Source organism: Staurois parvus, unplaced genomic scaffold, assembly GCF_062004578.1.
Source record: "Staurois parvus isolate SC_StPar_1 unplaced genomic scaffold, SC_StPar_1.0 ptg000840l, whole genome shotgun sequence".
NCBI classification, from domain to species: Eukaryota; Metazoa; Chordata; class Amphibia; order Anura; family Ranidae; genus Staurois; species Staurois parvus.
Genome location: NW_028318636.1, coordinates 2,056,754 through 2,200,932, shown reverse-complemented (window position 1 = coordinate 2,200,932; position 144,179 = coordinate 2,056,754). Strand labels below are relative to the sequence as shown.

At 43.8% G+C, this 144,179-nt stretch overlaps 1 protein-coding gene across 3 annotated transcripts; it reads left to right on the top strand.

The window, feature by feature from the left end:
* The first annotated feature begins 49,260 nt into the window (after nt 1-49,260).
* LOC149443666 (acyl-CoA dehydrogenase family member 11-like) lies at nt 49,261-143,679 on the top strand. Of its 3 annotated transcripts, none has more exons than XM_089655463.1 (15): nt 49,261-49,382; nt 82,860-83,136; nt 98,269-98,501; nt 106,690-106,789; nt 108,183-108,300; nt 108,386-108,528; nt 109,039-109,188; nt 114,288-114,382; nt 114,457-114,556; nt 123,091-123,231; nt 123,308-123,400; nt 123,495-123,602; nt 126,194-126,365; nt 130,544-130,610; nt 139,084-143,679. In XM_089655463.1, exons 1-15 carry the CDS (start codon nt 49,366-49,368, stop codon nt 139,208-139,210), a joined length of 1,941 nt encoding a protein of 646 aa, XP_089511589.1. In that variant the 5' UTR covers nt 49,261-49,365; the 3' UTR covers nt 139,211-143,679. The 3 variants fall into 3 exon arrangements, with proteins under 3 accessions (XP_089511589.1, XP_089511591.1, XP_089511590.1); XM_089655465.1 differs by having other exon boundaries at nt 49,374-49,393; XM_089655464.1 differs by lacking the exon at nt 49,261-49,382 and adding an exon at nt 50,077-50,663.
* Nucleotides 143,680-144,179: the final 500 nt, after the last annotated feature.

Here is a 144,179-nt window from a genome sequence, read left to right as displayed (position 1 = left end):
CTTGGTACTACTTGTAGTAGGGCCCAGAAAACATAGTTTATATACTCCTACCTAAAACACACTCACCCTAACCTTTGAGTCAAACCTTGACCTAGCTAATTTATCTTTATTTTATTTTGAAATTTATTTTTACATGCACACAGACACATTTTTTGTCAACATACAGTACTTCTCTAGCAAGGAGAAAAAGATGGATTGATTTACTAAAGGCAAATAGACTGTGCACTGTAGACTTGTAATTGCAGTTGCACTCACTTTCCTCAGGGATTTCCATCCTTCCTATCATGTGCTAACAAAAATGACAATTTTTTTAAATTTGTCTTGCACCTGATTGGGTATTTTTTTACAAAGTGATGCTTCGGCACACATACTAAGCTCTGGGGTAAACGAGCACAACTGCACTTGCAAAGTGCACAGTCTATTTGACTTTAGTAATCAACTCCTATTTTCTCCATTCAAGAGAAGAAAGAACATGGGTGGATTGTATGGTTACTTGATCACTGGGATAGCCAATATCAGACTATCACAGTTATCATGTGATGGAGAGCCTCGGCTCCTGATTGTTAATGCTGAGCGGAAGTTGTTGGTGAAGCGCACCATACAGCTGACAATTTAAAACAATCCCACAACAATTACCAAACATTTATACAGAAATCAACACTATACACTATATTGTACAGAAGCAAATCAAATGTGACAAATTCAAAGCATTCTGACACGATTATCAAGGCAGGAAAGTGTATATTTGATTGACTGGCTTCACAAACAAAAAACAATATTTGGCAGAGACATTGTCATGGTAACACAGATAATATACATTAGTCATCGAGTTGACATGTACTGTTGGATTCTGACAGATATAATGAGAATCCATTTACAGCTGGTAAAGCTTGTCAGACATATTGATGCAATAACACAAAAGTCCTTTTTCATATGGCCAATGACACAAATGACCAGAACAGGTAGTAAAACAGGACAAATCAACCCCAGACAAATTATAACGGTATTAAGATATGTTAAAAATATTATAGTTAAATGTGCAGATAAGGGTAGAGCGGTGGTAACTTTTGAACTATGTTGATTACTAAGCTGGGATTTTATCCATGCCGGTAAACGATGCATGCTACCAGGAAGTGGGTAGAGATCCCATAGGAAAAAATGTGTGTATACACTATATTGCCAAAATTCTTGGGACATCCCTCCAAATCATTGGATTCAGGTGTTCCAATCACCTCCATGGTGATATAAAATCAAGCACCTAGGCATGCAGACTGCTTCAACAAACATTTGTGAAAGAATGGGTCGCTCTCAGGAGCTCAGTGAATTCAAGCGTGATACCGTGATAGGTTGCCACCTGTGCAATAAATCCATCCATGAAATTTCCTTGCTACTAAATATTCCATGGTCAACATAAAATGACAAAGCGGAGTCAGCACATGCTGAAGCAAACAGTGCGCAGAAGTTGCCAACTGTCTGCAGAGTCAATAGCTAAAAACCTCCAAACTTTGTGTGGCCTTCAGATTAGTACAACAACAGTGCACAGAGAGCTTCATGGAATAGGTCTCCATGGGCATCCAAGCCTTACATCACCAAGGGCAATGCAAAGTGTTGGATGCAATGGTGTAAAGCACACCGCCACTGGACTCTAGAGCACTGTCCACGTGTTCTTTGAAGTGACAAATCACGCTTCTCTGTCTGGCGGTTGCCAGGAGAACGGTACTTGCCTGACTGCATTGTACCAAGTGTAAAGTTTGGTGGAGGGGGGGATTATGGTGTGGAGTTGTTTCTCAGGGGTTGGGCATGGCCCCTTAATTCCAGTGAAGGGAACTCTTAAGGTGTCAGCATACCAAGACATTTTGGACAATTTCATGATACCAACTTTGTGAGAACAGTTTGGGGATAGTGCCTACCTGTTCCAACACCAGTGTACAAAGCAAGGTTCATAAAGACATAGATGAGTGAGTTTGGGGTGGAGGAACTTGAGTCCTGACCTCAACCAGATAGAACACCGTTGGGATGAAATAAAGAGGAGACTGAGAGCCAGGTCTTCTCCTTCCCCAACATCAGTGCCTAACCTCACAAATGCACTTCCGGAAGAATGGTCAAACATTCCCATAGACACTCCTAAACCTTGTGGACAGCCTTCCCAGAAGAGATGAAGCTGTTATAGCTGCAAAGGGTTTGCCAACTCAATGTTGAACCCTACAGACTAAAACTGGGATTCCATTAAAGTTCATGTGCGTGTAAAGGCAGGCGAACCAATACTTTTGGCAATATAATTTATATTGATATTGGATCTACCAATGGGTAGCTTAACTAGTTGCCGACCGCAGGTAGATGAATGACGGCTGCACTTCGGCCGGCCAGTTCTGGGTAGACCTCATATGATGTCCTCCCAGAACGTGCTCTCCTGTGCACCCCCGGGGGTGCGCACCCGGCGATCTCCGTGATGTAATGAATGAAATGAATATATAAGAATATATTTTCATGGTTTTAAAATAAAAACTGTGGTTGAACTACAAAGGAGGATGCAAGGTAAATAAAGTAATTTTATGTTCTTTAACTAGTTGCTGACCGCAGATAGCCGAATGACAGCTACACTGCGGCCGCCCAGTTCTGGGAGGCGTCATATGATGTCCTCCCAGAACGCGCTCCGCGCACCCGGCAATCTCCGTGATCGCTTTGTCCTATGGACACAGCTGATTACGTGATGTGGTAAAAGGCCAATCACAGCGGCCTTTTACCATGTGATCAGCCGTGTCCAATGACACGTTGATCACAGGGAAATGTAATTGCCGGCTCTCGGCTGCACTTTCCTCACGTTGTCAGAGCGTGAGGAAAGTACTGCAGAGAACCGGCAGTTGTCAGAGCAGGGATTGGCACCTATCATCAGGGCACTGATGATCAATGCCCTGATGATCGGTGCCCAGCAGTGCCACCCACCAGTGCCGCCCACCTGTGCCACCCACCAGTGCCCATCAGTGCCACCCACCTGTGCCATCCACCAGTGCCCAGCAGTGCCGCCCACCTGTGCCACACACCTGTGCCCAGCAGTGTCACCTACCTGTGCCCAGAAGTGCCAGCCACCTGTGCCCATCAGTGCAGCCCAGCAGTTGTGCCAGTCAGTGCCCAGCAGTTGTGCCAGTCAATGACTATCAATGCCGCCTATCAGTACCCATCATCAGTGCCGCCTATTCATGCCACCTCATTAGTGCTGCCCATCAGTGCCAGCTATCAGTGCCCATCAGTGCTGCCTCATCAACACACATCAGTGAAGGACAAAAATTACCTGTTTACAAAATTTTATAATAGAAACAAAGAAACTTTTTTTTTTCAAATTTTTTGCACTTTTTTTGTTTATAGTGCAAAAAGTAAAACACCCAGCAGTGATTAAATACCACCAAAAGAAAGCTCTATGTATGAGAAAAAAAATTATAAAAATTTAATATGGGTACAATCTTGCATGACCGCGCAATTGTCATTCAAAGTGCAAGAGCGCTGAAAGCTGAAAATTGGCCCGGTAAGGAAGGGGGTATAAGTGCCCGGTAGGCAAGTGGTTAAAGAGGAGGTCACCAAATATTTTATATGGGATTTACTAGGCACTGGGGATCTACGTATTACCAAGAAATTCTGAAGGACCCTCTGCACACTGGTCATCTGGTCTCTTGTTTGTTTCTACGTATTACCAAGGGACACAACAAAGGGATTAACCCCTAAAATACCAACCAACTGTAACTGGCATGAAGTCTAAAACACAACTGCTAAATGGCTGGATTCTTATTTACAACCTTGTAATCCTTAGAATATTCCTGTATTCTCAAGTGACGGGTGATTTTTTTTTTACAGATCCTCCATGTTACCAAAGATCTTGGCCAGATTCTTGGCCACAGTGACAATATCTTCCTAATGCAGTTTGATTGCCAATTCAGGAGGCCACAGACCTGTGGAATATTTTTGCTGTCAGGCTCAGTCCAAGATTCCCCAGCTGGATCTCTGCTGAAGGGCACTTGGCTGGTCCTTGAGCTTGAGGTATTATATTCAACTTAGTATACTGTAGTACAAGTATAACTCCTCATTTAAATGGGGTCAAAATATTTACCAAGTAATTATAGACCTGTTAGTTTAACTTCTATAGTTGGGAAGATACTGGAGAGTTTAATAAAAGACCACATAGATGAGTTCTTGCTGGAAAAAAAATATTTTAAGCAATAGGCAGCATGGATTCATGAAAGACAGAAGTTGTCAAACAAATCTGATTTTTTTTTGTGAGGGGGTGAGCAAAACCTTGGACAGAGGGATGGCGGTTGACGTGGTATACTTGGATTTTGCAAAAGCGTTTGACACAGTTCCCCACACACGGCAAATGTGTAAGGTAAAGTCTATGGGCTTAGAAAAATCCGTATGTTGGCGCTATATAAATCCTCTATAATAATAATAGTATGTAAATGATTAGAAAACTGGCTAAAAGATCGTATTCAAAGAGTAGTGGTTAATGATTCATACTCTGAATGGTCTAGGGTTGTCAGTGGTGTACCCCAAGGTTCAGTGTTGGGTCCCTTACTTTTTAATATATTTATGAACAATATAGGGTCTGGGATTAAAAATCTAATTTCAGTCTTTGCAGATTACACCAAGGTGTGCAGTGGAATAACGTCCTTACAGGATGTCTTTAATTTACAAGCCAACCTCAATGCACTGTGTAATGGGGCAACTATGTGGCAAATGAGGTTTAATGTTGATAAATGTAAGGTGATGCACTTGGGGGATAAGAATATGCATGCATCATACATAATAGGGGGGAGTACAACTGGGGGAATCAATGGTGGAGAAGGATCTGGTAGTTCTGGTAGATCACAAGCTTAATAATGGCATGCAATGCAAGCTGCGGTTTCTAAAGCAAGCAAAATCCTCTCTTGTTTTAAAACAGGTATAGACTCCAGAGAGAGAAATATCATATTACCCCTGTACAAATCATTAGTAACACCTCATCTGGAATATGCAGTTCAGTTTTGGGCACCAATTCACAAAAAGAACATTGGGGAAATGGAGAAAGTACAAAAGAAGGGCAACCAAACTGATATGAGGCATGGAGGAGCTCAAGCTAGGAGGAAAGATTAGAGGAACTGAATTTATTCTCTCTTGAGAAGAGGAGATTAAGGGGGGATATGACCAACATGTATAAATACATCAGTGGTTCATAATGTGAACTCAGTGTATAGCTATTCACCCTGAGGTCATCACAGAGGACAAGGGGGGACACTTTACATCTGGAGGCAAAGAAATGTAATCTCCAAACACGGAAAGGTTTCTTCACAGTGAGAGCTGTGAAAATGTGGAATAGACTCCCTCAAGAGTTGGTTCTGGCCAGCTCAGTGGATTGCTTCAAAAAAGGCCTGGATTCTTTCTTAAATACACAGACTATAACTGGATACTAACATTTATAGGTAAAGTTGATCCAGGGAATATCCGATTGCCTCTCCGGGGATCAGGAAGGAATTTTTTACCCAGCAGGAGCAAATTAGATCATGCTTTGCTGGGTTTTTTTGCCTTCCTCTGGATTAACTGGGTGTAGGATTATAACTTTGTTTTTTTTATATGGTTGAACTGGATGGACTTTTGTCTTTTTTCAGCCAGACTAACTATGTAACTATGCACAAAGGATGGTTTTACAGCTGCTGTTTTGGGCTTTTGGCGGTTTTTTCTACAGTCAGTAAACTCCCTAGCATGTTATCCTATGTGTCCATGCACATATAGGCTTTAATCAGCTTTTTTTGGCAGGGGGTGGTTTTTGGATGGAAAAAAAACCTCAGAACTTGTGGGTTGCTAGAGGAGTATTTTAGCTGCAAAAATGCTCTAATGCAGAAAAGCAGTAAAACGCAGCAAACCGGCATTTTTGAGCAAATATTTAATTTGTTTGTCCATAAAACGCAAATGTGGCTGAATGCTAATGCAAAAACACAAAAAAATGCTGAAAAACTTGAGTTTTTTTAACTTTAGAAGCTAACGTTACCAGCCATATTAAAACGCCCAGTATGCATGGAGCCTTACTGGTAGAAGTCTCTATTTGAAACAGCAAGTACAGAACTTCTTTATTTACCAAGCACATGATCGAAACACATTGTTCCACTTTAATAGTACCCATCCACAGTATGTGGTTGAAGATTCGCCAGAGTATCAGGATTAATGAGCATTTGTTCAGATGAACAGGATTGTAAAAATAAGACTGAAGATATGCTTTCTATGTTTAAAAAAGGTGGATATCCTGAGAGTATACTCAAGGGGGTCCTTCAAAGTGATCTTGAGAAACGACAGACTGAGTTCAGAGTTACTGTATCAGGGAAGAGAAAGTGCATGTGAGGGGGACTGCATCACAGTTCGCTCCTGTGATGGTGGAGGTGAACAGTAAAAGCTAGGAGTTTCCTAACAAGGCAGGATGGAATAATGAAATCTCTGGGAGTTTTTCAGTTAGACTTCAGGAGGTATGTAAATGACCTACACCCATAGTGTTCTGTCCTTGCTACTTGTTTCCTTTTGTGTAACTCAGCATGCAGCTAAACCCTCCTATTCTGCAATAAGACAGACTGAATGGAATCTTGAAGCTTTATTAACAAAAACAGGGTGTGTGGTGAAACTATTGGGAAAAAGGGATAAGAAGTACATACAATTAATGTATGAAACATATAAAAAACACAGTGAAATAACTGGCCTGCAGATGGCAATAAGTCCATGCTCACCAGCAATGCTGCCTGTAGGGGATGTAGTTCACCAACATGTGCTTCAGTGATGATGGCTGGTTTCTTCTCCCTCAGTTTTTATGATGGAGTCCAAGCACCCAGGCTACATCTGTTTCCTTTTATCAGAATAAAGATGAAAGGTGCTCTTATTAAAGCTAATCTAATCTGATACACTTTAACAATTTGCACCAAAATCGCATCTACACCACATGAACAAAATCGCACCGTACCGGCCTTTAACCGCCTCCCGCCCACCATATAAGGAAATGACGAGTGCAAGGTGATTCTCTCGTTCTGGAAGGATGTCATATGAGGTCCTCCCACTCTAACCGCGTGTGCATGCCCCTGGGGGCATGCAGCGTGGCGATCGGTGGTGCGCTGTGTCCCTGCCACATATCAGTGCCTACCAGTGCACATCAATGCCACATATCAGTGCCCATCTGAGCTGCTTTTCAGTGCCAGTCAGTGCCGCCTATGAGTCATGCCAATCAGTGCCACCTAACAGTGTCAGTCAATGTCGCCTAACAGTGGCAGTCAATGCCGCCTATCAGTGCCAGTAAGTGCTGCCTATCTGTGCCAGTCAGTGCTGCCTATCAGTGCTGCCTATCAATGCCATATATGAGTGCTACCTTTCAGTGCACATCAGTGATGTTTGGGAATGCCCACCAGTGATGCCTGTCAGTGCCCATCAGTGCCACCTACCAGTGCCTCATCAGTGCCCATCAGTACAGCCTATCAGTGCCCATCACTGCAGCCTCATTAGCACACATCAGAGAAAAATTGCTCATTTACAAAATTTTATAACAGAAACTAAGAAAAAAAACTTTTTTTTCAAAAATGTCAGTTGTTTTTGGTTTATCAAAAAGCAAGCTCTGTCTCAAAAAAATTCTAAATATTTAATATGGGTACAGTGTTGCATGACCGCGCAATTGTCATTCAAAGTGCGACAGCGCAGAAAGCTGAAAATTGGCCTGGGCAGGAAGGGGGTGAAAGTGACCGGTAGGCAAACGGTTAAAAATCGCACAGCATCTCTGGCCCTATGTATGTGATCTCAGGCTAAATTTATTTCAGACTCCATCTAGTGGTCATATTTAATATTGCAGAGAGAACAGGTATAATGAATTTCCCAGCTGTAAGCAGAACATGTAGTATTGGCATTATTCAGCTTTGATCAAAGCTTGTGCCCACCTGCCTGCATAGTTTTTGGTAAAGATAAACTATTTAAAATTCCACAGCTTCTCCTTCAATTTAGCCAGACTAAACCCATTGATTTAATGGTCTCCCAAAACAGTTACATTCAAGGCATGCTAAAAATTATAACTGTTACATTTACTTGTGTTCACTCTCTTGTCAAGTCATTAAATGTGTTGTGTCATAGCTGATCACACATGCAGGACCATGGCAACTGCAAATCAAACAGAGGCTAAGATGGCAGCTTTTTTGGCTGTAAAGAACAGGAGGATTAGTTTGCTTTAACATGTCTAATTCTGGTATAGAGTTCTGTGAGGGTTGGTGGTTCCACCTTTTTCCGTTTTCAGTTGCAATTTGTTTTTAACATCCCCTCTGTAATGTTGTTTAAGCTATTACCAAGATAGTTGCAATATTATTTTGGACATATTTATAGTCCGTTAAAACTGTTAGTATTTATATGTCTGTATCTTTGATGTTGGTCGCATCTTGTTGCCATAGTTACTCGATTAGTGTCACTCTTTGTTTTGTTCATTTCCTTTAGCCCACCTATTTGAGTTTGGTGCTGCCTGAAAACTCAATGGTGAAATTTGCATTAAGTCCCTATGGAGGTAGCATCTGACATGCACTTCTGGCTGTTTAGGGCTTCCTCTTCGGGTTATAGCACTGTATAAAAAGTGCAGCGCTAAAAGGTATATACTCCAATTAAATCAATATGTACTCCAGTCCAAATAAAGTAATAAAATATTAGTAGTAAAACATAAGTAAAATAATAAATTAATAAAATGGTGACAGTTCGTGATGAGTGATCAATACAGGAGTTGCTAGTGACTTCACGATCCAGTGGTTTGGTGACAAATAGTAAAAATACTCACTCACCAGATGCCTATCTTTTAATACGCATGTGATAAATAAACCAGAGGTCCCCTTCATGGAATGGGATGGGTGAGCTGGACCATCTTAGTGGACTCTCCTTCCTCTGGGTATTGAGCAGCCAAACCGTTGTCTCCCTCTAGGAAATGGACAGGGCACTGGGCAGCTTACAGCGGGATCCTTAGGGTTGGTATCATATGTCACAGACTCCTGATACTTGGGCTCTGGAACGGATGTTTGGCTCACCAAGGAGCCAGCAAGAAATAGCCCATAGTGTAGTAGTTTTAAAAAATTGGCGTTTATTAATCCATGTGGCAAACAATGTAGTTAAAATCAAGTAAAGCAATTACTGACCAATGTGCAATAGACGTCACAGCATGTAGGCCCCTTTGACGCATTACGTGCGATAGCACTTCATCAGAAAGGCATGGGTTATAACACTGACATGTGGGTTTCCAAGAAAGGGGTTCCTAGCAACCCAAAAATATATATAGAGCTATGTTGTAAGGGATTTCCGGCAAGACGAATCGCGATCAGAAATGCGCAAAGGAATTCCCGGAGAAGAATTACCGGTTGTGCGCATGCGTGCAGAAATGTGTGATCGTGCACACACACGGCGAAGATTGGCACCAGACGGCCTATTTAAAGAGTGTCTCTGCCCATGTTGAGTACTGACTGGTCTTCAGCTCCCCCGTGTCCTGCTTGTTCCTGTGTGATTCCTTTGTTGCTGACCCGGCTTGTTCCTCATCTGACTCTGATTGCTCTCCTGATTGATACTGGTTCCTGACTACGGCTCTGCTCCTGACCTTGGCTTTCATTCTGATTCTGTACCGTGCTGCCCGACTGTTGATGACCCTGGCTATTCCTATGACACTGCTCCTGTCTCTTACCCTCACTACCAGCCTTGCTCTGGTGCATGCCTGGCAATCTACAAGACCTGCTCTGCTTGTTACTACTGTGCCTGAATCAGAAGATCATCGGTCATATGTTTTGTGACTGCACCAACTCTCACTTCACTCAAGTACCCTGAATCTTTTTGGGTCTAAAAGATTGTAAGAAGTGCAATGGAGCTTGTGGATAGCAGGTAAAAATTACAGGTACACTACCGGTAAAAAAGAACATTTTGCATTTAATCTCATAGAAATATGGCCTATTTGCTGAGTGCTAATATTTTCACCCTGACATTCTCTGCAGGAGGTTTTCACTAAATCTTTATGGTCCTCAGTACTGAGTTTTCTGGTTCTGGATCTGAGTTTTCAAAAATACAGACCAAAACATACTAGGTTCCTGAGCATCCAATTCTAATTTCTTTTTAGAGAGAGAGTTTGCAAAACATAGAATGGAACGTCAAGAGGCCAAAGTTTAGCCCCAAAATAGATTCCATGGACTACAAAAAGTATCTTTTTGTTCAACTCCAAAAACTATAACAAAATATATCTTATCACTATTTTTTTAACTACTTGAAAACAGATTTCCTTTTCTCTTCTACACTGGAAAATTGATGTTGCAATTTGTGATGATCATTATGTGGTTTCCTGTCTACTTCTCCAGCAATGTAACTCAAACAAGGCAAAAGTGTTTCCATTAGTTCAAAAGATGATTCAGTACAAGTAATAAGCATGATACCATGTCTCAAGCCTTTATACATAAATAATGTGGACTCATAAAGGATAAAGTCCACTCATGAAGTACGACTCAAATTGAAAGTGACACTTTCATTTATTGTAAAAATCATTACTTCACACAGAAGGGGAAACAAGTACTGGTAAGAAAGTAAAAAATCAAACCAATATGATCTTCCTGTCGGGTGTTTTAAACCAATGCAAAACATTTTTTTAAATCCCCAATAACAAAGCACTATGTCAGGAAAAAACAACACAACCAAACATAAAATATACACAGAATATGTCATTATAAATTTAAATTTTGTATGAAGCTAATAAAACTATTAACAATCTTTGCAGGGCCTAGCATAATAAATTATTATATTGCAATACCCACAAGTATGTATATTAAATACATCACATATCCAGCAAAACAATCCACTTTTGTAATATACTATAGATAATTTAAATACATACAAACAAATGAGATACAACACATAGCACACATTACTCAAAAGGTCAACATCTGGGTACTCTGCCATTAAAATTCTTCTATAGAGAGTTAAGATGTAAATTAAAGAAGTATGGCCAAAGTTTTTTTGGCAATACTTCCCTTATGGACCACAGGGTTGCAGTGGGCTAAAGTCCACTGTTGGCTGACGTCACTCATCGGGTCCAGGCTGGGGAAAGATTACAACTTTACAGTTGGGGTCCTCCCAAATACCTGGACCAACAGCTGGCTCAGCCTCTCATCTACACTGCTGGGGGACTAAAGCAGCCGCTCCCTCCCCTCTCCAGCCCAGTGCTCCAGTGAGCGCTGGAAGGGCAGAGCAGAGAGCCAGTGACTGTCAGTCATCACTCCCTGCTGCTCCCTCCCCTCTTTAGCCCAGTGCCCCAGTGAACGCTGGAAGGGCAGAGCAGAGAGCCGGTGACTGTCAGTCATCGCTCCTTGCTCAGAGTGGAGGGGAGAACTGTGTGATCAGCAGTATTTGATTGCTAAGCTATCAGTGCAGAGGCAGTGGTGGACTGATGCAGCACCAGATCAAAGCTGCATTCACCTAGGTGAGTATAATTTTTTTATGTCTTTTAAAGATTCCTATATTGTCTTTGTGAGCTCAAAGAGACAATTCACTGCCTCTATGGAAAAAAAAGTCTAAACTCAAAGTTTAGTTCACGTTTTGCAGATAGTGTATAGCACACAGAATGGTGGCTAGCCCCATATATTCAACCACTTAGAGGATAATTATTGAAATGGATCACAATAGCATATCCATACTGTACAGTCAATTCTGTCCCATGTAGCCAGCTAATATGAAGCATGGAAATCTAAGCACAATGGGAGGCTGCTACACACACTAAGGTCTCATTAATCCATATATAATGTAGATGCAACATAAGCGATGCTCCAATACAAAAATCAGTTCAAAGATATAGTACACAGGATCATGGAAACATGCCAAAATCCTATGTGGGCAGAAAAATAGTTAAGATAAGCCATTCCAGATGGGCTTTCATTCAAGGGAACACTCACAGAGCTGATGTTTCAAAATTTGATTTCCATTGTATTCACCAAGACAGATTTTGTGCCAATGACGAAAACAAAAACAGAGCGCACTCTCTTCGTGCATTACCATGGTGAAACACAAGTTTATTAAGAAGCATAAAAAATGCATACTCACAAACCAAAGGGGATAAAACAGAGACAAATGGTCAGTGGTGATGGTCCCAAGTGGTGGGAGACCCATAATGAGGTAGGCTGATGCATTTCGGGAGATGTTCTCCCTTCTTCAGAGCTCTGAAGTAGGGAGTATGTCTCCCGAAACGCATCAGTCTACCTCATTAAGGGTCTTCATTGAATGGAATGGCTTATCTGGGATAATTATTTATTTTACTGCCTGCTTGCAATTTTGGCTCCTGTCTAATTATTCTGTACAGCCTTTAAACTGATCCTTATATTAGAGCACTGCTTTTTTTGCATGTACATTATTATATATGGATTAGTGAGACCCTAGTGTGTATAGCACCTATGCTGCACATGGCTAAGGGAGCCTCCGTTGGACTAAGGTTTCCATACTTCATATATGGATATATGGGAATGACTGTACAGAATGGAAACTGTTCACCTATATGTGGTCCCTGATATTTTGAAAGGACTGCATATAATATTTATTATACTTGATGCTACAGAAGGCTTTCATAGACTCTCAGACAAGCACCTTAGTGGAGGTGCATCTTTATTGGGTGAGATAAAGTAGCAAGTATAATAAAATTAACCAGCCTGAAGTGGACAGTGTGATTCCAATGGACGGCCCGTCCGCTCTGAGGGGAGCTGAGATCAAAGAATGCTCCTGTCGGCTTCAAATCACGTGGTGTCAGCGTACCAGCGTCCTGGGTGGTGTCACCATGGCAAACGAAGGCAGTGTCCGGCGTTGGCTTCAGCTGGGAGCATATGTGGGGTTACCAAGACTACATGTTTCGCGCAGTTGCAGATTTTGGGTTATATTAAGGCCAAATATATGAGCCTAGTCTCCATTCTCCAAACACTATCGGCATAATTTGAACTTAGCTTTGTGTTTGGACCTTTTCCATAGCGGCAGTGAATTGTCTCACATGGGCAATCTAGGAATCTATCATTTTACATCTTTTATTATCGAATTAAAAAAAAAATGGTTTTGTTAGATACGTTATGTATTCTACAACCAGGTATTAGATTATACTAAACAGCTCATCCACTCCCTCATCATATCATGACTCGACTACTGCAACTCCCTCCTCACTGGCCTGCCTCGCCGCTGGCTATCCCCGCTTCAGTCGATCCTGAATACGGCTGCCAGACTTATTCACCTTTCCAACCGCTCCATCTCCGCCACCCCCTCTCTGCCAATCCCTCCACTGGCTTCCGATTGTGCAACAGATCAAATTCAAAATCCTAACACTGACGTACAAAGCCGTCCACCATACTGCCCCGTACTACATCACTGACCTAATATCCAAGTACTGCCCAGCACGCACACTCCGCTCCTCACAAGACCTCCTTCTCTCTAGTTCCCTGGTCTCCTCCTCCCATGCCCACCTCCAGGACTTCTCCAGGGTGTCACCCATCCTCTGGAACTCCCTGCCCCAACCCATCAGATTATCACCTACTCTCCTCTCCTTTAGGCGCACCCTGAAAACCCAACTCTTCAGGGAAGCCTACCCCACCCCCTGCTAACCTGCCGACCTCCTCCATCCCCTACAACTCCACCCCCCACAGCTATCTCCTCCTGTACCACTATCCCCTCCCTCCTAGATTGTAAGCTCGAAAGAGCAGGGCCCTCGATCCCCTCATGTTTTGCATTGCATTGGTATTGTTCTGTCACATGTTCTGTCCCCCTTTGTAATGTACAGCGCTGAGCGAACCATTGACGCTTTATAAATACTGTATAATAATAATATTAATACTAATTTATTATGCAGGACACTGCTGAGATTGTTTTTTACAAAGGTCAGATATTTAATAAAGCATATTTAAAGGATATGTATATTTATATATTAGAATTTACATTTTATGTTTGTCTGTATTATGTCTCCTAGTAATACAAAGTGCATAGACTGTATGGAATGTTAGTAAAATATGAAGTATATTTGTAAAATAATTTAACTCTACCCTGGTTTCAACAAAGCATGCTAAACATGATATTTTGGCAGAGGGCTATAAGTTGATCAAAACTGAGGGAATAGATTTACTTCTGCTGACATCGGAAATGATCCTAAATCACAGCATACCATCTTCTATTAGCTGTTTACCTCACTTCAATCAAAGCATACAGTGTGTGTTGTGACCTTACAACAGAAAAGCTAGAAATAACAACGGTCAAAACCCCAACAAGAAAAAAGTTTATTTTATACCAGTGCTAAAAATAGAATAAAGATGATATATATATATATCTATCTATCTATCTATCTAAGTAACTGTCACTATCTGCAGCCTAAAGTATTTCACAACAGGATGCCATGTGCAAGCAGAGATAGCCCAGCTTTTGTCTAGTGTATTTCACTCCTTCATTCAGTAGGGAGGAACGTGTGTGGGCTGGGAAAAAAGACAGCGAACACTGGGAGATTCCCTCATGCTCTGTAGGCACCACCTTATTCTCATTACACACCATCACACCACTGTGATAACCATAGTCATTTACCTCCTTTTACAGAATTCAGAAGGGCAGTTTCGTATAACCAATTTCACTTAAAGGATTACTGTCAATAAGGAATTGAAAGCATTGTAAATTTCCTTCAGAAGAAAGCTGTGGTTTCATTTATTTTTTAGAAGCAAAAGTCCTAACACAATTCTCAGCCTATCGAAGCCTGTATTATATTATATTATATTATATTATCTTAGCTGAAATGCATCACGATTATGTACTGTATATATCGCTACAAGCGTAACACTTTGTTTTTCTAAGCTTTATATTTTTGGAGCTATTAAAAGCCAAGATATCTTTTTTTTACAGAAGGTGATAATTGCCAATATATCCTATTTAGTGATCATCTGGGCCTTTTTTTATGTTTAGTGGGTGGAACTTGGCTGATTTGCTAGCACTGGCTTTTACAGAGGGGTGCATACACTGATAAATATTAGAAACACTCTATTTTTTGTAGTTTTTTTTTTATAGTTTGTCTAGTTCACTTTTTTTAACCCTTTGTTTACATTGATCAGTTCTGATTAACTCCTCCCATTTCCCATCAAATTTTCTGCTGTTTCTCTTTACGTCTATTTTATTAGCCATTATTATTTAAACATTTCTCATTTTTATTTCTTTTGTGTGATCATTATTTATTGTCACATTTAATAAAGGGCAAAATTGTAAATAAATTGGCAAAGCTTTGTACATCGCTCTTGCTGTACCTACACAGGGGGGCGCTGCGTACAACCCCCCCCCCCCCACACACACACACACACACACACACACTCCCGCTTGGTGGACACAGCAGAATGCGGATCCTGGTAACTGGGACCCATGTGATGTGATCACATGATCACAATGTTTGCAAAGCTGTTATGAATCATTCTGATTCATAACAGCTTTGCTTCTCTTTCTGGTGAGCTGTGATTGGCCCACAGCTCTCACAAGGTGCATGGGCCAATCACAGCACCCTATGCCATGTGATTAGCTGTAGCCAATTACAGATGACTAGTATTTTTTGGCTGTACTTCTCCTGCGGATCACAGGAGTGTAGTTTGTTCTGCACTTCTGTAAGCCATTTTCAGCTGACAGGGGACTGAAGTCCGCTGTCGGCTGATGTCACTCAGCCAATTCAGGCTGGGGAAAGATCCTGACTTCAAAGTTGGGATCCACCCCAGAGTCTGGAGCGGCACCTGGCTCAGCCTGTCAGCAAAGTGCTGAGAGCCTGAGCCAGCCACTACCTCCCCCTCCACAGCCCAGCGTTCCAGTGAGTGCTGGGGGGCTGAGCAGACAGCGGTGACTGACAGTCCCGCTCTCTGCTCAGGGTGGAGAGGAGAACTCAGGCATAAGCGGTCATGTGATCCCTGAATTCGCACCCTTAGAGCCGGCCAGGGGAAGATGCAGCATCACCACTAGTGACATCAGATAGCGTCAGGGTCGGTTAGCTCCCCTCCTAGTCACGGTCAGAATAACCGCACACTATCGCACTCCCGCTATAGGTCGCTGATCACCACCATTATTAGTATAGTGTTTGTAGGGATCAACAGATTGATCACAAACAGAACTACACTACAGTTAGGTCCATTTATATTTGGAAACAGGCACAATTTTATTTTTTTTTCCAGGTATTTGCCAAAACATATTCAAGTTATAGTTATATAATGATATGGGCTGAAAGTACACACTCTCAGGTTTAATTTGAGGGTATGTACATCCAAATTGGAGGAAGGGTAGGTAAGAGTAACTGTGACGATCGTGCGTCAGACCTCTGACCTTCTCACCAAACTCGTGACCAAAGGACTAGCCAATCTGACACCGCGATGTCACGTGCATAACAATGCCACGCCCAGCTGCACCCTGCACAACGATTTTCCAGCTAATGGGACCACAATCTATGTACCGGCAGCCGGAATGCGATTGTTACTGGGTCAGGTTAATTACGCAATTAACCCTTCACACTGCCACCACCTCCTTTTTGTACAGAGAAAGAGGAAACTCAGCAATACACTAGGATGATTGGTTAATCGTCGGTATACCGCTATCTCCGCGGACAGCTTATACAGAGGGTTAAACACTCATAGTAGCGCTCTTCAGCGCAGGGATTTGTAAGTCACATTAAAGAGCTATAGAAACAGTTCAACACTTTCTGAAAGTAAGATTTATTACGAAAAGGTCAAAAGGGTGCAGTAGAAATATTTACAGAAAAAAGATGTAACCAATATATATACAGTTGTGTTCAAAATAATAGCAGTGTGTTGAAAAAAGTGAATAAAGCTCAAAATCCTTCTAATTGCTTTTATTTCCATACACACAAATGCATTGGGAACACTACACATTCTATTCCAAATCAAAACATGAAGAAAAATATATCAAATTTGTGTTGTTCTTCTAAAAAAATTGAAGAAAAGTGAACATTAGACTGTTCAAAAAAATAGCAGTGTTTGTATTCTTCTTTACAAACTCAAACATTCACTATATAAACTGAAAAATGTTTGAAGATTTTGCTTTCCTTTGAATCACTTCATTAATATTTAGTTGTATAAGCACTGTTTCTGAGAACTGCTGTACATCTGTGTTGCATGGAGTCAACCAACTTCTGGCACCTGTGAACAGGTATTCCAGCCCAGGATGATTGGACTACATTCCACAGTTCTTCTCTATTTCTTGGTTTTGCCTCAGAAACTGCATTTTTGATGACACCCCACAAGTTTTCTATCAAGTTTTTTGCTTTCTTCTGCTTTCTTCCACGTCTTTCAGGTTTTGCTTGCCATTTTAAAGCATTTGCGATCATTTTAGCTGAGCAGCCTATCATTTTCTGCACTTTTTTATATGTTTTCTCCTCTCCAATCAACTTTTTAATCAAGGTACGCTGTTCTTCTGAACAATGTCTGGAACAACCTATTTTCCTCAGATTTTCAGAGAGAAATGCACTGTAACCAGCATGTACAACATTTGCTGCCTTCCTTCCTTAAATAAGGGCAATAATTGCCACCTGTTTTTCAAAGAATGAATGACCTCACTAATAGAACTCCACACTGCTATTATTTTGAACATGCCCCTTTCAATTAGTGATTCAATTACACAGAATCAACAGCATGCATGTCATGACTGTTGGGTCTGTTGGATTTCTATTACTCAACTACACCTGCTAGTAAATTATTTGCCATGTAGAAATAACATTTCTACCAAAAACAGTGATTGATCAGGTTAGTGATGTCTGACTGCTATTATTTTGAACACAAATGTATATATAAATATACAGAGCACAACAGCACAGTGAACAGATAACAGAAAGAAGTTTAGGTAAATAAGTACTTGCCGAAAGATGCCTGCGGTTAAGCAGTTTCAAGACTGATGAGCTCAAAAGGGATTTCTGGTCTCGCACTCAGTTTCGTTGTTACAGCGAGATTCTCCTCTCTCTGTCTGCTAGATGTTAAAACGCAGAAGGTCCTCACTTCTCTGTCTACACACAAAACATAACAGCCTCTTTCCTACCCAAAATCAACGGGGTGTCTCTTACAACAGAACCCAACTGCCTTATTTGATAAAAGGATTATATAAAGGCAGGAACTAGCAAGGTACACTGAGCGCATTCCTGAGGGAGGGGGGAAATCGGAGGAGGGAGACTGATTTGGAATTTAAGAGAAATACCAAAATGCAGAATTTTGGAGCAAAATGGAGAACTGCGCCTCTCCCTGTGTGCATGATTATTACACCTCCCCCCTCAGGTGGTTGCATGGGAGGGAACTACAATTTCCCTCCTGACGCAACCAACACCTGCCGCGGGCCCACCACCATGCCCAGAGGTCCACCTTGGGGTGATAGGGTGCCATTGCACTGCGGGAGAACCAGGTTCCTTCTGTTGTGCCGACCAAGTGAGTGGTTACGGGTGAGCATCAGTCGGCTGTGACTATCCAGATATCGTGGCGACTGCCGGGGTGCCCACCTGTTCACAAAACACTTCGGCTCAGGGGTGTCATCTGCTAACATATTGAGATATAGCTTTTTGTCGAGGTAGAGAATGAGCTTTCCCTCTCCCATCTCCTTCCTCAGAACCAGGACTACATCTGACCCGCAGGTAGTGGTGCCTGTGTGTACCGGAACTGAACAGGCAAATTCTGGAACTCGCTGCCCAGATGGGTCCACAGGTACTTTCGTCCAAGATGAACAGTCCTCTTTACCTGCTAGTTCCGTCAGTTTCCTGTCTGCTAGGTCAGTCACGGGTCCAGCTGAGCCATGATAGTTGCACCCATGCGCCTTACCGTAGCCGGCTGCATCCAAGACTGATGAAACCTGCTTCTTGACCTGGGGAGTCGGCCAGGCCATAACTGCCTCAGTCTCCCCATTCCCAGACCTCTGTGGGTCTCTTCCTACTGGCGGTTCCTAAAACTGAACCACTGACATGCCCCTCTGACAGTTACCATTCTCGACTGTCAGACTAGGCATGGGCAGTTTGTCCCTGATTAGTGACAGGGGCCCGAGTTGCTCTTCCCAGACAGGGCCGAACACCGCAAGACCCCTAAAGTGGGTAACTGCACCCAGTCCCATTCCACATTGTAGGCCATTCCTGACCCCTGGGGAGATGGTTGGTGCATTCTCAACCCCAATTAGCTTTCCCGAGAATTCAGGCAAGCCACATGGGGTGGTGAAGGCTGACTTGTCCTGAGCTTCCTGGGTTAGAGATGGTGGCCCAGACCCTCTTCTCAGGTCCATGACAGCGGGCCCCTTCCGGATGCTTCATTACCTCATGGCTCCTGGGCATGGGGTAGGCCACAACCACAGGGCTGGCGCTCAGTTTTCCAAGGTCCTCAAAAAGTCTGGTCATCTGATCTTGTTTGGGGACCGAGACTACCGGGGATGCCCAGACTGTAGCTGACCCCTGGATTCCTGATGGCACCATTCCCTCTGTCTCTTTGGCCCATTCAGTCTGCACCTCCTGTGAGATGAGGTTGGCTGAAGACATGGGTGAAAGATACACCCTGCCATCCAACTCATGAACAGCACGGTGAGCTCTCCCCGGGTTTTCCTGAACTCTGACACCATCTCTCATAGGCCTTGCCAGCAGCTACTGTACCTGAATGGAAAGGAGATGTGACTGGAGCTGAAGGCCACAGCCCCCTCTCAGAGATCCGCTGATCAACTCCAATGAGGCCCCTCGCACTTCCAATCCAGGTGTGCTGTCACTGCCTGGTCACACACCAGGACAGGTCAGATCATATGACATGCTTTCAGTCTCCCTGTCAGGCCTTTGTTTACCATTCTCAGCAGGGAAGCTCACAGCTATCTGGCTGCTGAGGTCTATGTGTGAATTGCTTTCCAGTGCTGCCTTACACGTGGAATTGTACCATGCAAGGACAACGCCTGGACATTTATCAAGGTAGAATCCTCTGAGCCTTGGCAAGGAACAGGCCTATCCAGACCATCCCTTTGCTCAGCCCCCCCGAGATTGTACCTCGGCCTTCTTCACAGCACTGGGGGTGACCCCCAACAATGAAAATGCATCATTTTTATCATCATGACCATGATCATCATCATTATCATTGACAGTATCAACATTATCATCGACATTATCAATATCCACATCATCGTCATCATTATCATCATCATTGACAGTATCAACATTATCATCAACATTATCAATATCCGCAGCATCGTCATCATTATCAACAGTTACGTTTGTAATATCAATGACACATGAGTTCGTTACCTCCCCATGCAAGTGGATTTCTTCTCGTTCTCCAGCTAATGAAGAATCTTGCCACCCCACTCCATTCCCAGCCCCCTCCCTCTGTCCATCCACAGGTTGCACAGACATTACCCCAACATCTGTACACAGTACCTTGGCATGTCCAGAGAGTTCCAGGGGGGCCTTCTAGGTATTCTCAGCAGGGGCGTAATAGGACACAAGAGTACCCAAATCGGCACCCAACAAAACAGGTGTGGGAATTTCAACCCGAGACCCCCACCTCCCTCATCCCCCTTCCCGCACCCCAATCGATGAATACCTTTGAACAGGGTATGCGTGAACGGGTCCCCCCAACTCCTGTGAGGGTAAGGAACTTTCCTGGGATGAGGTTCCTTGGCCTAATCACCTCTGGCCGGATCAAGGTAACTTCTGCTCCGATGTCCCAGAAAACAGTTACAGATTGGTTGCCCACAGTGACTGGCTGCAAGTTGGCGGGGGTTACCCGTATCTTCCTGCGGACAAACAGCATGGAAGAAGAGTTGCTGGCCGGCTGGCCAGATAATGTCGTCTGCTTCTGCTCAGGACACTGCGTCCTGAGATGTCCGCCTTTCCCACAGGTAACACATCTGCAGTTGTCAGGCAGGAATGCCTTGGCTCCAAGTACTGCAGGTGTGGGCAGAGGGGAATCTTGACTCACCGGCGTAGGAGAGGTTGCTAGGGGCGATTTCCCTCCTTTCCAGCCATTTAGAGGAGCCTTGCGAGGGTCAGTCACCCGCTTGTGGACAAAGGTATCTGCCAAATCGGCTGCAGCTTTAGCAGAGGCTGGTTCTCTTTCTAGGAAAAACTGTCTGACGTCTGCCGGGCAGATATGCAGGAGCTGATCTCGTATCGTGAGATCTTCTAAAGACTCGTAGGAGTCCGCTTTCAGTCCTTTAGTCCACTGTCGGAAAGTGGTGCGTAAGGAATTCGCCACATCCGTGTAAGAGTCCCCAGGTCCCTTTTGCATGGACCTGAACCGCTTGTGGTACACTTCCGGGGTCATCTGGTACTTCCGGATGATGGCATCTTTTAAAACTTCATAATCGTCGTCCTGCCTCCCTGGTGTCAGGAACCGAGCCCATTGAGTTGGGGGCACATGGTACTGATGGCACGTTTTTTCAAATAACAGTAAATACGTGTCAATGTCACTATCTTTTGGCTATCACTGGAAACTTGGCGGCTGTGCCACGGCCAGAGTGGACAGGCTGTCCCAAAGTACTGGCGCCTCGAGAGATCTTCTCAACTGGTGGAAGCTGCGATGGGGGTCAGCTCATATGAGTCACTCTCCTTTGGGCCTCAGGGTGGTCACCGTATGGTCCAGGTCTGTGAGGTGGAGTATGAGAAGGTTGCTGGATATCGGGCATCGTTTTTATTTTGGATCTATATTGCTGGAAGGAGTACCTGAACAATAATCATTAAATCCCCCAGGACCATATGGCGCCAGTACTTTGGGACAGCCTGTCCAGTGTGAGCTGCAACTTCCACAGGATAAGAGTGGACCTCTGGTCTTTAATATTGCGCTTACCTAATGCGCATCTGGTGAGTGCGCATTTCTTATATTTCTACACGATCTTGATGAGTGCCTCACTGGGAGTAACAAAGTCACCATTCCATCTATTTGTCATTCACCGGACATTGTTTCTATGGACCTCATACTGTCTATTAAAGGGTGTGGCCAGACTCTGATTTAGCATAAACATTTGTTCATTAGCGCTGCACTTTTTATATCGTGCAACTTCAATACTTGGTTAAATGGAAAGGGTACGGCCCCGAGGATAATTCTTGGGAGCCAGAAGCTAACATCCATGCCAAAGAATTGATCGAAGCATTTAAACGCAGGCATCCAGAAAAGATGGCCCAGTTGGGCATCCGGAGGCTGCCCTTAGGGAGGGGGCACTGTCAGGGATCCTGTCGCCGTCCAGCGGTGCGACGACAACGGATCCCCTCAAGTAGCAGCAGAGCGAGTGCGCGGGAAGCTCGCACATGCGCAGTAAGCGCCCACGTCACGGCCGGCGTGCTATTTAAACCTGCTGCAATGGAGAATCATTGCCTTCTGGTCTAAATATGTTCCTGTGCTCAAGATTCCTGATTCTGATCTTGATACCTGCTCTTCTGTATATCGCCTAAGAAAGAACTCCGCTTGCACCGACCCCGGCTATTCCTGACCATTCTCCAGCTTGCGCCTCTTGTACTTATCTGCCCGCTTGTTACCGACCCGGCCTGCCTGACTCTGCTGTATGATTCTGTCTGCAACCGCATCTGACCTGCGTCTTGCATACCTACCGCTGCACTCACGATTCCGCATCCAGACTACCGCCACACCTGCCTGCTGCTGCACCTACGCTCCTGCACCCGCACCTGGCTGGTGTCTGGATCTCCTGAGTTCCCAGCTACCTACTGACAGCTGCAAGATCCGCACGGCACTCCTGGCTCTGCACCCTTGCTCCCACCTTCAGGGACTCCGAGCGGGAGTCGTAAGAGGACGCCTTCTCTCCATTTCAGGCTCCCCAATCAGGTACGTAACAGTCACCCCGTATCCTGCCTCCGCTAGCTGTCTTCTCTACCTCAGCTGGGTGTACAGGGGGCCGCAACCTGGTCCCAGCCTGCTCCAAGTCCATCCCCACCATCATGGGCTCTGGTGAACAAAGAGACTGGGGCTTAGACCCCGCACCCTGGGAAACCCTAGCTGTGGGTCTAGAGAGGTACCCGCCATAGCCATGACATCCACTAATGTACTGATGGACTGCACTGACAGAGGCACTGATGGCAGAACTGACAGATCCACTGATGGCAGCACTGACAGATCCACTGATGGAAGCACTGACAAATCCACTGATAGGTCCACTAATGGCTCCACTGACAGATCCACTGTGGGGCTGATCTGACAGATCCGCTGGTGGAACTGACAAGGACTCTTTATTAAGGGTAGTGTGGTGCACAGTAGTGAAAGGGTTTGAAAAATTCACTGTTCCTAGGTTCTCTTCCTCACATAAGATCAGTGTGTGAGGAGAAGATAGTACCAGTGAGTGATCACTGTGTGTTTACACTTGTGGTCGGCTGTGACAGGTCAAAGCTGAAAATTTTTACACTTCTGATCGGTTGCGACAGGTCACAGCTAATCATGTGGTAAAAAGCCAATTTCATTGCGGTGCAATTCACAGGACATCATATGACGCCCAGTCACAGGGAGAAGAGGACCACCTGGCCGTCAATCTGCTATAGACCAGGCGGCAACTTGTAAAAGCATGTCACGTTTGGTATCTATTTACCCAGCAAACCATCATCTTTTCCAGTGAGGAACAGAAGTATTTGAACACCCAGCGATTTTGCAAGTTCTCCCACTTAGAAATCATGGAGGGGTCTGAAATTCACATTGTAGATGCATTCCCACTCTGAGAGACAAAATGTAAAAAAAAATTCAGGAAATCACATTGTATGATTTTTAAAGAATTTATTTGTCTTGCACTGCTGAACATAAGTATTTGAACACCTAAGAAACAGCAAGAATTCTGGCTTTCAAAGACCTGTTACTGTGCCTTTAAAAAGTCCACCTCTACTCCACTCATTAATCTAACTTAGTAGCACCTATCTGAACTCTTTAAAGACACCTGTCCACCCCACAGTCAGTCAGACGCCAACAACTGCCATGGGCAAGACAAAAGAGCTGTCAAAAGACACCAGAGACAAAACTGTGGACCTCCACAAGGCTGGAAAGGGCTACGGAGCAATTGCCAAGCAGCTTGGTGAAAATAGATCAACTGTTGGAGCAATTGTTAGAAAATGGAAGAGGCTAAAGATGACTGTCAGTCTCCCTCGGACTGGGGCTCCATGCAAGATCTCACCTCGTGGGGTATCACTGATAAGAAAGGTGAGGAATCATCCAGAACTACAAGGGAGGAGCTGGTCAATGACATGAAGAGAGCTGGAACCACGGTTTCAAAGGTCACTGTCGGTAGAACACTACACCGTCATGGTTTCAAATCATGCATTGCACGGAAGGTTCCCCTGCTCAAGTCATCACATGTCCAGGCCCGTCTGAAGTTTGCCAATGACCATCTGGATGATCCAGAGGAGGCATGGGAGAAAGTCATGTGGTCAGATGAGACCAAAGTAGAACTTTTTGGTCTAAACTTCACTCGTCGTGTTTGGAGGAAAAAGAAGGATGAGTTGCATCCCAAGAACACGTTCCTTACTGTGAAGCATGAGGGTGGTAACATCATGCTTTGGGGGTGCTTTTCTGCGAACGGGACAAAACGACTGCACTGTATTAAGGAGAGGATGAATGGGGCCATTTATTGTGAGATTTTGAGCAACAACCTCCTTCCCTCAGTCAGAGCATTGAAGATGGGTGGTGGCTGGGTCTTCCAACATGACAACGACCCAAAGCACACAGCCAGGATAACCAAGGAGTGGCTCCGTAAGAAGCATATCAAGGTTGTGGAGTGGCCTAGCCAGTCTCCAGACCTAAGTCCAATAGAACATCTTTGGAGGGAGCTGAAACTCCGTGTTGCTCAGCAACAGCCCCGAAACCTGACAGATCTAGAGGAGATCTGTATGGAGGAGTGGGCCAAAATCCCTCTTGCAGTGTGTGCAAACCTGGTCAAGAACTACAGGAAACGTTTGACCTCTGTAATTGCAAACAAAGGCTTCTGTACCAAATATTAACACTGATTTTCTCAGGTGTTCAAATACTTATGTTCAGCAGTGCAAGACAAATAAATTCTTTAAAAATCATACAATGTGATTTCCTGAATATTTTTTTAAATTCTGTCTTTCGGAGTAGGAATGCACCTACAATGTGAATTTCAGACCCCTCCATGATTTCTAAGTGGGAGAACTTGCAAAATCGCAGGGTGTTCAAATACCTCTGTTCCTCACTGTATATGTTATCCAATAGGCAATACAGTGCCTTGAAAAAGCTTTCATACCCCTTGAAATTTTTCACATTTTGTCATGTTACAACCAAAAACGTAAATGTATTTTATTGGGATTTTATGTAATGGACCAACACAAAATGGTACATAATTGTGAAGTGGAAGGAAAGTGATAAATAGTTTTCAAAATTTTTTTTACAAATGAATATCTGAAAAGTGTGGCATGCATTTGTATTCAGCCCCCTTTACACTAATACCCCTAAGTAAAATCTAGTGGAACCAATTGCCTTCAGAAGTCACCTAATCACTAAATAATGTGTGTAATTTAATCTCAGTATAAATACAGCTGTTCTGTGAAGCCCTCAGAGGTTTGTTAGAGAACATTAGCGAACAAACTGCATCATGAAGGCCAAGGAACACACCAGCAAGGCAGGGATAACGTTGTGGAGAAGTTTAAAGCAGAATTAGATTATAAAAAAATATCCTAAGCTTTGAACATCTCACAGAGCACTGTTCAATCCATCATGCGAAAATGAAAAGATTATGGCACAACTGCAGACCTACCAAGACATGGCTGTCCACCTAAACTGACAGGCCGGGCAAGGAGCACATTAATCAGAGAAGCAGCCAATAGGCTCATTGTAACTCTGGAGGAGCTGCAGAGAACAACAGCTCAGGTTGGAGAATCTGTCCACAGGACAACTATTAGTCATGCACTCCACAAATCTGGCCTTAATGGAAGAGTGGAAAAAAGAAAGCCATTGTTAAAAGAAAGCCATAAGAAGTCCCGTTTGCATTTGAGTTCTTTTTTTTTGGGGGGGGGGGGGGGGGTTTGAACTGCCCTGGCATTTTAGCACCTCAAGAAATGTGATAGGCAGTCAGGAAGTAAAGGCTGAGTAAATGCCAATATATATACCATAGTTTGTAGACTAACCAATTAATATACATATGTTGGGATTTTTTTTTTCCAGACATGTAGCAGAATACATTTTGACCTAATTTTATGACCAATTTTGATTTTATTGGATATTTTTTATAACAGAAAGTAGAAGGTTTTTTTCAAAAGTTTAATTCTTTTTTTCGTTTATATCACAAGAGAAAAAAAAACAGTGGTGATAAAATACCACCAAAATAAAGCACTATTTGTGTGAAGAAAGATATAAATTTTGTTTGGATACAGCATTGCATTGACTACGCAATACCAGCTGAAATAGCACAGTGCCGAAAAGCAAAAAATGGCCTGGTCAGGAAGGGGGGAAAACCTTCTGGGGCTTAAATGGGTAAAAAAAAAATACACTTATTGCTTCATTATCTTAAATAGGATCTTTAAGAGTCAGCAACTACAAATACTGTAGCTGCTAATTTAAAAAACAAAACAAAAAAAACCCACACTTACTTGTCCCAGGATCCAGCAATGTTCTCACCCAACCCGGCTCTTTGCCCTGTCTTTGGGTCAAGGTGACGGCATCTTAGCTATAGGCAGCCGACAGTGACTCCTTGCAACTTCATAGCCGGATGCCCACTGTGCATGTGCGAGCTGCATTGCGGCCCGTGAATTGTCCCACAGTCTCCTGGGACCTCAGTCATGTCCCAAGAGGCTGCAATTGCGAATTGTCAAAATCAGGTACCCGCTCCTATCCCCTATATAACATTTCAAAAGCGGAACTTTCACATTTGGGTAAAGTTCCACTTTAAGTAATGAATATATAAGAATATATTTTCATGGTTTTAAAATAAAAATTGTGGTTGAACTTCAAAGGAGGATGCAAGGTAAATAAAGTAATTTTATCTTCTTTAACTAGTTGCTGACTGCAGATAGCCGAATGACAGCTACACTGCAGCCGCCCAGTTCTGGGAGGCGTCATATGATGTCCTCCCAGAACGCGCTCCGTGCACCCGGCAATCTCCGTGATCGCTTTGTCCTATGGACACAACTGATTACGTAATGTGGTAAAAGGCCAATCACAGCGGCCTTTTACCACGTGATCAGCTGTGTCCAATGACACGCTGATCACAGGAAAATGCAATTGCTGGTTCTCGGCTACTCTTTCCTCATGCTGTCAGAGCGTGAGGAAAGTACTGCCGAGAACTAGCAGTTGTCAGAGCAGGGATCGGCACCGATCATCAGGGCACTGCTGATCAGTGCCCAGCAGTGCCATCCACCAGCTCCGCCCACCTGTGCCCAGCAGTGCCGTCCACCTGTGCCCAGCAGTGGCACCTACTTGTGCCACCCACCTGTGCCCAGCAGTGCCACCCACCTGTGCCCAGCAGTGCCACCCACCTGTGTCCAGCAGTGCCACCCACCTGTGCCCAGCAGTGCCACCCACCAGTGCCCATCAGTGCAGCCCAGCAGTGCCGCCAGTCTGTACCGCCAGTCAGTGCCCAGCAGTTGGGCCAGTCAGTGCCCAGCAGTGCCATCAGTCAGTGCTGCCTATCAGTGCTGCCTATCAGTACCCATCATCAGTGCCACCTCATTAGTGCTGCCTATAAGTGCTACCTATCCGTGCCACCTCATTAATTCTGCTTATAAGTGCCACCTATCCGTGCCACCTCATTAATGCTGCCTATCAGTGCCGCCTATCAGTGCCCATCAGTGCTGCTTATCAGTGCTGCCTATCAGTGCAGCCTCATCAACGCACATCAGTGAAGGAGAAAAATTACCTGTTTGGAAAATTTTATAATAGAAACAAAGAAACTTTTTTTTTTCAAATTTTTTGCACTTTTTTTGTTTATAGCGCAAAAACTAAAACACCCAGCAGAAAGTAAATACCACCAAAAGAAATCTCTATTTGTGAGAAAAAAATGATAAAAATGTCATATGGGAACAATGTTGCATTACCCGCCCAATTGTCATTCAAATTGCAACAGCGCTGTAAGCTGAAAATTGGCCTGGTAAGGAAGGGGGTATAAGTGCCCGGTAGGCAAGTGGCTAAAGCAACCCTAGACATTCCTCAATCTGCATCATCTGCAGACACATATGCATATGTTATGTAAAGGGAACTCACTGACCCACTAAGAAAATCTGCATTTGTCTGTATGCATTGAGTCACTGCCAGCTGTGTTATCCCCTGTGGCAACTGCTAAAATGCCCTGCGCATGTGATAGGAATGAAGGTAGTCAGCTGTCACTCTTCCTTCGCACCACAAAGGATATGCCCCATTTTTATATTTCATGCCAGAACAGCCACATGAGAAGTAAATTTAAAAAAAGCTGAAAAGTAGCAGATATACAGTAGCTTCAGAATCAAGTTAACGTAAGGGTCCGATGGCTGGTCTGCAGTCAGAAACGGCTTCCAAGTAAAATTCAATATCTGCTTACAATGCTCAGTGCGTGTCTTAGAAGACCACTTTGACAACAGAAAGTGAGCATTCAACAGTTGCAACAGCTTCCATAAACATGTACTTTTGGCTGACATCACCCCAAGAATGGACTGGATCACTTTAAGAACAGCCAACAATTTAAGGAAAATGAGATGACTTACTCTGTTAGATATTCAAATCATTTCATTACTAATTTTCACTGAAAAGAAACAGCAAGAAAATGGAAAAGTTATCTCAATAAAATGTACAGACTTACAGTGATTAATGAGCACTGACTTAACCCTGACAGTTGCAGTGAAAGATAAAAGAGGTTATTTTATGCGGGTAGGGGAATTTGGAAAAGGATAGCAATAAATCAAGGAAGGTCATTTTTCATTAAATTACAATCAATACAATTCCAGATTTTAAGCATATTTAGGATAGGTCCACACCCACACACCACTGCATCTTGCATGTTGGATAGGGCGAGTCAGCAAGCAATCCTAGGATAACTTCCTATTGCATAATAATTGTATCATGGTGTCTAAATATAGCTATTTGAAACAATGCTTAAACCATTAATATAGGATGTCTAGAATAAAACATGAGTCATAAAAGTAGGAAATTCTGTAGACAAAAACAGATTGTGTGAAAGGAATTATCTATTAAAAAAGACAAATTGAAGTGTATAGGAAAAAAATTTATTTCCATTAAAAAAGTGTTCACTTTGAATACTCACTCATTTCCAAAGAAAACCAAATGTCTCCATTGTTAATAGATAAAGGAGAAGAAGAAAAAACCTATCGCAAGCAACTCCCCTTTACAGTGATTGTAAAGGCATGACATTTTTTACCTTAATGTATTTCCTGTATTAAGGTAAAAATGTCTCAGCATTTGTAATGCTCCCCCAAATACATGATCCAGTGCTGCACCCATCTGTAGCTGTTCTCTCTTCTCTCTCCCTGCATACACAGGATAGAGGTAATAGCAGGAGCCATCTTGCTGCTGTCAATCAAATTCTATGAGGAGGGAACAGGGAGCGGAGCCAAGACATACTGTGTGTCTATAGTGTTTCTCAACCTTTTTTCAGTCAAGGCACCCTTTAAAATTATGGACACTATCAAGGTACCCTCTAAATTATAGACAGTCCTGAGGCATCCTTTAAATTTATGGACAGTCTTGAGGCACCCCATTCTAAAATGTAAAAACTATAAAAAACTATAAAAACACCCAATGTTAGAGGTGATTTATTCTTCCCAAGCAAATACACTTTTGCATGCTGGTATTGACTAGTATTCCAAGGTTTCTCTTCTTCCTCAGTTTTTCTCCATCACTGAGCTATTGTGACCCCAGCACTGATGGAGAGGGGCAGGGGAGGGTCAAACAAGCATGCTGTGCAGGCAACTGACATCCTCCTTATAAACTGATGATGTAATTGGTTGTCAGGACGCCGTGGCTAACAGGTCATAATAGTGCACAATGAAAACCTGCGGATTTTTGTAACTAAATGGTAGGCTTGTTCTACCCACTGGCTTTATTTAGACATTTTGCCAAGGCATCCCTAAAGAAACCTCAAGGCATCCCAAGGTGCCTGGGCACCCTTGTTGAAGAAGGGTGCTATAGATGCACAAAGCCTAGCTCAGCAGCAAGCCCGCAGGTGTGCCCCCATAGAAAGCCGAGAAGAGAAGGAGCCAAGAGCCCAGGCAGGGGACCCCAGAAGAGGAGGTTCAGGGCCACTTTGTGCAAAGCATTGAACAGAGCAGGTAAGTATAATATGTTTGTTATTTGAATTTTAAAAAAAGACTTTACAATCACTTAAACTGATCTAAAGATTTTATTTTAAAAAATACAGTGCCTTGAAAAAGTATTCATATCCCTTGAAATGTTCCACATTTTGTCATGTTACAAACAAAAACGTAAATGGATTTTGTTGGGATTTTATGTGATAGATCAACACAAAGTGGCACATAATTGTGAAGTGGAAGGAAAATGATAAATGGTTTTCAAAATTTTTTACAAATAAATATCTGAAAAGTGCGGCGTGCATTTGTATTCAGCCCCCTTTACCTCGATACCCCTAACTAAAATCTAGTGGAACCAATTGCCTTCAGAAGCCACCTAATTAGTAAATAGAGTCTACCTGTGTGTAATTTAACCACTTGCCCTCCTGAGGATTTACCCTCCTTCCTGACCAGGCCATTTTATGCGTTACGATGCTGTGTTACTTTTAACTGACAATTGCGCGGACATGTAACACTGCACCCAAATGACATTTATGTCTTTTTTTCCCAAGAATTGAGCTTTCTTTTAGTGGTATTTGATCACCTGTGCGCTTTTTATTTTTTTTTTGCGCTATAAAAGAAAAAAGACCAACCATTTTGAGAAAAAAAAACAGTATTTTTGGCTTTTTGCTATTAAACATGTCCAGTATAAAAATTAAAAAAATCTAATTTCGTCATAAATTTAGGCCAAAATGTATTCTGCTACATGTCTTTGCTAAAAAAAAATCCCATTACGTGTAAATTAATTTGTTTATGTGAAAGTTATAGCGTTTACAAATGGCGGTATACATACTGGAATTTTTCATTTGTTTATTTTTACTAGTAATGGTGGCAATCAGCGACTTATAGCGGCACTGCGGCGGGCATTCTGACACTGGAGGAAACTGACTTGGTGCCACTGACATCCCCAGTGACACCAATACAATGATCAGTGCTAAAAAAAAGCACTGACACTGTACTAAAGGCACTGGGCAGGAAGGGGTTAACATGAGGGGCGTTAAAGGGTTAACTGTGTGCTGTTTCACAGTAAGCTCTGTGTGTGTGCTTTACTGTAATCATGTAGAATGTACGCAAACATTTCTCTAAAAATCTGGAGGATTTAATTTTTCGCTTACAGCTTTCAAAGTTTGTAAAAGACCCCAAAACCATATATTTTCTGAAAGCACATGACCAGTAGAATAAAAAGATTGTGTTACTGATTTTTAGGCACTACATTAGTTGCGCAAATGTTTAGCAAATCGCTATTTTCACTAAAAAACCACTAAAATCCTTATTTGCACTCTAAACCACAAAATAACTTATAAAATTCCTACTAAGCCCTCACTCAGTGGGCTATGCTAAAGAGTAGGTCCATGGAGGGCCATATTTATCTGCACGGAGATGCATAGGTGTTCTGTGCATCCCTGTGCAGGAAGTCCTATTCATGTCAACTGGGACGCAGCAGCTGCAAGGACAGATTTGACATCCATGCGAGTGTAGGTCCATGGCAACAAACACAGACAGTGTGAGTTCAGGGACATACACCCACATGGATGTCAAGTTGGGAGCAGTGGCTGCCTTTATGTAGCCACTGCATTCCAATTGACATCAACTGCCTGCATGGGGATGCACAGAAAGCCTGTGCATCCCTGTGCAGCTAAACATGATCTCACTGTAGTATGCCCAACGTGAACGAGGTCTTTGGCCTTGTTTAGACTTGCGGCTGGGGGTGGCAAAAATGTGTGGTTGAGCTGCGTTTTTCCTGCCTGGCATACGACCCTCCCCCCTTGAGTTGCAATAAGCAGTGGACAGGGTGATGATGCCGTCATGCTTCAGACAGAAGCAAGGGAGATTTAGTCGCGTGTGGCACCCCCACAGCCTCAAAAAGACCATTTGGTTTCCCTGTGGATACGTTTTGGAAAATGAAAGGGCTGCCATGCTTGCGCAAAAGCGGGTCACCTGGCCCGCACTAGTGTGAACCCAGCTTTACTGGGGTTTTTTTTACAGTTTAATTTTTTTATAAATTAAATACAATTTTAAAAAATATTTTTAAATATTTAAAAAAAAACATTTTTTTTGGGTGGGGGGGGGGGGTTGGGCTTTGGAGAGACATCAGTGATCTAAACAGACCTCTAATGTCTCTTTTTTGAGACAGAGAAAGGGGCTGAAGACAGTCCCTTTCTCTATAGCCTCCTTTCATTCATAAATTGAGACATAGTCTTTACTATGTTTCATTCACAAGCTGACAGATAGTAAACACAATTTACTGTCAGTGATTAATGAATACAAAAGCAATCTGTACTGCTCGCTATCTGTATTCATTTAGGAAAGGAAGGGGGCTGGTAAACACTTTTACCAGCCTTCCAGCTCTCAGGAAATGAAGGCCCCTCCCCTCCAAGCTGACAGCGATCTGTCAGCGGCTGCAGCTTGCGGGAGAAGAAGGAAGGAGAGCCGGCTAGAAGCAGGGAGGGGGACCAAGACACAGGAGAGGTGGGGAGCACTAAAGGGGGGGGGTTAGAACAACAGGTGGGGCATCTGGTCTCTCACATGGATTGCTCTGTGGCTGCTCTGCAGCGCTTAAAGTCGGCAGGAGAGGTAGAGGCAGGAAATCGACAGCTGCAGGGCAGCCACAGAGGAATCTGTAAGCCGTGCGGACCTGGCAGTGAAAGGGTTAAACATCTTCTAACTGTTCCAAGAACCTGTGTTTGTATTGTGTGGAAAAGCAGTCCCCACCATAGTTACGCAGTGGTTTGCCAGTGTGAATAACACACAAGGCATGGAGCAGCTTACTTCTGCCCTATGGGATAAACCTAGCGAACATAGGGCTAGATGGTTCTAGCGGGATCAATTTCAACTGTCTGGTAAGAACTTACAATACTGAATAGCTCTCTTTCATATTTAACACCTCTATGTCAAAAGATGTGCCTTCAGCCACCCTCTCTTTTACCTTTCCCTCCTTACATATTTTTCCTCCCTTCATTTCTTTTTTTGCCTTTACTCCTATTCTTCTACTTTTTTTCTTCTGCCTGCACCTTTAAAACTACTGAAAATCTGGAGAGTACCAGACTCCTTTACTTGACTGACAGGATATCTCTTCCAAGGGATGCAGTATTGACTATTTCTTTTTAAGAAATGTTGTTCTGATCTTCAAAATTATACAGGTAGAGACAGGAAGCTGTGAGGGCAAGGACACCATGTTGTTCAGATTCCGCCATGATAGTTTGTAGCACAAGTTGGTGAATAGGAGCAGTGGTTCCTTTCTCCTCATCCCTGCAGGACACCTCTGGTGCAATACACAATTGTTAACCGATGCCAGAGCCTTCTTATCAGACCAGGACAGATACAGGACCTGTCATGCCTATTAGCCCAATCCCCCATTCCAGTATGAAAACGCTAATAAAACTGTCACCCTCGGGGGCTTAAGCAATCCAGAGACCTAACAGACCTTAGTACAGAATAAATGTTTCTGATAGACGGCTTATCAACCAAGATTCTAAAACTTCAGCATGTTTTAAAACTTCTGAAATGATGACAGTATAGCCAGAATGAAGTCATATTCACCTTTAACAGTTATTGGGTAGCAATTTGGACCCAAACATCCCTATACAAGGAGGTACCAGAGTGGATTAGGCCTCCAAACCCTCCTACGAGAAATGGATATCCGAGACCTGCCATATTTATTTCCATTTTGAGGCTAATTTCATGCTGGACAATAAACTGCATGCTAGTATTCAGAAATATGAACACTTATGAGAAACTGTATTTGGGACTTGGTCATAAATGTGGTAACCTCCCAGCACCCACCCCTTAAACTGGATTATTGGTCAGATGGTCTCTGTCAACACACCCTTGATATCAGGTAAAAAAAGAGGTTGCAAGCAGATTTGATAGCTCTCGTATTAACATCAACCAAGCAACATCTAACCAGACTTAAGAGAGCCACTGCACCGTTTTTGCTTGAACAATTGAATTCTGCTGAAACCAAGGACTTTGCAAGTATTCTTCCATTTTCAACTTCTTTTTAATTCTCTGTTGCATTTGTCAAACTGTGGTCATCCAACTTATCCGCAGTACGGAAGCTTATTCAAAACAGTACATCCCAAATAAAATTAAGGTAAGGGGGTGAGCAGGTGAGTGGGAAAGGTTAGCCGGAGGGGAGGGTGGGCACTGGGGGGCAGGCTTCCTGGGGAGCCTGTGTTTGAAGCAGCATAACTGCTTAAGGTAAGAAGAACTTTTGTAGTATTTTATTATGGGTCAGAAAGTGCTTCAAACCCCGAAGGAAAGTAATTATCTATCTATATGTCAGGAATCAGCAGCAGAGATGGCAAGATCTTCTTAGCTACACTAGGAAACTGAGACCATATAGTAAAGTAAATTTATGAAAAGTAAAACAAAAGATATCAAAACACCAGCAAAAAGAAACATAAAGATATACTGTAAGTAAACCACAACCATATAACCAAAATATATGTGTAAAACACTAATTTTCCCAACTATTTTATAAGCACACTTCACCTCTACCCTTAGAGGTGTATAATTATAAATACAAATATGCTCAGTGATCAACAATAAAGTACTTTTCCTTATATAATCCCAAAAATCCAAGATCTGTAAATAAAGTCCAATTTTAAATTAAAGTCCAATAAAGAAAATACGTGTAGTCCAAAAGTTACTTCCAGTGTAAAAAACGAAAAAAACATACAAACGAACGAAAACTCTCCACTGCTTGTAAACCTTTGATTACCTCAAAAAAAAAAAGAAAATTCACATAGTGCATTATCCTTTATAAAAATCTCATTAGCCTGTAAGATTAATTCAATCTTATTCACCCAAGTGAAAACAAGTGTATATATCAAAAACGCATACACATGTGATATACTGTGCAAAACCATGCATGTGAAATACTCTGCGGTGCTACAAACTCATAACACAGTGCACACTTCTATTGGGGTAAGGAATATATACCCTTACCAATGTTCAAAGCAATATATGTTTTATGATCTTAATCCACAGAAAATTTCTCTGGTGGTATAAATCTTTGTATGAATATCCTCTGGATTAGCTTTATATGGATCCTTCCCCCTAGTAGCTTGGGAGTGCTTCCACCATATACGTCAGCCCGATATCCATATACAAGGAAGAAATCATAGCGTAATACTGCCACATACTTAAATCAAAAGCTTTTAATAATCCTGCTTACATTAAAACATCTTTAATCGCACATAGCATAAAAAGACCTGTCTGCCATCCGGAATCCAGGAGAGTCCCAATCGTAACTCACAGCCGAGATTTTGCCCTCTCCAAGATGGCCGCCACTCTACTTCCGGAATTCTCGTATGCGTCTGACGTCACCTCCCTTTGACGCGTTTCGTCATTGGACGTAATCATAAAGGGTACGTACGCCAGACTAGGAAGTTCAATTTATACTCCTCCCTCACCAGGTGATGTCGCCACAATCTCCATCTTTCTAAGGGGCGATACCCTCACCTTCCGGGATATGAAGCAGTGTACAAATGCCGGAAAAGTCATATTTAGTATAGTATTGGCGCCACAATCTCCATCATAAGGAGGGGCAATGCCAATACTATCTAGCAAATTCACAATTAATACATAGTAACAGCACAATTTAATATATATCTATATCTATCATCCTAAGTCCCCAATTCTATTCATCAATTCTCATTAACAATCAAAAAAATAAAATAAAACCATCAGTTCCTACTCATAAAACATCATAATATATTCAACTAGAATAATCTTCTTGTCCCCTATATAGCTTTTGCTCACCTCAAATCTAATTTTTTCCAACACCTCCGGATCATACCCCTTTTCGATAAATCTATCCTTAATAATTTTAGTTTGCTCTATATATTCCTTAAGTCTTGTGCAGTTTCTTAAAATTCTGCGAAACTGTCCTTTGGGGATTCCATTGATCCAGGATGGATGGTGACAGCTATTATTGGGTATGTATCCATTCCTATCAGTTGTTTTAAAATATGTTTTAGTAAAAATCACATCATCCTCTATAAAAATATTTAAATCTAAAAAATTCACTGAAATATTATTCATATTAAAAGTAAAACCTAAGTCATATTCATTTCCTTCTAAAACTGTTAAAAAGGCTTTCAAAGACTCTAAGGAACCATCCCAAATCACCAAAATATCGTCGATGTATCTTTTCCACAAGATCAATCCTTCCCATTTCTTATTAAAAATGACTCTCTCCTCCCATTTGCTTAAAAAAATATTTGCAAGACTGGGCGCAAACTTTGCGCCCATTGCTACCCCTTTCTTTTGAATATAATATTGTTCCCCATACCAAAACGGAATAAGTTCTGAAATAAATTTATTTATTGTATCTAATTCATTTACCATAATATGATGTTCCAATATTAATAGGGTTATAAACAGTGAAGTATTGGAGAATATAACTAGTTGAATATATTATGATGTTTTATGAGTAGGAACTGATGGTTTTATTTTATTTTTTTGATTGTTAATGAGAATTGATGAATAGAATTGGGGACTTAGGATGATAGATATAGATATATATTAAATTGTGCTGTTACTATGTATTAATTGTGAATTTGCTAGATAGTATTGGCATTGCCCCTCCTTATGATGGAGATTGTGGCGCCAATACTATACTAAATATGACTTTTCCGGCATTTGTACACTGCTTCATATCCCGGAAGGTGAGGGTATCGCCCCTTAGAAAGATGGAGATTGTGGCGACATCACCTGGTGAGGGAGGAGTATAAATTGAACTTCCTAGTCTGGCGTACGTACCCTTTATGATTACGTCCAATGACGAAACGCGTCAAAGGGAGGTGACGTCAGACGCATACGAGAATTCCGGAAGTAGAGTGGCGGCCATCTTGGAGAGGGCAAAATCTCGGCTGTGAGTTACGATTGGGACTCTCCTGGATTCCGGATGGCAGACAGGTCTTTTTATGCTATGTGCGATTAAAGATGTTTTAATGTAAGCAGGATTATTAAAAGCTTTTGATTTAAGTATGTGGCAGTATTACGCTGTGATTTCTTCCTTGTATATGGATATCGGGCTGACGTATATGGTGGAAGCACTCCCAAGCTACTAGGGGGAAGGATCCATATAAAGCTAATCCAGAGGATATTCATACAAAGATTTATACCACCAGAGAAATTTTCTGTGGATTAAGATCATAAAACATATATTGCTTTGAACATTGGTAAGGGTATATATTCCTTACCCCAATAGAAGTGTGCACTGTGTTATGAGTTTGTAGCACCGCAGAGTGTTTCACATGCATGGTTTTGCACAGTATATCACATGTGTATGCGTTTTTGATATATACACTTGTTTCCACTTGGGTGAATAAGATTGAATTAATCTTACAGGCTAATGAGATTTTTATAAAGGATAATGCACTATGTGAATTTTCTTTTTTTTTTTTGAGGTAATCAAAGGTTTACAAGCAGTGGAGAGTTTTCGTTCGTTTGTATGTTTTTTTCGTTTTTTACACTGGAAGTAACTTTTGGACTACACGTATTTTCTTTATTGGACTTTAATTTAAAATTGGACTTTATTTACAGATCTTGGATTTTTGGGATTATATAAGGAAAAGTACTTTATTGTTGATCACTGAGCATATTCATATAACCAAAATGCCTAACTAAATACAGTAATACCTCGGTTTACGAATTTAATTCGTTCTAGAGGACTTTTCACATAGCGAAAAATTCATAAGCCGAAACGCAGTTTCCCATAGGAATGCATTGAAAACCAATTAATCCGTTCCGGAGATCAAAAAAAAAGTAAACACTACTAAAATACCGCATAAGTTATTTTATCAAGTCATGCGGTATTTTAGTAGCGACAACCATGTGTTAATGTTTCAGCTGTCAGTGGGCTTCCCCCTGACAGCTGAATGTAATAGAATTGCCAGCAATTAAAAAAATACTTTAAAAATAATGGCTTGGGGTCCCCCCTTCCATCCATACCAAGCTCTTTGGGTCTGGTATGGATTTTGAGGGGAACTCCCACATGCCCTCAACATGGGGGGGTGCTTTGGGGCAGGGGAGGCCCCCCCCAAAGCACCTTGTCCCCATGTTGATGGGGACAAAGGCCTCTTCCCCACAACCCTAGCCGGTGGTTGTGGGGGTCTGCTGGCAGGGTGCTTAATGGAATCTGGAAGCCCAGTTTAACAAGGGGGCCCCCAGATCCCCCCCCCCCATGTTGAGGACTTGTGGCCTGGCATGGTTCAGGAGGCACTCCCTTGCCGCCCCCCCTCTTTCCTGACCTGCCGGCTGCATGCTCGGATAAGGGTCTAGTATGGATTTTGGGGGGAACCCCCCCCACACCATTTTCTTTTTAATTTTGGCGTGGGAGTTCCCCTTAAAATCCATACCAGACCAGAAGGGCTTGGTATGGTGGGACACCACGCTGTTTGTTTATTTATTACGGTGCAGGTTTTTAAATGCAATTACCGCTTTTTTTTTTTTCCACTATAGCTCAGAAATTCAGCTGTCGCTTTCCCCCCAGCTAAAAGAAAGTTTTCTTTTAGTTTATTTCCCTGAGTTAAGAGAAACAATGTTTCCTCTTAGTTTCTTAAAAGAAACAAAGTTTCCATTAACTCCGGGGAAAGTGACAGCTAACACTGTGAGCTATAATGAAGAAAAAAAAAAAGCTGGTAATTGCATTTAAAAATCAGCACTAACATACACGTGTAAAAAAAATAGTAAACCGAGGCATTATTTTTAATGGATTTTCATTCGTAAACCAAAAATTACGTTAACCGAGGCGTTGGTAAACCAAGGTATTACTGTAACAGGATAAACAGAGAAAAATGGCAATGCAGGGAACAGATGGGAAGGGGAAACCAGGACTGCATACAGGTACAAGGGGCGCAGAGATAGGGCAGCAGGGTGCATGGTACAGGATGCAGAACAAGAGAAAGATCAGGAACAGGATAAATGACAAGCAGCATCTGACTAGCAAAGCAAAGGAAAACACAGACGTGAAGTGTACTAGCAGAGGCAAGAGTAAATACCTTCCCAGCCGCCAGCAATAGGTGGAGACTGATTACTAGAAACTGCTGGGAAACATCTGCTGGTGAACACCAGAACTACAACCTCCCACTCTGGGAAGCACAATGCCACCAGTAGGTTATCCACATCCTGACACAATGGTTGCCAGACTCTGATATACTGTACACTATATTTCCAAAAGTATTGGAAAACCCCTCCAAATCACTGGATTCAGGTGTTCCAATCACCTCCATGGCCACAAGTGTATAAAAGCAAGCCGCTAGGCATGCAGACTGCTTCTACAAACATTTGTGACAGAACGGGTTGCTCTCAGGAGCACAGTGAATGCAAGCGTGGTACCGTGATAGGTTGCCACCTGTGCAATAAGTCCATCCGTGAAATTTCTAAATAGTCCACGGTCCATTGTTACCAGTATTATAACAAAGTGGAAGCAACTGGGAACAACAGCAGCTCAGCCACGAAGTGGTAAGCCATGCACAGTGTGGGACAAGCGCATGCACAGTGCGCAGAAGTCACCAACTGTCTGCAGAGTCAATAGCTAAAGACCTCCAAACTTTATGTGGCCTTCAGATTAGCACAACATCTGTCAGGGATCCTGCAGCGGTAGCCTCTAGCACTCCACAGACCGGAATCCCCCAATTCGCAGAATCTAACCTCCGACCTGCTTGTTCACCAGAGCCCCTGAGGGTGGGGATGGACTTGGAGCAGGCCGAGACCAGGTCGTGGCCCCTGGGTTCACCCAGCTGTGGTAGAGGCACCGCTGAAGGTGTATAGCGGGTAAGAGTCTGATGTGAGGAGGTAACTGAAGCAGCGTCGGGCAGGCCGGGTCGGTAACAGTGGTGGCGGTGTAGTACAGAATCAGCTAGCAGAGGGATAAACAGGTCACAAGCCGGGTTCGTCAACAGGAGGTCAGAACGTATGGGGTTAAGCAGGAGAATCGTCAGACAAAGCCAGGGATCAGAGCAGGAGATGGACAGCAAATCAGGATCAGGCAGGGTTGGCAACAAACAAACAATCTACTCACAGGAACTCAGGAACACAGATAAGACCATACGGCACTTGAGCATTGCAAGAGCCGGGTTTAAATAGCCCGCCCCGACTCCTGACAGACGCTCCTGGGTCCTAGTGCTTGCCCAGCGCTGTCATTTGTGACAGGCGCACCTGGGTCCTAGTGCCCGCCTGCCTGTACGTTTTGTCAGGATTCTACGCATGTGCAGATTCAATCGCTGCGGCGATCTTCCCATTCCCTGACATGCCCCCCCCCCTTATGGGCAGCCTCCGGATGCCCACCCGATTCCTCCTTTGAGGCTGGTTACGTAGGAATTCCCGCATTAATCTGGGGGCATGGACGTTTTGGGCAGGTTCCCACGAGTTTTCCTCCGGCCCATAGCCTTTCCACTTAATTAAATATTGTACCTGACCACCCCTCCTCCTAGCTGGGTTCGTCAACAGGAGGTCAGAACGTATGGGGTTAAGCAGGAGAATTGTCAGACAAAGCCAGGGATCAGAGCAGGAGACGGACAGCAAATCAGGATCAGGCAGGGTCGGCAACAAACAATCTACTCACAGGAACTCAGGAGACAGATAAGACCATACGGCACTTGAGCATTGCAAGAGCCGATTTAAATAGCCCGCCCGACTCCTGACAGGCGCTCCTGGGTCCTAGTGCTTGCCCAGCGCCGTCATTTGTGACAGGCGCGCCTGAGTCCTAGTGCCTGCCTGCCTGCCTGTACGTTTTGTCAGGATTCTACGCATGTGCAGATTCGATCACTGCGGCAATCTTCCCATTCCCTGACAACATTATTGCGTAGAGAGCTTCATGGAATGGGTTTCCATGGCCGAGCAGCTGCATCCAAGCATTACATAACCAAATGCAATGCAAAGTGTTGAATGCAGTGATGTAAAGCACACCGCCACTGGACTCTAGAGCAGTGGAGACGTGTTCTCTGGAGTGACAAATCACGTTTCTCTGTCTGGCAATCCGATGGATGGGTCTGGGTTTGGCAGTTGCCAGGAGAATGGTACTTGCCTGACTGCATTGTGCCAAGTGTAAAGTGTGGAGAAGAAGGTATTATGATGTGGAGTTGTTTTTTTAGGGGTTGGGGTTGGGTTGCGCCTTAGTTCCAGTGAAGGGAATTCTTAAGGCATCAGTATACCAAGACATTTTGGACAATTTCATGCTCCCAACTTTGTGAGAACAGTTTGGGGATGGCCCCTTCCTGTTCCAACATGACTGCACAGTGCAAAAAGCAATAGAACACCTTTTGGATAAATTAGAGCGGAGACAGGCCTTTTCGTCCAACATTAGTGCCTGACCTCACAAATGCGCTTCTGGAAGAATGGTCAAACATTCCCATAGACACACTCCTAAACCTTGTGGACAGCCTTCCCAGAAGAGTTGAAGCTGTTATAGCTGCAGAGGATGGGCCAACTAAATATTGAATCCTACGGACTAAGACTGGGATGCTATTAAAGTTCATGTACGTGTAAAGGCACCTCTGTCTCAATACTTTTGGCAATATAGTGTATTTGGGGATACAATCTTACAAGGTTGCATCAATTTTATAATGAATCACGGCTCTTGTGACCATGTTTTTAACTTCTGTGAGATTAAAAGTAGGGGTTTTCCATGCCGCAGCAACCGTCTGTTTCACCACTGTAGTAATTTGTAATAAGTTTAAATTGAGTGGTAGAGATGTTTGAGGGTTGCATATTGAGTATGTCAATGGTAGGATTTAAAGTGTTACTTGTGACGAGTGCGGCGTCAGACCCCCAGTGCTTTTCACCGACTTGTGACCGAAGGACTAGCCAATCTAAAACCGCGATAAAACCGTGCTGTCACTTGCGTAACAATGCCACGCTCAGATGCACAAAGATTTCCAGCTCACTGGACCACAATCTATGTGCCGCAGCCTGAGAGCAATTGTTACTGGGTCAGGTTAATTACGCAATTAACCCTTCACACTGCCACCACCACCTTTTTGTACAGAGAAGGAGGAAACTCACAAATCTTAGCAGTAACACTATGATGTTTGAATAAGCGTCTGTATACACACTGTCACCCCAGGCAGATGTATGCAGAAGTTTAAAACACACAGTAGCGCTCTTCAGAGACAGGGATTCTTAGTTTGCATTAAAGAGCTTTAGAAACAGTTCAACGCTTTTCAGAAAATAGGATTTATTACTAAAAAGGTCAAAATGGTGCAATAAAAATATTTACAGAAAAAGATGTAGCCAATATATATATATATATATATATATATATATATATATATATAAATACAGAGAGCAATAACACAACAGAGAGATAACAGACAGAAATTTAGAGAGGTAGAATACTTGCCAAAATCCTTGGTTTAAGCAGATTCAAGTGTCCTGAACATAAGGGTACCGTTTCTCCCAAAGTTGGTTCCTGATATTAAAAAGGGAGAATCTCTTCATCTTACCTCTCTCAGGCCTGACAGCCTGTTTTCTAGTCCCCCAGCAGGGGGTGTCTACTGAAGCCAAGGGCCAATCGCCTCATTTGGGGAGGGGGTTTAGGCGGAGACCCCGGCTGTGACCCAAATCCACACAATGGACAATAACCTTCCATAGGTACATGTAGCATCCTATCCACTGGTAGAATAATGTGCAGAATCATATTCTGAATGTCCAGACACCAGATATATCTGCCTGTGATGGTTAAAGAGATATCGCTTCCTGCTCTCGGGTAGATGTAATCTAGGGATGTAAGGTATCAGGTGACTCGCATTAAACTGACCTATCTGAATATATGCTTTGTTCTACTGTACCTATTTCCTGTTGGGAGTTATGAAATTGTATGAAAAAGTGGTTTCAAATGGGATGTATGTTTTACTGCTATTTCGGAATGCTTTTCAAGTCCAGTGACTGACGGGTTTATAGCTTTACGATCCGGCCAGAGCAAGAGTCTCTCAGAGACCCTGGGACCAGCTAATTGGGTTTACAACCATGAGGTGTATCCAGCTGTGCCCTGTGCACTCCTGAACTCAGCACACACACAGACCACATGCCATTCAACAAAAAGGGAGGGGGAGTGATTTGGAGTGAGAATGACACAAGATGGTGGATCTTGAGCAAAATGGATGTCCGCGTCCATATCTGTACATACGATTGCTACATTACTAAACCCATAACAGTAAAATTAGTCTGTATATGCAGAAGAGCATGCTTATTATACTCACTGTAGAACCTAAAGGGTTAATTCTCCACATTGTGTAAAAAGGATGTTTGATCCTGTCTTCTCTGAACCTCCCCTTCTTCCATTGTCCCCTAATTATCTCCTGACAGAACAGAGGTTTGGAGTCACTTTGTACGTACTCAGTTTGGTGTGTATTGCTAGAGGATTTTTTTTTTCTTGGGAGAGTGCATGTGATCAGCACTGTCCAGACAGAGATCAGGGGTCCTGCTTCCTCCTAGAGGAGAATGAAAACTCCTCCTACAAGCCTAAAGCGATACTAAAGGTTCATTTTTTTTTTTTGTAAAATAACAAACATGTCTATACTTACCTGCTCTGTATAGTGGTTTTGCACAGTGCAGCCTGGATCCTCTTATTCTCAGGTCCCCCACAGGCTCTACTGGCTCCTTTGTCGGGTACTCCCATAGCAAGCACACAAAATCATGTCCTATTGACTTCAATGCAAAATCGAGTCCCACTGACTTTGATGCAAAAACACTCCCTATTGAATTCAATGCAAAAACGCCCCCTACTGACTTCAATGTAAAATCGTGTCCCATTGACTTCAATCCAAAAACTCCTCACATTGACTTCAATGCAAAAACTCCCCCTATTGACATTAATGCAAAATCGCGTCCCTTTGACTTCAATGCAAAAACGCCTCCCATTGACTTCAATGCAAAATCGTGTCCATTTGATTTCAATGCAAAAATGCCTCCCATTGATGTCAATGCAAAAATGCCTCCCATTGACTTCAATGCAAATACTCCTGTTAATAGCAATCCTATGTGAACACTTATCTCTGCATGCTACTCTATCACTTGCGAGTCTGGAACGCACTGCTACAAACTCACACAGAACCCTTTTTGTAATGGCACTCAAAACACAATGTGTGTGGATCGCATCTGTGTGAACCACTTCAATAGGAACACATAATATCTAGCCTGTCATGCGAATCTGTGAGTTTGAAAACGCATTCAGAACGTATATATCTGAACCAGGGTGGCTCCATTCATACCTGTGCATTTTCAGATCATGGCAGAATCACTGTGATCACAGAACTCAGGTTCAGGTGCCATTATTTTCAATGGCACCTAAAACGAAGTGCAGTTTTGCCATGATTGTCACGCGGCAAATCGCAACACATGAAGCTTGTTGCCCAAAAAATTGCCTTGCCCCAGGCGCTGACAATCCTTGCTATGCTAACAAAACACCTGGCTCCTAACGTTTTTAGCTGGCTCCTAGATTCAAAGCAAATTTGTCAAACCTTAGTAACACATGTCAATTTACGTTTATTTTGATTGATTATGAACATGTGTATCAACAATGATTGTAAGGTGCAAAGTATCTAGTCGCTGTGTCAAATCCTGATGCAAACCTATTAAAAAAAATACCAATAATAAACAGAAAGGACATTGATTGCCTTCGGTGAGATGTGTTCTTTTGCTGCTGTGTCCTCAGTTAACAGAAATCTTCCTCCTATGATGTCACTGCCACACTGCAATCTTCTGGTGTGGCAGGGGTTAAAGTATATGTGAGCCCTCACCTTGTAAAACAACCCAGTTTAAAATAGAAATGAAATACAAAATTGTATGTACATATAAAAAACATTATAAATACTTTTTTCACAAAAACGTCTTCCAGGACAGCCCCTTGAGACGTAGAGCTCCTCCCTCCAGGACAGAAAACACGTAAGCCCAGAAACTTAAAAGGCAGACCTCCAGGCCTCCCTCTTCAGTATTTTTTTCCTCCGGAAAGATCGGTTACATGTTCTAGGAACCTGTATAGGAGTCCTAGGCTCAAGAATGGTGCTGGTGGCTCCTGTTTAGGTAAGTACCACCTCCTTGCCCGGCACGATCCCTCCATTTCAGTAAAGGAGTGGGGCTGCGCTCCTGTTTGCCTTCCAGTCCTCAGAGGAGGAGGACTGCTAAAAGGTGTCCAGCACCACTGCCAGTAAGACTGGCTGAGTCAGCATCCTGACCGCCGGGTGGGTGGCCGTGATTTCTGGGAGGCGGAGCAGCTGCGCTCCAAGCTGGTTTAATCGGAAGATTCAGTGACGTCATTGGCGGGCGCAGAGAGACTCGTAGATCCGTTCTCCATGGCAGCGCAGGCAACAGTGCTCGGGCAGCTTGTGCAGTGTGAAGAGACCCAGCAGAGGCTGTTGCTACCACACCACAAGGAACATATTGGAGAGTGCTGCCCCCCCCCAGCAGGCAAACCCTGGTTCATCAGGCACCGGCTCCTCTCAGGTACGCTTGGGGACTCTTGCTGATTTCTGGGGGTGGTCTTTTCTCCCAGTCTCAAGAGATCAGGATCTCTTCCAGGATCAAGAGATCCCTTTGGTGGTAGTGAATGCAGTACAATATAGCCAAGAGTGTGGTATGGACCACACCTTATCTGGTTATCATTACTACCGATGCCAGCAGCTTTGGATGGGGAGCCCATCTAGGCAACAGAGCAACCCAGGGGTTGTGGTCCTTGGGGGAAGCTCGAATCAGAGAGAGCTTCTAGCAGTCCAGCGAGTGCTGGATGCCTTTCAAGCAGACCTAATAGACCGTCACCTGCAGATCCGTTCAGACAATATGGCTATGGTGACATACATCAACAAACAGGGGGGTACAAGAAGCCCTCCTCTCCAAGCATTCGCGGACAGCATACGGTCTTGGACCGAGCAAAACTTGTGTGCGATATCTGCCATCCATTTGAAACAATGGTCTCTCAACCAGGAAGTGTTTGCGACCATAACTATGAAATGGGGCATGCCGGAGGCAGATCTCTTTGCTTCCCAAGGAAACTCAGCCGGTTCTTCTCCCTAAATCCGTGGGATCGGACCTTGGGTGTAGATGCCTTCGCAAACGTGTGGGAATTCAGTCTGTTTAATGCATTTCCTCCAGTAAGGCTGATCCCAGCAGTCCTGCAGAAATTTTTGTCAGAAAGGACAAACCTCATTCTGGTGGCTCCGTTCTCTCTGCTGTGAAGCCTGGCCTCAGTCTCCCCATTTCCTCTTCCAGAGAGGGAGGATCTGGTCTCTCAGGGTCCGATGCTGCACCCTCAGGTAAAGACTTTGAAGTTGGTGGCGTGGCTACTGGAAAACAACTCCTGAAAGCTCAGGGGATTTCTGACAGACTTTGGTGAACTGCTGCAAACCAGTATCCAGAGCTATTTATACTAAAATCTGGAAAAGATTCAACTCCTGGTTGTCGGATAAGGGTAGGAGCCCTCCGGATATCCCAGCAGTCTTAGATTTCTTCCAGGATGGGGTAGATCAGGGCCATTCGGTTAGAACTTTAAAGGTGTTTTCGTTCAGGTCCCCCTCCAGCAGGATTCCTTTTTTTTCAGGGCCCTTTCCAAGTCCAGGCCGGCGGTGGTCAGGTACTGTCCAGTTTGGGATCTGTCTTTGGTCCTAAAAGCTTTGGTCCTTTGAACCTCTGGAGAAGTCTTCAATAAAGTTTTTAACTCTAAAAACTGTATTTTGGTAGCAATCACATCGGCCTGTAGGGTTAGTGAATTGCAGGCACTTTCTATTAGGGAATCCTTTTTGTCAGTTTTTGAGGATAGAATTCTGCTCCAAACGGATCCTGGGTTTCTTCCCAAAGTTTCTTCCTTTCATAGGTCTCAAGATATAATTTTGCCGACTTTCTGTTCCGCTCCCGCAAGCAAGAAGGAGGAATGATTAAGTTTGTTAGATGTTAGAAGGAGCCTTTTGGCCAGAGTTAAGAAAATCAGATTCTCTTTTGTTCTTTTCGCGGAACTGATGAAGGGTTTCCATGCTTCCAAATCCACCATAGCTAGATAGATTAGGATGGCTATAGTGGAATCGTATAATGCATTAGAGATTCTGCCCCCGTTTGTTAATGCACACTCAACCAGATCCTTGTCAGCATCCAGGGCAGAAAGAGCTGGTGCCTCACCAGAACAAATCTGTAAGGCTGCCACTTGGTCCAGCTTTTCTACCTTCGTGAGACATTATCACCTGGATCTGCTTTCTAGAGAGGATCAGGAGTTTGGGTGCAAAGTCCTCCAGGCAGTAGCCCTGCCCTAGTGGGTAAGTTCTTGATTATCGCCTCAAGGGGCTGTCCTGGAAGACGTTTTTGAGAAAACCAGAGTTAGACTTACCGGTAACTCCTGTACTATAAGTCTTCCCGTACAGCTGGGATTTCCCACCCTAAGTATTGTACAGTAATATATGTTTATGCATAAATGGTTATGTCTTTTAGTTCCTTCCTGTGGTTCTTGGGGAAAACTAAAGAGGGAGGCCTGGAGGTCTGCTTTTAAGGTTCTGGGCTTACGTGTTTCCTGTCCTAGAGGGAGGAGCTCTACGTCTCAAGAGTCTGTCCTGGAAGACTTATAGAAAAGGAGTTACCCATAAGTCTGTTTTTTTTCCTTTTGTAAGTGATCACATACCCTCTGTTCTCAGCTGCATAAGGGCTGGGGGAGGAGAAACAGCTGGACACTGATCTTCTCTCTAAAAGGTTAAGTGGGTGGAGTCTGTTCATTGGAGAGAAGTCTGAATTCCCAGCAGAGCCAGGAAACAGGCCACGGAGTGTTCTCCTGCTTAAGCCCTGTACACAGCATGAGAATATTGGACGAACGATCATTCCTTTTTTTTTTTTTTTTTTTGCATGCTAGTCTCATCAAAAGTGGTTACTAAAGTTACAAAACTTGAAAATGCAGAAGTGATGGAACGTATTCTATTTGTACTGTATTTTCAGATGAAAACTTTATTGATTAAACTAAAATCATATGATCTGGTATTGTACAAGAAAAATTTTCGTGCTTGTCCCTTCAAATAATATCAACGAAAGCTGTGTACTAACGATCAGATTATTGTACGATCGCTTTGAAAGCGGTATTTTACGTACAGTAAAATCAGTCTGTATATGCAGTAAAGCATGCTTATTATACTCACCATGGAACCTAAGGGGTTAATCCTCTGCTTTGTTTAAAAATGCTGTTTGATCCTCCCCTTCTTCTAGTGTCTCCCTCTTATGTCCTGATAAGACTTATGGTGGAGACACTCTGCACATGCTCAGTTTGGTGTGTCTTGCTAGTTTTTTGTTTCTTGGGAGAGTGAATGTGATCAGTACAGGGCCAATCAACACTGTCCAGACAGAGGTCAGGGGTTCTGCATCCTCCTAGAGCAGAAAGAAAACTCCTCCTACAAGCTTTAACCAGTACTCTGCTGGACACTGATAGAAGTTAAAAGACTGTTCTAACTGCTGAGGAGAAAAGGTATTTAGCTGTTTCTATTTACTAAAATAATTGCATTTCTATATTCTGTGGGAGACCAGATATAGTGAATGCAGGAGCCTGGATTTAGTAACACTTTAATCCGGTCCTGACAGAGATATCTGCATAGTCACCTTATCAAAGTGACTGGCACAAATACAGCTGTTTTTATACAGCTGGAAAAAATGTATTTAAATTGAATTGCTTTATGTCATCGTTTATACGGGTATTTTTTTCAACATGTCCTCTTTTTCTGTATGTGTCAGATGTGAAGAACACATAGGAGGTATATATGTCCATTGAAAGATAATACACACTGATGTCACGTTACAGAGCTTCCCACACAGCACGGACTCCTCATTTCATCATTGCACCAGACATAACATTACTGTCCTGTTTTACCTCCATCATTTCCAAAGTATGTCATCACACATTATCCCCTCATTTGACGACTCACTCGCCTTCCCGCCTAACCACACATGTCGAGTGATCCATCTTCCACCAATCAGAGCGCACCAGGCTCACAAGCCTCTCCCACTACATATGTCACGTTATGGGAAAAAACATCTCCCACGCAGCCGGAAGCCTGACCGCCTGCAGCGAATCAGAGCACGTCAGAGAGCCGAGCCCGGCTCCACCTTCGACTGCTCACGTGACCTATTTTCTGTATTACGAGTTCGACTGGAGGTCTACAATGTCACCTATAAGAGGGTAACCCGAAGGTGTGGGGGTGGCGGGCTGGGCTGCTCTAGGGTTTGTGCCTAGCGTATGATGTTTGAAGTACAACGGCACCAGGAATGATTTCTTTGGCCCGTTGTGGGTGGTGTGTTATGTACAAGTGTAGGGCGAGCTTGCGGACTGCGCAGCAAGTCCTTACAGGTCAAAGGCTGGGGAGGACAAAAATGCACAACATTGTGTTGGCTGTTAATACAGTCCGTTAATTAAACTCCAGTCAGTGTTTATGAGTCCACTTATATTAATGTGTTTTCCTGCCTATTAATAATAATAAACACCCAAACAAAAAAATAATAATTATAACAATAACATTGTTTTAGGGGGTTAAGGTTATGGGTTAATTATTAATTTAATATAACAAGTATTTGATTATTTTAATGTATTTTTTTACATTTATTCAGTTATTAATATCACCCTAATAAATATAAAAAAAAGAAAAAATACTATAAATAAGAAGTAATAAAATACTAACCCTAACCTTATCGCTAATCCCTTATCCTAACAAAAAACAAAATAATAATGAATAATAATACAACAAAAAGCTGATAGAAAAACCTAGCAACAAATGATGCAATAGATTATATTTTTTTCTATTGGCTAATAAAAAAATACCAAAGCTCAAAAATTGCTCTGAAATATGCGTGAAAAATCACGCTAAAAATGCTGAAAAACGCTATGCTCGGATGTGAATGGAGCCTAATTCTTCCTGGCATAGATTTAACAAGGTGTTGGAAGCATTCCTCAGATATTTTGGTCCACGTTGACATGATAGCATCACATAGTTGCAGCAGATTTGTTGGCTGCACATCCATGATCTCCCATTCCACCACATCCCAAAGGTGCTCTATTGGATTGAGATCTGGTGGCTGTGGAGGCCATTAGAGTACAGTGAACTCATTTTCATGATCAAGAAACCAGTTTGAGATGATTTGAGCTTTGTGACATGGTGCATTGTCCTGCTGGAAGTAGCCATCAGAAGATGGGTATGCTGTAGCCATAAAGGGATGGACATGGTCAGCAACAATACTCAGGCCATGGCGTTTAAACGATCCTCAATTGGTACTAAGTATGCCAAGAAAATATCCCCCACACCATTATACCACCACCACCAGCCTGAACCATTGATACAAGGCAGGATGGAGCCATGCTTTCATGTTGTTTACACCAAATTCTGACCCTACCATCTGAATGTCGCAGCTGAAATCAAGACTCATCAGACCAGGCAATATTTTCCTAATCTTCTGTCATCCAATTTTGGTGAGTCTGTAGAACTTGTAGCTTCCGTTTCCTGTTCTTAGCTGACAAGAGTGGCACCTGGTGTGGTCTTCTGCTGCTGTAGTCCATCCGCTTCAAGGTTTGACTTGTGCGTTCAGAGATGGTATTCTGCATATCTTGGTTGTAATGAGTGGTTATTCGAGTTACTGTTGCCTTTCTATCATCTCGAACCAGTCTTCCCATTCTACTCAGACCTCTGATATCAGCAAGGCATTTTTGTCCACACAACTGTCACTCACTAGATATTTTCTCTTTTTTTGGACCATTCTCTGTAAACCCTAGAGATGGTTGTTCATGAAAATTCCAGCAGATAAGCCATTTTAATACTTAGACCAGCCCGTCTGGCACCAACAACCATGTCACGTTCAAAATCACTTTCTTCCACATTCTGATGCTGGGTTTGAACTTCAGCAAGTTGTCTTCACCATGTCTAGATGCCTAAATGCATTGAGCTGCTGCCATGTGATTGGCTGATTAGCAGTTTGTGTTACAAGCAAATGAACAGGTGTACCTAATAAAGTGGCCAGTGAGTGTACATTTCAGTTGAAAGTCCCAAATAGTTTTAGGCCTCATGCATGCTGGATGTTGTTGCTATCTTTCCTAGAGGCCCTTACTTCTACTGTGATGTTGTTTGGGCAGAAAGAACGCTTGACACTTCTAAACGCGTGTAACACACTTGGACTTTAATTTTATTGGCCAGAATAATAATTTATTCTGGCCATTGAAATGAATTAAAGCTCAAATGCTAAACGTGTTTAGCGTTTACACGCATCAAGCTTTTTTCTGCCAAAATGCTGCTGTTCCTGGACGCACTGCCAGTGTTTTTTTTTTTTTCTGCCTGTAAATGCCTCTGTGTGCACATAGGCTAACATGCAGGGGCATTTAGAGGCCAGATGCCTCTAACAGCAGTGTCCAAAACGTCCAGAGTGCACACAGCCTTATATTGCCACAACATGTAGTTAACACTTATTTAGCAGACCCTTTAAACCATAGATATACAACTGTGCATTAGCCTAGGTATACAATGTTGTGGGTCCTGCATGCATGTGGGCATAGCAGCCCATTCATTTGTTTGGTTGCTGTACTTGTGGGGAATACAAGAACTCGGTTTCACGTACCCAAGAACACACCGTGTTTTCCAGTGTGTGGGGGTGTGACGTGCATCCCCAGACCTGCTACAGCGTGAACCTAGGCTTAAAGTATATGTAAAGCCAAGCCTGTTGACACACAATGAAGTGAAAGGAAATCCCTGGAAAGTGAGGGAAACCCTCTATTGTCAGCAGAGGGAGTTTTGGCCATAAGTGCATGCCTAGAATAATTACCACCTAACCAAGAGCCTCCCCACACCCCCCTCGCTGGATGCCACCCCAAATTTTGCTGCCTGACAAACCCCCCCTTCTTTGGTTGCCAGGATGCTGGAACAGCAACCAATGACACTGTAGCCCAGCTGCCAGCAACATAGCAACCTATGATGCTGAGCATCATTGGTTGCTAGGACACAGGTCACTGGGCCATACAGCATCATTTGTTATTATGATACAGGCGGGTAACAACCAATGATGCTGTGCCTTCCAGCATCCTAGCAGCCAGCTTAGTAACACTAGGCTCAATTCTTGAAGAGTTATTTTCCTATTTAAAATCTGAGATAAAATACCTCAAAGCATTTTTTGCAATTCACAAAAACATGCTACTAAAAGCAAGAGCTATTTAATCAAAATATGCAGTATTTATCTCATTATACCATTCAGTATCTTATCTCATGAGGTGATATCCAGTGTAATGGATACAGTGGAGGAGGATTAGAACCCCTGTCAGTTTTAGCTAATAAAGAGGTAAAATGATTTAAACTGCATAAATATGCCAACTCACTAAGTCAGAAAAAAGGTGACTGGAATACCAGTTAAAGGGAAGCTGCTTCCACAGGGCACAGGTGGTGTACCAAAAACAACTAAGTTAAATTTAAATAGATACAAAATATCTTTATAAATGTCAAATGCTGAATGAAAATGGTATAAAAAATAATAAACATATATAAATACCCTTCTTCCACCAATAAAAAAGACAATGTTGTCATTGGGAAGATGTCCCTTCACTTCCTGTTACATAGCAAAAAGAGGAAGGAGAGGAAATCCCTACAAATTAAGGGAATCCGTTGGGAGAAATCAAAACCAGTGTCCCCACTGGAGGATTTCCTTTCTATTATTTTTCTGGGGACAACCCAACATTTGGGATTTTCTTTTACTTTAAATTTCAGTGATAACAGTAAACTGGACAAATAGGGTGAATCTCCCTAACGAGAACAGAGAGCAATAAAAACCTGACATGGGTTCCCTCTCCACTCTATCCAACACTATAAAAAAAACTTTTGTCTTTAGTTATACTTTAAGTAAATCAAACCCAATCATTCTGTGTTTTTCCATATTTCGATCTCTATGCACTGCTGTTGAGAAACTGATTCAAAAAGGCAGAGACTACTCCAAATTGGCTATTATATTTTTAAATTCCTTAAATACCACATGCCTGGACCACTATTTATTTAAGTCATGCCTTTATTTATTTTCATTAGTGAATTGATTTTAATGCCATTTTGTGAGGTATTTACCAAACGTTTTTGCTTTTTCAGATACAGGGGTTAGACAAAAAATGGAAACACTACATGATTTGCAGGTGTGAAAGTAGTGACATATTTTCCGTTGAAAGCGAAAGTGATGTAAAATTCTTTTGCTTCTGTTGTGTGATGAGACACCTAGCTAACAAGTGAGAAGCCTCACCTTCATCATTTAATGCATGTGCTGCTAGTGATACAGAGTCATGTCCGCTTACTGAGCTTCAAAGAGGGCAGATTGCTGGTACCCAATTAGCTGGTGCCTCTGTGACTGAAGTTGCCAATCTATCTGCCGTATCGCGAAGTACAGCATCAAAGGTTATGACGGCATATACAGTTTCCGGGAGAACTTTGATAAGCATAAGCGCGGTCAACTGGCTGAAAGAGACAAAAGGATATTGTGCAGAATTGTGACACGGAACAAGAAAACAACTGCTGCAAAAATGATTGCAGAGCTCAATCTCAGTCCCATGAAGACTGAGAATAAACTCTGCAGTCACTTTTGCACCAGTTTTCTTATTCTGGGTCACAATCCTGCACAATGTCCTTTTTGTTTCTTTTGGTCAGTTGACAATGTTGACTGCGGTTATGCATATCAGACAATGTCTTTTTTCTGGAAACTGTATGTCGGCTTAACCTTGATGCCAGCGAAGTGGGTACCAACAGTTTGTTCTGTTTGAAGCTCAGTGAACTCTGACCTGACTGCATAATACTAGCAGTGCATGCAGTGAATGACGAGGTGTCACTAGGTGTGTCATCACACAGCAGAAGCAAAAGAATAAATACAATAAAGAATGTAGCGCTACTCCTTCAGGTACATACACACATATATATAATAAATTAATAAGTGATGTGTGATCTCAAAATTACACCAAATTAAATAGAATAAAATAAATGTGATAGTGATGTCAATTAAAATTCATTGGTGCCCATTATTCATTAAATCTACAAAGTAAAATCAAATAACTCAAAACATGTGAAAAAACATTTATTTATATATATATATATATATATATATATATATAATTCTGTGAATATAAAATCACACGTGCCTCTCGTGTAGTGAAGAAACCACAATATAGCAATACGTAAAACAGTGCTCTCAAAGTCCAATAAATGCTGATAGTGACCAAAGAAAACACGTGCTTCCAATGACTACTGATGGTGACCATAAATTAACAGGAACTCGTGTAGATCTTTGGATGCATGTGAATATGACAATCCGACCACCATCTGGATAAGCCTCTCACCTCATCACTTCGACCCTTGCGGATCAAAGCGCTTATGTGGATCCCCCTCACGGATCCTCCAAGATAGCTATTACTCCAAATGTTGCTCCTTGTCGCACCCAAATCTCTCAGAAATTAATATTCCACTAATGGCTCCTCTCCAGGTAAGTTGCAGCATCAATCTCTCAAATGAGACATAAAATAGATCCTCCCATAGTGCAGTATATTTTATTTATGAAGTAGGGACAGATAACAAACTTTCTCACTCATGTGGCAGCCAATTCAAAACCTCATGCTTTCGGATGAGGGCATGTATGTATGGGTGTACAGCTGGGTGTACAGGTGTACCAAGATGGCCGCCACTCCGGAAATACGTCACCACGTCAAGCCGACGCGTTGCGTCACAATGTCATGTGACTTCCTCAGGGCTCACACCTGTACACCCAGCTGTACACCCATACATACATGCCCTCATCCGAAAGCATGAGGTTTTGAATTGGCTGCCACGTGAGTGAGAGAGCTTTTTGTTATCTGTCCCTACTTCATAAATAAAATATACTGCACTATGGGAGGATCTATTTTATGTCTCATTGAGAGATTGATGCTGCAACTTACCTGGAGAGGAGCCATTGGTGGAATATTAATTTCTGAGAGATTTGGGTGCGACAAGGAGCAACATTTGGAGTAATAGCTATCTTGGAGGATCCGTGAGGGGGATCCACATAAGCGTTTTGATCCGCAAGGGTCGAAGTGATGAGGTGAGAGGCTTATCCAGATGGTGGTCGGATTGTCATATTCACATGCACCCAAAGATCTACACGAGTTCCTGTTAATTTATGGTCACCAACAGTAGTCATTGGAAGCACGTGTTTTCTTTGGTCACTATCAGCATTTATTGGACTTTGAGAGCACTGTTTTATGTATTGCTATATTGTGTTTTTTTTCACTACACGAGAGGCACGTGTGATTTTATATTCACAGAATTTATATATATATATATATATATATATATATATATAAATGTTTTTTCACATGTTTTGAGTTACTTGATTTTACTTTGTAGATTTAATGAATAATGGGCACCAATGAATTTTAATTGACATCACTATCACATTTATTTTATTCTATTTAATTTGGTGTAATTTTGAGGTCACACATCACTTATTAATTTATTATATCTACAGTTGTGACCAAAATTATTCAACCCCCACTGAAATTGAGTGTTTTGGCCAGTTTGACATTGCTTTTGATCATTCAGTCATCTTGCTTACATTTACATTAAAGAGGCACTTGTAGGTCAGACAAATATAACATAACAGTTATAATGAAATAACCACAAATGTCTTTTCTGTGCTCACAGCATTATCAGTTTTATTCAACCCCCAAGTGACATTCAATCTTAGTACTTAGTACAGCATCCTTTTACAGTTATAACAGCTTTTAAACGTGAAGCATAGCTTGACACAAGTGTCTTGCAGCGATCTACGGGTATCTTCGCCCATTCTTCATGGGCAAAGGCCTCCAGTTCAGTCACATTCTTAGGCTTGCGCACTGCAACTGCTTTCTTTAAGTCCCACCAGAGGTTCTCAATCGGATTTAAGTCTGGTGACTGCGATGGCCACTCCAAAATGTTCCAGCCTTTCCTCTGCAACCATGCTCTAGTGGACTTGGAGGTATGCTTGGGATCATTGTCCTGTTGAAAGGTCCAACGTCTCCCAAGCCTCAGGTGTGTGACGGACTGCATCACGTTTCCATCCAATATCTCCTGGTACTGAAGAGAATTCATGGTACCTTGCACACGCTGAAGCTTCCCTGTACCTGCAGAAGCAAAACAGCCCCAAAGCATGATTGACCCTCCACCATGCTTCACAGTAGGCAAGGTGTTCTTTTCATCATAGGCCTTGTTCTTCCTCCTCCAAACATAGCGTTGATCCATGGGCCCAAACAGTTCTAATTTTGTTTCATCAGTCCACAGAACACTATCCCACAACTTTTGTGGTTTGTCCACATGGCTTTTGGCATACTGCAGTCGACTCTTCTTATTCTTTGGAGACAGCAAGGGGGTACGCCTGGGAGTTCTGGCACGGAGGCCTTCATTACGCAGTGTGCGTCTTATTGTCTGGGCTGAAACTTCTGTACCCACATCTGACAAATCTTTTCTCAGTTCCTCAGCAGTCACACGGGGACTTCTCTCCACTCTACGCTTCAGGTAGCGCACAGCAGTCGAAGTCAGCATCTTCTTTCTGCCACGACCAGGTAGCGTTTCAACAGTGCCCTTTGCCTTGAATTTGCGAATGATGCTTCCTAAGGTGTCTCTTGGTATGTTTAACATCTTTGCAATCTTCTTATAGCCATTGCCCTTCCTGTGAAGAGAAATCACCTCTTCTCTTGTCTTCCTGGACCATTCTCTTGCCTTCACCATGTTTGTAACCACACCAGTAAATGTCTAGAAGGAGCTGAGTATCACAGTCATTTTAAAGCTGCCTAATTGGTGCTTATTATGCTTGATTGCTGCTCGGTGACATCCACAGGTGTTTTCAATACCTGATGGAAAGCACCTGTATGAACCTCTGTTCTTCAGAGTGGTAGTCTTTAAGGGGTTGAATAATTGTGGCAATGAAGAAACCACATAAGAACCATTTACTACTGTATTACATAAACAATTGATGTCATTTTAGTTGCATTTGGGTAGTTACAACGTCCTTGTAGGATTTGATTCTGAATACAATTCCAAATGTACACTATAGTCCCTAAACCCCTTTACAGCATTGGGGGTTGAATAATTTTGGTCACAACTGTATATGTGTGTATGTACCTGAAGGAGTAGCGCTACATTCTTTATTGTATTTATTTATCACAATCACTGGTATATGATTTAATGTTAGCAGCTTCTCCTGGTGTTTTTTGTACAGTTAAAACACTTGGGAGCACAGGAGGTTCACACCACTAAGGAAGCAAAGGAATGTTACAACACTTCAGCTTTCAACACAAAACATGTTGTTCTTTCACACCTGCAAATCATGTAGTGTTTCCATTTCTTTGTCTAATCCAAGGCTTGATAAAAATGCTTTGAATCTAGGAGCCAGTTTTTTTAAATTGGCTGCCTGGCTCCTGAACTACATGTCCGAGGCATCAGGCAATAGGAATTGCTCACACCTGGTGCCAAACAAAAAAATATTTTTTTAGATTCTGTTTAAAATTTAGAAAATAAGTATTTTTTTTTTCTCCTTCACTGATGTGCACTAATAGGAGGCACTGTCTGGCACCCACTGAAGATGTTCTGTTACCCAAGACAAACCTGTGTTTCTCTCTTAGTGGGGGGTGGATAAAATGAACTGAAGCTATAGCCAGCTGCCCCACACAGCAGTTCACTCACCGTCTAAATCTGGTGCCCGCAACTGCAGTCCCAGCACCCAGCTGTCAAACTGGGAAGGAGATGTCGGAGGTGGGCAGGCAGGCAGTGAGATCAAGCAAGGGGAAGCCCTCAGTCAGAATGGTAGGCACACCGCGCTCATCACAGTCCCGCCCAGCAGAGGAAGGCGCCAATTCCCACAAACGAGCTCTGTATCCCACTCCAGCAGGCCGCAAATCCGCAGGACTCAAATCCGATGGCCTCAATTACCGGAAAGCCTGGTCACTGCACCCGCGGAGGGGCGCCACATGGGTTAGACCAAATCCAGATCACTTCTACAGTGTAACCCAGGCACCTGGATGCAATTTCCAGTGGCCATGGTGACCTGGCGCCTGGGATTTGTCGAACCCTGGTCTGATCCTTGTGAATACCTCATAAGGCGATGGTGAAGTGACATTTTCAGCATCATGTGATAATTGTAAAAAATGTGTCACTTGATTCAGTTATCTCATGAGATATCCTTTAGTGAATTGAGTTCACTGTCCTGTGTAGGTTTGATTCACTTAGTAGATATAGGCTGTTCATTTTGAAAGGGAATTTTCCCTTAGCTTAGAAAATGGGGTGAAATTTCCCTTTCACAAAGCAATAATTCTGAGTATAGAAACGATTTACAGTTACAGGAAAACATTACAAGACATAGAGTACTACAAATATGTATACCTACACTCATGCAAACACTATCATTCCAAGAAAATGAACATTGACAATTGTTTGTATTCACTAGGTCTACATTAAAAAGCCAAACAGGTTCTGTTATAGCTTGTCCATGATTTCTATAGCAAACAGGACTCCAGGCATTTCAAGTGATTGCAGGAAAAGGGTGGTCTTGGTGGTATTGGGATGCTTTTATGTCCACAAACTCTAGATGGTAGGCTAATACTATAGTTCAGATATGTAAAAAGGTCAGGATGTTGGTGACTCTTTTTAACCCTATGCTAACACACTTGGATAGGACAAATGTTGGATAAGACCTTCTTCAAAACAATTGGAATACCTAAAAAATGTGTACTTTCTTGGTCAACAGTTTGTACTACCCACATATACCTATATACTGTGTGTGTGTGTGTATATAATATATATATATATATATATATATATATATATATATATATATATACACACACAAACACACACACACTCTGTATTGCCAAAAGTATTGGGACACCCCTCCAAATCATTAGATTCAGATGTTCCAATCACCTCCATGACCACAGGTGTGTAAAATCAAGCACCTAGGCATGCAGACTGCTTCTACAAACATTTGTGAAAGAATGGGTCACTCTCATATGCTCAGTGAATTCAAGCGTGGTACCGTGATAGGTTGCCACCTGTGCAATAAGTCCATCCGTGAAATTTCCTTGCCACTAAATATTCCATGGTCAACTGTTAGTGGAAATATAACAAAGTGGAAGCAACTGGCTATAACAGCAACTCGGCCACAAAGAGGTAGGCCACGTAAAATGACAGAGCGGGGTCAGCACATGCTGACGTGCACAGAAGTCACCAACTGTCTGCAGAGTCAATAGCTAAAGACCTCCAAACTTCTTGTGGTCTTCAGATTAGCACAACAACAGTGCGTAGAGAGCTTCATGGAATGGGTTTCCATGGCCGAGCAGCTGCATCCAAGCCTTACATCAGCAAGTGCAATGCAAAGCGGCGGATGCAGTGGTGTAAAGCACGCCGCCACTGGACTCTAGAGCAGTGGAGACAGGTTCTCTAGAGTGATGAATCACGCTTTTCTGGCAATCCTAAAGACATGGCTGGGTTTGGAGGTTGCTATGAAAACGGTACTTGCATGACTGTATTGTGCCAAGTGTACAGTTTGGTGGAGGGGGGATTATGGTGTGAGGTTGTTTTTTCAGGGGTTGGGCTTGGTCCCTTAGTTCCAGTGAAGGGAACCCTTAAGGTGTCCACATACCAAGACATTTTGGACAATTTCGTGCTCCCAACTTTGTGAGAACAGTTTGGGGATGGCCTCTTCCTGTCCCAACATGACTGCACACCGGTGCACAAAGCAAGGTCCAAAAACACATGGATAAGTGAGTTTGGGGTGGAGGAACTTGACTGGCCTGCACAGAGTCCTGACCTCAACCCGATAGAACACCTTTGGGATGAATTAGAGTAGTCAGTGGCTGATCTCATGAATGCACTTTTGGAAGAATGGTTAAACATTCCCATAGACCCACTTCTAAACCTTGTGGACAGCCTTCCCAGAAGAGTTGAAGCTGTTCTAGTTGCAAAGGGTGGGCCTACTCAATATTGAACCCTACGGACTAAGACTGGTATGCCATTAAAGTTCCTGTGTGTGTAAAGGCAGGCGTCCCAATTCTTTTGGCAATATAGTGTGTATATATAATATATACAGTGGAAAAAATAATTATTTAATCCCATGAAGATTTTGTCAGTAAGCCCACTTACAAAGAAATGAAGGATGTATAATGTTTATCATAGGTGTATTTTATTGATAGAGACAGAATATCAACCAAAAATGTAGGAAAAACACATGATACAAATGTTATAAATTGAGTTGCAGTTTAGTGAGTAAAATAAGTATTTGCTCCTCATGGAAAACATGACTCAGTACTTGTAGCTGGTTACCAGGTTTTCATACATCTCAGGAGTGATTTTGGATTATGGCCTGTACCTTTTGGCAGAAAAACAGCCCCAAAGCATAATGTTTCCTCCTCCATGCTTGACTGTAGGGATAGTGTTCTTAGGGTTATAGTCAGCATTTTTCTTCCCTCAAACACGGCCAGTCATTTGGATGCCAAAGAGCTCAATTTTGGTTTCATATGACCACAGCACTTTCTCCCAATCCTTCTCTGAATCATTTAGATGTTCGTTGGCAAACTTCAGATGGTCCTGTACATGTGCCTTCTTGGGGAGTGGGACCTTGCAGGAGCTGCAGGATTTTAATCTATGGCAGCGTATTGTGTTACCAATGGTTTGTTTGGTGACTGTGCTCCCATCTGCCTTGAGATCATTCACAAGCTCCTCCTGTGTAATTCTGGGCTAAACTTTTCTCATGATCATCCTTACCCCATGAGACGAAATCTTGCATGGAGCTCCAGACTGAGAGTGATTGATGGTTATTTTGTATTTCTTTAAATTGTGAATAATCGCTCCAGCAGTTGTCTCCTGCTTCTTGATGATGGTCTTGTAGCCTATTCCAGCCTTGTGCAGGTCTTTAATCTGACAATGTGTCAGATTTGCCTTTTTGTTTCTCCACTGTTTTGTGTCATACCATTTGCAAGTGCAACAATTTTTTGGGTGAAGTGGTGCATTATCTGACAGAAATACAGGGGTGCCAATATTTTTGGCCGTGAATGTGTTTAAATGTTGCACAACATTGTGACCTGGAGTAAGGAAACAACTGCTGCAAAAGTTACTGCAGAGCTCAGTCTCAGTCTCATAAAGACTGAGTCCAGTGGAGACTGAGATTGAGCTCTGCAGTCACTTTTGCACCAGTTGCTTTCTAATTCTGGGTCACAATCCTGTGCAATGTCCTTTTGTCTCTTTCGGTCAGTTGACCATGTCGACTGCGCTTATGCTTATCAGACAACGTTTTCCTGGAAACTGTGTATGCCATCATAACCATTAATACTGTACCTCATGACATGGCAAATAAATTGGCAACTTCTGTCTCACAGGCACTAGCTAAGCCGGCACCAACTATTTGCCCTCTTTCAAGCTTGGTAAGCTCTAACACGACTCTGTATTACCAGTAGCTCATGCAGTGAATGATGAAAGTGAGGCTTCCCACCTGTTAGCTAGGTGTCTCATCACACAGCAGTAGAAACATGTTACATCACTTTCGCTTTCAACGTGAAACATGTTGTCACTTTTACACCTGCAAATTATGTAGTGTTTCCATTTTTTGTCCAACCCCTGTATTTCCAGTGTGTCAGTATGATACTGATTCTGTATCTGCAGACATATTTCTGATGTGTCAGTATGATAATGATTCTGTCTTTGCAGACATATTTCTGGTGTCAATGAACCCTTAAAGTACACATTTATATAAAAAAAAACAAACCAATATAATTCAGACACCCCCACCTCTCTATTTTCTGCTCATAGACTTGAGTGGGGTGTGCCACTAGTGTCTCTAGGTGTGGAACCATTGCCCTAATCAAGCCTACATGGACTCACTTTGCTGGCACGCTCAGAATCAGAGAAGATTTTGGGCCTGAGGAGAGTAAAAAAAAAAAAAACGTTCTGTAGAAACAAATGTAAAAGATAAACCTTTGGCAAATCATATTATATCTTTATATTGTGTAATATATATGACCGCATTAACAGGGTAATCACAGCAATTAAATGCTGTTGCTACCGTCACATGGATGCACTGTCTCTGTCCAGGGTTGGCCTGAGGCTCTTTTTGCAAGTAATCGTTCAAATTTGAATGGCTACATGCAAACAGTGGCAGTGGCAGCCAATGATTTGTATTGAGTACAAATCTGAAAGCAGCTGCTGACAGCTGCTGCTCTTTGCGGTTATGTAATTGTAGTCATAGAAATATGAATAAATTAATATAGATAATGCGCCAGCATGTGTACTTTGTTACTGATGTTCTGTGGGAATTCCTGGAAAAACATGACCTAGCTACAGTTGGGTGAGTTCTCAAAATTCCATTTTTTTCATGTACAGTGTAGTGTAGATTTTAACAGCATTCTGTATAAAAACCCACTACCCAGAGATTATTGCTCAGGTTATTTCCTGTGAAATGTTTTAACGTGAAGATCCACCTTTGTTTCTTCCATTTCATTCTCCAGGTGTAGTTTGTGAACTACCAAGCAGAGAGATTGGTGTTTCTCTTATTTCTCTAATTCTGTCCTTTTACTGCTTCTGTTTACTTTGTTTCATGCACTCTGATGTTTATTGGGGAAGGTAGTGCAGTCCTGCACACAGAAGTCCCTGGTACACTAGTATTTATTATGCAGACGACTAGTCTGTATTATCTATGATCGAGCTGGATTGACTCTCTCCGATGCATGCTATGCAGTGCTATCTAAGCCAATACCCTAGATCAGGGCTTGAAATTTCTACTCGCCTGCTTGCCAATGGCGAGTGTAAATTATGGTGGGGGTGAGTGTGTCCCCCAGGGCCGTCTTGCTGAGCAGGCTCGGAGCTCAGGCTAGATCTGTCATTGGCACTGGGAGCTGTCAGACTACTCAATAGCTGAGCGCAATGAAAGCAAAGCAAGGAGTGTGTGCTGTGCTCTCTGCCTCCCCCTAGAGTGCAGTACTCGGATCTGTGAGTGAACAATGAAGTACTGCAACTTTTTTATGGGTGTGTGTGTACATGTACATGTGTATGCATGTATGTATGTGTCTGTGTGTATGTACATGTGTCTGCGTATTTCTGTGTATGTACATGTATCTGTGTATATGCATGTCTGTACATGTGCCTGTGTGTGTATACGTGTCTGTATGTATGTGTGTGTACATGTCTCTGTGCGTGTGTGTACATGTCTCTGTGCGTGTACAGGTGTTTCTGTTTGTGTGTGTGTTTGTTGGTGGCGAGTAACTCTAAGGCCTGGCTAGTAGCTCTGGACTTGAAATTTTAAGCCCTGTTCTAGATACTGTTTTCTTTTACCCTGCATTTCTCTGTTTACCCTGTTTTTTTTCCCTACACTAAAGCCTCTTTCATACGAGCATTCCGTATGTCCATTTTTCATCTGTTCGTTTATGGATGAAAAAAAGACCCCATGTATTTCTATGGACTTGCGGGTGTAAACATCTGTTAATGTCCACATCCATTAACATCCTTTTTTTTTTTTTTTTTTTTGAACGGAAGAAAACCCTATTTTTCATCCGCAAAACCCGGAACGAACAAAAAACGGATATCAACGGATGTAAACGGATGAAAAACGGATGTTAAAGGATGAAAAAACAGATATAAACTCATGTTTTTCTTAGAAAAAACGTGACTGAACTGAAGAAAAAAAATGGAACGCCCTTGTGAAAGGACCCTAAGGTAAAAAATGTCCCAGTAGTTGTATAGCCCCCTAACCTACCCAAGTCCTATCTCGAATCAGCACTGTTCCTATCTGCAGTGGCGCTGATATCTCTCTCTTTCTCTCTCTCTCAATTCAAATTCAAAAGAGCTTTATTGGCAGGACCAAATAACATTTTAGCATTGCCAAAGCAGTTTGTATGGGAAAAGGTGGAGGGGGGGGGGAAGAGGTAATATAAAGGAGAAGGGTCCATGTAAAGGATTTTTAAGTCCCTAGTTTTTCATGTCCCTCTCAGTCTGTGGCATGCTCTCACATATTGTGCAGCTATTTTCACCATTGGTTCCTCTTCTCCCAGTAGAATTTGGAGTTTCCTCCTCTCTTATATCTATAGACATGAAGTCCGGGATGAGAGTGGAGAGTCTCTGGAAGTGAGTGTCCCTCACTGATGAGTACTTTGGGCACTGTAGCAGTCCACCCTCCCTGGGCTTATACTGTAGGTCTGTCTGTGCTGTCCTGATTCGATTTCCAGGCCGTGGGCACTTAGTCTGTATCAGCTCAGGGTCTGTCTGTTTTTTGGGTCTTGTAGCACCTCCAGGTATGGGGCCAGTTTGTAGTCTCTCTGCAGTGATTGGTAAACAGTTGGTTTCTTTGAGTTTGCTATTTCATTTCTCCATTTCTCAACATACTTTTCTTGGGAATCATTCATTATGTCTTTTATTTGAGATTTTGTAAGGCCAGATTGTTGGGCATTTGGGATACACAAAGTGCTGATTAGTTGTTGCAGACCACATGGCTTTGACTGGTCCTTATTGGTCAGTAGGGCCTTATGTTGGTATGCGTTAGGACCAGGGGCGGACTGACCATTCGGCTCTCGGGCACTGCCCGAGGGCCCAGGGTCAGTAGGGGGCCCCATGAGATGCCCCTGGTTCCTTTCATAGGCTTTTTCATAGGCTTTTTTGGCTGTGGCTTGAGTGTGGGGGCGAGGACATAGGGGCCCCATGATCCATTATTGCCCCGGGGCCCCATGAGGTGTCAGTCTGCCCCTGGTAAGGACTGTTGTTTTGTAGATGGCCCCAGTATGATAGCGTCCTCTTCTGTACTGCGAGAAGCAAAGAAAATCTGCCCAGCTCAGACCAGCAAGCACTGTTGGAGGTTCTCTCTCTCTCTCTCTCTCCCTCTCTCTCTCCCTCCCTCTCTCTCTCTCTCCCCCCCCCTCTCTCTCCCCCCCCCCCTCTCTCTCTCTCTCTCTCTCTCTCTCTCTCTCTCTCTCCCTCTCCCTCTCCCTCTCTCCCTCTCTCTCTCTCTCTCTCTCTCTCCCTCTCCCTCTCCCTCTCCCCCTCCCTCCCTCCCTCCTCACAGGCTCAGAGACAGCTGCAGGATCCATTAGTTCTTGTTGCTGTAAATCAGATCCTGTGAGGATGGAACGAGGGGCGGGCCGAGCTACGCTGTGTGTGTCATTGGAAGCACACAGTCCAGCCTGGAAATGAGCCCACAGCTGTGCCATCATAGGAAGTGGCTTCCTATAGTGATATGCAGAGAAGAGGAGGATCCAAGAGCTCTGGCGGGGGGACTCCAGAAGAGGAGGTCCCAGGCTGCTGTGTGTAATACTATTGCACAGAGCAGGTAAGTATACCATGTTTATTATTTTAATTTAAAAAATACCATTTACAACAGTGTTAATTTAGTCAGCTAGTAATTTTCATCTTCGTTTTAGTCAATAACATTTTTTTAGTGACTAAAACTAAAAAAAACTAAGTTATGGTGACTATAACTATAACAAAAATCTATTTTCGTCAACTGACTAAAACTAGACTAAAATGTTAGGGAGGAAAGAATTGGGAAGAGATCCAATCAGAATTAATCTCCGTCTTTATTCCTCGTTCAAACCTTAATAACATAAGTAATAACAGGTTAATAGATATTTACTCCAGGAATATATAATAAGATTGGAAATTCTAGGGAAATGCTTACATAATGCATCACACTTTAACTAACCCCATTCAATTTTACTTGACTAAATCTGCTATAGATTTAGTCAACAAAAATCATATATTTAGTCAACTAAAAATAGACTTAAACTAAGATGATTTAACTAAAATGTAACTGAAATTAAATGGCATTTTCATCAAAAGGCTATGACTAAAACTAAATCTAAATTAGTTGTCAAAATTAACCCTGCTTTACAACCGCTTTAACAGAGCTGTTTTATAAGGTGTCTGCTGGGGTGAGCAGAAAGTAAGTTCAATAAAATATAACTATATGTAACTATAGGGGATAAGTGATCATGAAGACGACACTGTATAGCCTGGTAATGTCAAGGCTCCTTGTTTTTGCGATTTACTTATTTAAAGCGCTAGTAAACTGCAGAAAAATAAATCTAAAAAACTTCTTGCAAGTTAAGAGCATAATGTGCTATTATGGGGTCCCATAATATAAACCGCACTGTTAATTGGCAAGATAAGTTGCAAGAAGGAAAATCTCTCTGTCTATGGCCAGCTTAAGCCAGCACATTTTTGAAAGTGACTGTATTCCAGGAGTTCAGCTATAAAGTATACCTTTTATGAGAGAAATATGGAGCTGCCAGGCTATAATATTATTATCATTATAACAGATTTGTTCAGAGCCAACAGTCTGCACAGCATTTACAAAATGGAGAGACAGTAGAGTTACAAGACAAGAGGGTTAGGGGAACCCTGCTCTTGAGAGCATACAATCTGCGGGCGCGTTCACACCGTGGTGAAGAGACGTAAGTTTTTCTGTACGCATTCTGCAGGGGCACAAAAAATAAATTGTTCTTTATGTGCCCTGTTCACACCAAAACACTAGTATCGTGCAGATTTTTTTCTGCGCAGGAATCTGCAACGCGTATGAAACTCATTGAAGCGTGCATGTAAACTGATGTCTCTGCAAGTGAAATCTGCATGTCAGTTGCCATCAGGTTTTCTGTATGTATGGTGTGAACGGGGTCTAAAGTGATAGAAGAAGCAGTAACTTTAGTTTGAGAAAGTAAAATTCATGTGGTAGCCAGGTACAGGATAGGCTTGCCCAAAGAGATGCAAAAGAGTAGGAGATAATCAGAAAGGTTGTGGTAGGGAGAAATGTTCCAGAGGATGAGAGGCTCTGGAAAAGTCCCGAAGGTGAGTACGGAAGAGATAAGGGAGCTAGGAGCACCAGGTTTCTGTGAGGAACGAAGAGTTTGGTTTTGTTAATATTTTGAGAGGAGGTTGGTGATGCAGCTGAGTTATAACTGGTTTTGTAAGTTGTTCGTATTATTCTGAACTTGTATTTGTTAGTTGACCAAAAGTCAGTGCAAGGATTGACAGCTGTGGTAGCAGACACGTTGTTGGTAAAGTGAATGAGTCTGACACTAATATTCGTGACAGACTGAGGAGAGGATAGCCTTTGTAGAAGTAGGTCAGTGGAAAAAGGAACAGCGGGACTCGAGAGGGGGTGGAGCCTGAACATGGCGGCGTCGGAGAGCACGATGTAGGTGCTCTCCGAAAAAACTTCTGACCCAAAAACCCCCCTATGGCTTAGCGTTGTCTGCCACCTACCCCTAGACCTACCGGTGAGAGATGGGGTCTCGGCCTTGAAGGTGGGGTGATGTCCGGGAGGTGAGAGCGGATCCAGCTGTTGCTCCCTCTGAGACGCTGAGCGAGGATAGCAGCGAGGAACCTGGAGAGAGCGGCGGGTTGCCGGGGAGACGAGGTGAACCACGTGGACGCCGCAAGGGAGCACTGGGAGGAAGAGAGGTTGGCCGGCGTCTGGAGGAGAGAGAGAGACGCGGCAGGTTTCCCAATCTGCTCCCCGGTCAGTTTCTAGGATCCTAAGTCAGTGGGCGAGCAGGTGCCCTGCCAGACCCCTAAGGACTCAAGTATCCCAAGACACCCTGAGGAATCCCCCCTAAGAAAAAGAAAAGTGCCTGGAGAGCCTAACAAAAGAAGCCTAAACCATCTCACAGAGGAAGCAAGAAAGAGGAGGGTGAGTGAGAGCAGCTCTTGATCATTGTATATTGCTTGGCAGGGCAAGAAGGAACAGTGTGTGAAGTGGAGAAGGGGGATTCCCAGGGGATTCTCAGGGAGATTGGAGACGTGGAAGAGAAAGTGGAATAAGATAAATGACCATAGAAATTAAAGTAAAAGATAAAGTGGACACTAAAATAGTAGGTTAGATCCATCCTCCCTGTGTCTATTTGAGTTTTTCCTGGTGGCTGATAAGGGGTCAATCTTTCAGAAGATATGAAGAACAAAAATGTTAAAGGAAGTGGGGCCAAGGGAGCTCAGGCCGGCTCTATTAAAAAGTATACGTCTCAGGGACCCCAGAAAGACCCCTGGGGATAAATGAAAAGAGCGAATTGGAAATCAGTTTGGAAAAAAGTCCTAGACTATCCCTAGGAATGGACAATGGCAGTCAACATATGTTAGAAAATAGGGAGGGGAGTGTCAGGGCAGGAGCTGAGGAACGGACAGGCAGGCCTAATAACAATGTAACGCACTGGCTGGCGACAACCACCACCCACAGACCGAAGTCCCCCAGGGCGCGGAGTCTAAGTCCCAGGCTGCCCTTCACCAGGGCCCCTGATGGTGGGGATGGACTTGACGCAGCCAGGAACCAGGTCGCGGCCCCCGAGACACCTCAGTTGCGGTAATGGCCGCCGCCAATGGCGTGTAGCTGGTGGAAAAGACAAGAGAGTAGTCGGGCAGGCCGGGTCAACAACAACGGGACAAAACTGCACAGGACAACAGACGAGAATCACGGGTCACAGGCCGAATTCAGCAACGGAGGGTCAGATCAAAGGAGAACACAAAGAATGGTCAGGTCACAAGCCGAGTCAGAACAGAGTAATAGCAACACAAAGACACAAGTGCAAAGGGCATGTGCGGACCACAGGCTTATATGTAATCAGCCACACCCCTCTGGGGGATGGACCTCAGAGACGAGAAGGCATAAAAGATTCCCATCATGCTCTGCAGAAATCCAACATGGATGCCAGCACATGGAGAAACATAACCTCTGGGAAAAGGTAGGACCTTGACAGGGAGAGAACTTGAAAGGGAATTGCAAGTGCCGAATAAGAAAGAGATGGCAGAAATGTTTAAAAATTTAGAAAAGTCAATAAAGCAAGAAATAGCAATGATACGGAATGATTTTGGGCAATTGTTATGCAGAGTGGAAGAAATGGAGGAAAAACTTAAAAATCATGCCCAAGATATCTTCGAACGTAAGAAACGGACACTGGCAATTAGGAAATATCAAAAGAAATTGCTTTACAAAATAGAGGTCCAAGAAAATAGGGATAGAAGGAGTAATCTCAGGATACGAGGAATCCCAGAGAGTTCACAGGGAGAGGATTCGAAAGGGTTAATGAACAAAATCTTAAACTCCATAATGGACAGGCCTACTTCAGAAATGTTTAAATTGGACGGTGTATTTAGAATAGGAAAAGCCCAACAAGGAAAAGATAGAGAAAGATCGAGAGATATAATTATCCAATTTCACAGGTTGAGTGATAAAGAAGAGATTTGGAAGAAAATTAAGGGAAGAACAAATATCAAGTATGAAGAAATAAATATTCAAATTTTTGCGGATTTAGCACCAGAGACATTATGGAGAAAGAGATCTTTAAAACCCCTGGTGGACTTGATGAGAAAACAGAATGTGCAGTATAGATGGGGAGCCCATGCAAGCCTAATTGGATGGAAAAATGGACTCGTGGCTATTCTGAGATTTCCTGGGGACTTGAGAGACTTTTGTGATAGACTTGACTTACAAAGAATAAGGTTACCAGAGTGGGAAGAAGAAGAAAGAGATATAGGGGAGATACGGGGAAAGAGGATTGGCAGTTAGTAGGAGGGGGAAGGTAGGGAGTGGAATGGTTGAGAAGAGAGGGTTTTTTTTTTTTCTCTTTTTCTTTTTCTTTTTCTCTTCTTTCCTCTCTTCCTTTTCTCTCCATGATTTCTCTGTTCAAATGCTGTTTTCATTCTCAAGTGTCAGCGAGAAGTTATTGAACTAGATAGATAAAGGGACAGGGGGGTGTTGGGAAAAAGAGAGCCGTATATAGATGGAGTTCAACCCCAAGATTTTAAATCAAAGGTGGGTTTTGGCCCACAAATGATTAGTAGGCAAATCTTAAGCCTAAAAAGAGGGAGGATGAAAAGGGGTGGGTGGAGTGGGAGGGTTGGGGAGAGAGAGGAGGGAGGGGGGTATTAGGGGTAACACTCTGCGAGCTAAGAGGAGTTATGAGAGAAGCAGTAGAGGAAAGGAGGTGGAGGAGAAGGGAAATATGGAAGAAGTACAGTTTGTAACGTATAATGTAAAGGGGTTGTATTGTCCTGGGAAGAGATTTAGATTGTTTAGAGAGCTGCAACACAGAACATCTTCAGTGGTTTTTTTTACAGGAGACACATCTAGAGATTGAGTCAAATGTAAGGCTGAATACTAGACACTACCCAGTATGGTACTATGCAGATTCACCTATTAAAAGAGCAAAGGGGGTAGCTATAGGGTTCGCAAAGAATATAAGGTTTGAGTTGGAGAATAGAATGATGGATCCTGAGGGAAGATTTCTGTTTCTGAGGGGTAAAATGCAAGAAATTGAGTGTACAATAGTTAACATATACTGCCCAAATAAGAAGCCAGAGATATATTTGAAGGGAGTATTGAAAAAACTGATGGGTTTTAAAAAAGGCCGTCTGATAGTGGCTGGAGATTTTAACGTTTGTATGGATCTGCGGAGGGATACAACCTCTTCTGTGCAGAGGGAAGAGAGTAGGTCTCTGAGATCATTAAAGAAGTTGATACATGAATGCCAACTGGTAGATATATGGAGAATTAAGCACATGAGAGACTATATCTTCTTCTCACATGCACATGAGACATACTCTAGATTGGATTATATACTGATAGAACACCGATTTATAGAGTCTGTAGCAGAAGCAAAAATTTAAGTAAGGCCTTTATCAGATCATGCCCCTGTTGCAATGAAATCAAGATGGGGAAGAGAGGTGAAGAGAGGCTTAGTTTGGAAGATGAATGAGGCACTTCTTCTGGATCATAAGATTGATCAGAAGATCGAGATGGAAATCAAACGATTTTTTGAGGAGAATGATACGGGAGACGTGTCGGTGGCTACAGTCTGGGAGGCTCATAAGGCTTACATAAGAGGATTACTTATTGCAATGGGGGCAAAAAAGAAAGGGGGGAAAAAATTAGCGGACTAAGGAAATATTTGATCTTGAACAGGAGATAATGAAGAAGATAATAAAAAAGAAGAGCTAGAGACCTTGATGGAAGAGGAAAAAAGAGTTTTTTTAATAAAGTAATAAGTGAAAGGTACAGATGGGGAGATAGGCCGGGAAAGTACTTAATGAGAGCTTTAAGGAAAAAGAAAAATAGGAATTACATAGAAAAAAATAAGAAACCCCAAGGGCGAAGTGGTTCACTCAACTGAAGACATTGCTAAAGTATTTAAGGAATATTATAGTAAGCTGTATAATATCACCCCCCAAGATACTATATATTAAGTTGAAATAGCAAATGGTGGAAAAAGAAGAACATACCTAAAAAACGCAGGCCTACCAAAACTGAGTGAAGTACAATCGAACTCCCTAGAATCAGAAATTACACTAGAAGATATAAAAACAGCATTAAAAAGTACTATGGCGGGGAAAAGCCTGGGGCCAGATGGGTATACTGTGAGATACTATAAAAAATATAAAGAACTGTTAAAACCCAAATTGAAGATCTACATGAACGCCCTGGGGGAAGAGATGGAATTGAGGCGAGAATCTCTACAGGCTAATGTAGTTCTAATTCATAAGATAAGGATGCCTCCCAGTGCTCAAGTTATAGACCAATCTCATTGTTGAACGTAGACACTAAATTGTACGCAAAGGTATTGGCAAATAGGTTAAAAGATTTAATGCCTGATTGGATACACGAGGATCAGGTGGGGTTTGTCCCAGGAAGAGAGGGCAGAGATAACGGGTTGAGATCATTGTTGCTCATTCAGGAAAGTAGAAAAGGGAAAACTCCGGTGGTGTTGTTGTCAATTGACGCCAAAAAGGCATTCGATAGAGTGAATTGGAGATTTATGATGGACACCTTTGAAGCGCTAGGGCTGGGAGTTAGAATGAGAGTGGATTGCAAAGTTATATAGACAGCCCTCAGCAGCTATTATGGTTAATGGAGAAAGGTCGGAGTTTTTCGAGATGTCAAATGGAACAAGACAGGGATGTCCACTGTCCCCATTGTAATATGTTTTATCTTTGGAGCCGTTGCTATCTATAATAAGGAAGAATATAGATATAAAGGAAATACGGATAGGAGATAGAGAACATAAGGTGGCGGCCTATGCGGATGACCTGATGTTCTATGTGGGAAATCCTAGGATAACTCTCCCAAATTTAATGAGGTTAATGAAGGAATATGGTGAGGTATCAAACTTAAAAATGAACCTGACAAAAACTGAGATCTTAAATATAAATCTTACAAACAGTGAAAGAAAAAATACAAGAAGAATTTCCCTTCGTATGGAGGGAAAAAGAATTTAAAGTATCTAGGGATAAAACGTTCTGCTTCATATAAGAATTTGTATAAACTAAATTATATTTCACTACTAAATGAGATTAAAGAGGAATTAAAGAGATTAGGGGGAGGAAACCAGTCTTGGATAGGACGCATAAATCTGATAAAAATGGTAATCGTGCCCAAAGTCTTATATAAATTCCAAATGGTTCCAATCAAACTTCCAGAGGTATATTTTAAAGAACTTAAAAAAATAAGATATAAATGGAGGAATAAAAAACCTAGAATATGTTATGAAACGTTGAGTAGAAATAGACAGGTGGTTTGTGAGTACCAGACTTTAAGAGATATTATAAATCTGTAATGTTGGCAAGAATTTTTGATTGGACGTACAATCCTGGGAAAAGTTGGGCCAAAATTGAAAATATACTGAGTGGAACAAATCTGGGTAGGATCATATGGGTGCCCGCACAATATAGGGGATTAGATGTTAACACAAGCAAGTACACGTTAAATGTTTTAAGAGTTTGGGAAATATTGCACAGACAGAAGGGGTGGGTTTTTAATTCACTGTTAATACCACTAAGGAATACAGAGTTTTTTGCCCCACGTAGGGAGGGTATCGCAGGTTAATGGATTATAAAGGAGGATGCGCAATTGAGAGATATAATGGTGAGGAAGGAATTGGGATCATATAAAGAGTTGGAAAAGAAGAAAGGATGGATTTCAATAGGATGGATGAGTGGCAATATCACCAATTGAAGCACTTTGTTGGGAGACTCCCGAAGCCTTTAAAAACTAGAAAGGATTGGAATCCATTTGAAAAATTGTTGGAATCACGGGGAGATGGAAAACACGGAATCGCTAAAATATATAAGATATTCACTGATTTAGACACCAGCACAAAACCAATGTATATAGACAAATGGGAAAGAGATTTGGGGATGGAAATAGATGAGGGGAAGCAGAAGAAAATATATAGATTAATTCACGAAAATATTAGCATGCAAGAGGTGGAAATAAATTATAAGTGTTTGATAAGATGGCATATTACACCACAAATTGAACATAAAATGAATGGGGAGATTTCACCACTGTGTTGGAGGGGTTGTGGGGAGATAGACAAGTTGTATCATATATGGTGGGAGTGCTTAAAAATACAAACATTTTGGAAGAAAATAGTTCACTTAGTAGGAAGGATTACCGAAATCAATATTAGGTTAGACCCAGAGGTTTGTCTTTTCCACGATAAGAGTTGTCAGTAAAATTATATAAGGAATCGGGTATATGGTATTTTTTGAGTGCAGCGAAGAGTTTGATACCCAGGTTCTGGCGAAAACAGGAAGTGCCAACGGAAGAGGATTGGGTAGTTAGAGTTAATCAGATTTGTGAGATGGAGAAACTTTATTATATGCACGTAGACAAGATGGGGACATTTTATGCAAAATGGAGAAAATGGGAAGATCATAAAGGGAGGGTGAAATATATGAAGATGTAATATCCTATTAAACATACTTTGATTGCTCTCCATAGTGAGGAGGTTGGAAAACGCAGAGTGGTCGGGAGGGGGAAGGGGGGAGGCAGGAGGGTGGGAGATGAATGTGGATGGTAAGGGGGGGGGGGGAAGATATTTTAGGGGGTTAATCATTGTAGTAGAACGATATTGTTTTGTTTCCTTTTTTTTTTTTAATTGGAGAAAATGATGGTAAAACGTATTTTGTTGAAAATCAATATTTATTAACTAGTTGCCGACCGCAGATAGCTGAATGACGGCTACACTGCGGCCGGCCAGTTCTGAGTGGACGTCATATGACGTCCTCCCAGAACGCGCTCTGGGGCGCGCACCCGGCGATCTCCGTGATAGCTGTGTCCTACGGACACAGCTGATCACGTGATGTGGTAAAAGGCCAATCACAGCGGCCTTTTACCACGTGATCAGCGGTGTCCAATGACACGCTGATCAGAGGGAAATGCAAGTGCCGGTTCTGGGCTGCACTTTCCTCACGCTGTCAGATCGTGAGGAAAGTACTGCCGAGAACCGCCAGTTGTCAGAGCGGGGATCGGCACCGATCATCAGGGCACTGATGATCAGTGCCCTGATGATCGGTGCCCAGCAGTGCCACCCGCAAGTTCCGCCCACCTGTGCCCAGCAGTGCGCCCACTAGCTCCACCCACCTGTGCCCAGCAGTGCACCCACCTGTGCCCAGCAGTGCACCCACCTGTGCCACTCTGCAGTGTCACACACCTGTGCCCAGAAGTGCCACCTACCTGTGCCCAGCAGTGCAACCCACCTGTGCCCACCAGTGCCACCCACCTGTGCCCACCCACCAGTGCTGCCCACCAGTGCCACCAACAAGTGCAGCCCAGCAGTGCTGCCAGTCAGTGCCACCAGTCAGTGCCCAGGGGTTGTGCCAGTCAGTGCCGCCAGTCAGTGCCCAGCAGTGATGCCAGTCAGTGCCGTCTATCAGTACCCATCATCAGTGCCGCCTATCAGTGCCGCCTATCCGTGACACCTCATTAGTGCTGTCTATCAGTGCCGCCTATCCGTGCCACCTCATTAGTACTGCCTATCAGTGCCCTTTAGTGCTGCCTATCAGTTCCCATCAGTGCCGCCTATCAGTGCCCATCAGTGCTGCCTCATCAACGCACATCAGTGAAGGAGAAAAAATACCTGTTTGAAAAATTTTATAATAGAAACAAAGAAACTTTTTTTTTTTTTTTTCAAATTTTTTGCAATTTTTTTATTTATAGCGCAAAAAGTAAAGCGCCCAGTGGCGATTAAATACCACCAAAAGAAAGCTCTATTTGTGAGAAAAAAATGATCAAAATTTCATATGGGTACAATGTTGCATGACCGCGCAATTGTCAATCAAAGCGCGGCAGCGCTGAAAGCTGAAAATTGGCCTGGTAAATAAGGGGGTATAAGTGCCTGGTAGGCAAGTGGTTAAAAAAGGAAGTAGGTCAGTGAGCAGGGTTTTGCTGTACTCAAGGCGAGAGATAACCAGAAGAGTATGCTGACAACCAAAGGCTTTAATATATTATTAATCATTAACCTTTGGCTGACCACATAAAATATATGTGTGGCAGCAGGACAGGACACACCACACATATGCATCATGTTTTCTGTGCTGAAAGCACACTCACTATGCTTTCCCAGCACAGTGACTAAGCTGTCACAGAGACAGTGTATTCAGATAACATGCTAGTAGTAATCAGTGTCAAACAACAAAACAGAAAAATTCCCAACTCTAACTTGCCAGCCAGCCTGCAAACAAACCATGTTAGTAATAGTAATCAGTGGCAGCTCCCGTTTATTTTGGCATCATGGACCCAAAATTGTGGGGATGTGCAATTTTGGGTCTGTGATAACAAATGCTGACGGGTAATTCCCTGTCTTTGCTTCCTCTGGTGGCTTGTAACAGGACATAGTTCCTCTGTAAGGATGATGATGGACACGTTCGCCTGAGCATCACTTCCTCAACCTGTTCAATAGAGACACCAATGCCTTGTAGCTGAAGGTAGGGCCGGGACAAGGGGTGAGCTGGAGGGGAAACTGCACTAGGCCCAGCGGAGCAAGGGGGCAGAGGATGACCACAGGGCAGTAAACCCATTCTACGACATGCATCAACAGTGGGGAAGGGGTGCAGTTCTGTATTCTTGGCCTGCACGCTAGAAGAACTTGTCCTATTACTGGCTGAAGGTAGCAAAGTAAATTATTTCCTTAAGAACAGTGACAACTTTAACACTTTTTTTCTCTAGTGTGTGTAGTGCAGCACACTCGTGAGAATAGCTGGAGAGTGCTACTTTGAATATTGCTTCACTTATGTTTCAAATAGTCTCTACTCAGGGCATGGCGTAATATATTAACTTTCATAGCTACAAAAAAGGAATTTTGCACAATCAGCATTGTTAATCTGACCAAATATGCGTTTACAACATAAATATGTGGATCTTTCTATCATAAAGGCTGAGCACATACATGTCTCCTCAGCTCATCTCTATTATATTTTGAATAAAAAAGCGCAAAAGAGGAAATAACTCTTCATGTTCACACAGATTGAAATTAATAAAAGTCTAGCGGAAAATAGTGCATCTTGCCACTGTTTCCAGTCATATACTATGATCTTTGGATTAAAATGACACAGATGTGACACCTGGTTTGGTGTATAATTTAGTTAATGTGTAAAGTTTAAAGTGATTTTAAAGACTTATTTTTTTTTTTAATAACAAACATGTCTATACTTACCTGCTGTGTACAGTGGTTTTGCACAGATCAACCCAGATCCTCCTCTTCTCGGGTCCTCCTGCTGGTGCTCCTGACCCCTACCTCCTGTTGGGTGCCCCCACAGCAAGCAGCTTTTGTATGGGGACACCCGCTGCTCTGTGTGTCCATTCACAACCAGAGCCAGCGCTTGGCCCTGCCCCCCCCTTCTCATTGGCTCACTGGCTGTGATTGAGAGCAGTGGGAGCCAATGGCTTCCGCTTCTGTCTCAGCCGAGACTCCAGTGCCCATTGCTGGATCGAGAGGGGGTTTAGGTCAGTATTGGGGGGGGAGAGGGGGCTGGGGGAGATGATGCACAGAGAAGGTTTTTTACCTTCATGCATGGAATGCATGAAGGTAAATAACCTTGAACCTTTACAGCCACTTTAGAAAAAGACAATTTATTCTTGAATATCTATATGCAGTCTTAAATTTAAATAATCAGCTATATGGTTGGGGAACAAAATATCTAATCCATTCTGAGAATAACAGACAGAAGATATATATATATATATATATATATATATATATATATATATATATATATATAATATTTGAGGCTGAATATGGTACATACAGTTGAAAGAAAAAGTATGTGAACCCCTTGGGATTATGTGGAGGTTTGCATGAATTGGGCATAAAATGTGCTCTGAACGTCATCTAAGTCACAACAATAGAAGAACACAGTCTGCTGAACATAATACTACACAAACATTAGATGTTGCCATGATTTAATTGCACATAACATGTAAACATTCACAGTGCAGGGAGGAAAAAGTATGTGAACCTTTGGACTTAATAACTGGTTGACCCTCCTTTGGCAGCAATAACCTCAACCAAACGTTTCCTGTAGTTGCAGATCAGACCTGCACAACGATCTGGAGTAATTTTGGACCACTCCTCTTCACAAAACTGTGTCAGTGTAGCAATATTCTTGGGATGTCTTGTGTGAATCGCTCTCTTAAGGTCATGCCACAGCATGTCAATCGGGTTGAGGTCAGGACTCTGACTGGGCCACTCCAGAAGGCATATTCTGTGCTGTTGCAGCCATTGTTTTGTTGAATTACTTGTATGCTTTGGGTCATTGTCCTGTTGCATCACCCATCCTCTGCGGAGCTTCAGTTGGCGGACAGATGGTCGTACATTTTCCTGCAAAATGTCTTGATAAACTCTGGAATTCATTTTCCCATCAATGACAACAATCTGTGCAGGCCCTGAGGCAGCAAAGCAGCCCCAAACTATGATGCTCCCTCCGCCATGTTTTACAGTGGGGATGAGGTTTTGATGTTGGTGTGCTGTGCCTTTTTTTCTCCACACATAGTGTTGTGTGTTCTTCCCAAACAACTCAATCTTGGTTTCATCTGTCCACAGTATATTTTGCCAGTAGTGCTGTGGAACATCCAGGTGCTCTTTTGCAAACTTCAAACGTACTGCAATATTCTTTTTGGACAGCAATGGCTTCCTCCGTGGTGTCCTCCTATGTACTCCATTCTTGTTTATTGTTTTCCTTATTGTAGATGTGTCAACAAAAATGTTAGCATGTGCCAGAGATTTCTGTAGGTCTTTAGCTGACACTCTGGGATTCTTTTTTACCTCATGCAGCATTCTGCGCTGTGCTCTTGCAGTCATTTTTACAGGATGACCACGCCTAGGGAGAGTAGCAACAGTGCTAAACTTTCTCCATTTGTAGACAGTCTGTCTTACCGTGGACACATGAACATCAAGGCTTTTGGAGATACTTTTGTAACCCTTTCCAGCTTCGTGCAAGTCAACAATTCTTGATCGTAGTCTTCTGAGAGCTCTTTTCTGTGAAACATGGTTCACATCAGACAGTGCTTCTTGAAACCAGTAAACCCAAAACAGGTGTGTGTTTTTTAAGGGCAGGACAGCTGTCAGCAACACATCCAATATCATCACACTGATTGGAGTCAAGGTTGGCTCACTCCTGGCTCCAATTAGCTCTGGGAGAAGTCATTAAGCTTGGGCCTCACATACTTTTTCCTCCCTGCACTGTGAATGTTTACATGTTATGGGCAATTAAACCATGGCAACATCTAATGTTTGTGTAGTATTATGTTCAGCAGACTGTGTTCTATTGTTGTGACTTAGATGACGTTCAGAGCACATTTTATGCCCAATTCATGCAAAACTCCACGTAATCCCAAGGGGTTCACATACTTTTTCTAGCAACTGTATCATCAGACTCAGAGATCAACAGTTTTATTTAAAGGAAAACATTTTTTAAAGACCTAAAATATTGTTTTTCAGATTTTCATATAGGATTGTAATATAATAATATGCTTGAGAGACTTCCTTCTCATAGGCAGGTAGCTTGATACAAATTACCTGTGCCTGCTGGCCATGCAAGAATTCATTTTTCCTTCAAAAATGTTTGTTTTAAGAATGTGTGTTCGATTTTCTAATCGTTAGTGGGGTCAAATTGATGCTTGAAAGAGCAGAATAAAAAGCTTTTCTCGATCTAACAGTGTATGTGATTTTCATTCAGAAATTACATTCATTTTAAAATTGAATGTTAAAAGTAGGTGAACTTTTTGAATGTCATTTGTCCATTCATTGAATGTACAAAGACTTTTTGTCCGAAAATCGATACGTGTATGGCCAGCATAAGACCTTTGGATAACTACTATAAGGAGTTAATTTATATTGTGAAATAGATATTATGTATTATATATGACATATCAATTATGTTCGATTGTGTCGATTAGTTGTTTCAGCCCTACTTTGGGTACTTTTTATTGTAACAGATAACATATCACTGGAATGGTACTGGCTAGATTGGTCATTGTCATTAATACATTGCATTACTGGTTCAAGAATGAGGGCTGTGCTACAGGTCACAGTACATGCCTATTAGGGTATATGTATTGGGGACATCAAAGATCTTTCCATGGTACAATAGTTTTGATACCATATATAATGTTGTTGTCTTTGGTCAGATATTTATAGTGTGTGTGTGTTTGTGTTCTGTATATAGTTCAGGCCTTAAAGTGGTTCTAAAGCCTTAGGGTTTTTCACCTTAATGCATTCTATGCATTAAGGTGAAAAACCTTCTGTGCTGCAGCTCCCCCCCAGCCCCCTCTTTTTCTTACCTGAGCCTCATTGGGCTCCCGCTGCTGTCAATTAAATGCTGTGACAAGGGAGCGGGGGACAGGGCCTGCTCTGTGTCAATAAACGCACACAGGGCAGCTTGGGAGCTCGCTCGCATGGGTGCCCCCATGGAAAGCGGCTTTCGATGGGGCATCCGCCGCAGAGGAGGAGCCTGGACCAGGGCTCAAGGCTACAGCTAAAACAAACCCCTACAGAATGGATGGTGAACTATAAACTATATGGGCCACTGAATAAGCATTTGAAGGTATCTATCTGCCTGCCTACCTATTGACCCAGAGGGGTTTTTCCAGTGAAGACATGGGATATCAGAGGGTCCTTTGCAGCCCAGGTTATCAGACCATCAGGAGTATTTATACAGGAAGGATCCACGGGTGATCCGCAAGGCTCTGTGGCCCTTAGGGGTCGCTTAATGGAGGTAAGAGGCCATTGCAGCCATTTTTGGGAGCACCAACCGGTGTGTTGTGCATTCACAGTGTGCTGTTTGCATGACCAAGAAGATTGAAGCACCGTTGTTGTGTTTACACTTGCTGGACTGTGTTACACCATTTCTGTTTATATGGTCAATGTTATTTTGAGCACTTAATGTGTTTTTATCCCTCCACAGGGATACACTTGCTACAGCTTTGAGTCCCACTTGTGGGTACTAGGGGTCACTTGGTTTGTATCCCGTATTGGGATTGGGCTCACTGCATTCATAGGTCACTTATTGGGTCATCTAGACTTTGTGTGTTGTTTGTGCACTCATTGTCACTTTTATTTTGGTTTATTTCTAGCGCTACACCACTTTGCATTTAATAATATTGATTGAATTACTGCCAATGACTTATGCAATTTAGAACAAGTGAATATGAGTTAGAGGCAGGTAGTTATGTATCAAAAAGAAAATACGAACTCACTATCAGCTTATTAGTATACTGTAGCTGTCTCCAGCCAAAGTATGCACAACCTTACTTATGACCCAGATCTCTTAATCAAGTATAAAAGATAAAAAACAAAGGGGGTTTTATGGGTACAATCGAACATAACCAAGGTGAAGGGTTTTCCTTTCAATTTAGTCTAAATGTCTGATGCGCCATTGGCAAAATTAAAGGTGGGAATACACAATTAGAAAATCGACCAAATGGTCATCCGACGACCGAGAGGCGTTCGTTCATTGGTCCAAATCGTGGCCCACATTACCCAATCTACAAAAAACATTCACCAGGTAATACGTAGTGTTGACATCCTCTGTACAAATGGAAGTGATGCAGTGTTCATGTGACCTTGTAGCCACGCCCTTCCGGCCAGAACGAGCGATATACACAACAATTACCAGCAATGAGTATAATATAGTGTATTACATTATCTATGTACATAAATAGTGATGCATAATTCTGGTTTCATTATCTCATTAGGCCAATCTACTTCTAACATTTGGATTTTACATTCGTGTTTTCGAAGATTCCCTGGACATAAACATCTGGGTCATCTTCTGTTTCCGCTCATGCGTGATAGTGCTTGATAAATTTTTTTTGTACGACTGTCATACCACTGCATAGAAAATTTTTCACTGTTGTTAAACCAGATTTTTTCGTTCACAATATCGTTATCTGTTAAAACATCCTACTCTTCAACGAAGAGAAAATTGTTCAAACAGTGGTTCCGCAAAATTGTTTTGAACGATCTTCTTATTGTGTGTACGGGGCATAACACTTGATATAAATGCGGAAAAAAAGGCTCACAAAAGATGAGAATGGAAAAACGGACAAAGAAAAAGGAAAAAGAAGAAAATGAGTCAGAGATCAATGTTGTCAGTTTCCTGAAACATAGCTCAAGATCACTTAGATTTGTATTGTACCCAAGGGTGCCATGTTTGTTCAAATTTATGTTGGGTGTCATACTGGATGCTATTTAATTTGGCCTTAAAGGGTAAGATCACCTTAAAAAAAAAATAAATGCACATATTTTTTAAAAACATGCATTTATTGTTTTTTCTTTTACTAGGAGCCTGTAAAGCGTTGTGCTCCCGATCAGCAGATTGCAGGTGCAATGCAGGGCTCTAGCTGACTTTTAGTGTAAGCTGTCTGCTCATACCTGGTACCACACTGACAGGAAGCATCAATTAACTACCTAGAGTGCTTAACAGCTCCCTGGCAGTTCATTGAGAACTACAAGCTGACAGCGACAAAGACTGTTGGTACTTGTAGCTCTTCATTCACAGAACTGTGAATGAATGACACGGTCATGTGGCTGTTACAGGGAGGTGCTGCAGGAGCGGGAACATGTTCCATCTTAAAAACAGATGGAACATGTTCCCAAAGGTGAATTTATCTTTTAATCATAATCCAGTTAAGCTTATGTTTAATAAGATCAAGGTAAACTGTAGGTTTTCTGCAGCATTGATGAATAGCAATGGTAGCTGCAAGAAATATATGCTAAACAAGCCTGCCTGTCCCCTTGATGCACTCTGAGAAGTTGGCTCACAATAGTACATCAACTGGAGACCTTTTAATGTTCATTAGGGTCAGCATATTGAGCAATGAAAATACCCTGGGCATCATATTTTTATTGCTGTCTGTATCTTACAGAACCTTTCAAGTAGCTGAAGGTGTCTGCTGGGGCTGCTGATGACATCACATCTTAGATGGCTGTGAGCAGCAGAAGTCTCAAGGCTTTTGGATGCCTACACAAGGGAGGTTTTTATTGGTAAAGAGCACATGCAATAGAACATGGGTGTCAAACTGGTGGCCCTCTAGCTGTTGAGAAACTACAAGTCCCATCATGCCTCTGCCTTTGGAGTCATGCTTGTAACTGTCAATCTTGCAATGCCTCATAGGACTTGTAGTTTGGCAACAGCTGGAGGGCCACCAGTTTGACACCCGTGCAATAGAGGGAGATTTTTTTTGGTCTGGTGACAGGGCCTCTTTCATATGTATATTATAATAAATAAAGCATTGGTATTTGTTAACAGTGTTGTCATGTAGATGATGTAGTTTTTTTTTCACAAAATTATTTAGTTTTCATGGCAGTCCATTAACCTCTTATTTTATAGCTCTCCTGTTATTCTTTTCATTGCAGGGTGAAATTAATCAACTTTCTGGTGCCATGTTGGTCTGCCAGAAGTTTAGGATCCCGTGTACTGTACCAACCTGCATACTTCATGAGTAGTAAGAGTGCAGTGTCTCCAGCCATTAGCAATGAAGACAGCAAATCTCACCCTGTTCTGGAAGAGCTACGGATGCCGTTCTCTCGTTCTATGATAGGAAGCTTTTTCCAGGAGCAGCCCAAGCTGGGTAACCAGTTCCTTGAGGATGCCCTTCTCCAGAGTTACTTGAGGAAACATCTTCCTCCACTGGTGAGCAATAGACATGTATATGCAAACAATATATTAGCTGTAAGAAGTTTTGTTTACAGTGAAAAAGGTTTTATTGTTATTAAATCCTGTATAATAATATTGTATTAATAAGAACTTTGCAGTGTCTGCTGACCCACATGTAGTAACACAGAGGTGTCTGATTCAACTGCATTTCCCACCTTTAATTAGGACTGGTATTTTAGATTATATGTGCAGGTAAGGTATTGCTTAAATATTGTTATATCTAAATAGCTGGATTGCATTCCCTAAGCAAATGTTAACAATAGGTTAATGGAACCCTTTTTGTTACTGTATAATGTAAGTGTAATGTATATTTCTTTTTCAGCCATTTAGGGACACAGGAATTATTTTACCTTCAGGTTCTACTGCCACCTACAGAAGGATTGGGCACTGCCAAACAAAACAAAACTGCCTCTAAAAAGAACCCCCCACCACCACCACCACTAGCAGCCAGCATGCCTCAGAAAAAAAAACTGATAAAGTATGGTGTCCTAGGACAGGGGTGGGCAACTGTAGCCCTCCAGCTGTTGGTGAACTACAAGTCCCATCATGCCTCTGCCTTTGGGAGTCATGCTTGTAACTGTCAGTTTTGCAATGCCTCATGGGACTTGTAGTTCTACAACAGCTGGAAGGCCACAGTTGCCCACCCCTGTCCTAGGAGAATGCTTGTCTTTTGTTCAGTTTTGCAAATCTACCTACCTAACTAATGCTAGAATATTTTTTTCTGAAACACTTTTTTCTTAAAGCAAGGCTCCACAAGGCCCTACATCGCAGCTAAAGTTGGTATCTTCCACTATTACTTTGAAAGACCAGTTCAGCTCTTATTGATGCAGTGTGCACCACTGCAGTTGGAGGATCAGCCTGCAGTCTCCAGTCTTGGTTCTTTCAGAGCCCCTGAAACTACAAGGACCTTTCCACTACACCCACCTTTTTGAAGTCTTCCACTATTGGGATTGGAAATGGCCCAACAGGCCTTTGATAGCCCCAAATGTATACTAGACTTGTTCTAATTTTGAAAGCATTTTGTCAAACAGTGGCCCACCTTAAAAAGGAGACTATTATGGTAGTAGGAGACATTCCTGCATTCAAGGACCCCACTTATAAGTGGCTGGAAAACCTTTTTTGAACATTTCTTTGATAAACCATAGCTTTGTAGTCTAGGGTCCATAAAAGACTTCTCTTATAGTTACAGTGAATCCTTCACTGATTGTGTGAAGCATTTAGTGTGATGTGGTGTTCTGCTGGAAGCACCTTTTTGTTTCTCTCTCAAATATAGCTACATAGTTAGGTGGAAGAAAAAGTCCACCTAATTCAACCAATATAAAAAAATAAACAGAAAAAATAAATAGAAAATCTCCATATACAGAGCCCTATACCCAAAGGTGATCCAGAAGAAGGCATAAAATACCCTACACAGCACGGTCCGATTTGTTCCAGTGGAGGGGGAAAAAAAAAAGCCTTCCTGGTCCCCCAAATGCAGTTGGATATTCCCTTGATCAGTAACCTCTGGTGTTTGTTTGTTTATTTATATATATATATATATATATCTACTGAGCTGGCCAGAACTATTTCCCATGAGAGTCTATTCACATTTTCATAGCTTTTACTGTGAAGAAGCCTTTCCATATGTGGAGGTTAAATCCCCTTTCCTGCAGGCATAAAGAGTGCCCCCTTGTCCTTTGTAAATGAATCATTTTGCATTGAGTTCACTATATGGACTACTCGTATATTTATACATGGTGATCATATTCCCTCTTAAACCATTTTCTACCAAGGTATATTTATAGATACTCTAGTATTCAATGGGTTAAAGCAAGCCTATGGCTGGTGCTGCAAGTTGATTTTAGAGTCTGTGATGGGCATTCATGGTAAAAGTGATCCAGACAGCTCTGGATCTGCCTGATCCTTTTACAGTGCTCTGAAGGTGTGCCTCCTTGTGATAGCACTAAAGTTAAATGACAAAAAAAAAGTAAAAAGAACAAAAATTACAAACTCCCCTGTCACCCCTGTATACAGAGGTGTATACAAGGGTATACCCCTGTAGCTCCAGCTGACCTAGGGAAAATACCCTCCATTACCAGGATGTGGTTCAGGCTTTGAGGGTTTATCAATCAGCCTTGGCTTCCTATGTACCTCAATAGACAAAAAGAAAAAACAAAAAAAGGAGTTTTGTACTCACTCTAAAATCCTTTTCTTGAAACTGAGCCTTGTTGGTAATGGGAATGGTCATCCTAGCTTACAGGTGTGTTTTTTTAAAGGTTCCAATCCTGCTGTAGGCAGCAGTATAACCTGAAGGTAAAAGATCCTCCATGTCTCTCATTGGACTCCTAGAAAATTATTTTGAGTATAAACACACTACATTATGATGATGTTTGTACTCTACTCAAAATATTTTTCTTGCAAACAAAGCCTACCTTCCACTTGATGTTTTTGTTTTTTATCCAGGCCAAGTTGTAGTACATCAGGTCATTCTAATGCAGCGGTTCTCAACCTGGGGGTCGCGACCCCTTTGGGGGTCGAACGACCATTTCCCAGGGGTCGCCTAAGACCATCGGAAAACACATATTTCCGATGGTCTTAGGAACCGAGACACCGCTGCAGTCTCCGGCGATGTGTGGGCGGGATGATACGCTGCTGTCACCTGGCCACACCTCCGGGATCGCTCAGCAGCGCCGCCTCCTCGCCGCTGATTGGCCACCGGAACTGTAGCTCAGGAGAGGCACACAGGCGGCCAATCACCGGCGAGGAGGTGGAGCTTGGAGAGGAGGAGCCGAGCGGCAGCGCGCGTACATCAAAGAAGACCGAGGGAGCTGCCGGAGCGAGTGAAGAGGAGAGCGGCCAGAGAAGGAAGACAGCTGACAGGTAAGTGAGAGAGCGAGCCCAGGCTGGAGCAGGGGTCAGCAAAGTAAGTATCATTGGTGTCAGTGGGAGGAATAGTGCCCCATCATTTGTGTGACTAATACCAACGATGGGGCACTATTCCTCCCCCCACTGACACCAACGATGGGGCACTATTCTTCCCCCCACTGACACAAACGATGGGGCACTATTCCTCCCCCCACTGACGCCAACGATGGGGCACTATTCCTCCCCCCACTGACGCCAACGATGGGGCACTATTCCTCCCCCCACTGACGCCAACGATGGGGCACTATTCCTCCCCCCACTGACGCCAACGATGGGGCACTATTCCTCCCCCCACTGACGCCAACGATGGGGCACTATTCCTCCCCCCACTGACGCCAACGATGGGGCACTATTCCTCCCCCCACTGACGCCAACGATGGGGCACTATTCCTCCCCCCACTGACGCCAACGATGGGGCACTATTCCTCCCCCCACTGACGCCAACGATGGGGCACTATTCCTCCCCCCACTGACGCCAACGATGGGGCACTATTCCTCCCCCCACTGACGCCAACGATGGGGCACTATTCCTCCCCCCACTGACGCCAACGATGGGGCACTATTCCTCCCCCCACTGACGCCAACGATGGGGCACTATTCCTCCCCCCACTGACGCCAACGATGGGGCACTATTCCTCCCCCCACTGACGCCAACGATGGGGCACTATTCCTCCCCCCACTGACGCCAACGATGGGGCACTATTCCCTCCCCCCACTGACGCCAACGATGGGGCACTATTCCTCCCCCCACTGACGCCAACGATGGGGCACTATTCCTCCCCCCACTGACGCCAACGATGGGGCACTATTCCTCCCCCACTGACGCCAACGATGGGGCCTATTCCTCCCCCCACTGACGCCAACGATGGGGCACTATTCCTCCCCCACTGACGCCAACGATGGGGCACTATTTCCTCCCCCCACTGACGCCAACGATGGGGCACTATTCCTCCCCCACTGACGCCAACGATGGGGCACTATTCCTCCCCCACTGACGCCAACGATGGGGCACTATTCCTCCCCCCACTGACGCCAACGATGGGGCGGTATTCCTCCCCCCACTGACGCCAACGATGGGGCGGTATTCCTCCCCCCACTGACGCCAACGATGGGGCGGTATTCCTCCCCCCACTGACGCCAACATGGGGCGGTATTCCTCCCCCCCCACTGACGCCAACGATGGGGCGGTATTCCTCCCCCCCCACTGACGCCAACGATGGGGCGGTATTCCTCCCCCCCCACTGACGCCAACGATGGGGCGGTATTCCTCCCCCCCCACTGACGCCAACGATGGGGCGGTATTCCTCCCCCCCCACTGACGCCAACGATGGGGCGGTATTCCTCCCCCCCCACTGACGCCAACGATGGGGCGGTATTCCTCCCCCCCCACTGACGCCAACGATGGGGCGGTATTCCTCCCCCCCCACTGACGCCAACGATGGGGCGGTATTCCTCCCCCCCCACTGACGCCAACGATGGGGCGGTATTCCTCCCCCCCCACTGACGCCAACGATGGGGCGGTATTCCTCCCCCCCCACTGACGCCAACGATGGGGCGGTATTCCTCCCCCCCCACTGACGCCAACGATGGGGCGGTATTCCTCCCCCCCCACTGACGCCAACGATGGGGCGGTATTCCTCCCCCCCCACTGACGCCAACGATGGGGCGGTATTCCTCCCCCCCCACTGACGCCAACGATGGGGCGGTATTCCTCCCCCCCCACTGACGCCAACGATGGGGCGGTATTCCTCCCCCCCCACTGACGCCAACGATGGGGCGGTATTCCTCCCCCCCCACTGACGCCAACGATGGGGCGGTATTCCTCCCCCCCCACTGACGCCAACGATGGGGCGGTATTCCTCCCCCCCCACTGACCGCCAACGATGGGGCGGTATTCCTCCCCCCCCACTGACGCCAACGATGGGGCGGTATTCCTCCCCCCCACTGACGCCAACGATGGGGCGGTATTCCTCCCCCCCCACTGACGCCAACGATGGGGCGGTATTCCTCCCCCCCCACTGACGCCAACGATGGGGCGGTATTCCTCCCCCCCCACTGCGCCAACGATGGGGCGGTATTCCTCCCCCCCCACTGACGCCAACGATGGGGCGGTATTCCTCCCCCCCCACTGACGCCAACGATGGGGCGGTATTCCTCCCCCCCCACTGACGCCAACGATGGGGCGGTATTCCTCCCCCCCCACTGACGCCAACGATGGGGCGGTATTCCTCCCCCCCCACTGACGCCAACGATGGGGCGGTATTCCTCCCCCCCCACTGACGCCAACGATGGGGCGGTATTCCTCCCCCCCACTGACGCCAACGATGGGGCGGTATTTCCTCCCCCCCACTGACGCCAACGATGGGGCGGTATTCCTCCCCCCCCACTGACGCCAACGATGGGGCGGTATTCCTCCCCCCCCACTGACGCCAACGATGGGGCGGTATTCCTCCCCCCCCACTGACGCCAACGATGGGGCGGTATTCCTCCCCCCCCACTGACGCCAACGATGGGGCGGTATTCCTCCCCCCCCACTGACGCCAACGATGGGGCGGTATTCCTCCCCCCCCACTGACGCCAACGATGGGGCGGTATTCCTCCCCCCCACTGACGCCAACGATGGGGCGGTATTCCTCCCCCCCCACTGACGCCAACGATGGGGCGGTATTCCTCCCCCCCACTGACGCCAACGATGGGGCGGTATTCCTCCCCCCCCACTGACGCCAACGATGGGGCGGTATTCCTCCCCCCCCACTGACGCCAACGATGGGGCGGTATTCCTCCCCCCCCACTGACGCCAACGATGGGGCGGTATTCCTCCCCCCCCACTGACGCCAACGATGGGGCGGTATTCCTCCCCCCCACTGACGCCAACGATGGGGCGGTATTCCTCCCCCCCACTGACGCCAACGATGGGGCGGTATTCCTCCCCCCCCACTGACGCCAACGATGGGGCGGTATTCCTCCCCCCCCACTGACGCCAACGATGGGGCGGTATTCCTCCCCCCCACTGACGCCAACGATGGGGCGGTATTCCTCCCCCCCCACTGACGCCAACGATGGGGCGGTATTCCTCCCCCCCCACTGACGCCAACGATGGGGCGGTATTCCTCCCCCCCCACTGACGCCAACGATGGGGCGGTATTCCTCCCCCCCCACTGACGCCAACGATGGGGCGGTATTCCTCCCCCCCACTGACGCCAACGATGGGGCGGTATTCCTCCCCCCCCACTGACGCCAACGATGGGGCGGTATTCCTCCCCCCCCACTGACGCCAACGATGGGGCGGTATTCCTCCCCCCCCACTGACGCCAACGATGGGGCGGTATTCCTCCCCCCCCACTGACGCCAACGATGGGGCGGTATTCCTCCCCCCCCACTGACGCCAACGATGGGGCGGTATTCCTCCCCCCCCACTGACGCCAACGATGGGGCGGTATTCCTCCCCCCCCACTGACGCCAACGATGGGGCGGTATTCCTCCCCCCCCACTGACGCCAACGATGGGGCGGTATTCCTCCCCCCCCACTGACGCCAACGATGGGGCGGTATTCCTCCCCCCCCACTGACGCCAACGATGGGGCGGTATTCCTCCCCCCCCACTGACGCCAACGATGGGGCGGTATTCCTCCCCCCCCACTGACGCCAACGATGGGGCGGTATTCCTCCCCCCCCACTGACGCCAACGATGGGGCGGTATTCCTCCCCCCCCACTGACGCCAACGATGGGGCGGTATTCCTCCCCCCCCACTGACGCCAACGATGGGGCGGTATTCCTCCCCCCCCACTGACGCCAACGATGGGGCGGTATTCCTCCCCCCCACTGACGCCAACGATGGGGCGGTATTCCTCCCCCCCCACTGACGCCAACGATGGGGCGGTATTCCTCCCCCCCCACTGACGCCAACGATGGGGCGGTATTCCTCCCCCCCCACTGACGCCAACGATGGGGCGGTATTCCCTCCCCCCCCACTGACGCCAACGATGGGGCGGTATTCCTCCCCCCCCACTGACGCCAACGATGGGGCGGTATTCCTCCCCCCCACTGACGCCAACGATGGGGCGGTATTCCTCCCCCCCCACTGACGCCAACGATGGGGCGGTATTCCTCCCCCCCCACTGACGCCAACGATGGGGCGGTATTCCTCCCCCCCCACTGACGCCAACGATGGGGCGGTATTCCTCCCCCCCACTGACGCCAACGATGGGGCGGTATTCCTCCCCCCCCACTGACGCCAACGATGGGGCGGTATTCCTCCCCCCCCACTGACGCCAACGATGGGGCGGTATTCCTCCCCCCCCCACTGACGCCAACGATGGGGCGGTATTCCTCCCCCCCCACTGACGCCAACGATGGGGCGGTATTCCTCCCCCCCACTGACGCCAACGATGGGGCGGTATTCCTCCCCCCCCACTGACGCCAACGATGGGGCGGTATTCCTCCCCCCCCACTGACGCCAACGATGGGGCGGTATTCCTCCCCCCCCACTGACGCCAACGATGGGGCGGTATTCCTCCCCCCCCCACTGACGCCAACGATGGGGCGGTATTCCTCCCCCCCCACTGACGCCAACGATGGGGCGGTATTCCTCCCCCCCACTGACGCCAACGATGGGGCGGTATTCCCCCCCCCCACTGACGCCAACGATGGGGCGGTATTCCTCCCCCCCACTGACGCCAACGATGGGGCGGTATTCCTCCCCCCCCACTGACGCCAACGATGGGGCGGTATTCCTCCCCCCCCACTGACGCCAACGATGGGGCGGTATTCCTCCCCCCCACTGACGCCAACGATGGGGCGGTATTCCTCCCCCCCCACTGACGCCAACGATGGGGCGGTATTCCTCCCCCCCACTGACGCCAACGATGGGGCGGTATTCCTCCCCCCCCACTGACGCCAACGATGGGGCGGTATTCCTCCCCCCCCCACTGACGCCAACGATGGGGCGGTATTCCTCCCCCCCCACTGACGCCAACGATGGGGCGGTATTCCTCCCCCCCCACTGACGCCAACGATGGGGCGGTATTCCTCCCCCCCCACTGACGCCAACGATGGGGCGGTATTCCTCCCCCCCCACTGACGCCAACGATGGGGCGGTATTCCTCCCCCCCCACTGACGCCAACGATGGGGCGGTATTCCTCCCCCCCCACTGACGCCAACGATGGGGCGGTATTCCTCCCCCCCACTGACGCCAACGATGGGGCGGTATTCCTCCCCCCCCACTGACGCCAACGATGGGGCGGTATTCCTCCCCCCCCACTGACGCCAACGATGGGGCGGTATTCCTCCCCCCCCACTGACGCCAACGATGGGGCGGTATTCCTCCCCCCCCACTGACGCCAACGATGGGGCGGTATTCCTCCCCCCCCACTGACGCCAACGATGGGGCGGTATTCCTCCCCCCCACTGACGCCAACGATGGGGCGGTATTCCTCCCCCCCCACTGACGCCAACGATGGGGCGGTATTCCTCCCCCCCCACTGACGCCAACGATGGGGCGGTATTCCTCCCCCCCCACTGACGCCAACGATGGGGCGGTATTCCTCCCCCCCCACTGACGCCAACGATGGGGCGGTATTCCTCCCCCCCCACTGACGCCAACGATGGGGCGGTATTCCTCCCCCCCCCACTGACGCCAACGATGGGGCGGTATTCCTCCCCCCCCACTGACGCCAACGATGGGGCGGTATTCCTCCCCCCCCACTGACGCCAACGATGGGGCGGTATTCCTCCCCCCCCACTGACGCCAACGATGGGGCGGTATTCCTCCCCCCCCACTGACGCCAACGATGGGGCGGTATTCCTCCCCCCCCCACTGACGCCAACGATGGGGCGGTATTCCTCCCCCCCCCACTGACGCCAACGATGGGGCGGTATTCCTCCCCCCCCACTGACGCCAACGATGGGGCGGTATTCCTCCCCCCCCCACTGACGCCAACGATGGGGCGGTATTCCTCCCCCCCCCACTGACGCCAACGATGGGGCGGTATTCCTCCCCCCCCCACTGACGCCAACGATGGGGCGGTATTCCTCCCCCCCCCACTGACGCCAACGATGGGGCGGTATTCCTCCCCCCCCCCACTGACGCCAACGATGGGGCGGTATTCCTCCCCCCCCCCACTGACGCCAACGATGGGGCGGTATTCCTCCCCCCCCCCACTGACGCCAACGATGGGGCGGTATTCCTCCCCCCCCCCACTGACGCCAACGATGGGGCGGTATTCCTCCCCCCCCCACTGACGCCAACGATGGGGCGGTATTCCTCCCCCCCCCCACTGACGCCAACGATGGGGCGGTATTCCTCCCCCCCCCCACTGACGCCAACGATGGGGCGGTATTCCTCCCCCCCCCCACTGACGCCAACGATGGGGCGGTATTCCTCCCCCCCCCACTGACGCCAACGATGGGGCGGTATTCCTCCCCCCCCCCACTGACGCCAACGATGGGGCGGTATTCCTCCCCCCCCCCACTGACGCCAACGATGGGGCGGTATTCCTCCCCCCCCCACTGACGCCAACGATGGGGCGGTATTCCTCCCCCCCCCCACTGACGCCAACGATGGGGCGGTATTCCTCCCCCCCCCCACTGACGCCAACGATGGGGCGGTATTCCTCCCCCCCCCCACTGACGCCAACGATGGGGCGGTATTCCTCCCCCCCCCACTGACGCCAACGATGGGGCGGTATTCCTCCCCCCCCCCACTGACGCCAACGATGGGGCGGTATTCCTCCCCCCCCCCACTGACGCCAACGATGGGGCGGTATTCCTCCCCCCCCCCACTGACGCCAACGATGGGGCGGTATTCCTCCCCCCCCCCACTGACGCCAACGATGGGGCGGTATTCCTCCCCCCCCCCACTGACGCCAACGATGGGGCGGTATTCCTCCCCCCCCCACTGACGCCAACGATGGGGCGGTATTCCTCCCCCCCCCCACTGACGCCAACGATGGGGCGGTATTCCTCCCCCCCCCCACTGACGCCAACGATGGGGCGGTATTCCTCCCCCCCCCACTGACGCCAACGATGGGGCGGTATTCCTCCCCCCCCCCACTGACGCCAACGATGGGGCGGTATTCCTCCCCCCCCCACTGACGCCAACGATGGGGCGGTATTCCTCCCCCCCCCCACTGACGCCAACGATGGGGCGGTATTCCTCCCCCCCCCCACTGACGCCAACGATGGGGCGGTATTCCTCCCCCCCCCCACTGACGCCAACGATGGGGCGGTATTCCTCCCCCCCCCCACTGACGCCAACGATGGGGCGGTATTCCTCCCCCCCCCACTGACGCCAACGATGGGGCGGTATTCCTCCCCCCCCCCACTGACGCCAACGATGGGGCGGTATTCCTCCCCCCCCCCACTGACGCCAACGATGGGGCGGTATTCCTCCCCCCCCCCACTGACGCCAACGATGGGGCGGTATTCCTCCCCCCCCCCACTGACGCCAACGATGGGGCGGTATTCCTCCCCCCCCCCACTGACGCCAACGATGGGGCGGTATTCCTCCCCCCCCCCACTGACGCCAACGATGGGGCGGTATTCCTCCCCCCCCCCACTGACGCCAACGATGGGGCGGTATTCCTCCCCCCCCCCACTGACGCCAACGATGGGGCGGTATTCCTCCCCCCCCCCACTGACGCCAACGATGGGGCGGTATTCCTCCCCCCCCCCACTGACGCCAACGATGGGGCGGTATTCCTCCCCCCCCCCACTGACGCCAACGATGGGGCGGTATTCCTCCCCCCCCCCACTGACGCCAACGATGGGGCGGTATTCCTCCCCCCCCCCACTGACGCCAACGATGGGGCGGTATTCCTCCCCCCCCCCACTGACGCCAACGATGGGGCGGTATTCCTCCCCCCCCCCACTGACGCCAACGATGGGGCGGTATTCCTCCCCCCCCCCACTGACGCCAACGATGGGGCGGTATTCCTCCCCCCCCCCACTGACGCCAACGATGGGGCGGTATTCCTCCCCCCCCCCACTGACGCCAACGATGGGGCGGTATTCCTCCCCCCCCCACTGACGCCAACGATGGGGCGGTATTCCTCCCCCCCCCCACTGACGCCAACGATGGGGCGGTATTCCTCCCCCCCCCCACTGACGCCAACGATGGGGCGGTATTCCTCCCCCCCCCCACTGACGCCAACGATGGGGCGGTATTCCTCCCCCCCCCCACTGACGCCAACGATGGGGCGGTATTCCTCCCCCCCCCCACTGACGCCAACGATGGGGCGGTATTCCTCCCCCCCCCCACTGACGCCAACGATGGGGCGGTATTCCTCCCCCCCCCCACTGACGCCAACGATGGGGCGGTATTCCTCCCCCCCCCCACTGACGCCAACGATGGGGCGGTATTCCTCCCCCCCCCCACTGACGCCAACGATGGGGCGGTATTCCTCCCCCCCCCCACTGACGCCAACGATGGGGCGGTATTCCTCCCCCCCCCCACTGACGCCAACGATGGGGCGGTATTCCTCCCCCCCCCCACTGACGCCAACGATGGGGCGGTATTCCTCCCCCCCCCCACTGACGCCAACGATGGGGCGGTATTCCTCCCCCCCCCCACTGACGCCAACGATGGGGCGGTATTCCTCCCCCCCCCCACTGACGCCAACGATGGGGCGGTATTCCTCCCCCCCCCCACTGACGCCAACGATGGGGCGGTATTCCTCCCCCCCCCCACTGACGCCAACGATGGGGCGGTATTCCTCCCCCCCCCCACTGACGCCAACGATGGGGCGGTATTCCTCCCCCCCCCCACTGACGCCAACGATGGGGCGGTATTCCTCCCCCCCCCACTGACGCCAACGATGGGGCGGTATTCCTCCCCCCCCCCACTGACGCCAACGATGGGGCGGTATTCCTCCCCCCCCCCACTGACGCCAACGATGGGGCGGTATTCCTCCCCCCCCCCACTGACGCCAACGATGGGGCGGTATTCCTCCCCCCCCCCACTGACGCCAACGATGGGGCGGTATTCCTCCCCCCCCCCACTGACGCCAACGATGGGGCGGTATTCCTCCCCCCCCCCACTGACGCCAACGATGGGGCGGTATTCCTCCCCCCCCCCACTGACGCCAACGATGGGGCGGTATTCCTCCCCCCCCCCACTGACGCCAACGATGGGGCGGTATTCCTCCCCCCCCCCACTGACGCCAACGATGGGGCGGTATTCCTCCCCCCCCCCACTGACGCCAACGATGGGGCGGTATTCCTCCCCCCCCCCACTGACGCCAACGATGGGGCGGTATTCCTCCCCCCCCCCACTGACGCCAACGATGGGGCGGTATTCCTCCCCCCCCCCACTGACGCCAACGATGGGGCGGTATTCCTCCCCCCCCCCACTGACGCCAACGATGGGGCGGTATTCCTCCCCCCCCCCACTGACGCCAACGATGGGGCGGTATTCCTCCCCCCCCCCACTGACGCCAACGATGGGGCGGTATTCCTCCCCCCCCCCACTGACGCCAACGATGGGGCGGTATTCCTCCCCCCCCCCACTGACGCCAACGATGGGGCGGTATTCCTCCCCCCCCCCACTGACGCCAACGATGGGGCGGTATTCCTCCCCCCCCCCACTGACGCCAACGATGGGGCGGTATTCCTCCCCCCCCCCACTGACGCCAACGATGGGGCGGTATTCCTCCCCCCCCCCACTGACGCCAACGATGGGGCGGTATTCCTCCCCCCCCCCACTGACGCCAACGATGGGGCGGTATTCCTCCCCCCCCCCACTGACGCCAACGATGGGGCGGTATTCCTCCCCCCCCCCACTGACGCCAACGATGGGGCGGTATTCCTCCCCCCCCCCACTGACGCCAACGATGGGGCGGTATTCCTCCCCCCCCCCACTGACGCCAACGATGGGGCGGTATTCCTCCCCCCCCCCACTGACGCCAACGATGGGGCGGTATTCCTCCCCCCCCCCACTGACGCCAACGATGGGGCGGTATTCCTCCCCCCCCCCACTGACGCCAACGATGGGGCGGTATTCCTCCCCCCCCCCACTGACGCCAACGATGGGGCGGTATTCCTCCCCCCCCCCACTGACGCCAACGATGGGGCGGTATTCCTCCCCCCCCCCACTGACGCCAACGATGGGGCGGTATTCCTCCCCCCCCCCACTGACGCCAACGATGGGGCGGTATTCCTCCCCCCCCCCACTGACGCCAACGATGGGGCGGTATTCCTCCCCCCCCCCACTGACGCCAACGATGGGGCGGTATTCCTCCCCCCCCCCACTGACGCCAACGATGGGGCGGTATTCCTCCCCCCCCCCACTGACGCCAACGATGGGGCGGTATTCCTCCCCCCCCCCACTGACGCCAACGATGGGGCGGTATTCCTCCCCCCCCCCACTGACGCCAACGATGGGGCGGTATTCCTCCCCCCCCCCACTGACGCCAACGATGGGGCGGTATTCCTCCCCCCCCCCCCACTGACGCCAACGATGGGGCACTATTCCTCCCCCCCCCCCCACTGACGCCAACGATGGGGCACTATTCCTCCCCCCACTGAGACCAACGATGGGGCACTATTCCTCCCCCCACTGAGACCAACGATGGGGCACTACTCCTCCCACTGACATCAGTGACATGGCACTACTCCTCCCACTGACATCAGTGACATGGCACTACTCCTCCCACTGCAAAATTACAGTTATGAAGTAGCAATGAAAATAATTTTATGGTTGGGGGTCACCACAACATGAGGAACTGTATTAAGGGGTCGCGGCATTAGAAAGGTTGAGAACCACTGTTCTAATGCATAGAATTGTTTGTTGATGCAATGTTAGTATTTTTTTTGAATACTAGTTGTTAAACTTCGTGCAAATGGAGGCTAGGTATACTTATTTCCACCTATTTGTAACCGCAGATGTGACAAAATTGAAGCAGGAAGGGGAAGTGGGATCACATAGAATTCAGGTTTGGATAGATTAAATGACATGTCTGATGTGAGCATAGTTGCAGTGTATCTTATCCTCCCTCTTTCCCTCTCTCCTCCCTCTTTTATATTCAGTACATAATTGCTATTGCCATATTGCTTTGAGGTTATTGATAAATCTAACGACTATATGGAAAAAAATAATTTTCAGGTAGGCAGTTGATTTTACGTTGCTTCTTTTTTTTATGGGGTATCTATCAGTTTAGAATTTTATACAAAAGAAAAAAGAAACCGGTTGCCCATACAGCCTGGAGCCTTTTAGGTTCGTGTCAAAAAACACAACTCAGGGGTCATTTACTTTAACTAGAGTGTGGTACGGTCATTGTAAACAGTGTGTTCTGAACTTTAGTTTTTAACATGGAACTAAAAATGCTTTCATCTGGCCCATAAACCCTCCAGGACTGATTATATTAGTTAAATTCTGTACAAACAGGAAAACACATGTTACAAATTCTAAAAGAAAAGGAATCACATATTTTCTGTCCTCTGCACTACTTTGCTTTATGCAGTTTTTCAGCTTCATACATGACGTTTTATTCCCCATTTATCCTCTCGACAATTTACAGTTCTCTCAATAAAGACACATTTCTGAACATTTAAATTGTTGAAAACTTTAATAGAAAAATAGATTTGTTTAAATATAAACCACATTGTAACCTAAAAGTGCTCTGAGCAATAATTTTCAAATGTTGATAAAGTATTCGACAGATATTAAATACATTCTGTTATTTATGGATGTTGTTGCTATATCCATTTTCACTAATGTAAGAATGATTTGGCTAAAAGACTCTACCTTTTAACATGAACAAGTATGATATTATATCTTCAGTGTAGATGGTTGATAGGCTTTAATGGAGATAAATTAAACTGCAGAACTTGAAAATAATCCCATCTTGCACTTAAAATAAAAAAAAAAGTGACTTGAATGTTGATGGCCATCAGTCAGCCCAGAAGACGGGGACAACTTGAAGGTGAGTATTGCAAGAAGAGCTGTGTGTTGTTTTGTTTTCTTTATTCTTAATTTTTAACAGGAGCATGGCTTTACTGTAATCTTTCACATTACTATTTTAATTCAAGAATTTCACTTTTTGATATTTCCAAAAAGGTATTTTTATTATAGAGGTGGTAGAGAAATCATTACAGCTTGAATGATTTATAGCTATAATGTCTCTGAGATGAGGTAAAACACACTTTGTACAAATTCTGTAACTTACGTGAGACATACAGTTGCTTTACTTTTTGTCTATGGTATGCAGGTTCTTGAGCAAGCAAGCCGTGATCTTGAGCGGTTTGGACAACGCATAGTGGAAGAGATTAATTCTCTTGGACGAGAATGTGAATTAAACCTACCACAACTGCAGCAGTATGATGCCTGGGGCTGCAGGATCGATCGCATCATCACCTGCCCAGCCTGGAAAAGAATGAAAGAGCTTTCTGCAGAAGAGGGCTTGATAGCAGAAGCCTATGAAAGGAAATACTCTAGTTGGAGGTAAATATGTGAATACAAAAATCAGTCGATATTCTAGGAGGTGAAAGGCCTTAGGCTTATCAATGTCTTCTCCCTGGGGATTTGTCTGTTGAAGCAGTCAGACCCGAGATTTTAGGTTTACGTGCCATACTTATTCTCTTAGTATGTAGAAACAGAAGAGTGACGGGTGGTTTATCGAGTCTGCTCTGTTTTATTTCTTTTGTGGGGGGAGAGGATGTTTTGTTTTCTTCTGTTTTTTGTTTTTGTTGTAGTTTTGGGTTTTTTTTTGTCTGAGTATAGATCTCTGCTTGTCCCAAGCATGTTTGAAGCTATGTTTTGAAGTTGTTTGGCTCACTACCTCTGCTGGAGGTTTATTCCAAGCATCAACTACTCTTTTTCAGTAAAATAGTACTTTCTGAGATTAGTTTTGAACTTTCCTCCAGTTGAAGGTCATGTCCCCGTGTTCTTGATTTTGGTTTCGTGTTGAAAATACTGCCCTACTGAACCTTATTTACCCCCTTGATGTATTTAAAGGTTTCAATCATGTCTCCAGTTTCCCTTCTTTCCTCCAAACTGCACATGTTCAGTTCCTGAAGTCACTCTTGATATGTTTTATCCCCCAGACCTTTCACCATATTTGTTACCCATCTCTGAACTCGTTCTATCTTATCAATATATTTTTGCAAGTGATGTCTCCAGAACTAGACACAGTATTCTAAATATGTGTTGGGCAAGCCCTGAATACTGCCTGTAAGGCAATATTACACTTTTCCAGCATATTGCTGTAAATCTGTGTTTAATATGTATACATCATTCCAACGCTTTGGTGTTTGTGGCTACATAGACATTGGTATCCTGGAGTCAATGCTGTATACAAAGGGCAGCTGCATATATCACACTCTCATAGAAGGATAAAGAGAGGAGCTTCCATAGCGTAAAACCACTATATGTATTGTATAAAATCAGTAAAAGGCCACTCACATTCTCAGGTGTCGTCACTGACACAAGTATGATCACATCAACATGTAAACCCGGGTTATCTCCGGCCGTAAACACAAACCGCAAGACTAAATTCCTCGTGCTACCGTCGCCTCCATGCCCCGCCCTACGCAATTGTGTTTAAAAACGTTGCGGTTTGTGTTTACGGCTGGAGATAACCCGGGTTTACATGTTTATGTGATCATACTGGTGTCAGTGATGACACCTGAGAATGTGAGTGGCCTTTTACTGATTTCATACAATAAATATTTATAATTGTTTTGCGCTATGGAAGCTCCTCTCTTTTTCCTTCTATGAGTGTTTGACACATGCAAGTGTGCTGTTCCAAGAAGCCCCTGGATATAGGACCACAGTCTGCAGAATGTCACTCCAAGAGCAACATGCATTTTTGCTGGTTTTTGATCTGACCAGCATATTTCTCTGGTGAGTTTATTCAATCTATTGGGTGGTGGAAGAGCACTTGCTGGTGTTACTAGACTGTCTCCATCTACAAAGGATAGAAGTTTATCTTCACAGGTGGAGTGTTTTCATTTATCATGGACCCTAGAGCACATTTTGATTCTATGGAGTAATGTTGAATAATTTAATTGGTATAATTTAAGAATTTGTTGCATAGAGGTATCTTTGCACTTTATGAAAACGTTAATGTATGTGATATATTTATGTACTATTTTTTGTACTTCGTCACACAGAGCACTTTTTCTTTTTGTTCAAGATAGATTAAATATAGGACTGGATTTTATGTATTATTTAAGGGAAGGTTTACATAATTGATAATTTTGCACTTTATATAAGCTGATGTTATATATGATATTGTATTTGCACATTTTTTGGCACATTGAACTTTCATAAGAATGGCATATATATAAGAGATAGTTGGATGTGTTGAGAGTGTAGGTTGCATGTTCTGTACACCTTATTCAAGCTGTTATGAATGAATGTCACTTATAACAGCTGTGCTTCCTACAGGGTGATACTGTGATTGGTCCACAGCTATCACATGGTACCTGGACCAATCACAACACCCTGTACCATGTACTTGGCGGTAGCCAATCACAGATCACTAGTAATCACAGCTGTTTATGAATGTAACCCAGTCATGACAGTTCAAAACATTGCTGTTACAGTGAATATCATTGTAATAGTAATCAAAGTAAAAAAAAAAAAATCCCTTTCACCCCCTAGAGTAGTACAGTGTTACTTTGGCGACACTGAACTACTCTGATGAAGGTATGTTAAAAAAAAAAGAAAGAAATTAAAAATGTATAAACAATTAAATAAAAAGTTTTTTTCTTTTTAACATACTGCCATCAGTCAGTGTCCCTGATCACCGCCACACCAGTCATACGATAATGCTGTAATGCACTGGTGACAGTATGTAAAAATATAAAAAAATTGTGGGATAATGTGAAAAAACATCTTTGTGTACCCTTTATAAAGAGAACCAATATATCATTTTGTTTCACTTGTACCTTACCCCTGAAACACTGCATGCCATCAGTCCTGCTATGTCATCTACATGTTGGCGTTGTGGTGAATCAGTGGGAATGCCCAAAAATCAGCCCATTTTGGGAGACCACTATATCTTTACTGCAGTCACTCTGATTTGTCGATTCCACAGGAGCCAGTACATTTCTTACTGGGGCTCCCTTCACCTAACATAACCAAAACTGCTGTTAGGCTGATTAACCATGTTCTAATGGCAACCAGGTGTCTGATTGCTTTGAAATGATTTGCCCCGTCTCAAGTAGATTTATATAAACGTATTCATGACATTTATGTTATGGAATATCTGACTGCTCGCTTGAAAAATACGATTTTATGATTCAACAAGAACCGGCGTCCCTGGCATCTTTTGGAACCACGATTATATACCTAAAAATCACGTTGGGGTGCTTTACCCATATAAGGTCTTATATGGGTGCCCGGGGCAGTGCAGTATTTCATCTTTTGCTTCTTCTTTCTTTCTGTTGCCTTTTTCTTCCTTTACTCTTTTCTCTCTTGATGCTACCAAGCTAGATCTACCACTTTTTCTACCATGGATCTTATCAGTAATTTACAGTAATAGGCTATTACAGTTTGATAATTTTCTAGAATTAGTTGTCTTTTGTTATACAGCTGTCATGTATTTGAGATGTATATTTAGCCTGATTAACCCATTCTTTTTGGAATATACCCAGCCTTATGGAAATCTCTTTTGGACTTTGTAATCCATTGTGTATTGTTTTCTTGGTGCATATGCTGCCTCATTCTCACTTTTTGGAATATTGTACCTTATGATTTTCTGTCTATGATACACAGTTTCAGTTCTAAAAAGAAAGTTAAAAAAAAAATTGTGAAAAAAATATATATATTTTCTTTTTCTTACTGTATACATCAGACTGTCTACTTTCGAAAAGGGGTCATTTGAGGGGTAGATGTACTGTCCTGGCATTTTAAAGGATATGTCCACCTTTTGTTACATGTTACACCCCCCGATCCCCTGTTGTAACAGCTAGAGGAGGATCTTCTCCCCCCCCACTTGCTGTCACAATTTTTTTTTAAACTCAGCCATTCGGGCCTGTGCATAGGAAACTACAAATCCTGACAACCTTTGTTGCTGTCAGCTTGTAGTTCTCCATGAACTACCATGGCGTTGTTGAGCGCTGTTCTAGTTCATTGATTCTTCCTGTCTATGTAAAACTGCTTGCTGCTATGAAGTTCAACTACAGCAGACAGATTACACTGACAGTCTGCAGGAGACCTGCATGGCACCAACAATCTGCTGATCACTGGTGCAATGCTTTCCAGGCTCCTAAAACAAAAAGTAGTAAATACACATTTTTTTTTACCTGCAAAAAAAATGTGCATTTATTATTTTTTTGTTAAAAGGTAAACTTATCCTTTGGAAACCTCAAGAAATAACATGCCATTAGTACATCAGAATTGATTAATTTTTAAATTAAATATATATATATATATATATATATATATCCTAGTTTCACACAAACCAATTATTATACACTTGATATATTTTGGATTTTTAAATTTTTTTATAAAATATGATTGATAACAGAAAGTAGAAAATATTTTTTTTTCAAATGTTTTAGTATTTTTCGTTTATATAATTAAAAAATAAAATAACAAAAAAACCACAGTGGTGATCAAATACCACCAAAAGAAAGTTCTATTTGTGTGAAAAAAAATTATATAAATTATTTATTTATAAAAATTAATTCGCTTTATAGTGTTGCATGACCACGCAGTTGCCAGTTAAAGTTGCGCAGTGCTGAATAGCAAATAAAAAAAGGTCTGGTCATGAAGGGGGTAAAATCTTCCAAAAGTCAAGCAGTTAAACTACATTATGAAAAAAAAAACTTTTAAAGTGGAACTAAACTAAAATATCTCCTCATTTCAGGGATTCAGCGGTTAATTCCTTTACTAGGCATTGTCCTTTTCTCCCTGGCTATTTCCAGGTGCCAGGATTTCAGCCTCTTAATTGGCCGGTAGCCAATATCAACATGTACACGGGATTTCTTCATTCCGACACAGTCAGAGCGAGCGTGCAGAAGACATGGGTCAGCAGGAAGGAGGACAGGGGTCAGCAGAGCTTTGTACAGAGGGTAGCAGGGCAGAGAACAGTTCTCAGCAGGGTGGAGAACGTGGATCAGCAGGGTAATGTACAGGGGTCAGCAAGGCATAGATTTCCCCATACTCAGGGCAGCAAAGCGGCAGTGACACATTTCTGCTACCTCTTCTGTTGCGCTGATCAGCGCCAGCCCTCCTCTCTTCCATCCTATGTAATGTCACATACCAGCACCTAGGAACAAGAGGACAGGAGAAGAGGGCCAGCGCTGATCAGCGCAGTACATTTAGGGTTGTTGCTTACCTGTACTGCTCTGAAGATGTAGGAGGAGCAATTCAGATGGAGAGTAGGCAAGGCAGCGACACAATCTATTTGTCACCTGCCTGCGATCAACAGATTGCTGACTCTCACTTTAAAGGGTTAGTTGATTTTATAAAAGACTACCATATGCAGCCCATAAACACCATTCCATTATCCTAAACTAATCATATTTCAAAAATATGCACTATCTTTCCATACCTGTAAGTCTTTTGTGCAAGGGGTTGCAGCTAGCCCCAAACACACCTGACCGTTTTCAAAGCTCCAATCTGTCTCCTGTTAGGACAAGCACCTCCTAATGGTACAGGAACAAGTGCCATCCTTCTGCTGAGCCCTGCACATGTGCATAACGCTCTCTTGCCTGTCACAGCCGCCAAGCTCATCTGTGGCAACAGGAGAGTACACTGTGAATGTGCGTTGCTCGGGAAATTATTATATTATACTCCTCTCATGCTTGTCTCCAGGACTTCTCCAGAGGTTCCCCCATCCTCTGGAACTCACTACCCCAATTTATCAGACTATCGCCTACTCTGCTCACTGAAAACCGATCTCTTCAGGGAAGCCTATCCTTCCCTCAGCTAACAATGGAATCTTCTATTCCTCCTACCAGTCCATCCCCCACAGTTGTACCACTAGCCCCTCCCTCTTAGATTGTAAGCTCCAAGGAGCAGGGCCCTCCTAACCCTCTTGTATTGAACTGTATTGCTGCTGTATTGTCTCCCATTATATTGTAAAGCGCTGAGCAAACTGTTGGCGCTATAAAAATCCTGTATAATAATAATAATATTGTATAGCGCCAACAGTTTGCACAATGCTCTACAACGTGAGGGCAAACAGTACAGTTACAATACTATTCAATACAATACACTACAATACAAAGTCAGAGAGCCCTGCTAGTTAGAGCCTGTAATCTCAAAGGGGAGGGGTCAAGTGATACAAATGGTAATAACTGGGGGGGATGAGCCGAGGGAGAAAATACATGTACAGTTGTTAGGTGGAGGCAGAATAGGTTTTGACTGTATTTGCTCCTGTACTACACGGGGGCCACTCATCCTGATGGCTGGTCCATTGTAGAAGGAAGACAGGACAGAGTTTTTAAAATTGTCAGGAGGGTTTAGGGCAGGAGGCTTCACTCCCTGCACAAATGACCTACAGGTATGGAAACCGCATAAATGCATATTTCTAAAATCTGATTAATTTTGAGTTATGGGAAGTGTTTATAGGTTGCACTGGGTATTTTTTTTCTAAAAGTGAACTAACCCTTTAAGAGTAGTAGATAGTGCGTAAATAATGGTCATCTGATGTTTAATCTCTTGCAATTACTACAACTGTAGCATCTTAGTTTGGCGTCACATCACTGCCACATTTGATGATGAAGATGATTGTAACCGCTTAGATAAACTGCTATGATTTTGTTTCCTGTTAGTGACTGAGTTATCATGTCGTTATCAACAATTTGGTTTTTGTTATTGCACATGCCCTGCTTTTATCTAGTTGGTTATTTCCTGCTAAGATCAACTGGTTTTGTATTTTGCAGAACGGGCGAAGTATACTAATGGGTGTAGGGAAAAACACCTAAGAATTTTATAAAGTTGTCAACAGTTTTGCGTCATAGACACCTACTATTACTGCAAGTCCTTTTCAGACCCCTTTTTGGTTCAGTTAAAGCTGAATTTCAGGGAAACAGCTAAATACACAGATAAAATAGATATAAGGGAGCTGCTTTACCTGCCAAAAGATTTGTTTTAATGTCCATCCAGTCCTGAGATTTTCACAGCTCTGTTACACAATTTAGCCCTGTCTAGCAGGGCAGGAAACACTTTCAGCTCTTTTCCATCTACCAGCCTATAAATGGATAGTGAGGGAGAAGCAGACTGATAAACCCAACTCTCTGACATCTTTCTCTGTCCTCCCATGGGCATGCTCCATGTACTAAATCAAAACTGAGCGGCTCCTTTTGTTGCTTGTCCCTCCTCCAATCTGAGCTCTGATTTACAAGAGGTTGCAAGAGGCTGATGCCAAGTTAAATACAGCTACTTGTACTGCTTCCATTATACAAAATACACTTTATGCAATAATGATTACAGAAATGCATTAATTTGTACCTTTTTAAATCTGCCTGAAGTTCAACTTTGTGCCTGATTCACACCACTGCTTTGCAGAGGTGCGGGGGCATGGTGCGCTGAAAAAGAGTAGTGCATGCACTACTTTTTTTTTTTTTTTTAGCACACCATCACACGACAGCCAGTTGAACTTTATGGAATATCTGTGTAACTTTTCAATAAAGTTTATTTAAAAAAAAAAAAAAGTATGGTGCAGTACAGAGCGGTGATTCCCACCGGACTGCACCACACACCAGCCGATGCATTATAAAATGACCCTTAAGTGTTGCCGATAATTACTGGACAAAATTATACAAGGGCACAAAGGTGCAAAGGGCATTCTTGCCCTGCAGTAATAAATAGCAATCAAATCGGATTTCTAACACTAGATCATATGAGAGCATTTCTGAGTAGTTGCTAATTACTGAACCTGCATTGCTTATGGAATGTTAAGTATACTCCCACATTCTTTCTAACAAAAGCATAATAAACCTGATACTCACTAAAGATTATCTCTGATTGTTTGACACCCCCTTGCATCTGCTAGAAACCTTTATATAGAGAAGTACTCACTCAGTAGTCAGCCCCTGTAAGACTAGAGATTTCTTCTATCCCTCAATACCCGATGTCAATACCAAATTTATAATGGCCATACATTGATTAAATTCAGTGTTCAGCCGCTGGCTGAATGAAAAAAACTAACCACCTATGGCCAGCTTTATTCAGGTACATCAGATTTTCATAGAAAATACATAGATTTCTCACTCACCTGGGGCACTAGGCAAATTCTGCCACGGCAGCAACTGCTCCAGATAAAATAAGGAAGTGCATATAAAACCCCACCTCCACACGCCAACATATAGATTGTTTATCACATTGTGGGTCTTTGAACTTTATAAAAAGAAAAGTATTCATTATGTATTTTGATATATAATGATTTCATTGTTTTGCCTTTTTTTTATTACAAGAAAGACCAGGTTGATTTTACATGGTAAATGAATTACAAAATAAGCCACAAGGAAAGCTATATTTACCTGTATTTAAAATCCTTTGGTGTATTTCAGTTGCCTACTTATCTGTTCACCTGGATTTCAGCTATGATACCATTGATCTTATAGTGTATGTGTATATTTAGCAGAACGTCACTGTTTTTTTAACATGTTCAGTAGTAATTGAATGGTATAGGATGTAAATAATTTAATTAATTTTCTGTTTTCTTTGGTAGCCGCTTGATCCAGGTTGTGAAGCTCTACCTGTATTCACCATCCTCAGGCTTGTTTACATGCCCTCTAGCTATGACAGATGGTGCTGCCAAGGTTATAGAGGTAACCAGTCTGATTGAGCCAATAGAGCATACTTTGTGTTTTTATTTGTGCTATCTTTGTGTAATGAATTGACCACATAACATACCCCAGTGCTTTTTCAGAACCACTTATAGTAATTCCCATGTAGAAGAATAAAAAAAAAAAGAAACTAGAATCTTAGCATATATCTGATTATAACAGATCTAAATGCTGTGGAAAACAGGATGGGCATTGACTTCAAATATTTTAGGAAACTGGAATTTGCATATGCACTGTAAAAACCAAGAAACAATTGTTAAAAACTAATATAGTTGCCATTAGAAGTGATTGTGTGGATTAGAGAATCTGTAGTGCCAGCTGCTGCAGAGTCTTGTCTCTGTACAAAACATTAGTAACACTTCATCCTCAATATGCAGTCCATACAGTAAACTTAGTAAAAAGTTGTTTCCCACAAAAGACATAATGAAGGAAAACAGGTTAAATCTCTGCATATGGAAAGGGTACTTTGCTGTGAACACTGTGAAAATATTGAAAAATCTGCCACAGAAACCATCTAGGATACTGCTTTCAAAAGATGTCTACGGCCCCTTTCACACGGTGGTCCAGTCGGGTCCGCCTGTCCCTTTTTCAGGTGGACCCGACCAAACCTTCCATTCTTTTCTATGGGCAGCCAGATGTAAACAGACGTGTCGGATTACACATGGCTACCTCTGATGTAATCCAGCAAAAACAAAATGGAAGGGGGATCCATTCCCCTCCGTCTAATCAGACATATGTCCATTTACATCCGCTTGCCCATAGAGGAGAGAGGGCTGTGTCCGTGTCCGCTCTGTATAAGCAGAGCAGAGAAGGACCTGTCAGCAGCCTGTTCAGCGGGGGATCAGCTGAAAAAACCCCTGCTGAGCAAGCAGATCACAAGTGGAGTCTGCCTTGTATGAAAGGGGTCTTAATGCGCAAACTAAAAATGGCTACTAATATTTATAGTTTTTATTTATATGTATATTGTTGGCTCAGAGAGGTATGAATTTGCCATGTGTCTTTATTTTAACCTGACTATGTAAAATCTGAGTTGGTGAGCACAACTAAAGCGAATTATCCTATTATTATGACCTTTGACATTACCAATTAGGGCTACCTTAGAGCATCCCTATCCCTAAACGTTCCAAGGTCATTGACTATCCAATTTTCTGAAAAAGTGAGGTGAAATGGAGGTGCAACATCCCCATCCATACTTAAATGAGGAGGAGGTGATGTCATTTCCTCCTCCCCATAGAATCACACATCCATGAGAAGGTGATGTGGCTTTCTCTGTTTCCAAAGAAATGTAAAATGTATACTTAAGAATTCAAGAATTTGAATTAGCTGGTCAGTGAAATGCCTTTATAACAGTTTAAGCATTCTAACACATTACTAGACTCTAGGTAGCCCAGTTGCTCTTCAGGATGCCTTCAAACACCTTACCTCTCGAGATCCAAACCAATTTTGGACTTCAGGACAATGGATGACAGAACGCAAAGGAGGATCAGATGTGGGTATGTAATGTACCAGCGGGTGCTTTTTAGAAATGATGCTATAAATATACATATAATACAGTAGTTTTAAACTTTTCTATTTTAGCTCATGGTACAGAGACGATGGCCTATCCAAAACCAGATGGAACCTACACACTGCATGGCTACAAATGGTTTACATCAGCCACAGATTCTGATATGTCTTTGACTCTAGGAAGAATGGTTGATGAACAAGGACATATAATACAAGTATGTATTAAATCACAGTCATAAAATATCTACCCCATGTTAAAGGGAAACTCGTTTTTAAACATTTTTTAAAAAGGCATTAGAGAGGTCAACTTAATGTAAGTTACCGTATTAATGTGTGTTAAAAGCCTTGTTCCTTTGTATGGTTTGTAATCATAAATGTACGTGGTAAGCAATCAATTGTGCTCAATACATATGCATTCTGCCTTGTAGTGCTGGCACACTGATTATGGCTTGCTGTTCCTCTTATTACAAATGTACCAGACAGTGTCTGATTGAAAACAGAACACCCTCTAAAGGCTCTGGTAGCTGGAGAGACCATTGAAACTTCACCTATGCTTTTTTTCCTAACTCAGAGCAAGTACTCCCCCCCCCCCCCCCCCAAAAAAAAAAAGCATGTGATTTGACTAATGCTGATGGGTGGTGTACTAATTGGGAGACGTGTGTGTGTGTGTGTGTGTACACATATATGCTTGGGGTGTTTAAACATTTGTTTTGTGGTTTTTATAGGGCACTAAAGGACTGTCCCTTTTCTACCTGGAAGTACGAGATTCAAAGGGACAATTAAATGGAATAGAAGTTCAGAGGCTAAAAGATAAATTGGGCACCCGGCAGGTTCCAACAGCAGAGCTATTATTGGATGGTGTAAAGGCTATGCGGGTAAGGGAGATTCTGACGATATAACATAGCACATTAGATATATTTTACAGGCCATGAAAGAACCACAATCATTGTAATACATCACATGATAACATTCTCTTGTGTGTACATTATAAACTATTCTATAGTTTGTACATTGCCAAGATTTTTTTATAGCGCTGTATAATCACAGTTTATGAAGTCTCTGCCTCACTTGTCCTTTTGTAGATAAGACAAATTGCACAGATTAGCCATCTGCACTTTATTATTTCTGTCAAGAATAGTGCTTCCTTCAGACACATTTTATAAATAAGCTAAGCGATTTTCTGATTTCCCACTTCTATATCAGCTTATACCAAGTCACTTAAAAACTGACCTTTTTAGTAGTATATTTTGGATGCTGATGGAAAGCAGGAACTCTAAGTATTAGGCACACCTTAAATTAATTTGGCTATAGTTTAAAAAGGGATAAGTAGACATGAATAAGCATCTGTGGTATACAGCACATTAGTGCTGTCGTTACTAGCAGACAGAAAAATAGGAGTCAGAGAAAGTTGGTTAATGCTCCACTCACAACTTTATCCAAAGTAAAATTTAAAGAGATCCTGCGAAGTGGTAGTGAAATCTTCCATAATCCATCCATGTGCTGGTATGATTCCACAGTCCAATCAGGGAAAAATATTGTGGTTATTGGTATATTTTATTGTGCATTTTAAATTTAGGTTGAAAGTTCATAAAGTGATGTTTTTACATATAAATTTACATTTTGTATACAATTTTACGGAAAAACATTACTGAATGCCTCCATGACAATTAGATTACAAATCCCAGCAATGCTTGCATAACTAAAGCCAAGACACATAACTGCCAAAAGGTGCTGAACTGGTAGACTTTAGGTATGTGTGTACTCTTCTGTGAATGGAAATGCTGGAAAACCAGCATTTGATCAGCGCTTGTAGCCAAAAGCTGCAAGCTCTCAGCAGTGTATTCTCCTGCAGTCCCTGCTGTCTCAATACAATAGCACATTGGGAGAGATCCCTGCATCAACATAGTTTTGTATTGATATGGGGATCTGTCAGTTTTTTTTTATTTATTCAACCTGCTGATTGAACGGAAAAAACTGTTTTCATACCCAGCTTAACTCATCAGGTTGAATCTCATTGGGATCTGCCTATGGGAATCAAGTGAGTAATTCAGCTGTGTGTATATTATTATTATTATACAGTATTTATAAAGCGCCAATAGTTCACTCAGCGCTGTACATTACAAAGGGGGACAGAACATGTGACAGAACAAGAACAATACAATGCAAAACATGAGGGGATTGAGGGCCCTGCTCCTTGGAGCTTACAATCTAGGAGGGAGAGGATGGTGGCACAGGAGGAGATAGCTGTGGAGGATGGAGTGGTAGGAAGAGTGGAGGAGGTCGGCAAGTTAGCAGGGGGTGGGGTAGGCTTCCCTGAAGAGATGGGTTTTCAGGGTGCGCCTAAAGGAGAGGAGAGAATGTGATAATCTGATGGGTTGGGGCAGGGAGTTCCAGAGGATGGGTGACACCCTGGAGAAGTCCTGGAGGCGGGCATGGGAGGAGGAGACCAGGGAACTAGAGAGAAGGAGGTCTTGTGAGGAGCGGAGTGTGCGTGCTGGGCGGTACTTGGATATTAGGTCAGTGATGTAGTTCGGGGCAGTATGGTGGACAGCTTTGTACGTCAGCGTTAGGATTTTGAATTTGATCCGTTGCGCAATCGGAAGCCAGTGGAGGGATTCGCAGAGGGGGGTGGCGGAGACAGAGCGGTTGGAAAGGTGAATGAGTCTGGCAGCCGTATTCAGGATCGACTGAAGCGGGGATAGCCAGCGGCGAGGCAGGCCAGTGAGGAGGGAGTTGCAGTAGTCGAGTCGTGATATGATGAGGGAGTGGATGAGCTGTTTAGTGGTTTCTGGGGTTAGGAACGTGCGGATTTTGGCGATGTTGCGGAGGTGGAGTCTGCACGAGTTTGTTAAAGATTGGACTTGGGGTTGAAAGGATAGGTTGGAGTCCAGAATGACACCAAGTACTCTGGCCTGCAGGGCGGGTTTGATGGTAGCGTTGTTGGATGTGACGGAGAAGTCAATGGGGGGTGGTGTCCTGGCTGGGGGAAAGACAAGAAACTCGGTTTTGGAGAGGTTCAATTTAAGGAAGTGGAGTGACATCCAGTCTGATATGTCGCTCAGTAGGTGTGTGATTCGGGCTGAGACCAAGGGGGTGAGGTGGGGGGTTGAGAGATAGATTTGTGTGTCATCGGCATAGAGGTGGTAGTTGAAGCCGTGAGAGTGTATGAGTTGGCCAAGGGAGGAGGTATAGATGGAGAAGAGAAGGGGCCCGAGGACAGAGCCCTGAGGGACCCCAACAGAGAGGGGGAGTGAGGGGGAGGTGGTAGCATTATAGGTAACGCTGAAGGAGCGTTGTGACAGGTAGGATGAGAGCCAGGAGAGAGCAGAATCTCTGAGGCCGAGGGAGTGTAGTTTTTTGAGGAGGAGGGGGTGGTCGACTGTGTCGAAGGCCGCAGAGAGGTCAAGGAGTAGGAGCACTGAATAGTGGCCATTAGCTTTGGCGGTTAGCAGGTCGTTGGAGAGTTTGAGTAAGGCAGTTTCGGTGGAGTGTAGGGGACGGAAGCCGGACTGTAGGGGATCGAGGAGGTTGTTGTCGTTGAGGTGAGAGCATAGGCGGGTGTAGACTAGGCGCTCGAGGAGTTTAGATGTAAATGGGAGCAGGGAGATGGGTCTGAGGTTGTTCGGGTCATTGGGGTCCAGGGAGGGCTTTTTAAGTATGGGGGTGATGTGTGCATGTTTCAGAGGGGAGGGGAAAGTGCCGGAGGAGAGGGAGAGATTGAAGATGTGGGTGAGGGAGCGTAGGATGGAGGGGGAAGGAGGTCGTAGGAGTTGTGAGGGGATAGGGTCGAGGGGGCAGGTGGTGAGGCGGGCATCAGAGAGGATCTTGGAGACTTCCCCGATGGTAGTAAGGTCAAAGGTGTGAAGTGTTGGGGGAGCTTCAGTATGAGGAATGTAGGGTGGGGTGGAAGAGGAGGTCAGAGCAGTGGTGGGGCCGTGGGAGAGGGGTGATGAGGGGGTAGCTGAGTGAGGGTGAAGGGGGTTGGAGAGAGTTTGAGCAGCGACGAAGTCCCTGCGGGTTATGTCGAGGGGGAGGGGGGATAAGGGGGTAGCTGTGTGAGAGGGGACGGGTTAAGAGGGTGTGTGAGTTGCGGCAATGTCCTTGCGAATTGTGTCAATCTTGTTTTTGAAGTGATTGGCAATCTCAGGGGCAGTGAGTGAGGTGCTGGGTGGAGGTGGGGGTGGAGAGAGTAGAGAGTTGAAGGCGGAGAAGAGTCGGCGAGGATTGGAGGAGAGGGCCTTGATGAGGGTCAAGAAGTAGGCCTGTTTGGCAGCATGGAGGGAGGAGGTGTAGGTGTGGAAGGCAGATTTGTAGCGGGTGAAGGCTTGTTGGGATTTGGTTTTGCGCCATAGTCGCTCCAGGGCACGACTGTGTCGTTTGAGGGTTTTGGTGTGATCAGTCTGCCAGGGCTGGAGCGGTCGGGGTCTGGTGTTGCGTGTGGTTAAAGGCGCTAGTGAGTCAAGGGCTGTTGAGAGTGCGTTGTTGTAGGCGGTCATAGCCAAGTCAGGGCAGGACAGGGGGAGGATGCGATCGTGGAGTTGATCAGCTGCAGAGTGGAGGGAGGCAGGGTTAAGGTTGCGGAGGTTACGGCTGGTAGTAGTGTGACATTTGGAGGGGTAGGCGTTGGAGGACGAGGAGATAGAGAAGGTAATCAGGTTGTGGTCAGAGAGAGGGAAGGGGGTGTTAGTGAGGTTGTGGGGAGCGCAGCGGTTGGAGAAGACGAGATCAAGGATATTACCGTCAGAGTGGGTGGTGGATTGTATGCACTGTGCAAGTGTAAAGGAGGAGGTTAAGTGGAGGAGACGGGATGTGTCCGGGTTGTCAAGGTTGACAGGGATGTTGAAATCCCCAAGGATGATGGTGGGTAGCTCAGAGGAGAGGAAGAAGGGTAGCCAGGAGGAGAAGTCATCCAGGAAGCGGGGTATGGATCCAGGAGGCCGGTATATCACAGCAATCTTCAGGGGGGTTGGGGAGAATAGTCAGACGCAGTGGACCTCGAAGGAGGAGAAGGATAGGGAGGGGGGGTTTGGGAGGACTCGGAAGGTGCTCTGCGGTGACAGGAGCAGACCAACCCCACCACCTTTACGACTGTTGGGCCTGGGTGAGTGGGTCCAGGTGAGACCTCCGTAGGAGAGTGCAGCAGGGGAGGTAGAGTCAGTGGGCTGGATCCAGGTTTCTGTGATCGCTAGGAGGTTGAGGGAGCGGGAAACAAAGAGGTCGTGGATGGCAGTAAGCTTGTTGCACACCGATCGGGCGTTCAGGAGTGCACATGAAAACGGAGGGGAGATTTTAGGGAGCAGGGGGACAGATACTAAGTTGCAGGGGTTGCGGCGAGACGTGGAGGCGGGAGGATGTTGTGCGGGTGAGGGAGGTGGTGGAGGGCCAGGATTCGGGGAGATGTCCCCCGCGGTTATGAGGAGGAGAAGGGTGAGAAAGGTGGCATGGGAGCGGGATGTGCAGGAGCGTGAGAAACCACTAGTGGAGGTATTTGGGTCAGTGGGAGAGTGGAGTAATAGGAGGAGGTGGTGGGTGCCATAGAGGGGCGAAGGAAGCAGTGAAGTGTATAGTTTGATCTTCCTGATCTACTGTAAAAGTAACACCAGTCAGAACTCTATTATTTATCAAGAGATCCCTTTATTTGAAGAGTAGAGAATGTAACAGCACAATGTTTCAGGAATGTATCCCTTCCATGAGGCAGTAATTCATCTGAGAAAGTGGTTTCTTGTCCAAAGCATTGTACTGCTGCATTAACTTAACTAAGGTGAATTTCCCTATTTTTGGTGGTGGAAGGAGATATTCGAACAGTGTGTCTGTCTGATCTTCAGTATCATAAACTTACCGTACTTGTGAGAGATTAAACTTAAACATTTTCAAAAGGCTGACAGTTGTATGAACTGTTTAGCTGTTGATGACTGATTGAAATAACAGATATAAAGTCCTATATTTAGAGATGTTTTTTGTTTTGCAACTTCAGATTTCTCCTGAAGGCCGTGGTGTGGCTTCAATTTCCAGTATGCTGAGCATCACTCGGATTCATAACGCCATTTTTTCAGCAGCTTCAATGAGAAGGTATCGATCTATAACATTCAGTATATCTATAAACTGTATCTGTAAATTAATTTTAAAAAATACTTTAAATTTAGAATAATCAACTTGGCACGAGAATATGCATCAAAGCGATTTGTGTTTGGCAAGCTGATAAAGGACCATCCACTTCATATACAGACTATGGCACGGATGGAGGTGAGTTCTATTGAATGTTGTACTTGTCAAATTAAATATTGCATATTAAAGGGGCATATCATGGGGTATGAAACTAGAAACCGCTATCCCATAATATATTCTTTTAGTATAGAGTTGCAACAATAGGTTTGTAAAGTATTTGCTATTATTTTGTATATATATAATTACTGCTAAAATTTTGAAGAGGGCCAGGACTGCTCAATCATGTGACTGGACCAGATTAAAAATAGGTAATTATAGAGATCATTTTTGTACAGGGTACACAGGACAAGTAAGAGGAAAGGGGAGGGAATATTTTTAACCACTTTGTGCCTGGCGAATGTACATAAACAACTGGGCAGATGATCTCTAGTTCCATGAGGACATACCCTCCACAGGAAACAGCGAATCACCAATCATGGTACCACCACGGTAATCACCGCTGCACAAGTCAGCGTCCCTAATCACTGCCATCCACTCACATTGTCCCTAACCACCGCCGTTTACTCAAAGTGTCTCTAATCACCGCAGTGCACTACCAGTGTCCCTAATCACTGCCACCTCCTCAGTGTCCCTGATCACCGCCCCCACTTAGTGTCCCTAATCACCGTTGAACCAGTCAGTGTCCCTTATCACTGCCGCCCACTCAGTGTCCCTAATCACCGCGACCCACTCAGTGTCCCTAATGACCATCAAATCAGTCAGTGTCCCTAATCACTGCCAGCCACTTAGTATCCCTAATCACCATCGCACCAGTCATATTGTCTCTGATCACTGCCGTACCAGTTACTGTATCCCTAATCATCACCACACCAGTTACTGTGTCCCTGCTCGCTGCCACACCAGTCATATTGTCCCTGATAACCATCACACCAGTGCAGTGTTGCCTCTGCCTGTACTAACCCTGTCCTGTTTATTGACCACATTTCTGCCTGCTGCCTGGACTGATCCTTTGTCTGTTTGCTGACCATGTCTATGCCTGCGGCCTAAACTGATCCATCTGCACATCCCTCTGGCTATATTCCTGTGAGACACCAGGCTAGTGAATTTGGCATTCCTAGGGGCAGTCATGTCCCAGTAAGATAGGCTTGTTTGGCTTATAATAAGTAAATAACAATACCTCGGCACACCTAAGTGAAATAATCACTATAATCGGCCCTTAAAGAAAAGTGACACTTCTTTCACCCTTGAAAGTAAATACAATATTAATCAACCTTTTCCTCCACCTATCTATAAAAACTCCTACATGAAATAAGATAAATATTAAATACAAATAAATCCTAATCCAATAAATCCTATTCCAACCCCATCGAATAAATATTCCAAAAAATTACCAAATACTAGATGATAAATCATAAAAAATACATCAAAATAAATAATAAGATGTCCAAAAAAATTTCAGGTCCAATCAATCAATAGTCTCCTAGATTGTAGACTCGAAAGAGCTGGGCCCTCGAACCCCTCGTATACTGTTTTGTTACTGTATTGTCTCATGTACTGTCCCCCACTACTCTGTACAGCGCTGAGCAAACTTTTTGGCGCTATATAAATACTGTATAATAATAATAATAGTCCACAAAAAATCTCTTAGTCCACTGTGTTGAACTTCCAATTCTCATATCAATCCTCGTGAACCTCAAAAAAAACTAAAACTATAATAGTGTATTACCTTCTATATAACTAATCCATATAAATACCTTAAACGTGTATAAATACAATATCAGTGCAAACAATGGACAAGTGCACCAAAAACAGATTCAACAGTGAAAAAACACATGAATCATGCAAAACAGTATTTTGTATACACTCCAACAAAAAGTGAAATGAAAGTGCAACTCGTGTACATGAAAAAAAAAAAAAATAAATAAAAATATATATACTGTATATATAATATTTCTACATTCAGAAATAATATTTCTACATTGCTTGAAAATACATACCTTTATAAGTCTCCCTTTTGCTTCAAAAGGAATATGGAAGATGGGCAACTGAAGTGAATTTAAGCTTGGAAGTGGTTACTATATTGACCAGGAATATCCACATAAGCTTGTGATTACTTCATGAGGGTAATTGTATTTAGTCTCACTATTGGGAGGTGGTCACGGAGTGTTCACTGTATGAATTGGAGTGCTCACCAATGTATTTGATTTGTCTTATTTTTATTTATCGGATGATATTGAGTTCATTATTTAATATTTATTATTTATTTAATATATTTTGATTAATTTTATATATTTTTTTTTTTTTTTTTGTGTGTGTGTGTACACGAATTGCACTTCAATTTCACTTTTTGTTGGAGTGTACACAAAATACTGTTTTGCATGATTCACGTGTTTTTCACAGTTGAATCTGTTTTTGGTTCACTTGTCCATTGTTTGCACTGATATTGTATTTATACACGTTTAAGGTATTTATATGGATTAGTTATTTAGAAGGTAATACACTATTATAGTTTTCGTTTTTTTGAGGTTCACGAGGATTGATATGAGAATTGAAGTTCAACACACTGGACTAAGAGATTTTTTTGTGGACTATTGATTGATTGGACCTGAAATTTTTTGGACATTTTATTATTTATTTATTTTGATGTATTTTTTATGATTTATCATCTAGTATTTATTTGGTAATTTTTTGGAATATTTATGCGATGGGGTTGGAATAGAATTTATTGGAATAGGATTTATTTGTATTTAATATTTATCTTGTTTCATGTAGGAGTTTTTATAGATAGGTGGAGGAAAAGGTTGATTAATATTGTTTGGCTTATAGGAACTGGGACTGCTGTAGGTGACACTACACTACACTACACTGTATTTCCTGACCACTTTTATAGAAGTGATCTTTAGAGTACATTGGTTTTCACACAATTGGTTGATTTATGTGACATACAAGATACATTCTCTGGTACATCATCAATCCAGACAAAGTAAAAGTCTCACATGTGGTATTGCCATACTCGGGAGGAGTAGCGGCCCTTGCTGCATGTGAGATATATCTTATTAAATTGTCAACTTTGTGTAAAAATATTCATTTTCATTTTCTTTCCACATCTTCCTAAACACTTGTGGCAAAAATATTTTTTTTCCCACATTTTTGAAAAAAAAACTTGTGGCAATAAAATGAAGTCTTCAAAAGAATCACCATGCCTCTTAAAAATACTTTGGGGTGTTCACTCTCCAAAACGTGGTAATTTTGTGGGTTTTTCTACTGTCCTGGTGCTCTAGGACCTCCAAGAATTATGCACCTGGTGCGCTGGAAGGTGTTTCTTTGGATTTTGGGCCCCTCTATATGACTAGGCTGTAAAAAAAAAAAAAAAAAAAAGTCTCACAAGTGATATCGCCATACTAGGCAGGCGTAGCTGAATGTGTTTTGGGGTGTAATTCTAAGTAGGCCTATGATATGTGTTGGAAATATCTTAATTGACAACTTTGTATTAAAAAAATACATTTTCATTTTCTTTAGTACATTTTCCAGAAGCTTGCGGTGAAAAATTAAATTTTCAAAAGACACACTATATTTTCCAAATTGGGGTAATTTTGCAGGTGATTCCACTGTCCTGGTACTCCAAGGCCTCCAAAAATGTGTTGGGTAGTCAGGAAATGTGATGCGTAATTTATGCTCTTTGAAAGGTGCTCCTTGTATTTTGGTCCCCTCTAAGCATCTAGGCTGTGAAAAAGTCCCACACATGTGGTATCCCCATACTTGGAAGGCATAATGTTTTTTGAGGTGTAATAAGTATACCAATGTTCTGTGTGAGAAATAACTTGTTAACCACTTCAAGTCCGGACACTTTCATCCCCTTCCAGTCCAGGCCTATTTTCCACTTTCAGCACTATCTTTAGCACTTTCAGCACTAACTTTAAGTCACAATTGGGCAGTTGAGGAACACTGTACCCATATTAAATTTGTATCATTTTTTTAAGACAGCTAGAGCTTTCTTTTGGTGGTATTTGATCACCGCGGGGTTTATTTTTTGCTGTATAAATGAAAAAATACCGAACATTTTGAAAAAAAATGATGGACGCTGATATGCCTTATGGCAGTGATCAGGACACTGGTATGGGGTATGCTGGTGATCTGGTAGTTAGCATGAGGTATGGCGGTGATCAAGATGCTGGTATGACAGTGATCAGGAAACTGGTAAGAAGTATGGCAATGATGAGCCGCACAGTAGCCATTGACACGGGTTGACGTACAGATACTTTAGCCCACATCTGCAAAGCTTGAGGTTAAATGACAACTTTGTGAAAAAAAACATTTTATTTAATTTCTTAATTTTCCAAAAAATGTCAGCTTCAAAAAACACTATGCCTCTTACTAAATACTCTGGACTGTCTACTTTCCAAAACGGGGTCATTTTGGGTGTATTTGTCCTGGCATTTCTGAGCCCCATCAGTACATCAGGATTGATCAATTTTCAAATAATATACATTGATTTGGGTTATTTTTACCAAAGAAATGTAGCAGAATACATTTTGGCAGAAATATATGAAGAAAGATTGTTTATTTGCAAAATGGTACAACAGAAACTAAGAAATGTGTTTTTATTTATTTATTTTTTTTGTATTTTTTTTTTTTAATTTTTGGTATTTTTCATTTGTATCAACTGGAACGCTGTCTTTTTAAGCAAAATCCCTTTGACTGATGTACACGCCATGTACCATTTCACTTGTAGTGTTGCAAAGTCAAGGCCAGCACTTTTCAAATTATTGGGTGGCGATATCACTATATGTACTCTACACAGGCCTTACAGCCACTATTATGGGAACAAAGAGGGATGGTTTGGCCTGCTTTCCTAGTTCTCTTTAAGTCATACTGTTGCCTACAGGAGGATTGGACACTGACAAAAAAAAAGTGTAGGTCAGCTCAGGATAACCCCAGCATGCCTCAGTTTTTGCTAGTGTCCTCGGAGGATGAACATCTTTTCTTAAAGTGTACTACTGTTTTTTCAATCAAATTTAAGAAAACCCCACTATATGTTTGTGTTCCCATTCACACATTATACCAATTTGTTAAAACATATTTCTTACCTTTTAGATGTTTCCCAGGAGACAGTCTGATGGCTGGCTTCAGGGATTTTTGAACAATGTCAAAGTCAGTCTGTTCTAAGGACAGGCTGTCTCCTCTCATTAACATACAGTGCAAAAAGCCTGGCTATGTAACCTTTAACAATTTGTTAAACAGACAGTGTTCAAATCTAGTATACAATTGATCATTAAACTCTAACTGCACACAGTACAGACAGGGTTAATTATGGCAAACACAGCTGTCCCAGCCCTCACATAAACAAAGAAAACTAGTAAAATATTACAGTACTGTAATTTCCAGAACAGAACATCTAAGAAAGATAAGCTGCAATTTTAAAATGTTTTTTAAGGTATGCTATGTGAATGAGAACATGTAACAGATATAAAATAGGTGTTATCTCAATCTGGCTGCAAAAGTGGAAATATGCTTTAAGCTCTGATGGGAAACAATGTTTCCACAAGATTTTTTTTCTTTGGGTTTCTTTAATCAAAATTACTCACTACATCGCTGCTTAAGCTGGACTGTACATGGAAGCTCATCCTAGCTATACTAGCTATGGAGTGCTGTACCCAGACTCTGCTGGATGGGATGTTGTGAGGCTAGTTTGGAATGCGACCCTTGGGCACTGGGCTCTGCTTCTGGCACTTTTGGCAGACATCAAGGACTGGTAAATGCTGCAGGGACATTTTGAGGTCAAGAGCTGTGGCATTGCCTCAGCACTTGCCCTGTGTCTAAAGACTCTCTCTCTTTGTAAGTGGACTATCTGGGCTGAGCACCGAGAATTACCCTGTTATTTGGAACACAGAAGCAATCAAATTTCTCGCTTTCCATCCATTTCTTAATTGGCAAAGTGCTTATTTTTTAAAGTGTATCCCAAAGGAGTAGTTACCGATGCATATGTTGAGAGAAACTTGCAAAGTGCACATTTCTTATGTCTATAAGTTCCTTTATATTTAAAATATATTTTATTCTTGTGACTATCATATTCCCTTGATACCAATCTATCTATTAATGATCTTGCCCCTTTATATACAATCTGTGATCCTGTAGTAATACATTTGGAAAGTCTCTTATCCTCATCAAGTGTATTACAATGTTTCTGCAATACCCATGCAATGACGTCATTTTGATTTCAATAGGTCATTATCAGTCTGACTGCATCCCCTTGTGTCTGCCTCCTCGGGACCACTGGTTGCTCATTCAACTTTGTTCTCTTATAAGCCTCACAAAGAACTCTATTCTTATAGCCACACTATCGTAGTCGTTCCTTACCTCTTTTGCCGCCTCCTCAAACACCTCATCCCGACTACAATTCCTGTGTATTCTAATGTAATTTCCATGAGGAATACACTTGAAGGATCTAGGATGACCACTTCATGCTTGCAGTATTGTATTACCTGCTGTCTTACAGTATAGGGATATATACACAGCTTACCACATTCGTCCTTACAAATTTTCAATTCCAAAAGGAGTTGTCTGGTACTTCCAATGTACATAATAAATTATATATGTTAGGTATGCCAACAAATTCCCTTAACAAACCCATCATCACCAGTACAAAGGATGAAAAATATCCGTATACCCGTGCGAAGTAAGAATATAGTACAGGTACATCGATCATAGACCAGATTTCCTTTACCCATCCCAGGTATGCATGCAAGGGCACAGAAGTTGTGCCCATCGAAGTCCCCTGTATCTGGAAGTAGTGCAACCCATTAAAAAGAAACACATTGTACTTTTGAAGAAGGCCTTCACATCTAAACCAACATGTAACATAGTATTTGGGAGATTTCCTTGATTAAAGAAATAAGGTGAGAGATATCCGTTACATAAGATGGCAATGCCTCCCCATGCTACCTCAAAAAGGAGTCTATGTACTGTATATACTGTTAGCCATCAAAGATGCATTCCCATATATGATAGGTGTTCCTAGGGGGTCCTTGTGACCCTTGTGAAGTTCATTCTTATGAACTTTGGGCAGGTCATATAATACAGGTCTTTTTGTAAATTTAACTTTAAAAAATCAGCCTTCTGCCCATCAATAATTCTTCCCATAAGATCTCCACCAATCATTTCAAGTAATTCCCTCTGGAATTGAGCATCCATTACATCAGAGAGTTTCTTATACCACCTAGTATTGTCATTACCATTCGATTTATATTACCATTCGATGTACTGTTCTGAAGTCATTATTAACACATCACTTCCCCCCCGCTTTGAGAACAATATCCTCAACACAACTCAAGCCAGAGTTTTTCTTCTCCATGAAAAATCTGATTCTCTGCTCCTAGATTCATACTTGTCAGTCCAGGAATTATGTGACTCTCTTCTGCATCTTCTGCATATTGTATGTGCCATTCTGGAACTTTATACAGTTTGGTTGTCCCTGCGAAGTTGAACCTCACAGCTAGGGGGTCATCCAATCCAGGATTTTCTCAAACAACACCATGGCAGTGGGATACATCAACCATATTGCAAAAGAGGTAGAGTAGATCCTGTCCTAGGCAGAAATTCACATTCCAGCCTTGGTTCCTTCCTTGTCTGCTTTGCAGGATTAAGATGGAGGCCATTTCAGTAATCCTCATAGTTTTGTTTTGGTACAAGCAAATGTGGCAGTTCCACCTGATATAACTCCTGATGGAAGCTTCATAGACACTTCCAGATTGTCTAGATTTCCTGTCTCAGTGATAGGCTTACCACCCTGCTTCACGATCACTGGCAAGGGCAGAGGCATAACTGAATTGTTTTTTCTTCATGATGCTGAAAGCTAGGAAGTCTACGTCTCATAAAGTCTGTCACCAAATGTCAACATCATACTTTACTTGGTAAAGTGGCTTTTTTTGTTGTCATTAACGTTGCAAAGTGAATATCTGAACTGGAGGCCTTACTTTGTAAAGAACTATATCTGGACTTGCACAAGGACAAGCTGGTGTTGATGCCCAGAACTTCCATTCTTTCTAAGGTTTTTTGGCCTTCTGTCTTAACCAGGTTATTCTTCTGACCCTGTGTCTGGCTCTAGTTCATCCAAAGATGGTTTTCCTCCTTTACTTGGACGTAATTCAGGTCTCATCTGATGCCAGCTTTGGGTGTAAGGGCCAATATGTGGCTTATTGAGCTGCAGGTAGGCTTAAGGGTTTTTTTTGGGGGGGTTGTGGGCTTGTTAGCATTTTGTTTTGCTGTTGCTTATCTGCTAACCCCTTAGTTGGGCTGGTCTTGGACATTCTGACTTCCTGTGTCCCTCAATGGGTGAGAAAGAGATGAGGATTTTTGTACTGTAAAATGCTTTTCTTGATGTCAATGGAGAGACCCAAGCCCCATCCACGCCCTTCTTATGCATGCTTGGAAACAGGAGAGATATCTTGGTTTGGCCTACATTTGTTTTTTTTGCCAGTGTCCACTCATCCTGTAGGCAGTAGTATAATTCAACAGCAAAAACTTTTAGGTGTCCCTAAAAGAAAAGGATTTTACAGTGAGAAGTACAGTGTCTCTATAAAAGTACATTAAAATGGTATTCTTGTTTCTTATAGGTAGAGGCACGTGGTGCATTTCTTCTCTTAATGGAAGTTGCACGCTTGTTAGGATTGGAAGAAACAAACATGGCAACAGAGCAGGACCAACATCTCCTCCGGCTGCTGACTCCCATTGCCAAATTATACACTGGGAAACAGGTATAAAAGTAGACAATCAGTCATTACATAATTTGGGACATGCATATCTTCTCATGCGTACATATTTACATTCTAGGCTGTTGCTGTTGTATCAGAGGGACTTGAATGTTTTGGAGGACAGGGCTACATGGAGGACACTGGTTTACCAGCTATGCTGAGAGATGCACAGGTAAGACATTCCTAGAGATATAAAACAATACAATATGCAAAAATTACATGTTATTATGTTATGTTTTTATTCTTTTTCTCATACCCCATTACAGGTGTTGACAATTTGGGAAGGGACAACTAACATCCTATCATTAGATATTCTCCGGTCAGTAATCAAGAGTCAGGGTCAGGTACTTAGTGCTTTCTTCTCAGCTGTTCAGGTAAGCTATATTGCAATCACACAGCTGCAGGTTGCTAAAAATCTGCATAATATGTAGGGTGGCAACTATCAATTAGTTGGCAGATTATTTTCGATTAATCGCATAAAAACCGCAAACTTTTTAATGTGTAATTTATTTAATATGTAAAGTTTAAAAAAGACAATTTATTCTTGAATATCTATATGCCATGGTAAATATAAATAACCAGCTGGTTATGGTTGGGAAACAAGATATCTCATCAGAATAACAGACAGAAGAGATATACATTATGTACACTATTAGAGGTTGAATCTGGTACTTATCAGACTCATAGATCAAAATTTTATTTAAATAAAAAAACAAATGTAAAATGACCTAAAACACTGTTTTGCAAATTTTCAGACAGGACTGTAATATATCATGCATGACAGGACTCCCTTGTCATAGGTAGGTAGCTTGATACAAACAACCTGTACCTGCTGTCTCTTATGCTGACCATACACGAACAAATTTTTCCTTCAAAACGGTTTGTTTTAAGAACGTTCTTTCGATTGTCTAATAGTTAGTGAAGTCAATTCTATGTTCATTACAAAAAAAAAAAAAATTTGATGTTCATTTTAGACCACAGTGATGGGAAAATTCGAAGGAGCAGAAACTTTTTTTAATTGAACAAATTTTCGGACAGCGTGTGTAGGTTTTTGTTCGAAGAATAAATTCATTTTCAAATTCAATGTTAAAAGCAAGTGATATTTTCGAACACCATTCTTCAAATGTACAAAGAATTTTTGTACGAATATTCTTATCTGAAAATTGATACGTGTATGTCTAGCATAAGACATTTAGTAGCAGCAGTATGGTTTAGCTCTTTTATAGTGACATATATTAAAAAGATAAGCACTACTGTAAAAGGTTCATTTATACTGTGAAACAGTGAAAGAAATAATATATAACTTATATATAAAACCTCCAGCCTATTACCCTCCAGTTTTTCTGGGTTCAGACGCTGATCTGCCCTTCACAGAGCTCTGATTGTAAATCATGGATTGTTTTAAAACTACAAACATGTTGTACTTAGCTGCTCTGTGTAATGGGTTTGCACAGAGGAGCCCTGATTCACCTCTTCTGGGTGTCCACCACTGGCGCTTCTAGCTCCTCCTGCCTTCAGAGTGCCCCTATCGCAAACCGCAAAGTATAAAATAGATTGCCCCTTTTGCAAGGTTAAAAAAACTTCCATCTTTAGAATCGTTCACTTTCTTCTCCTGCTCTGGACTACATATCCCACATGGCACTGGTCCTCACATGGTCACAAGTTCTCAGGCACTTACTGACATATATGAATGGTGTACTGAGCTGTATGTGTGCTGCACTGTATTTTCTGATATGTAAACAAATAATGCATTCTGTATGCAGGCCAACTAATTGGCTGAGCAACTAATCGATTATGAAAATACTTGACAACTATTTTCATAATCGAATTATAATAGTTTCAGTACTAATAATAAGATTGTATTGTTACTGTACCACTTGCAAAAGTGCAAAAACAAAATAATTAGTACAGTTTAGTTAACCGCTTCCCCGCCGCCCTATAGCAGATATACTGCTACAGGGCGGCAGGGGTACGCAAAATCACGTGTATATATACCTGATTTTTCGCATTTCTGGGTAGGGGGCACGCGCTCTATCGGTGCTTACCGAGCATCTCCCACGAGAAGGATGACTGCTTTGTTTACTTCCTCCCTGTTGGCTTGGGCACACTGCACTGGATTCCTGTGCACAGCACAGCCATCCAGAGCAGTGTGCTTACAGTGAAGCGTGCGCACACACACATACACACACACTGCCCCTTAGTAAAACACACCCACTGCCCCTTAGTAAAACACACCCTACACATAGTTAACCCTTTGATTGCCCCTCATATTAACCTGCCCGGTGCCATTAGTACAGTGTCAGTGCTTTTTTTTAGTACTAATCACTGTATTGGTGTCACTGGGGATGTTAGTGACACCAAGTCAGTTCCCCCCAGTATCAGAATGCACGCCGCTATAAGTCACTGATCGCCGCCATTATTAGTTAAAAAAAATAAAATAAAATAAAAAATTCCGGTATCTATACTGCCATTTGTAAACGATATAACTTTAATTTACATGTATTTGGATTTTTTTTTTTGGCAAAGACATGTAGCAGAATACAGTTTGGCCTAAATTTATGACGATATTTGATTTTTTTCAATTTTTTTTTACTGGCCATGTTTAAATGCAAAAAGTAAAAAATATTGTTTTTCTCAAAATAGTTGGTCTTTTTTTTTTTTTATAGCGCAAAAAATAAAAAAAATTAAAATCGCACAGGCGATTAAATACCACCGAAAGAGAGCTCAATTCATGGGAAAGAAAACCCCGTAAATTTCATTTGGGTGCAGTGTTGCATGACCGCGCAATTGTCAGTTAAAGTAACGCAGCGCCGTAATGCAAAAAATGGCCTGGTCAGGAAGGGGGGTAAATCCTCAGGAGGGCAAGTGGTTAATCCAAAATGAAAATAAATATTATATAGTCCTCATAGAAGCATTGCTTGTATATGAATGATCTAAACAAACTGAACTTGTATTTGTTGCACAGGAGAATCTAGAAGCCTCATCTAATGTACCCGAACTGTCACAGCCTACTGCAAGGTTATTGCAAGCTCTGCAGCATCTGAAAGACTTTACTCAATCAGCAGGAACAAAAGGAAGCAACTTTATGGAATTGGCTGCACGGGATTTTGCCTACAGTCTAGCCAAGATCTTCATTGGTATTTATTGCATTAGTTACACAGCTACTCTGTGTCCAGGGTAGTTAGTGTACAGGCCAGCCCTGTGTTATAAATCAAAGCATAAAGGCAAATCTTTTTTAGAGTTGATAGAGTGGCTAGGAATTACAACTGTCAGGTTTTAACTGATATCTTTTTCCCTATTAGGGAAATTTACTCTATATATATATATATATATATATATATATATATATATATATATATATATATATATATATATATATATATATATATATATATATATACATACATATATATATATATACATATATATATATACATACATACACACACACACCGTATGCCCTGCTTAGCATTATCACCTTCAGTGAGATAAAATCACAAATTTTTGGATGTCACTAAAACAGGAAAAGAGGGAAATCTTCCAATGAGGACACCAGGGATTTCCTCTCACTTCACTCTTTGGCTATGGGACAGGAAGTGAAGGGAAACTTCCCAAATGAGACACAGGTGGCCAAAAAACTGACTCCCTTACTAATTTGCAAAAAGAAAAGTTTTGCTTTAATTCCACTTTAAGGCTATAAAAATGGGATGACCCAGCTGAGGTATATTGGAGCATCTAAACTGTAAATGATCTCAGCCAACTGTACATGTGACTTCTTATATGTAAGGACACAGAGAACATCTAAAATATGCTCTTCAATAATCACGTGTGTATGGTAAACTCACTGCATCATCACTTCCTTAAATTATGACAACCATCTTAAATATTGGATAATTACATGTTTTAAAATAAACACATTACCTTAAAATGTACCCCTTACTTATTGTCCACTCATTGCTTTTTGACAATCCACATCCTTCAATTTGTACTGTTATTAAATATAAAGTCCATAGCACACTTATGATATAAATGCTTCAAATCACTTTGATGTATTTCCCCATAGTGTGCACTTCATGCATTGTTATACAGAAGGAAAGTTATATGAATATGGTCAGGGAAATGACATGTAGACAGGTCTGCCAATCCCTGACAGGTTACCTGACGCTCAGGGGGTTGTTTGGGTGGAAACATTATATACAGTAAAACAAAAGGCATAAATAGAATGGTTCAAAGGGATTGCTGCACAGAAGATATTTGCCACCATTGACGTAGTCATCATCTAATCATATTATTATTAACAAAGCGAGATAAGCAAACATGTAGAGTCCCCCTCAGGCATGGAAAAGCATCATGGGAGATCTTCTTGTTAACAGGTTATATTTGGAGAGTTAAACAGCTCTAGCTCTCCAAAGACAACTTTGTTTAAGGTGGATTTCTCCTGCATGTACCTGGAAAGGCAAGCTTATCAGATAGCAGAGATGGGCACATTGACATATTGCAAAGTGTTTTGCTAGTTCCAGAAAGGACTTTTAGGGTGAGGATGTATTTCTTCTTCGTTCTGACTTTTGTACTGCAGCACCTATTAATGGCAGGGCTGTTGTTCTAAATCACAGGGTCGTCCCCCCCCCCCCCCCCCAGGAAATATCTAAACAATTATATTGTTTCTAAAAATACACTAAAATCATTCTTAGTAGACAGAAACACGACATAACTTACAAAATTTCTGCTAAATCTAAAAGATAAATCTGTATTAATCTCTGTGTGTGAATGTGTTATTGGGGCTCATTCACATAGGTGCTGTGGCTTGTACAGTGTGAATCAGCTTTTTTTTATGTAGCTGGAGCTGTGTGCAGGCAGCCCTATGTTACACTAGGGGGGTGCAGTTGTTGTACGAACACAGCCACAGGTCCTAATTTGACAAGCTTGTGGGTACGGGTGTTCGGCTGCAAACAAACAGTGTGCATTCAGGGCCACACCTGCACAACTGTCAAATTAGGACCTGCGGTTGTGTTTTGTACAGCTTCTGCATCCCCATAAAGTAACAGGCGGCTCCACACGTGTGTTTGAACAACTCATTCACATGAACAGAGTACTTGTGTAAATGAGTCCTTAGGGCTTGGTCATTTGTGAGTTTGGAAGGGTGCAGTGGTTGAGCTGCACTTTTACCGGCCCCCAGCCGCTACTCCCATGCAGCTAGAGGTGTAACATGCCATGGTAGGAACTATGCCCTGTCCTTTTCAACTGGTTTAGCACCCACTGAACATGACCCATTCAGGTGCTTTGCATTTGGTTACAATGCACAAGTGCAGGGTTTAAGGGGTTAAAGCAGGTGGTGAGGCAATACAACGCATCTTCAGCTGTCAAGTGCTCTCTGAAGAGCGATCCAACCGCAGATTGCTTTTCAGTGCGCAACGCAAGTGTTAATGTGCCCTTAATTATATTATTTTTTTAAAATAATTTACAAGTTTATTTTTTTACATTGTTTAACAGCCCTGTTGGGGACAATTTTGGTAAAATATCAGGAGTCTAAACAGACCCCTAATGACTAATGTTAGAGACCGAGAAAGGGATTCCATTTCTATATTCTAGACTGCACTGAAGATGAATGAACTGGAAGCTCTCTGTAGAGGTTTCCTCTTCATTCATAAACTGAATCATAGTAAGCACAGTTTACTATGCTTCAGTTATGAATGAACACAGGAGCTGTACTGTGTTCATTCAGGTAAGAAAGGAGTTGGTAAATAATAATTCAAAGGGATTGCTGCACAGAAGATATTTGCCACCATTGACGTAGTCATCATCTAATCATATTATTATTAACAAAGCGAGATAAGCAAACATGTAGAGTCCCCCTCAGGCATGGAAAAGCATCATGGGAGATCTTATTGTTAACAGGTTATATTTGGAGAGTTAAACAGCTCTAGCTCTCCAAAGACAACTTTGTTTAAGGTGGATTTCTCCTGCATGTACCTGCATGTACCCTACCCCCCGGCTCTCCATCCTGAAACTGATTCTCCTGTGCCCAGCAGCAGCCGGTGGGAGGAAAAAGGAACTAACATTCTTACCACAGCCTTACAATGAAAAATGTGGAATGAAATTCTACAAATGTATACCCAGCTTAACATTACTGAGCACTTGTGGTTTAGAAAGTCAACAAAGAGGGAAGGTGCCTCTAAGTGTAGTAGCAAAGTTTCTGTGGGTGAAGGCTCATCAGCGGGGTGACCCGCTCAGTGTGCGTCCACAGCCTGCAGTAGCACCAAGTGTTCCCGATCCAACAAGCTGGCCAACAGCATAGGGATGCAATAGCCAGCAAGATGGCCGCCTGGTCTTTTCAGGGACCAGTGTGAAAGTGCAAACAGGAAATGATGTCACACAGGAACGGACGGTAACTCATTTCGGAGCTTTCTTAGTCGCTCCTTTGTCAAACCTCTGGTGGATCGAGGATGCTTGATGCTGCAGGTTGAGGACGCACATTGAGTGGGTCTGACATTCTGACACCCTCCATGGAGGCTGAGTACTGAGGAGGGACAGGTTCCCACAGGACACATGGCAGGGTGGCAGTCGGGCAGGGGGACACCTTCCAGAGCATGTAGAAGCTTGAATCACTTTTTCAAGAAAGCAGGGAGTCAGGAGGTGAGCCTTCACCCACTTCACTCTCTGAAATGCTGCCCAAGTGTCTGGCTGTGCTACCTGTTAGCGGATGATGAGACATTCCCCTTCAGTGCGCTCTCCTATTTTGATTTGGTTTGGAAATAGATGAAGCTGACTACTGTGTGCAAGCTCCCACACTCCGCTTCAGTGGTAGAGTGCAGTGGCTTGGAGAGGGGAGGAGCAGCAACTAGAGGCCAGATACACTCCCAGTCTTATTCCCATTAAATGTAATTTGTAAAACAATGTCACAGAGCAAAAAAGGAGATAATATAACTTTCTTCAGTGCTAATTGAAAAATTTAGATTTGGTATTTTAGGGTGAAAATCGATAAATTCCCTACAGATTTGCATAAGCGCTGTCTGCTGTCATAGCCTTTGGTGTATTTCATTGTTTGCTGGTGCTCTTTTTGAGTGAGTTTTTTTCTATTTTGTATGTTTTCTTAAAATTGATTAAAAAAAATTTAACATTTTTTAAAAACAACTGTTATATGTATATTTATTTGGTTAAATTGTAATAGGCATGGCTTCCAATTCTTTGAATTAGGCCCTAGCTCATATCAGGATGACTTAGAGTTTGCAATAGCACATTATATAGACTGTTTTCATGTGGCTCTTTTTTTCCCCATGTAGATTTTTTTTTATCTCACTGTACTTTGTCCTTCTAGGTTCTCTCTTAGTAGAACATGCAGCCTGGGCTGGAGCCACAGACACTTCCATATATTGTGCTCAAAGGTAAGTACTTACCACATTTAAATGAAACCTGTCATGAGAGAAATATGGGGGCTGCCTCTACTTACCCTCTTCTAAAAATGCTGATTGCCTGGCTGTTATACTGATCCATTGGTTTCAATACTATCAGTCAATGTCCAGGAACAAGTAGGCAGGATAATAAAACTGGCCATAAACAAATCGAAATTCTGCCACTTCAGCAGGCAGTTGCCAAATTTCAATCAGTGTGTCCTTGTCCACATTCAACAGAAGTCGATTGTTTGATCGACTTCTGTCAAAGGGACATGCTGGAAATGCTTTCTCGATTAGTGGCTGCAGCCAATGAGCTGCTGCACTGACCAGTGTATTCTGATTGCAATGGGCGCCATTGTCAAAATACAGCAGTTTCCTGGTGGGGAAATTCCTTCATCCAGCTCATTTGTGTGAATGGAGGGATCTGTTGGCTGAAAGGGAAAAAAAAAACTGTATATAGCCAGCTTTTGAGACAAATCAGACAACCTTCGTTGTTCCAGGTCAGTGACTCAAAGTATTTAAAGGATAAGTTGACCTTCGAGAACATGTAACATGTTCTCACTCCTGCAGCCACTTAGAGTTCTGAGCAGCTGGTGTGACAGCAGCACAGGGAGAAGTTCCCTGTACTTGTATTCTGTGAAAAAATGAACTACAGGTACCAACATCCCTTGCAGCTGTCCATTTGTAGTTCTCAAAGAACTACCACAACGCTGTTGAGCGCTGTGGTAGTTCATTTATTCTTCCTGTAAGCGTGAAACTAACTGCCTATACAATGTATGAGCACACAGATACACTGACAGGTCTGCAGGAGGTCTGCGTGGCACCAGCTATCTGCGGATTGCTGATGTAATGCTTTTCAAGCTCCTAAAAAAAATTTAATTTTTTAAGGTGAACTTATCCTTTAAGCAAAATGGTCCATGTGATAGCTAGGCAGCTTTCAGGTCAGCAATGAAATCCTCCATATTTCTCTAATGACATGGAATTTTCTTTTACAAAGAGTTTTATTGAGGGTTAAGCAAAGAAAAAACAGACATTCGAAATACAAGTTCAATGACCAACAAATATAAACTGTACTGGGCAAGTGGAAGCCTTTTCAAGGTATACATTGATAGGTGCATAAACTGAAATGTTTACATAAGAGTCTTTTAGAAAAGGATGTGGGAAGGGAATGGGAAGGGAACAATAAGCAAACCGTTGTAGTTCACCGACAATAAAGACTCTATAAGAAATTGTTTTACAGCATCAACATTATAGAAAACATGAGAGGCACAGAAAAAGACCCCTCCAAAGAATGATACATGTTCTAAACCTTGGATTCATAAAGAGATCTAGGTTGCAAAGATAGTATTGCAGATGTAACCCAGAAAACAGCAAACACAAACCGTAAAATATGTTTAAAGACAGATTGGACAGAAGGATAAAAGAGGACAAACAGTGGAAAGACACGGACAACAACATCAAAAAAAAAAAAAAAAAAAGGAAGAAGGAGGGCTCCGGGGCGATCACAGCAGAATCCATTCTTATATCAACAGAAGGGACTGATCAAATCTTGAAGGTTGAGCTATATCCAACCAGGGACGCCAAATCTGCAGAAATTTTTTATGGGTATCCAACAATATGGCCGTCAGTTTTTCATTAACCATTATGAAGTTCATCCGATTTTTGACTGCCTCAAAACTAAGGAGAGGAGTTTTCCAAGCTCTCGCAATTGTCAATTTAGTTGCCATAAATAAGTGTGACGCCAGCTGCCGCTCAGAACGGAGGAGACCCTCCAGTGGTTTAAATAGAAGCGCTTCATATGGGTTACGCTTAATGTCCATGTGAAACATAGTGCGAAGAAGGGCATACACCCTAATCCATAGTCGGCTTACTTTAGGGCAAGTCCACCAGATGTGGGCCATAGTGCCCAATTGTTGGCATCCCCGAAAACAGACCGGAGAATATGAAGGGATAAAACTAGCTAGACGAGCAGGCGTATAGTACCATCGGTAAAGAATTTTGTAAGCATTCTCAAGAATGACATTCCTGGAACATTTGGATATTGCTTGGGTCATGGTCTGCCAATCCTGTTGATCCAAGGACCCCCCTAATTCAGACTGCCAGCGCTGGTGATAGGAGCGAACCGGAGGGATTCTAGAAGATATAATAGCGGAGTAAATCAAGGAGATCAAACCCGGGGCATGAGGTCTATGTCTACACTGGCTTTCAAAGGGGGACAGACGGTAAGGACCCGGGAGCGCGCGTATTAGTGTATTAATAAAGTGACGAAGTTGAAGGTAACCAAAATGTTCCCGCAAAGGGATGTTATAAGAAGAGCGTAAAGTTTCGAAGGTAATTATTCTAGTGGGAGATAGAAGCGAGTGAACATCATAAAAACCATGTGTCTGCCACCAGGCAAACTGTCTAGGATTATCCCTTCCCGGAGGAAATAATGGGTTACGGAATAGACGTAACAACGGCAAGTGAGGGGAAATGAGGCCAGCGGAGTATTTAATAGAATCCCAAAGACGTAATGAAAACGTCAGTGCCGGGCTAAGGGTAGATGGACGTTGAGAGATAGGAAGCCATGGCAGGGAAGAGAGCGGTATCGGGTGAGAGTCCATCATATCTACAACAGCCCACAGGGGGAAGTAGTGAGATGCATGAACATGGGCTAGAGGGGCAATGTTAGCCGCCAAATAGTAGGACTGGAGATTTGGAACAGATAACCCACCCACGCTCCGTCGCGCAAATAAGATATGTTTGCTAATTCTGGGTCGAGAAGAGCTCCAAATAAAAGAGAGAAGTTTTCGCTGATGAGTACGAAGTATATGCGAAGGTACTGGAACCGGTAAAACACGAAATAGGTATAATAGTTTAGGAAGATAGGTCATACGTATCGCATTAATTCTGCCGAACCATGATAACGGAAAATGAGACCAAGATGACAATAACTCGGACAGCTCATGAAAGACAGTGGGAAAGTTAGCCTGATACAGTCCGTCATATGTCAGGGTAAGCTTAATTCCTAGATATGGTAAGGCGGAAAACCATTGAAAAGGGAACGTTTGTTTCAAAGTCAACAAGAGTGATGGTGGGAGGGTGACCGACATAGCTCTTGATTTAGCAGGGTTGACATGTAAACCCGAAAGAGTTGCAAAAGAATCAAGAACCGCGAGCAAGTTGGGCAAAGTAACCCCCGGGTTCGAAATTGACAATAATATGTCATCTGCAAACAAAGACAATTTATGTTGGGAGCCCGCGGCCTCAATCCCCTTAATATCAGGATGCATACGAATGGCTTCAGCAAATGGTTCCAGGGCCAGGATAAAAAGTAAAGGAGAAAGCCTTGCCTAGTGCCTCTAGCAATCGAGAACGTAGAGGACTCAAAACCATAATATTTAAGCTTCGCTTGAGGGGATGTGTATAGCGAAGAGATCCATCGTAGGAACGAAGGGCCAAAGCCAAAACGATGGAGGACCGATAGGAGATATGGCCAAGATAAAGTGTCAAAGGCCTTGTTAATGTCTAAAGATAAGAGCATCATATCAAGTTTACGAGTGTGGGCCAATTGTTGCAATTGTAAAATACTTCTGATAGCATCTCCAGCCTGCCTGTGGGGAACAAATCCCACCTGGTCTTTTTTGATCAAACGAGAAAGGAAGGAATTCAATCGAGTAGCCAAAATCTTAGTAAGAATCTTCATGTCGATATTGATAAGAGAGATAGGCCTATAATTTGCCCAGGAAGAGTGATCTCGATCTGGTTTAGGGATCATAACCACATTAGCAGTTAAAGAATCCGGGGAAAAATTTGAACCTCCCTTCACCGCGTTAAACATAGCTGCAAGGGGAGGAGCAAGCACATCAGCTAATTTCTTGTAATATAGTGCCGTGTATCCATCGGGACCTGGACGTTTACCCGTTTTTAGATCTGCTATGCATTGCAAAACCTCAGATACTTGAATATTACGATCCATCAAGTCCTTATGGGCCGACGTTAAAGTAGGCAGGGGAAGATGAGATAAAAAGTCAGAAATAGACTGAGGATCAGCCCGAGTAGGATCAGAATAAAGTTTAGCTAAACGATACCGGAACTCTTCCAAAACTGCTACAGGTTTGCTCGTAAGGGTGTTGTGACGGGTGCGTAACGATATTGGTTTGGGGTGCTGCTCAAAAGAGCGCAGTCTACGGGCTAACATAGAGTCCGGTTTGTTTGCTTTACTATACCATTTCTGGCGAGTCCAACGTATGAAGCGCTCAGCCTCATCCGTTAGGCAAACATCTAACTCTAAGCGGGCCTGATCCAACAGCCTACGGTTCGACGGGGAAGGTGACTGTTTAAATTGGGCCGACGCAGAAGCTAACTTCGATTCCAACTGACACTGTTTAAGCTGTCTTGCCTTCTTTCGTCTGGAGGCTATTTGGATAATATGTCCTCTAAGAACTGCCTTGTAGGCTTCCCATAATGTTACTGAAGAAGAGACCGAACCGGAATTTAATTGGAAATATTCCTGAGCCTTACGATGTAGTTCCTCCTGAACCTCCCTCAGTGAAAGCAGAGAATCATTCATTATCCAGGAAGAGAAGGCTGGCCTACTTAGGAGAGAACAGCAGAGCACCAAAATAGGTTCATGATCCGACCATGGAACCGTTAGAATAGAAATAGCGCGAACTAAAGGGAGGTGTTTATGCGAAACAAAGGCATGATCAATTCTGGAATGATAATGATGAGGGTGTGAATAATAAGTGTAGTCTTTCCCCTGAGGATGAAATTCATGCCATAAGTCTACCAGATCATGGGTAGTTAACGCACGTACAAAAGACTTTGCCGATGTAGAAGGGCCAGAACGCTCCACTGGATATTTATCTACTGCGGGGTTTAGCACTAAATTTGAATCCCCTGCCATCAAAAGCGTACCCCGCTGATGTGTAGCCAGGAGAGAACATAGGTGTGACAGAAAAGGTCCAGGATTAACGTTGGGAGCGTAATAGGACACTATGGTAACGTCTATGCCATGGACCGTGCCCTGGAGCAAAAGATATCTACCATTGGGATCAGCAATACACTTCACACAGACGAACGGAGTTTTACTATGGAAGGCGACCAATACGCCTCTCTGTTTAGTGGGGCCCGTGGCCTGAAATATCTGAGGGTAACGTGCATCAAAATATTTTGGGGCAGAAGTAGTAGAGAAATGGGTTTCTTGTAAACAAGCAATATCAACTTGACGAGCCCGGAGAAACTTAAATACTTTTACCCGTTTCTGCGGAGAATTCATCCCCTGGACAGTCAAGGATAGCCAGTTCAGCGACATGGAGACCTAAAAAAAGGAAGATTTAGTCCACCGCGATCCCAGGGAGCCCTAAAAAAAAAATTGACAAAAACACACATGACAAAAGACAAGAAAAACGGAGTAAAGAAGGAAGAAACGGACAAGAAGACATCTGATATACGTGCAAGATATCTGAGAAGCATTAAGGTTAATTCAAACAATATAACAGTCAGCTGTGGGTAAAATACCCACATAGAGGCTAGGTAGCGGGCGGGACAAAAAAAAAACCAGACCGCTAACCAGCACGGAGGGGGACACGACCGTCCACCGGAACAACTCGGCAGTAATATAAATTCTAGAAATATTAAACAAACAATTTAGGCTAATACACCTATAAACCAGTAATCCAGAGCTCGCAGGGCTCTGGAGGTCTCAACCAATCTGGGCAAAAAAAAAAAACGCAAAGGTTTGGAATCCCTGAACAGATCCAGAGTCTATTCTAGAAATTGGCAGCAAAAAATAAGAAATCCACGCATGGTGGAACTATATATTGGCGGCCATCCTCTAAACATCAAGTCGCGGAGACTTCCTGAAAACGCTGGACTTGTAGGGATCAGAGAGCCTGGGAACCACTTTGACTGGGAGGAGATTTATGCAGAGACTGGGAATTCCGAAGGCGCGCAGGGACTGAGGCCTCCTCACTCAGATTGTGGCAGTTCCAGGTTAAGCTCACGAAAGTGACGTCGAAGATCCGCTGGCGAAGAGGAATTGACGCCCCTGCGAGGAGAATGAGAGCTTGAAAGGGAAACCCCATCTGTACTTGATATCAGCCGATTGAAGAATTTGAAGATAGGGTCTTAGGGTACATCGTTTGGCAATCGTAACTGGGGACAAATCTGCGAACAGATGAACAGAGTGGCCCTGAAACTCCAGAGCCGAACGATTCCGAGCCGCCTGCAGTAGACATTCTTTAGTGCGGTAATAGTGGAATTTAATAATAATGTCTCTGGGTGGTCCCTCCGTGGGCTTGGGTGCTAGAGCTCTATGGATACGGTCAAACTCTAGACGTTCCATAGGAATCCCAGGGGCCAACTCCTGGAAAAAAGCAGTAGCAGTACCCTGCAAATCGGTAATTGCCTCGGGGATTCCGCGGATGCGGAGATTATCCCTGCGCGCCCTATTCTCTGCATCCTCCAGCTTATCTTTTAAAGTATCCAGCTCAGCATGCAAATCCTGCACTTCCTGCTCATGACCCTCCAGGACTGTAGTCGCCAGATCCATACGTTGCTCCAATTGATGGGCACGAAGGCCCAACTCCTTTAGGCCTCTCGCCAGATCAGAAGATAATTTACGTGAGGCAGCTGTAACCTCCTCTCGCACTATAGCACGGAATTTGTGTAGCAAGGCTTCGGGATTGTGTTCAAGAGATTCAACCATCCCTGATTGAAATTGCTGCTGGCTATCGCCATCAGACTCAAGGTCACCTGGGAGTTGTCGTCAGGCTCAGGCGGGCTAGGAATCAGCTTAGCGGTGTGGCCCCGCGAAGGGGATTGCTGTTGGGCCCGAGGCTTAAGCTTAGTACGGGGAGTACGGTGCATCGCCAGGCGTGGTACACAGGATTCCAAAGCACTGACAAACTATTGAAGTAGTATGCTAGGGTGTAAAAGCCCAATGGCCGAGAAAAATATTTCGGTGGCACGTCACATGGAGGTCACTTATATTCCTCCTGGCTTGTGCACGTGTCCCCCTCCGGGGGGGTGTTCACAGAAGATTCATCAAACGCTGCAGTCAGTAGGATGTAAACGGATATAACAACCAAGCTAGGTGTGCAGGCTTTGAGGGGGCTGGCAAGAGATATCCATGGTACCCCTGATGTGTCCCCCTGGGAATGGGGTTAATAGTGAAAGCTTCTGCAGGCCACCAGCACCAACCCCACAGTTAATCAGATTCCCAGTGTCTCACAGGAACCCTGCAGGGACAGAATGCAGGCCACGGTGCCACCAGCAGGAGCAGGGGGGGGCCCCAGTAGCTGACCTGACTCCAGAAGTGGATGGGCAAAACGGCGGTATGACGATCCGCCCGCGGCGGCGATCCGCCCCAGCGGCGGATTCAGGAAACACCGCGGCTTCACACGCCACAGTAGGCCGCAGACCGTCCCGCCCCCCGAACGCTCGGAGAAGGGGCAAAATGTCACAGCACCCCTCTTCGGGTGCCAGGCAGGGTCCCTGCAGCCGGGAATCCGCAGCGGATGGCCGCTGCACTTAGGATGGCGGTGGATGGGAGCTCAGGGTGCCGGAGCTCAGAAAGGGACATCTGCTCCCGACGCCATCTTGGACACGCCCCCCATGACATGGAATTTTCTTTCAACCTTTACACTTCCTGACCCGATTTTTACATATGTTGAAATGCACATTTTAGGCATGAAAATTATTTAAAATATCCAAAACAGAGACCCTAAAGAATAAAATGTCAAATGGTAACTGTGCTACTGTTTATCGATTCTATATTTTCAGTTAATAATACAATGAAATTAATTTTTGTGCACACAAACACAATATAATACCTATTTTTTTGGTAAAATATAAACAGTGAGGTTAGGTTGAGTAAATGGATACTAAATATGTCAAACCTCAATATTGCATAAAAACTTTTCTCTCCTTTTTTTTTTTTTTTTTTTTTTTTTTTAACTTTAGCAAAGACAAGAGGGTGAAGCTCCTGTTGTCATAGAATAATGCAGGTGATAGGTTCTCTTGAAGGAAACATCAAGGGTCTATAAGATAATAATAATGTCACCTCTGCACTGTTGAAGCTGAGACTGTGCTCCATTCAGCTTATTCTCAGGACAAAATGGCTGGGATTTTGAAAGTGCTCAGATCTGAGTGCTTCCAGGTTCATACTACCCAGGGAAGATCAATGATTTCATGAACACTGATCTTCAGCTGCTCTGCTATCTGACACCTTCCATGGAGGTTGAGTACTGAGGAGGGACAGGTACCCCCCGGGGGGATATTGGGGGGGTGTTGTGGGCAAGCACAAGGGCACCTTCACAAGCATATAGCAGCTTGAATCAAGAAAGCAGTCAGTTTACATTGAAAGCATTGTTTACAAAGAAAGCATTGTTTACATTGGTGGTGGCAGCAAATGGTTTAAAGGGTTGAATTCACCGGGGGGGGAAAAAAATGTTAAAACTTTGCCTTTGGTTCATTTTAGGTGGAGCGAACAAGATCTGTGTCCTGTGAACAAGGCCGAAGTATCTGGGTGCTACAGTTCAGAAACCGCATCCATGGACAGACAGCTGGTGTATGAAAAAAGCCCTTTGTTGATGGGGAAGCAGTAGTACTGATTTTAAAATCATGCATGTGTTTTGTTTGTAAGAACACTGGTTATGATTTTAAAACAGAAGACCATCGTACCCTGTGTCACGACTCAGCATTGAATTAAATTGATTACTGTTAGTTTTTACATTGCACAAATACCCATCCAAATTATATTTAACCACTTCCGTTCTTACACCTGTAAACCCCCTACAGACCAGAGCAAATTTTACCTTTCTGCTATTAATGAGCCTGTGTATTGGGCAATCATTTTATCATTAATTGAAAATAAAGTAATACAAGCATTTTTCTTTTTTTTCCAGCAAAAAAATAATAGCCGAGGGGAAGAAAAAGTTAATTGGGGCTGATTAGGCTAAACTATGGGTTAATAGGAGATTGTATAGGAACACACTTTATAAACCTTTTTTAATTTTTTTTTTACCTGTCAGGTTACTTTAACTGACAATGATATCATATCCTTTGAACAGCAGTTGAATAAAACTGTGTAAATATCAAGAAACAATGCTATCCCACATCTGATCAATGTTTAATTATATTGAGGATGATTCAGTGAAGCATTTGCAACACTTTTATGGCGGTATGATCCCTTTAAATGAAAGTCATGTGCCTACTACATGAAAGCCTTGTGACAGTTATGTTAGGAGTTTCAACATGTGCAACTGATTCCAGTCTTATTCACACTACTTTCATAATGAGTTGCTAGAGCTGCAACAAATGACAGAAAATATTACCTTGAGTTTATAGATAATAAAACTAAAAGCAATTAAGACCTACCCTTATGTTCGCATACAGAGATGGGGCAGACTGGGGCTGCAGTGTGTATACATCTTTGCTTATGCCACTCCCTACTCCCCAATCTGTCACTGGTTGCTAGAATCCTTTGAGTGACAGTGGGTCAGAAGGACAGGCCATATTACACATGCCCTTTGTATTTAGATTAAGAGGAACTAAAACCAAAAAAATAAATTGCAGGCAGGCTCTTTATTGAAGAAGATACATGCACTGTCTGTTCTACAATACAATAAACTTGCCTGCCTGTTCACAATCCTCTGGAGAATGTACTTTTCTAGCATGATGTCATCCCACGCCAGCCAATCAAGATAGCTGAAGACCGGCACCCAAAAGAAGCCAGCTAGGGAATTCACGGGTATTAGACTGCTGGAGCACTATAAGGTTATTTGGGGCAGGTGTAGCACACCCAATATCTACAACTGCTTACCAAATAGATGTCAAGCTAATTTAGGAGCCATGATATTTAGTGAAGACTAAATACATTAATTATGCTACTAATATAATGTGAATCTCGGGATTTGAATAGTTTAAGACCTTTATACAAAAAAAACACACAACATTGTATGGGCTATTTAACATCACTCATAAATGAACACAGTTTTGTTTGATATTTTTGAAGTAGCAGCACTGTGGTAGTTATCCATTTATGTGTGTATTTATACATATTTGATTTTATTTTTACGCATTCAGCGCAGTTTTTACACTTTTGTTTACATTTGTATATTTAACATCACTGTTGAAATACTTCAGCACTGGTTTGTACTGTATATAGCAGAGATACTGTACTAAGCTAGCATACACAAAGTGAATTGTGCCAGGATACAAAGCTAGGATATCCAAAGTGAATGGGGCCAGGACTTCCTTTTCCTCTGACTAATATGGCTGTATCTACACTGTTACTCTCTTGGAAACTGCATTGGTATACTGGTCCAGCACCACTGTATCTCTCCCTCAATGCATGGAATTCATAAAAGTGTCACAGACACTCTAGAACTCCTTCACACTGAAATTGTTAGTGTTTGGGACAGATTCATATACTTGTCAGGAGCAGTGACACTGAGGCTGGAGTGTCCATATCGCACATTTCATATTCAGTGCAATTCAGCATTACTGATCTTCCTCCCTGGTTACTGCAACCATTACACAGACAGGTGCATGGCCAATGCGTTTTGCATTGGGGAGGGCAGAGCTTGATGGGGAACTGAGAGACCCACCTTGCATTCGATTGACAATCGGTCACAAGATTGCTGTAACTGCTGATGAGAAAAGGTATTTAGCAGTTTATATTTACTAAAATAATTGCATTTCCATGTTGTATGTACTGTGGAAGACCAGATATAGTGAATGCAGGGTCCTGGGTTTAGCAACACTTTAAAATATATGATATCTAGATTTTTTCGCTGTAAATATTGTGCTCCCCCCATTATGCAACTTCCTATCAGTCAGTAATGACACCTATTAGGGTACAGGAGGGGTCAAGGCCAAGTTCAAATTAAAAATAAAGGAAGTGAAACAAAAAATGATTGTTTTGATATGCCATTTTCACTAAAAAGAAAATGTCATCATATTATTTGAAATACACAGGGTTGTTACAGGTTCACTTTGAAGGCTGCTCATACTGTATGTCTGTTGAAGATTAGCTTTGCTTTTATCATTTATATACCTCAAAAATCTGGTCTCCAGACTAGTCAAGAATAAATAAAATAATGAAATGTGCGTAATACAAAATGAACAGATGCTGTACAATATTGCACAATTAACAACTTCTGAAGGTTTTCAGATATCATCTCTTCTGTGAGTCCTTGCTCACATAAACTGTGGTAATATGACATCAGAAAATCAAACTGCCCTATTGCTGTCAGAAAATATAGGACTTCTTTAACCACTTTACAACTGTGCTATAGCCGAATGACCGCTACAGCGCGGTTGTCCAGTTCTGGGAGGGCATCATATGACATCCTCCCAGAACGCGTGCTCCCGGCACTGTCAGCAATCGCTGTGTCCTACGGACACTGCTGATCACACAACTAGGTAAAAAGGCCAATCACAGTAGCCTTTTACCACGTGACCAGCTGTGTCCAAGGACACAGCAGATCACAAAGTAAATACAGTTGCCGGTTATCAGCAGCACTTTCCTCACACTGTCACAGTGTGGGGAAAGTACTGCCGATAACCGGCAAATGTCAGAGTGCCCTGATCATCAGTGCCCATTATTGCTGCATATCAGTGCCTCCTCATCAATGCCCCCCAGTGCCACCTCATCAATGCAGCCTATCAGTGCTGCCTGGCCATGCAGCCTCCTCAATGCACCGTAACTTGAGTGCTTTTCATGCTATTTGGTGCTGCTGTCTTTTTATCAATATTTTCACAATTTCAAGATTTGCACAACTTTTATCCAAGATTCACTATTAGAAGAATATGTAAAAGCAGTGTAAGTTTTTGATGGAAACATATATAGACCCCAATAACCCTGAACTTTATTTTTCCCCTTACACTCAATAGCACATTTGCTCGATTTTACACCTGTATCTTTTTGTGCATAACACATTAACACTTTAGTAATTATATTACACAGACTGATCTCTAAGCCTGCACTAAACATTTTCACTATGCCACCTGCACCTCAGACTGACTCACAGAGATCAAGAAGCATTTTTTTATTTTATTTTTTTTTTAAGTGTTATATATGCATTTCACCAGAATGTTTGTCCACTCCTTATCCCTGCCTTCCGGGTTCACACACACCACATTACCTCAAGCATGGTAATCCTTCCTGTGACCAGGACAGGCATACTTCTTTATTACAGGTACTTATATAGTGCCGTAAAATTACTCAGCGCTTTATATATATATATATATATATATATATATATATATATATATATTGTACATTCATATCAGTCCCTAACCCTCAAGGGGTGTACAATCTAAGGTCCCTAACTTACACATACTAGGGCCAGTTTAGACAAGATCCAGTTTACCTACCAGAATGTCTTTGGATTGTGGTAGGAAACCAGAGCACCTGGATGAAACCCACACAGGCACAGGGAGAAAATGCAAACTCTAGGCAGGTGGTGCCGTGGTTGGGATACAAACCAATGAGCGCATTACTGCCAGGTGGAAGTGCTAACCATTTAGCCACTGTGCTTTGCTGGTTCAGTATAAAAAAAGTTGTGCGTTTTTGTAGTTTTAGGGGGAAAATTACCAAGTAATTTGTTTTCTGTATAGTTTACTACAATACCATGTTCGATATGCAGGTAAAATTAGGTATCTGTAAACAGGACAGAAAATGCCAGCATTCGTGCACTTTGACAGGTATGAAGAAAACATACACAAACCAGAAAGCTAAATCTGAAGGTAGAGAATTCCTATAGGCCAATTTCAAATACATGCTGAAATCCTACCTTCAAGGTTCTATTATTGTCTCTTGACTTGAGACCATGTGACCTTGCCGTTGTTTGCCTTAAATAGCACATTTTGTAATGCAATTCTTTTGTTTAAAATGTAGTATAAAGCAACCTGTACCGATCACTGTAATTCTGTAACACAATAACTATTTTATTTGTTGTAGAACAGAAACATCAAAAGGTGCCTTATGTTATCCTCATGTGATTATAATTTTCTTTTTAAGGTAGAACTTGTAACAATATCTTGAATAAATATTTTGGTAATTGTGTTATGTGCAGGTTTGGTTTTTCACATATTTATTTAGAAACTCTTCCAACAAAGCCAGAGAGGATGCTGGAATACTGTATATAGTTATGTAAACAAATATATACTATAAAATAGTGAAGCGCTAAATAAATAAATATATATATATATTAAGGTGCCAACAGTGAGTGTAAGTGCTATAGTGTTAACAGTTCCTTGTTAAACACTGGAACATTATAACCAATAGTGTATATTAAATAGAAAAAATCAAACTGAATCCATAATATCAGTGATGATAAATAAATAAACAAACAAACCAGTGACAAATAATCTTATATCTCCAAAAAATTCCTTCTTCTCATTCACTATTTAAATTGAAGAGTGCTCATCAATAATAAAAAGTGAACACGTGTATACAAAAAAACTTTTTTAAGTGCATATATAGAAAATATATATATGTATAAATAATATATCATATATATATAAATAAATAAATAAAGTCCATGCAAGTGTAACTTGTGATAGAAC

Excerpts from the sequence above, each read along its gene's own strand:
- LOC149443666 (XM_089655463.1), top strand. Across the intron at positions 108,301-108,385 it reads CAAAGGAGGATCAGATGTGG|CTCATGGTACAGAGACGATG; the intron begins GTATGTAATGTA and ends TTTCTATTTTAG. Across the intron at positions 126,366-130,543 it reads TCTAGCCAAGATCTTCATTG|GTTCTCTCTTAGTAGAACAT; the intron begins GTATTTATTGCA and ends TTGTCCTTCTAG.